General features: G+C 34.5%; 10 protein-coding genes and 2 non-coding genes across 64 annotated transcripts; 6 read left to right on the plus strand and 6 right to left on the minus strand.

The window, feature by feature from the left end:
* Positions 1-2,497: 2,497 nt before the first annotated feature.
* LOC147398552 (proteasome subunit beta type-5-like) lies at positions 2,498-10,804 on the minus strand. The gene is made up of 8 exons (XM_086447774.1): positions 10,675-10,804; positions 10,000-10,126; positions 9,788-9,917; positions 4,196-4,302; positions 3,540-3,674; positions 3,352-3,455; positions 2,939-3,039; positions 2,498-2,849 (listed from the first exon to the last, which is right to left on the minus strand). Exons 2-8 carry the CDS (start codon positions 10,114-10,116, stop codon positions 2,722-2,724), a joined length of 822 nt encoding a protein of 273 aa, XP_086303900.1. The 5' UTR covers positions 10,117-10,126; positions 10,675-10,804; the 3' UTR covers positions 2,498-2,721.
* A 6,350-nt stretch (positions 10,805-17,154) lies between these two features.
* On the plus strand, positions 17,155-25,158 carry LOC147398553 (U-box domain-containing protein 45-like). Its single transcript, XM_086447775.1, has 6 exons — positions 17,155-17,423; positions 18,087-18,175; positions 19,225-19,410; positions 20,797-20,904; positions 21,158-22,317; positions 24,212-25,158. The coding sequence occupies exons 2-6, from the start codon at positions 18,125-18,127 to the stop codon at positions 24,999-25,001; spliced, it is 2,295 nt and encodes a 764-aa protein (XP_086303901.1). The 5' UTR covers positions 17,155-17,423; positions 18,087-18,124; the 3' UTR covers positions 25,002-25,158.
* Positions 25,159-25,615: 457 nt separating this feature from the next.
* On the plus strand, positions 25,616-25,688 carry TRNAK-CUU (transfer RNA lysine (anticodon CUU)). The gene has a single exon. It is a non-coding gene; the product is annotated as a tRNA-Lys (tRNA).
* A 992-nt stretch (positions 25,689-26,680) lies between these two features.
* LOC147398555 (U1 spliceosomal RNA) lies at positions 26,681-26,842 on the plus strand. Its single transcript, XR_015180206.1, has one exon. It is a non-coding gene; the product is annotated as a U1 spliceosomal RNA (small nuclear RNA).
* A 7,493-nt stretch (positions 26,843-34,335) lies between these two features.
* Positions 34,336-36,742, minus strand: LOC147398556 (uncharacterized). Its single transcript, XM_086448987.1, has 3 exons — positions 36,635-36,742; positions 36,468-36,517; positions 34,336-35,253 (listed from the first exon to the last, which is right to left on the minus strand). The coding sequence occupies exons 2-3, from the start codon at positions 36,495-36,497 to the stop codon at positions 34,402-34,404; spliced, it is 882 nt and encodes a 293-aa protein (XP_086305113.1). The 5' UTR covers positions 36,498-36,517; positions 36,635-36,742; the 3' UTR covers positions 34,336-34,401.
* Positions 36,743-44,305: 7,563 nt separating this feature from the next.
* On the plus strand, positions 44,306-50,449 carry LOC147398557 (OVARIAN TUMOR DOMAIN-containing deubiquitinating enzyme 4-like). 4 transcript variants are annotated; one of them, XM_086447778.1, is made up of 6 exons: positions 44,306-44,444; positions 47,374-47,495; positions 48,126-48,166; positions 48,404-48,502; positions 49,650-49,814; positions 50,227-50,449. In XM_086447778.1, the coding sequence occupies exons 1-6, from the start codon at positions 44,420-44,422 to the stop codon at positions 50,240-50,242; spliced, it is 468 nt and encodes a 155-aa protein (XP_086303904.1). In that variant the 5' UTR covers positions 44,306-44,419; the 3' UTR covers positions 50,243-50,449. The 4 variants fall into 4 exon arrangements, with proteins under 4 accessions (XP_086303904.1, XP_086303902.1, XP_086303903.1 ...); XM_086447776.1 differs by having other exon boundaries at positions 44,315-44,474; XM_086447779.1 differs by lacking the exon at positions 44,306-44,444 and adding an exon at positions 44,867-45,060.
* Positions 50,450-52,328: 1,879 nt separating this feature from the next.
* LOC147398558 (UPF0481 protein At3g47200-like) lies at positions 52,329-54,860 on the minus strand. The gene is made up of 2 exons (XM_086447781.1): positions 54,795-54,860; positions 52,329-54,044 (listed from the first exon to the last, which is right to left on the minus strand). The coding sequence occupies exon 2, from the start codon at positions 54,027-54,029 to the stop codon at positions 52,455-52,457; it is 1,575 nt and encodes a 524-aa protein (XP_086303907.1). The 5' UTR covers positions 54,030-54,044; positions 54,795-54,860; the 3' UTR covers positions 52,329-52,454.
* Positions 54,861-65,017: 10,157 nt separating this feature from the next.
* On the plus strand, positions 65,018-72,019 carry LOC147398559 (uncharacterized). 28 transcript variants are annotated; one of them, XM_086447784.1, is made up of 7 exons: positions 65,018-65,448; positions 65,537-65,693; positions 66,708-66,761; positions 66,987-67,074; positions 67,502-67,640; positions 69,516-69,687; positions 70,012-70,167. In XM_086447784.1, exons 3-7 carry the CDS (start codon positions 66,710-66,712, stop codon positions 70,155-70,157), a joined length of 597 nt encoding a protein of 198 aa, XP_086303910.1. In that variant the 5' UTR covers positions 65,018-65,448; positions 65,537-65,693; positions 66,708-66,709; the 3' UTR covers positions 70,158-70,167. The 28 variants fall into 28 exon arrangements, 6 of the variants coding, with proteins under 6 accessions (XP_086303910.1, XP_086303911.1, XP_086303909.1 ...); XR_015179944.1 differs by lacking the exon at positions 70,012-70,167 and adding exons at positions 70,175-70,255; positions 70,475-70,535 and having other exon boundaries at positions 65,026-65,693; positions 67,481-68,970; XR_015179941.1 differs by lacking the exon at positions 70,012-70,167 and adding exons at positions 70,175-70,255; positions 70,475-70,535 and having other exon boundaries at positions 65,027-65,693; positions 67,500-68,970.
* A 2,022-nt stretch (positions 72,020-74,041) lies between these two features.
* Positions 74,042-80,276, minus strand: LOC147398560 (retinoblastoma-related protein-like). Of its 23 annotated transcripts, XM_086447792.1 has the most exons (10): positions 79,893-80,276; positions 78,997-79,226; positions 78,422-78,483; positions 77,691-77,778; positions 77,469-77,578; positions 77,116-77,264; positions 75,472-76,714; positions 74,673-74,835; positions 74,497-74,569; positions 74,042-74,340 (listed from the first exon to the last, which is right to left on the minus strand). In XM_086447792.1, exons 7-10 carry the CDS (start codon positions 75,593-75,595, stop codon positions 74,248-74,250), a joined length of 453 nt encoding a protein of 150 aa, XP_086303918.1. In that variant the 5' UTR covers positions 75,596-76,714; positions 77,116-77,264; positions 77,469-77,578; positions 77,691-77,778; positions 78,422-78,483; positions 78,997-79,226; positions 79,893-80,276; the 3' UTR covers positions 74,042-74,247. The 23 variants fall into 23 exon arrangements, 21 of the variants coding, with proteins under 21 accessions (XP_086303918.1, XP_086303919.1, XP_086303917.1 ...); XM_086447793.1 differs by lacking the exon at positions 78,997-79,226; XM_086447791.1 differs by lacking the exon at positions 78,422-78,483.
* Positions 80,277-114,386: 34,110 nt separating this feature from the next.
* On the minus strand, positions 114,387-115,801 carry LOC147398561 (UPF0481 protein At3g47200-like). Its single transcript, XM_086448988.1, has one exon. The coding sequence runs from the start codon at positions 115,783-115,785 to the stop codon at positions 114,487-114,489; it is 1,299 nt and encodes a 432-aa protein (XP_086305114.1). The 5' UTR covers positions 115,786-115,801; the 3' UTR covers positions 114,387-114,486.
* A 15,865-nt stretch (positions 115,802-131,666) lies between these two features.
* Positions 131,667-132,710, minus strand: LOC147398562 (UPF0481 protein At3g47200-like). The gene has a single exon (XM_086446735.1). It carries the CDS (start codon positions 132,708-132,710, stop codon positions 131,667-131,669), a length of 1,044 nt encoding a protein of 347 aa, XP_086302861.1.
* Positions 132,711-137,778: 5,068 nt separating this feature from the next.
* On the plus strand, positions 137,779-139,062 carry LOC147398563 (uncharacterized). Its single transcript, XM_086446736.1, has one exon. It carries the CDS (start codon positions 137,779-137,781, stop codon positions 139,060-139,062), a length of 1,284 nt encoding a protein of 427 aa, XP_086302862.1.
* The last annotated feature ends 4,098 nt before the right edge of the window (positions 139,063-143,160 follow it).

Consider the following 143,160-nt stretch of genomic DNA (forward strand, 5'->3'; position numbering starts at 1 on the left):
TTTTGAAAAATAAGATATAAAAATAATAAATCTTATAAAGATTGAGAGATTTTCTAAACATGTGGATATGAGTACCGTGAAAGATTTATTATGTATGCACACAATTATTTTAAAGTTTTTAGAATTCTGAACTCGAATTATACCCGAACCATTCTCGTACCGCATTTTTGCCATTCTTTGACTTTTTAAATGAACTACTTAATGTATATTCCGAATCGTACTCAAATTAATCTCATAATGATTTTTTATCATACACCGAATTGCTAACTATGGGCATAAATATGATGATGAAGACCACCATGATGATCTATTGATTGGGTTTTTATTTTTATTTTTTATATAAATAATTAAGAAAAATTATCTTTAAAAAATTTCTAATCTTTATAACTAGTAGTAAAAGATTTTTACAATGTAAATTTTTAGACTTTATATTGAATTAAGTATTACAATATGCATACTTAAAATCATTATGATTGGAAAAATTACTAGACAAAATTTGGTAGGGACCGGCTAGTTGAACATCACCCATTACCAATTGCACCCCCATCACTTTGAAAAACCCACTTGCTCTCCATTACTATGATTGCACCCCAAAAATAAAAGTTGTACTGCTCTTCTTCTCCTTGAAAATCATAGAGGATGTCACTTATTACTAGTTGCACCCGCATCACTTTGAAAAAACTATTGTTCTCCATTATTATGATTGCACCCTTTTCTTCTCCTTAAAAATCATAGAGGAACCACAACACCAAAACTTTATTAAACTCTAGATTCACTTTGCAAAGCTTCGTGATCTACAAGGGAGGAGTTCCAGCTAATGATAGGTTTGGTGTAAAATTTGTAGTAGTTCTTGCTAACGATAGGTTCTTTATATTCAGTATTGGAATAAATTTTTTTCTCGAAAGTAAAGGGATAGAATTATTGAGAGAGAGAGAGAGAGAGAGAGAGAGAGAGAGAGAGAGAGAGAGAGAGAGAGATGGAGGTAGAGATGAGAGAGTAAAGATTGTTTACACATTAAAAGTGATTTTAGTGTTTTAATGTTTGATTCGGTAACAATTCAACTATTCACTTCTCATTGAATTATAAAGTTAAAAATGAGCCTTCAACGTTTGTGGGAATCTAACGGAACTTAAAATCATGACTTTGAAAAAAAGTATCTTCAATTTTTTCACTTAAACTAAAATACATCTTGAAGTGCATCAAAGATATAAAATCAAAGAAAAAAAAATCCAAAACTTCTAAAATAAGAGAATTCCTATTGGCACCCGAACTTTTACTTATTACATCCTAATAAAAAATAAAGAAAATAAGTGAATAGTTTAGAATAAGTAAAAGTTGATAATAGAAACTCTGACATTTGTGTGTGTGTTTTCTTTTGTTTAAATTTCTATTTTTTGGGTTTAGGACTTTATATGATCCTAATCATAGTTGTAAACAACTACTAAAATTGTTTGAATGAGAGTTATAATGTTTCGTTATATTAAGATCATAATTTGAGCCAAGAGTGTGTAATAATCTTTAATTGTGGTGTGATAAATAATTTAAGGATTTGAGATGTGATAAGTAAAAGTTGGGTGCCAATAGCAGCTATCTAAAATAATTATTAAAAAAAACATATTTCTCAACAAAAAATACAGTTTCTTAACATGAAACAATTTACTTGGTCAACACAACCACATAGACATGGTGGATTGCAAGTCTGTAACTTGGGATTAAAGAAAATAAAGCATTAAACAAAGGACCAATCTGAGATGTTGAGAGAAGAATCTTAATTTTCATGTCTGTATCCACTTTTGTATTGTTCCACAATTCGAATAATAGCATCTAGTAACCTTTATAGCAAAAGACAAGAGTAAAGTCTGTTGGAAACATTATTATTTTGTAAAACATATTACAGATGTAATGATGAGAACGTGAATCCATTATTAGTTACCTTCCTTTGTACTCTAAGAGAGATGTTTCGTAGGAGACTAATCATCCTAAGCCATAATTACTACAAAATAAAATTAAAAATCAAACTAGCCTTACTAACTTGGTAAGATTTCAAATCTTACTTGAGGGTCATTGGGCCCACATGAATTACGCAATCCCACACCACAGCCTTATACCATGCTCACTAAAAATCAGCTTATTCCAAAACTTCTAACCCTAGTGTTGAAGAATTGTGGACCGTCCGATCACTTTTAATGGGGTTTGAAGTTCAGAATGGGCTGATTTTTTGTGAAGTCATCCATACATTGAAAAAATGTTTAGCACAATGTTTGGCTCTCTTTAGGGCCTTCAAAAGCCACTCACCCTCTATATATATAGATCTTGATCAAAGGTGTTGAAAATGGATGGCTACGAACTCCCAAATTTAAAACTAGAAATCAAAGTTGTTAGAATTTTGTCCTCTGCAACCTGTGGCATCTTTTTGAATGCTGCAAGGTTGATGAGGTCAGGAAACTTTCCTTAATAAAGAAAGTGTTTCTCCTTAGAAAAAAGCACTGAACCAAGGGAAGAAAAACAGTAGAATTCAATTAATCCTAAATCCATGAAACATCCAAATAATAAGGTTCAAATGGCATCTACATAGAATGCTAATGGAAGATTGAAGCACAACCCTGTATGCAATTTTGATGGAACAAATCAATATTCCTGTCTTTACTGGTTATTCTCGTGAACGCGAAGTAATGGTTTAAGAAACACTTCCCAAGCCTCGTACCAGGAATTGTCTTTCACTCAAGCCACCGTAACGTCAGCCATCTCTTGTTCAGTTGTGCTTGGGACAACTGGGTAATACTTGTAGTGGAGTTCGCCAACATCATCCCCAGACATCTTCTTCCATCCACTTGGTCCTACATAATAAACTGAGAAGAGAGACACAAGTAGATATCAATTTCAACGCATAAATGAGAGAGAGAGAGAGAGGAGAGAGAGAGAGAGAGAGAGATTATACCACTAGCAACTCCACCACTAGCTGCATCTCGGAATGTTGCGTGATAAATGGCTCGGCGAGCAAGTTCTGCAGCTTCGTCGATGGACATATCATACCGATACCTGTTAGGACAACAAAATTTATATAAAACTAGAACGTGGCATGTGCAAACACACATGTATCAAAAGGTAGCATCTGTAATTTAAAACATTGATTAAAATGGTTTTTGAATTTTGAAAACTAACAAACATGATTCTAGGTTCTTGCGCTACAATTTTCTTGGTTTTTAACTAAAATGACCCTGATTATATTCAGTTTAAATGTTAAGGTTTGTGGGATCTAAAATTTGGTGTCAAGCCACTTCTACTCCACCTTCTCTCACAATAATAGTAAAGAAGAACAGTAGGCAAATTGGGTTGTATGAGAAGTTATACCCATTATCCAATACTCCATAAGCATATGGTGAACCAGATCCAACGGAGAATCGTGTTCCTTTTAGTCTTCCTCCTTCACTGTCTACATAATACAATCCGGGACCCTGAAATCCAAAAAAAAGACAAAAGATATAATTTAGCTGACGAGGCAGAGAAAACATTACGTGATAGATGAATGTTTTTATTACCGTTTCATCCCATCCAGCAATCATGGTACCGACAGACAGACCCATTCCACGGTACGAGTAGAGAATGTTGGTCAGTAACTTTGATGCTCCTGTAACTGAAATTCTTCGCTTGTTTGCCAGCTCATGCAAACGGCACTGAAAACAGAAAATGGAAGCAAACAAACCTTTTGATTAATTAATAGCTGTTAACTGATCCTTTTTTTTATTTATAATAAGCTATTATGGGTGCAGGGAAATCTAGTATGGTACACATGGGAGTGGGTTCAGAACCACAACTCTACAGTTCAATATTTCCCAACAATACATGCACCATATGTCGTTAAGTTTGCCAATTTCTTTAGACATAAAAGAATGTGATAGTGGATAATTAGGAGAGTCCAATACGCAATATTTGATTTGTTATAAAGAGTCAATGTGGGACCTGTTGAATGGTCCATACAGGTTCCATGCATCAGATTCTTAGAATCATCTTGGACCACTACTTCAATCGCATGGTACGGATTGATAGGCAATACATACATCACATATAAGCTTATTGGAAGAAAAAAAAAATACATTATAAATAATTAGATAATAGTAGTTGTAGTGTTGTACTATCATGTAAAAGCATGAAATTAAAAAAAAAATGGAGTACAGAAAAATCTAAATACAATTACCTTGATACCCAAATTTCTATGCCAAAACTGGCAATCGGCAGCTCCTCCAGCCATTGTACCAAGCATATAAGGATTGATTTCAATGATTTTCTTAACAGACTGAGATGCTGCAAACATAAAGTGGTTAGTGGAGAGAGTCACAAAACTTCCACAGATAATGAAACATTAAGCAATGTAGATAGTAAAGCAATATGAAGTTAAACAAAGCTAAGCCTGATTATTTGGATGCAATAGTAAGTCATTTTAGATGTGAGATCGCTGTCATAATTATGTACTTGAAAAAATTAGGGGCACCCAACTAAATTCTAATTGGTTATGAGTAAAGGTTTGCCTGATGGGATTCCAGTATAGAAACCCATGCTGTAACACATGCAGAATACCTCACATTATTGCTACGTAGAAAACCTTTATTTAGCTTCAAGTGTACAATCCAGTTTCAACCTTCACCTCAACAGGCCAAGCTCTGGAATTAGGCAATAACGTACCTTCACTCATTCAGGAATCCAGACGTTCAAATGTAGGGGTGGTTCAAAAAAAACAACAATGCCCTATCCCAAAGAATCGTGGTCTGCTAAATGAATCTTGTTCCTCCATTCCACTCTGTACAGAAACTATTACTAAAAGTGGGTTCATATCTGCTTTCACTATCTTCATCGCATTCTTAAGGATCTTTCTCTCTTTTTTTCTTTTTTCTTTTTTTGTGACAGATAACTATTATTAAAAGGCCGGTGAGCTGACCAAACTGAAACAGAAACAAACAAACTAGACAAAGCTGGAACCGAAACAAAACAAAACTAATAAATCTTACAAACCCAATCCCATTTACCCCTAAAATCTTCAAAGAACACCCCCTTTGATTCAACAAAATCTTACTCCAAAGAAACAGCAGCCTGAAAATGGATAAAATGATCTCCATAACAAACTTTCCTTGCCATAAAGACCCTGGCATTCCTTCTTTCTAGATCACCAAACAAATTGCAAAGGGGAGAATGCTACATAATTTTCATTTGAAGGCCAAGAAACCATACCTGAGCGAGTTCCAGCTCTCGAACAACACACACATAGAACTTGGAGAGCACCACAAGATACCAAAATGTGCAATAAAGTGGGACCAAACCTCCATGGCTCACTTTTTCACAACATAAAAAAAAATATTAATCAAACCATTACCATAACCAGAAAAGGAGGAGGATTTACAAAGATTGAATTTGATGCCTTAGCAGGAAGCCACAAGCCTAAAACAGAGTAAGACATGCGATAACTTTGAGTTGTTTCTTGAGTGATATGTCAAAATCTTTCTGTTCTAAAGACAACTGAATGGTCTTCATTCATCTAGGGGCTCTCAAGTTGATATCTAACAAACAAGAGGGAGAAAGGGTTGCATTTAATTCCCCCATTCATTTTTACCTGATTTAATGGTCGAAAAAGAAGAAGAAAGGAAATAAGTATATTAGAGGGGGAATTAAGGTATAGGCCAATATGAGATAAAAATAAAGGAACGTTGTTGAGATGGTCAGGCTTGTAACAGCACAACTGAGGAGTGCTGTAATTCAAAGGATCTAAAAGGTGAGAGAGGAAGGTTGAAATGACATGAAGGAGGTAGTAACAAAGGATATGAAGACATTCCTTGACTGAAGATATGACTCAAAGACAGAGCAGAATCACAATAGAAGATTCATGCAGTTGACCCCAGTATTTGGAATAAGACATAAGATGGGGATGATGACAATGATGAGCAAACTAGTCCTTCCTCAGTGAATTTAATCTGTAGTCCCTGGAAACCCATGACCTTGCGTTCTGATTTTACTTCTTGGACAACTAAAGCATTAGGCCCGGTAGTTGTTATTATCTACTAATGTGTTTATAGTTTCTACTACACTAGTCAAGTAGCATTATCAGGGTTTTGAGCTCAGTTCATATTGCTTCATTAGGGAAGTTATCCAGTAAATTATCACTTTGTAGTTCCTTCATTATACTTTTCCAATATGTCAGTTAATTCCAAAATGCTATTTATGTATTGAATGAAAACTTCTCATGTTTATAAGCTCTCATTTGGGTTATGGGCATGCCCCTACCACATGTAAGGTGATGTTCCATGCACACCATTCTTCACTGAAGGTCTTTATCAAAACATGCGCAAGGTCTCCGATGGATCAGAGCAAAGGTATTTGTTGGTTTGTCCAATACTGTCTAGTAATTTAGATATTTAAACTGAGATGTGATCTTTGAAATTTGTTTTGTTATTTGTCAAGGATGTGGAGAGTCTAAGAAGGGACATTAGTTAATATCCATTGAAGTCGAGCAGATTCGTGACCCTTCATGAATGTAGAGTGAGTTTAATGACAATTGACAGCATATTCAGAGAGTTGTGGAGAAGAAACATGGTCTTAAATACCAACTATTGGAGCCTCAGGTGATATTATTGTTATGTGGAATAAGGCATTTGTGAACATGGAAGATCAATAGGTGGTAAGGAATGTGAGTAATCTGGGAAGAGTTGGACAATGTTGCAGTGTTTTGGGACAGACCATGGTGTATGGGAGAAGACTTCAATGCCATTGAATTCTCATCTGAAAAAAGAGGAGGATCCAGCACTACCAGAAATATAAGGTAATTCGGAGAATTTGCGAATTGGTGCTTCTAGACTAGCTTCTTGAAGGGAATTTTCACTTGGTCCAATAGCCAGGATAATCCAGATATATCTAGATTGGATGGATTATTAGTTTCAAGTGAATGGGAGGAACACTTTAGTTCAATCTCTCAATTATCATTACCTAAACTTCCATCTAACCATTCTCCAATTTCTCTTATGGTTGCAATGTCATACAAGACTGCCTAACCCTATTCTGCTTCGAAGTATGTGGTTATTGCACCTGAATTTTCATGAAAAAATTACCAAGTGGTGGAGGACCTTCTCTTTCTCTGGGCCCAGGGTTTTGATTTAGGAGTAAGCTTAAAGCCCTCACAGAGAAACTGAAGATTTGGAATGGAAGCTTATTAGAAGAGATGAAGATCTAAATCTGTGTGAGGAAAGTCAAAGCTAATCCTTATAGGAAAAAATTAGGAGATTCAGCCTAAGAGCAGAGTTCCAAAAAACTAAAATAAAGGCAATACCAACATAAAATGTTTTTTTCTATTGGGATGGGAAAATAGTTAGAGTAGATCCAATCACATCTCCAAGCTAAAACTTATTGAGGAGGATCTTGAAGGGGATGAGGAGGGCTCGACAAGAGGTCTTTTACAGAAAAACTGTACATGGAGGAACATGTAGATCGAGCCCATCCAGATTTAGGTTTTGGCAGTATCACATTAGATAAAAAAGCTTGGCTTTTTATCAAGATTGAGGAGTGTTTCAATTAGTGGCTTCAATACCAAGATGGAAAGCTTCAGGGCCATGTGGATTTTCTAACACCTTCTTTAAGAATTTTTTAGGCATACTCTGCAATGATTTGATGATGATTGTCAACATTTTTTTTAGCTTTTCTGATTATTGTTCAAACAACATGTTTGTAGCTTTGATCCCAGAGAAACTAGATGTCAATGATATCTAAAATTTTAGGCCAATCTCAAGGGATTGACGAATAAAATCGTCAAAAAAAACAAATTAACCTAGGTTAACAGAAGTCATTCACTCCATAAGTGGGACAAGGAGTGTTCATTAGAGGTTGACAGATCCTTGATGGGGTTTTGTCTGCAAATGAAAGGCATTGATTGGTTAATCCGTTTGGGAAAATGGGGATTGTGCATAAAATAGACCAAAAAAGCATATGATCATGGAGTTGGGAATTCTTGACTTGAGAGATGTTTTTCAATCCTAAGAGTTTTGGTGAGAAATGGATAAGATGGATCATGAAATGTGTCACAGAAGCTTCATTCTCAATTTTGGTTAATGGAATTCAAGTGGGGTTCTTCAAGAGATCCCTAGGACTAAGGCAAAAGGATCTTTTGTCCCCATTTTTTTTGTCATGGTAGTGGAAGTCTTGGTCCATTTTGTACAAGACAATGTCCATTAGTGCCTTGTCTAGATTGTAGTGAAAGAAGAGGGTCTTATACTATCAGACCTCTAACTTGCTGGTGAAACTCTAGTCTTCTTCAATGGGTCAATGAAGCAGTTGAGATTCCTACGAAGCTTGCTTTGAGCGATCTAGGGATTGCCCATTAATTATTATTTTTATTAAAACCCTAGTTTGTGGGGACGAGTCAGTTTTCAACCTTTACATTTTAGCAAGGCCTTTTGTTTATCAAGTGAGATCCTTCCCATCACCTTATTCAGACCTTCCTCTTCGGTGCAAGATATAAAAGCAAAAAATATTTGGGACCCAACCATTGAAAGGATAAAATAGAGGTTTGGCTCATGGAAATGCAAGTGTCTCTTGACAGGGGGTAATAGATTTTGATCAAATGTACCCTAACAAGCATATCAGTGTACTTTTTTTTGTCCCTATTCTTGTTTCCTGGAAGTGTTGAAGTAAGGATAGAAAAACTTTCTAGAGATTTTTTTTTTCGTTTGAATGATATGGAAGAAAACCAGAAGGTGTCGGGAAATTTTGGCTCATGAACTCAGCATTACCATGCAAATGGCTCTAGAGAATTGGATGGATAAAGCAAGCTTGCAGAAGAGGGACGTCAAGGCAATGTACGACGAGAGTTTCTTTAGGTGGGAGAGTGGAGAGGTGAAGTTGATACAGGGCGGTGAGGGAAGAAAAGAAATTTGGGGAATTAGGAGTTCTGCATTAGAAGTCCTCCTATGGTGTAGTATTTGGAATGGCATTGTTAAGGTATTGCTAGACTTTCGAAAGAGATCGCATTTAGGGTTGTACAAGTAATAAAATTAGGCTCTAGGAAGATCATTGCTGGGACCCCAATTCCCATTGGAGGTATTTTCTTCATTTGGCAAGCCCTTTTGGATAAAATCTTGACTTTTCTGACCATTTAATCAACGGGGAATTCTTTACGTAGAGAGACTTTTGTGGACCCTAACACCTTTTTGTAGTATGTTAGGAAACCTGGAAGGAAAGGAACAAAAGAACCTTTAAAGGGAAGGATCGGTCACTTCAAGAAATGAGCATTAGCACATTAGGATTTTTATATAAGTTATTTGATGGAGAATTCAAAGGTGTATTAATTTATGTATTTTTAGGATTTTGTGTTTAAATGGAACCTTATTTGTCTAATTCCAAAGTAAATACTATTTTTTTCTTTCTTTCTAGCTAGTCAGGTCTTCTTAACCTACTTAATCCTTATCAATAAATTTATACTTATCAAAACAAAACAAAAAAACTCTTGGAGAATGTCATATGTACATAACAGCCATTATCTCCGATGCTCTTAAACAAAGTTGTTATTTAATGTCATAACAGTAAAATGACCCAACAATGGAACACCATTATATTTTCTGAAAACCAAAACGGTGCTGGGCATTGAAGTTACAACTGCCGTTAATTTTCGTTCAGAAACGATATTTTTAATCGTTTTATATACATCATGCACTCCTTTTCACATGAGGTTAAATTTAAAAAAGAATCACAAGTATTTATCTAGCATTGAACGCCCTAAAAACAGACTAAAAATGCTTAATTATCAAATACATACATATGTATCCACCCATGCTAGCCCTAGAATCGGCAGCTACCATGACTCCTTCCTTAAAAATGAAAGCAAGCGTCGTCGTCCCTTTCGCTGGCTTCACCATCTGTATAGCCTTTTTTTGAAAGCCATCAAACTGAAAAAAGACGAAACCAAAAATATCACATCTACAGATTGTTCTTCATAAAAATTAAAATTATAAAACAACAAGAACTCACGTCATTACTAGTGGGGAGCTCAAATGATGGGGCTGTTGAAAATCCTTCACCAAGCTCATTGATTCCCCTAAATAGTGTAGAAGAAGATGATTCAAGACCACTTGTATCAAGCTTCATGCTTATAAACCTACATACAAAAAGAGTTATTATTAAATACAATTTTAAATATAAAAAATTTCAAATACTAATACACTATTTTACAAGTTGTCTCTCTCTAGGCAGCCTGGTTTTCCAAAATTTGCAGAAAAAAAAATGAATTTGTATTTCTCTGCTGTCTTAATGATGATCTAGCACATAAGCAGAAATTATTCAATGTTTCCATGAGAACTTTATTTAGTTGGTGGTAAGCTATAATTTCTTGTTCTCGACTCAAATTATTATAACCTAATTCCTCGTTTCAATACTAATCGATACGTGTAGCAGAGAAAATTCGGGTTATATTAAGGTACATAAGTTCAAAATTTTCACATAAAAGAAAAAAAAAAACCTAGAAATCTACAAACACAACTATCTACTGGAGAGTTATTTTAGTTCTAAATCATTCAAATAAAAAACCCCTGAATCACAAGGCCTTGAATTTATCTCATTCGATCAGGTTTACTGATAAAAGCTACAAATCAATGAAGATTGAATATTAGAAAATTAAAAAGAAAGGTTAATAAACACAATGCGTACCGTCGAGACAGAGAGGAGAAATAATGGATAGAGAGACAGAGATCTGATACAGAGGAAATATGTAAGGAGTGCTACTTGAGAAGCAAGAAAATGTTAAAGAGGGTCCTATGTTCAGTAAGCCCAGTTGGTCTTGGGCTTGGTCCTGGGAATTGGGCTTTTTCAATGAGTCCAACCCACCTAAAACTAGTTTAAGCTCGGACAAGGACTGCAACCTGGGCGGGCTGGCCCAAACTCAATCAGATTCATGGGCGAGGCGATCGTGGACCGATTTATGTAAAGATGAGTTGAGTCTGGTTTAGAATATCTCAACCCAACCTCAATTCGGGTTGAGGGTTCGGGAAATCCAACTCAACCAGAACCTGGCGCTATATATTAATATATAAATATTTTTATATAAGTTATAGATTTTTTATTTAACCTTTTTATTTCATCCGATTACTATGGCTAGTGGACAATTTGATGTTATCAATGCGGAATTTGGTTTATTATGATTTCTCTAAATATTTGTATGAGATTTTATTTATTAGGGATTTTATTTTTGATTTTGTATTTCTTTTTTAAAATATAAATTTTTTTTTGTTGATCAACATGAAGTTAGGATTATTCCCAACCCAGCCAAATCATCCAAAATTATCTAACTTGGGCTAACCTGAGCTCAACCCAATTTTAAAAGATCAAGCTAGGATTAGCGAGCTTAGGCTAAATGGCCAGATTGAGGGTCTTGCTACTTGGGTTGAACCTGGGTTTATCCTCCAATCAGCCCAAGTTGCGGCAGGCTCAATGCCGGGTTGGGTTAAGCTTGAGCTGAGGACTTTCATGTGAGTTGAGTTTGGTTTACCCTCCAACCTGTCCAGGTTGTAGTCTTAGGGGTTATAGTTCTCGATGCCATCAAAGTTGTGATGGTGGGCCTCCCAAGATAGAACAATGATGTCCATAGGATGAGAATACAATCAATTATTGAGATTGACAGACTTGACTACATATAAATATTCTCAAAAACAAACACAGCTTCAATAATATGAGCTTGACTTTCAACTTGCTTTCCTCGAATATTGTCCCTTTTTTTCTTTTCTTTCGATCATGATGGAACCTAACCAAATATTCAAGGTTTTTCATTCACAAAACAATCACCCTTACTCGTGGGTTTGTTGAAATAGTGCTTGGACTTCTACTTGTTCTAGACAACATCTTCCTAAAGTTTGGCTTGGGTTTCTAACCTCTCTTAGGCTTTCCTTCAATAAGATTAACCTTAGTTTTGAACTCAAAGGCTTGTTCATTTTATCTATTACCATCTTTCTATTGAACTCTCGTAAGATCTTTGAGGTGCATGCATGTCCTTCCTTTTATGTATAAGATTGTTCTTGAAGTCCTTCCGAGTTTTAAATTTTTTACACTTTTTTGAATCTCTAGCAAAATTTTAACCTGGAGTAGGATATAATGGTGAAGTTACCCCAAGATTGGACTTCACATCGCACATCATGACGTGAAAGTGTAAGGAAACCATAGATACTTTTCCTCGAGATTCAAGTGAAAAAACATCCATGATTCCCATCCACTTTCACACAACACACCCTAACGTGAAAGTGTATGGGAACCAAAGATGCTTTTCCTCAAAATACAAATGAAAAAGTATCTATGATTCCTATCCACTTTTACTTAAGGGTGTGTGACGTGAGGTCCAAGCTTGAGGTCACTCCAGCACGACTCAACTACTCCAATTATGTAAAGTGATTTGCGTTCCCCAACTAATTGAGATTGTTAGAAAGGGGAGTGCAAAAAATTGGATTTCCAAATCGACTAAATTCTCTCAATAATTATCCTATCGTAAACAACAACAACAACATCATAAAAAATTAGTAGCAAAGATTTTCATCCTAATCCAAAATGATTATTCAATAGTGTATAACAATAGTAGACTAGTAAATTTTCAAAAGGCGCTATAATAAATTCTAGATATGGAATACGAGAGAGGAAGAAAGACTCGTTGATAATTAAGGTTCTTGTTCTACACAATGTCTTAAGAGTTAAACGCTATGTTACTCCTTGTGTTTGTTATTGTCAAGTTATGATGTTTCTCCTCTTAGCAATCAGGGCAGAGCTAGTAAGGAGCTGATGGGGCAATTGCCCCCACAAAACTTTGTGACACCCCTATATTTTCAACTAATTACATGCCCCATTTATCCCCACTCCCTCACCTCTCTCCCCATTCGCCCCCACACCCTCACCTTCCTCCAATTCCCCACCCCTCAATTTTTTGTTGATGACATTGCCTCTTGATGGGGCCTTCTCATATACTAATTGGAAATGATCAAAATATCATTTTCTTCAATTTCTAACTAAAATCATCTGAATTTCTCTCTAAATTCATTCATCTTCAAGTTCTTCAACCATACAACTAATCATAATTTGCCCCCATTACAAGAAAATCCTGGCTCCACCCTTGATACCAATCCATCTTTTTTTCTTTACTAACCAATGCAATATTAGAGAATAATAATATGTTTTTTTTAGTCAACAAATGAAATTGTGGATTTTTGCATCCACAGAACTAGATTGTGGATGCAAAAAAAATCTACACCCACCTCAAGGTTTTGATTTGGATCAAAATCTCACCAAGAAATCATATAAAAATAACAATAAGAAAGGAAGAAAAGATAGACAATAATATTTTACAGTAAAAATGCCTACAATAAAGGGTTTCATGGGAACCATTCCACTATATTTTATATTTCATTATTAAATGGTTGGTTTCCCATTTTTCATCTCCCCTTTTTTTCATAGTCATCGTTTGATCCTTTCCGTTCATATTTGACAATAGTTTTACTCATTAAAAAAAAAAAAAAAAAGCCTAATTCTAAAAAGAATCATAATCTTCCTCAGATTGTAATTGATAGATTCTTCTTTATCCAAACATAATAATTATCCATAATATATTGATATTCTTTTTTATTAAATAAGATTAAATCTTGATAATGCGACTTGACATGATTATATACCTCGAGTTATATGCCGAGTGACACAACAACCTAGATATGAGCGATTTTATCCTTTAATAGTTGATATATGGTAATGCAACTTTAATGTTGTGGGTTTAAGTCCAGTTTATCTATAATAAAAAATATTTTCTCCTTTAAATAAATAAAAAAAGATAAAAAAAGAGAGAGGAAAGACCACATTTTATGTCTCTAATATTGCCAAATTGCCATAAAAATTGGTCATCACCCACTTAAAATTTATTTATTTTACAATACAATTAATTATACAATAATGTCATTAATTATTTGGGCAACACATACATCATCTTATGTGTCGCCCTCCCAAAATTAGGTAAGTGGAAGCTGACAAGCACAGGGAACCCGAAAAGTCCATGAGTAATAATACATATTAATAGTACTAGAGAGCTGATATTGGCACTTCAACATTTGTTTATTGCACCCCAATTTCTTAAATTATTTATCACACTCCAGTTATAGATTGAAAGACACCATTCAATCATTACAAAGGATTGTCTCCAATTATTATTTCAACATTAGAAAACATTATAACACTCATTCAAATAATTTCAGTAGTTATTTATTATTATGATTAGGCTCATATAAATCTTAAAATAAAAAAAATAAAAATCTAATAAAAAAATGAAACAGAATTACTATTGGCTCCTCAACTTTTACTCATTCTCAACCATGTATACTTATTTTCTCTATTTTTAATTGGGATGTCATAAGTAAAAGTTGGGGTGCCAATAACAGCTCTCTAATACTAATAATACTAATATGAGAAAATGGGCTGTTTCTATGGCCAAGGCCATTGAATCATGAATGTTTCGTTATTCCTTAACAGTTGAACTTAAAACCTCAAAAATTAATGTTTATTTGGATTCACATTCATTGAATTTAAACATTTTTCCATTATGTATTGGGACCCATTGCTTTCATATTCATGAATCCCTTGAAAAATCACATAATTTCAATAATCACCGACCATTATTCCAAAGATCATTACTTTGCTTCAAATGATTGTACTATAAAGTATAATGGCATCGTAATTAATAATTAATATATATTGAAGAAATACAACAAAGCACATGATATTAATTTTTGTTTATCTCATTTCCTTCTAGTTGTGGTGTTAGAATGAACGTCAATTACAAGTGATCATGATTTCTCTTTATCATTTCTTAAACATGTTTTTTTATATACTTATTTACGATTTCAAATAATTGATTATATAGCATCTGCCCATCCATTAATAAAAAAGAATCTCACAAATTCAATCTTGAGGGATTGGCTTAATGGTAATTTCAGATCGATAAATGGTTAATGTTCGTAGGTCGTGAGTTTGATATCCAATATGAACATTAATTTCTCATGGGCCACTCGTGAGAGTGCACCCTCACTTATTTGGTGTGTGTGATGTACGAGCATTGCACGTGCCCTGAGATTAATCCTTGAATAAGATCATAGTCAATGAATTGGGTAAAGGCCAGATACGAGTCACAGGATACTCGATTATTTATATAAAAAAAATATATCACACATTTCAAATCACTATTTAGGTTAACCAAACAGATAGGCCAATATTCAGACTATTTATGATTTAAAAAAAAAAAAACCCACTTGACAAGTTAATGAATTCCAAGTCAGCACCATTATCAAGTAGGTCAAACTCTTTGGAGTTGGGCATTGTTATGTAAAGTGAACCCACATTCCCAAGTCCACTTCAAACCAAACTTTAAGTACACCCATCTGTCATATTTCAAATATATTCTTTCTCTTAAAACAGTATATTTTATTATCTTAAAAGGTTGTTAGCTTAGAATAAAATATCTTTTGGGGGAGAATGTTAAGAAATTAATCCCTATTTATTAAACCAAACATTTGCAGATAAAAAATAGATAAGAGAAGCATCTTTATGTAAGAATATCATTATGTGATGTGACACATGCTCTAATCTAGACTCTAAGATGTGACACCTTTGTTTCTAGTTTCTTTTATTCTCCTAACCAATACGAGTGTAGCTAATGTCTAATGTATGGCCATGATTAGGCCCACGAAGACCTAATTTTTTTATGCATTTACCAAAATAACCCTGAACGTCGAGGAAGATTGAAGGTGACAGTCAACTTAGTAATGTTTAATTATTGATCTCATTAAAAATAATTCTTTACATATAAGAAAAAGAGAAATTTATCCGACAAACCTAATTATTATATTTTTATTATAAAAATTCTCTTAGAGTTCTGAAAACTCCAAAGTAACCTTACTTTATAAAATTTATTATCCACCAAATCTCACTTTATCAAGTTTGTTACCGAGCAAATTCAGAGTGGAGATCCATGTTATATAATTCAAATTTATGGGGTTGATTTGTTACTTAACATACTTTAGAATGAATTCTAACCACATCAATGTGTGGCATCCAAAAACACGATCTGATACCATATGATTATAAAGAAAAAAAATTCTAAGAATTAAAAAAATAAAAATTTCACATCTAAATTTTAATTTTAAATTTGGGTATTCAATAGTCATCCATTTTCAACACCTATGATCAAGTACAAAGAGATTTTCTTTTTCTTTTAAATATGAATTTTTCCATGAAATCCATAAGTTTGTATTGTTGGATTTACTGATTCAATAATCATGTAGCTCAACAACTCTTAAATTCTTATTAAATTAGTCATGATAGTGTGATTTATAAAATAATGTTTGTTTAAATAACAAACTTGATAAAATAAGAGAGTTTTTGAAAAAAAATTGCAACAGATAAGTTTGTCAGATAAATCTTTATAAGAAAAAAGATAGAAGAAGACAACGAAGACATATACATTTTCTTATGGTGAAACAGTATTGGTTTCCTGTAACATAACATCAACATTTTTGATCAATCTTATTGTATATCGTGGATCCAACATTGTTAGTTGACAAAAAATCTGATTTGAAATGTGAGACTGAAACTATAATAAATTTATATCAACTTGGGATATAGATGTAAGATATAAGAACAATTTTATAATTTTAAAAAATAATTAATATTTATTTCAGTGAAATGGTCAAATAAAAATATATTAATTATATAAATATTTAAATAGCAGATTTTGTCAATTCTCTATGAGTTTGGTACATTGTCGAGCTGAATTAACCGAGTTGACTCGATGATTTGCCGAGTAGATTCCATCAAGTTTGGGGCTCGAGTCACTTGAAATACAAATGAACCGAGTCGAATCGCCCGCGTTATCATTTGATCATTGAACGAGTTTTAAAACTATGATCGAATCGTTTGAGAGGGGTATTTCAGTCATATTTGGACAATATGATGGATTACCTGACAAACCAGAAATTCGTCATTGTCGGCCGATAAACTGGATGACCAAAGAGGCAAAAATTCCAATCTTCGTTTCGATTATTCTTTTTAATTAGACTTTTAATAATAAATATAATAATATATATAGTTAAAAGTAATTTGAAATTATTTTAATCTTCCCTATTTTGGACGCATTGTTAAAAAAACAAAATAAAAATTGGTTCATCTCTCTCTCTCGTCTCAGTTTCTTCTCCACTGCGCGAAATCCACCTAAAAAGAAGCTCCTGTGGAAACCCTAAACCTAGTTATGAGATTGACAGAACGATGAGATGAGAAATTTATTAACAGTTTAAAACGTAATTTCTTCGAATTTGAAGAAATTTGTACTATTGATCTCTAATCAATGCTGGTCGATGAATCCTCTTTGGAGGATTTTGTTTTTTCGGGTATGATTTCCATTGTTAACCCTAGTTTTTTTTCCTTGTTTGTTTGTTTGTCTGTTTGTTTCTGTTGTTTTAGAGGTGTACGAGATGTAAAAAAAAAAAAAAAAAAATGGAAATTTTGTTACAAAGTTGTTATTTTTCTGTGACAGTGATGTTATTCGAGTGTGTATACGCAAATATTCGTCTTTTTATTGGAAGATTTTCAATATCTGATTGATATAATTTGAGATCTCAGTTGAAAAGGGTCACTTAATTCACGTTAATTGAATCGAATTTGTTTGATTAAATTTAAATTGGAATTGAATTGTAAGATTTTTCTAAAATTTAATTGTTTTTCTTGTATTGTGGTTAAAATCCAATCGTAGATGTTTGGCTAAATGCCTAAATCGTCTCTTTTTTCTTTATTTTGGAATAAATTTCATACAGTTAAATCTCCTTATCATCAAAAGTGTAATTTCTGGTTTAGGTTAATGAGAGGGAAAAAAGGTGACTATAATATACTAGTTGCTTCACTGGGCAATTTATGTTAATTACTGTAAATTGAGTCCTTAATTCTCTTTTCTGAGTATGGAATTGTATTCAAATTGAACTAATTGATGGAAGAGGATTCCATTTTCCCCCCTTTACTAACCTCATTTGAATTAAATATCTTATGGTGAATTTCAGAGTAAATAGACTTATGCAAGTATTTTTGATTGAGAACGATGGATGTTGCTGAGGTCGAAGAAAGCCTTTTTGCAGCCAGCGATGCCAAGGTATTAACAAAATTGTATTCTTGGGTGTAACTTGTTATGTTTGTTAATGGTATTGTGATGGTGAGGGTGGAGTGTACAGTTTTGAGCTGCTAAAAGGATTTAGTATTAAGCAGTAATTATTATTATTATAATAATAATAATCATTTTATTATTATTATTTAAACTTCTTCTTTATTCTACTATTACTAGATTTTGATTGTGGAACACTTTCTTTTCATAGCAATGGGTGTACTTTGTTATGGTTGTTATTAGTTAATTTAATATAGATTGATATTTTTTTTTAATAGTTTCTTCTTTCCACAACTACTAGATTTTTTAAATGGAACAATATCTTATTATTTTTTAAATTTCATCTTTCTTCCACTATTACTAGATTTTGATAGTGGAACACTTTCTTTTCATAGCAATGGGTGTACTTTGTTATGGTTAGTTAATTTAATATTGATTGATACTTTGTTTTTAATTAATAGTTTCTTCTTTCCACAATTACTAGATTTTGTAAATGAGACACTATCTTTTGATCGCACTGTCTCTACCTTGCTATGTTTAATGATTATGAGGATGAGTGTGGGATGTAGAAGAGTCGTTTTTGTGAGCTACTTAACATCATTATGTTTTACGTGCATTGCATGCTTTAGATTTTTACAAGGTTGCAGACAAGCTATAACATCAAAACCCCTCTGCCCCTAAATGAGAAATAAAACAGGAAATAATAATTTGCAATTTTTTGTATGGAGTACATATAGTACCAATGTTTTATGAATTTGACTTTAACATGGATATTTCATTTTCCAAATTCAACTCAGCTGAGTCCACTGAGAACTAACTCATTTTATAACAAAGTCGGTGGATTTATGCTTGACCGTTAATAACAAAAGTGGATTTTGGATTCAGCACTCAAGGTCCTACCTTTACCGGGTTGTTCCGGCTAAGCATATACCAACTAAGAAATATTTCTGTATTTTGTTTGGGGTGGGAGAAATATTTAATGTTTCATAGTTTCATTTACCGAAGTGAAATGATTAATGACTTTGGGGTTTCACATGCAGTTACATGGAGGGATGTGTAGAATACTTTCTGTGACTGTTTGCAAAATCTTGGAAATTTTTCCGGTCTTAGAAGCAGCACGGCCAAGGAGCAGGACAGGTATCCAGGCCCTATGTTCGTTGCATGTGGCACTCGAAAAGGCCAAAAATCTTCTTCGGCATTGCTCAGATTGTAGTAAACTTTACTTGGTATATTTTCTGTTCTTTCCTTGCAAGTGTAAAGATTTCGTTATCAATAAGAGTTGAATTTTGGTTAATTGTTCTCTTTTTTTTTTTCAGAGTAATGATTCTGGGAAGTGCTGTAATTGAAAGTTTTGAGTTTCAACTTTCAACCATTGTTTTGTTACTTCCTATTAGAAACGAAATTAAGTCTTCGTAGTATCTGCAATTACACTAGGAGTGTGCTTTACACTAGTGTACTCTAAATGCATATCCACTTTGTTCCCAAGAGCCCATTGGTCTATAACTTCGTTGAAAATATTTTTCTAGTTAAGAAAATCAATAAGAGCATAATTAAGATCAAAGATACTCCCTGGTATTCAAATATGGATAAAAGTGCAATTCACATGATGTGTAATAGCTAGGAGCTTCTCTTGGCAAATAATTTTTCACCATTTTTTAGTTCGTCCATCACTTTGGATTTTCCTGCAATTGTGATTTGGGACCCAAGGGACCCGTCTAAGGTAGCTTTCTTCATATTCTTCACGAATACAGAAATCTTAACCATGGACAACATCATCATCTGGGGTATTGTCTTTGTTGGGTTTGCTCATGCTATTTGGTTTCACCTCATTGTTTTGTGTTCAATCTCCATTGGTGCTTTCCTAGATAAGTTATTACCTTGTTTATGGGTTAGCAGATCTTGGCCCTAAACACTATAGACAAATTTTATAAAGCTTGTCCTCATTTGTTGTGGGTTGAGAAATCGGGAAGGAGAGGAAAAGCTGTGCATTTGAAGACATGGGACACTTGATTCAGAAGGTCATAATATCCATTATGGAATTTAAGGGCGTATTCTTTGAAGATTTCTTATTTAAGTGGGAGATTGTCTATAGGGGGAGTAAGTAATGGGTTTGGTTTCTTGACTTCCTGCTTTTTTTCTTCTTCAAGGTAGGTCTGCTTGACCTCCTTTTTATGCATTTTTGCACTTTTTCTAATAAATGTTTTAGCCTTATAAAAAACATTGTTGTATGTATGAATGATATATAGTGGCAGGTCATCAGGTAGATGCACATTCAGAATTTAAATGATACATATTTATTGAAGATTGGGTGTTTCTTAAGAATTTATTCCCTGTGTGAGCTTACTAGGTTTTCCTGTTAGACTATGATTGGATATATTACATGATTCTCTTCTTGTACATGGGCTAACTCAGCCTCTGCTTTTTCTTTCCTTAATAAAATGTAACACTTATAAAAAAAATAGGTATATTACATGATGTGTTCCTGTGGGACTCTACAAATTACGGGAGTAGAAAGCTTCTGGATGGCATTGCTGCATAGATTCAACTTTTCTCTTCATTTTGTATCAGTTTGAACTTTTTTAATGAATTATTAATTGATGGCATTTTTTTAGGCTATAACTGGGGATTCTGTCCTCCTAAAATTTGAGAAGGCGAGATGCGCTCTTATGGATAGTCTTAAACGCGTTGAGGATATTGTCACACAAGCTATTGGTTGTCAGGTAATTGACATAAATATTATTTTGGTTAATTATCATACACTTGCACAGGCATTTAATATTTTCTTTTATTTATTAGTAATCGCCTCAGCTTTCGATGGACGTACTCTTTATATACATTCGTTGATCTATACACCTAAATATTGTTATCCTTCTGATTACTTGCAAATATTGCAACTGTTGGTCCAAATAGTTCAGGTTCTTTCTAGGTATTCTTCTTCTAAGATCCCCCTCTGTTTGTACACATCTCTTGCAGATATTGGAGATTGTAAATGAACTCCAGGGGACTATATTTTCTCTTGATCCATCAGAGAAGCAAATTGGTGAGGAAGTGATTCAATTGCTCCAGAAGGACAGAAAATCTAACAGCAATTGTAATGAAAATAGTGAACTCGAGACCTTCCACCAGGCTGCCTCAAGGCTTGGAATTACTTCTTCGAAAGCAGCTCTTACAGAGAGAAGAGCTCTCAAGAAGCTTCTTGAAAGAGCCAGGATCGAGGAAGACAAAAGGAAGGAATCTATTGTGGCTTACCTTTTACATCTCATGAGAAAATACTCCAAGTTATTCAGAAGTGAGGTCTCAGACGGCAATGACTCACAGGGATCATCCACTCCTTGTTCCCCCACTGTCCAGGTTTCGGGTTCTTTTGAGGAATGTAGTGGGACCGGGAGGAGTGCCCAAGCTTTCCAGAGTCAGCACTCAAAACTGAGTTCATTAAATTTTATGCTAGTACCACCTGAGGAATTGAGGTGCCCAATCTCATTGCGGCTCATGTGTGACCCAGTCATTATCTCATCTGGGCAGACTTACGAGCGTGTCTGCATCGAGAGATGGTTCAATGATGGACACACCACCTGCCCAAAGACTCAACAACAACTCTCCCATCTTTGTTTAACTCCAAATTACTGTGTCAAGGGTCTCATTTCTAGTTGGTGTGAACAGAATGGTGTGTCTGTTCCTGACAGTCCCCCGGACTCTCTTGATCTCAACTACTGGAGTCTGGCATTGTCAGAGTGCGACTCCACAAATTCAATATCTATGGCAAGCATCGACTCTTGCAAATTAAAGGGAGTTAAGGCGGTTCCTCTGGAGGATAGTGGTGTCATTGAGGAGTTTGAAGAAAACAGACTAAGAGATGTGTCCTGTCAGGAGGACTGTGAAGTGGACATGTTTGACAGATATGAGAGCTTATTGGATATCTTGTGTGGAGAGGAAGATATAAGTAGACAATGCGAAGTGGTAGAACAGATACGGATATTTTTGAAAGTTGATGAAGAAGCCAGGATTTTTTTAGGGGCCAATGGATTTGTTGATCCGCTTGTGAGATTTTTGAGTTTGGCTATTCATGGGGGAAACGAGAAGGCTCAGGAAATCGGAGCTATGGCTCTCTTCAACCTTGCTGTTAATAATAACAGGTGTGTTCTGTTTTCCTGGTTATTATGCTTTTAAAATGGTCGATTATATTTTATGGGAACATGATGGCTCTTAATGTGATGGTTGTCATGCCCATCATAGCCTGTTATAATTGTTCAAGAGAGCTGATATTGACACCCCAACTTTTACTTATTACACCCCAATTAAAAATAACTGAATAGTTGAAATAAGTAAAAGTTGCGGTGTCAATAGAAGCTCTCTCATTTTTTTTTGGCTAGATTTTTATTTTTTGGATTTAGGATTTTATTTGAGCCTAATCATAATACTACTAAAATTGTTTGAACGAGTGTTATAATATTTTGTAATGTTGAATTTATAATTTGAGCCATACCTTTGGAATGTTTGAAGAGAGTGTTTTAATCTTTAATAAATAATTTAAGAAATTGGGGTGCAATAAGTAAAAGTTGGGGAACCAATAACAGTTCTCTTGTTTTAACATGACAGCATAATGGGCTTCATGGTTTTAAGATGGTTGTTATGGCCCTTGGCAATTATATTACATGAGAGTTATAATATTTTGAGCCTAATCATAATACTACTAAAATTGTTTGAACGAGTGTTATAATATTTTGTAATGTTGAATTTATGATTTGAGCCATACCTTTGGAATGTTTGAAGAGAGTGTTTTAATCTTTAATAAATAATTTAAGAAATTGGGGTGCAATAACAAAAAGTTGGGGTACCAATAACAGTTCTCTTGTTTTAACATGACAGCATAATGGGCTTCATGGTTTTAAGATGGTTGTTATGGCCCTTGGCAATTATATTACATGAGAGCATGAGTACTCTTAATATGATGGTTGTTGTGCCATTACAGCCTGTGTAATATGTTCCAAAATAGCGACATACGGGCTGCATATTGTAATTTCCTGACATTCTTCTATTATTAATACTACTTTCCTAATTTAACTTTATTTTTATTGGACTTAACGGCCCAAATTTTGAAAAAAAAAAAAATGAATATGCGTTGGCAATTTTTTAAGAGTCAGACTAGCCTTGCTAAGTTAGATTTCACCCTTACCTTGGTCCTTGGGCTCACCTTGTGACATCCAAAAACATGATCGGATGCTTCAGGGTTGGAGAGGACAACGATTCTATGTACTTTGAAAAAAAATAAAAAAGGTATTTTTTCACCGTTGAATTTTAATTTTATAGTTTGGAGATACGTGGAAGTTTGGTAGCCGTCCATTTTCAAAACCTTGGATCAAGCCCTCCCAAAATATTGTTTTTTGACATTTTTTTTTATCAGAGTTTTTTTATGAAATTTAGAGGGCTGTAGTAATGTGGTAATACATTTGAGAAAAACAGTCCTCAGTAAGGCTTAAAATCTTCACTAAGTTGGTAAGGAAAATGTTTCTCTTTTTTTAAAGCCTAGAATTGTAACTTCTGATACAGACATCACAGTTTATGACAATCACTATTTTGGTTGATCATCATTAACTCCTAACTATTTGGGGTTGGCAACATGAATATGATTTCACCATCTGATTCTATATAGAGTTATAGCAATCTACCACTATAATTAGAGCTTATCCTAACTAGTAACTACAATTGCTGCTACTGTGACCATAATCTCTCCTGGAAACAAGATAATGAGAATACGTACTTCAAGGTGATGGGAGAAGTCGCAGTTCTCATTGCGACTTCTGTATTGTTCTAAATGTGGACTATATTTAGACCATAAATGTTTTTTAGTTGTGACTATATAATGTCTTTTAGTTGTGACATTATATCTTACAAAATAAAATATAATGCTTTCATTTTGTTTTCTACCCTTGCGTGTTTAAGATGATTTTCCAGCCAAGTACATCACCCTATATAATACCTATAATCCCTCAAATAAAAATTCTTACTTTATTTGTTCACGCTTTTCAGGAACAAGAGGATGATGTTATCTGCAGGAATAATTCCGCTTTTGGAGGAAATGATTTGCAATTCGTACTCCTTCGAATCATCGACTGCACTCTACCTGAACCTTTCCTGCCTTGAAGAAGCCAAGCCCATTATTGGATCAAGTCCAGCCGTTCCCTTCTTAATCCGGCTCCTCAAAGCCGACTCTGAAGCCCAATGCAAGCTTGATTCCCTCCACGCCCTTTACAACCTCTCCACCTACTCACCCAACATCCCCAACTTCCTCTCTGCCGGCATTATCGAAGGACTTCAGACTATTGTCAAGGGTCTCACTAACCTCGCATGGGTCGAAAAGGCGATTGGTGTCATAATAAACTTAGCCACAAATGAGTCAGTAAAAGAAGAAATGATATCGGCACTCGGTATTATTAGTGGGGTTGCTGCAATATTGGATTTAGGGGAGCCCATTGAGCAGGAACATGCAGCCTCGTGTCTTTTGGTTTTGTGTAATGGGAATGAGAAATGTAGTGAGATGGTGTTGCAAGAAGGGGTGATACCTTCATTGGTCTCAATATCCGTGAATGGGACAAATAGAGGGAAAGATAAGGCTCAAAAACTGCTGAAGCTGTTCCGGGAGCAGCGTCAGCGGGAACCATTACCCATTCTGATCCAACAGCAGCAGAAGCCTGAGAGTAGTGCCAGGTCAGCGCCTACACCAGATATGAAGCCACCATGTAAATCAACTTCTAAGAAGATGAGTAAGTCTTGGAGTTCCATATGGAAGAGCAAGAACTACTCAGTTCATCAGTGTTAGAGCTCCACCACATTGTTTAAACTTGTAAATTTTTGTTATAAATTTTACTTTCCTCTTTTTGTTTAGGAACTTTTACCATGCATTGTTTTATTTGTTTTTCCTTGAAAGAAAAAAAGTGTAAAGGCCAATATAATTTTAGAATTTTGTTTTTCTTTCAGTTAATTTTCTTCATTTGGGTTATAAGGGAGGCTTCAAGAATATAATTTCTCTGGATAGATGGATATGGAGTTTCGAAACCTCACCTGAGGAGTCGGGGTTGAGGAAACTTTCGAAAGAGCAATGTTTGATCACCCTAGTATTTACATGATGGTTTAAGGTTTCTGTACAATCTTATAATTTGTGTTTTTCGGCTGAGACCAAAACAAAAATTCTATGTTTTTGAAAATATTTTGTATTGTTTCGAAATTTCTTGATTGTCTCCATATAAGATTTCAAACTTTGCTTATCCTGCATAAAACATGACTATCTTGGTTTGTAGCTGTTAGATTTTGGTTTTTTCTTCTTTTCTTTTCGTAATGGCTTCTTTTAACAGTTTTATGGGAACGCAAAATGGTCGATGATCAGAGTCTAGTTCGTACATTATTTTTAAAATTATTAGTTAAGTTTAATAATATGCCCGTCTAGCTCAGTTGGTAGAGCGCAAGGCTCTTAACCTTGTGGTCGTGGGTTCGAGCCCCACGGTGGGCGTTTATGATGAATATGTTTTTTATTTTTATACCTTCCTGTCCTTCCAGCGTTATGGACTACTCTCAACAAACATCGTATAGTGTTATTGGATGATGGGATGTAAGTGCTCAATCTCAAGTGCTTTGATGGGTTATTGGGCCCACAATTCTTGATTTGATGGATGAGTTATTATTTCACATCTTCAAATGCTGGATAGTCATCTCTGGTCAAATAAAACAACGTGCATCATTATTGACTTTCCTTCATCAAATATTGACCTTTAATCACGATGAAATAGTATTTCAACATAGGACTTTTTTGTTGTCAATCTTCCATCATCATCATTCTTGATGATTGGCCTAGAAATTTTTTGCTGCTTATGTTTTACAAATATGATTTAAAGGATAAGGATTTGGTAACTCATAGAAATTGACTTGTGAAAAATGCATTATCTTGACCGTGTAAATACAAAATCTGATGGTTAAGATTTATATTTGAAAAAGTATTTTTGAAATATGTATTATAAGATTCGCATAAATATAAAATTGGATTTTGTGTTTAAATGGTGGAGACCATGTGTTTTTTCCATGAATTTAATTAATGGGATGATGATGTATACAACATGGGGGCCCATGAAGGTGGGCTTAAGTTATTATCTTCTCTTGTGATGAATAATATATATTGGTGATCCATTATAGGCCAATAAAGGTGAAAACTTGAATTGTTTCTTAATTAGTAGATGTTGTGGATCCTACCGTCCATTTCCATGTTGATCTATTGAAAGAGGTGTTATAGTTATAGACATATATTTTAGTAAGTGACGTAATCATGAGGGTCCCACGTCTCATTAACTACAACCGCTCTTTTCCTTAGGGATCCAAAAAAGAACAAAGGTAAACTTTAATTGAGAAAAAAGGAAAAAGAAAGAGAAATATTAGTCCCACATCGGAGAAAAGTAAAGAAGCGAAAGCGAAACAAAGCTATAAAATGGAGGGGATGTGAAATGGAAAAACATACTTACCTGGACGGGGTCAATGGGTGATCAAGAAGGCCCATGGCCTAGGTTGGCGATCTCCATTGCACTGAGGAGGGGCGCCCGCCTAACATCTCCCCAAGTGGGAGAGTGTACGTCATAATTTGTGTGAGAGGGGGGTACGCGTTCGCGCGGCCCCTACCAATTCTCTAATTTTAAATATTTTTATTAATAAAAATGATAAGTGTATATTATCTAATTAAATAAAATTAGAGTACAGTTTTGGAGGGGTATTTAAAAAATAAGATAAAGATGAACGGTATTAGTATAGAGATCTGCAATTGCCACTACTTTTACTAATGCCATTAATGATGAGAGTAAAGATTTCTTCCCTTTAATTTTTAAGGTTGAAACTAACTCAGATCTATGTTATAATTGTGGTTATTGGGGTATACATGGTTCCCTCGGCATACACTTTTTATGGGGAAGTGCAGCCAAGTCATGTATCTCGAGGAGCACAGATCTACAATTCTGAACTTGTCACGTCAAGTAGTAGATTGAGTTTGTCATGTGCGGTAGTAAGATTATCACAATTCAAAATAAATATCTAAAGAAATACAGACCTTGATTTGATGAGCAAAGGACAGTCATGGCAGACTATCTTGAGTTCAAATGCCATTGAATGTGTCATGTATCTCGAGGAGCACTTGTCACGTCAGGTAGTAGATTGAGTTTGTCACGTGCGGTAGTAAGATTATAACAATTCAAAATAAATATCAAAAGAAATACAGACCTTGATTTGATGAGCGAACGACAGTCATGGCAGACTATCTTGAGTTCAAATGCCATTGAATGTTGTGTTGTGAGATTGAGTAGCTCTTTAGAGCATGAACACACACACACACATGGGAGTTGGATTGGTACATGAGAAGCTCCATTTCCTCTTACATTTCTATACTTGCTCACTTCTTTCTTTATGGGCTTTATGAACAGGTTTGTGGGTGAATGGTTTGATACACTCGTAGGCATGACAAAATGAGCCAGTTGTAAATATAAAAGGAATGGGGAATAAACTAATATACCCAACTCCCATTTGTACAGAGAAAAACACTTTTCGCTAAAAAATTTCAATCATGCAAAATAAGTTTAAAAATAAAACAATGTTTTTATTTATATAATATACCAGTATCTAGCTAAAATTCCATGACCTAGAATCATTAATCAAGCTCATTTTCCCATCATGAAAAAATACAATTGTAGCCTTGTAGGTAGCGTTGTAACCTGGACAGGTTTGGAGGGTCAAAGCAAGCTCAATAAGAGTTCAACGCAACCTAACCATTGGGTTCAGCTCATTAACCCAAGCTCAATCCGAGATTGAATATTTAAATTCGGGTTTAGCTCTGATTAGTCCAAGTTAGGTAATTTTGGACGGATTAGATGGGTTGGACGGCATTGAGCAAACTTACTTTCATTAGATTCACCACATAAATTTTATTTTATATTTTAAAAAATAAATACAATATAAAAAATAAAATCACTAGTAAATAAATTTACACACAACATCCAAATCAATTAATTTTTATATTATAAATTTTTTTCCCTTAGTTTTACAAATATATTTAAGAAGAGATAACTAATATTTTTTATATAAAAAGAATAAAAATATTTATATGTAAATATATAACATCGGATTCAAGTTGAGTTGGGTTGCCCAGTGCTTCAACCTGAGCTCAACCCAAATTGAATTCGGATTGAAATTTCCTAGCCCAGGCTCAACTCATTTTTCATATAATCCAATCCAGGCTCGCCAATCAATTGGGTTGAGTTCAGGTTATCTCTGTAGACACCCTATTTTTGTACTCGCCTGATTAATCAACTCGTCAATCCGATTGCAATGGTTCCCAATGATGGATGATTATTCCAATACTTTATTTTGTTACCAGATATGTTTCAAAAATCCGGATGAGGTATCTCGAACTGACAAAACCTTAGAAATCACGTTACGCTAGGAAAATACGACCCCAGAAACATAGAAATCATAATCTTGCAGACCAAAAAGAAGCTTTACGATACAAATCACTAAAAATAATCAAATTATCAAAATACCCCTAACATCAAAACAACCATAGAGCCTACGTTACGATTAAGAAAACTCATTCAAACACATAAAATAACAAATCAAAATCACATAAATCATTTCATCAATTTTCACAGAATTCGATAAAATTACGAAAATGCCCTTCATAAAGTTCACGACCATTTCATACAAAAAAATTCATAAATGAAAAAAACCAACATTCTCATTGAATTCCTTATGACAAATCGATTCTAAAACATCCTAGAACATAAAAAATCGACTTAAAACGCGAAAAGTCCTCTCCGAGGGTAAAACGGTAATTTCATAATTTTTTATAATTAAAAATTTTAAAATTAATAAATAAAATATTAAATAATTAAAGTGAAACATTAATAAAATTAATTTAAACTAAAAAAATCGATCAATCAGGTTCTTAGGCAAAATTGTTGAGGGGTTGCCAAGATATTTCTTCAAGGACCCCTCCATTTGGGGGTCCAAAGAATTAAAGATATAATAGAGGGGGGTTCTCCAAAAAGATTAAAGTCAATCAAGTAAGACTAAAGTTAAGGTATTAAAGTCAATCAAGTAAGACTAAAGTCAAAATTAAAGTCAATTAAGAAAGACTAAGGTCAAGATATTAAAATCAATCAATTGAGACTAAAGTCAAAATCTTAAAGTCAATCAAAGAAGACCAAAAGTCAAAATCCTAATAGAGTTCTAATTAAATAATAACTCTACCTAAAAGAATTCTAATTAAAATATAACTCTACCTAAAATAATTCTAATTAAAATACAACTCTACTTAATAAAATTCTAACTAAAATACAACTCTAACTAAAAGAATTCTAATTAAACACTAATTCTATCTAAACAAACCCTTAAAAAAATCTATAAATAAATGTCCTACACCCTATTTTCGTATCAAATCATAAATTCTAAGAAAAATAGGTCAAGAAGCCTCCCCAACCTTCCCAAAACCCTAATTTTGAAGTCATAACTCCTTACCTAACATCCATACCTCAATTTTAGCTTAAAAAACACCCAAAAACCCTTCCAAAACATCTTCAAATTCATAAGAAAAATCAGAAAACTCACAGATCTAAGAAGAAGATACCTCAACTTGGAGATCAGAAATCAAATCCGGTGACGAACGAATAACAAAGAAATACATACGTAGATATTCTTCGCTGGTGCTGAGGGAATCGTTGTAATCGGAAAGATAACTTTCTTTTATATATATTTTTTTATTATAATTATTTGTTATTTTTGGTTTATTTTGTAATGTAACCGATTTTTGGGAAGAAGTAGAGACCAGCACTTGCCGGGCGGGGTTGGTGCCTAACACTTTCCAACCCCGTAACGTGATCCCCGGACCCGTATTTTCTTTCGTAGATTAGTTGTCTTTGTTTTTAGAGTCAATGATATGTTCCTAGACCGTAATAACTAGGTGACGACTCCCAAACCTTAAAGGTCAAAAGTGGATCCGCGGATCGAGGGCTCTTTCAATCTCGCCCCAAGTTGCAGCCGTACTTGTAAGTATAACAAAGTAAGCAAACATAGCATGAAAAAAGAATGGGGAGTAAGTAACGTAGCTACCCAACTCTCATTTGTACAGAAACATCAAACACTTTGCAATCAAATTAAAATTTAAAATTGGAAAGTTACAATTTCCAATCAAGAAAATATTGACACGAAGTATCAGGGTGATGATAAGTTAAAAAAATAAAGCACTGTTTTATTTTCTTTGTTCAAATTCCATGACCTAGAATGGCATCAATCAAACGAATTTTGTACTTCAGTCAATTTTGCAGTCTAATTATGTATCTTACGATATTATAGAAATTATTTGCTGAACAAAATAAAATTTCAACAATCATTTTCTCATCATAAGAAATATGATTCATTTTTCAAGATTTGGCTTTGATGATGATGATGACGACGATGATAAAGACATAAAAGGTACTCTCAAGTCTTGAGAGGCAATAGCACTTGTGTGGATTCCACTTCAAAATGCTACATTTGGGCTAGACACAGATTAATCAATTTGATTGGTGATTGTTGTGTGGTGGAATTGAGTAAACTTTTTAGAGCATCTAGACTTGGGAGTTCGATTTTGATACATATAGCCCATTTCCTCTTACATCTTACATTGGCTCACCTCTTACGTTAATACCGATCCAAATCTTATCTAATAATTCCAATTAAAGCATAGAGATAATGTGGAGGATATTTCTTGTAAGGTACTAAGGGGCGATGCATGGCACATAGGGATTCAAGTTTGGTATGGAGATTTGAGGGTAAGCTCGATGACTCGATCACAAACCAATCATGGGTTCAAGTTTCGATAGGATAAAATCAGGGATTAGATAAAAAGATGTTAAAATTCTGGTGAGAAAAAATCTCAAAAAAGAAGGAATGTATGTGGACTGGATATTTAATAGATACATTCCGAAATCATCAATTAAGATCTACCTTCTAAATTGGATAAGGTTAAATCGATAATAGGATCTAAAGGGATCTTAGGATTTCATCTCTATATATAGATGGAGAGAGGTGCTAAAAGATATGAGTTCTCCCCCCGCTAAATTTTACACTAATTTTTGTATTAAGGTTTTGACTTGGGTGTTAGAGAGGTACTGTTACAGGCATACCCAAGAGCACGAGAAGTGGAGATTATGAGTCATTGACACAAATCTCAAGGTAGTGCAAGTTTTTTGCATGTACATATAATATAGATCGTTAGTAGATGTATTAGATGATATTAAATCAATTGTGTAGCTAATTTCACACCCCTTTTACGCTAACATGTACAAAATATCAAATTGATTGGTGATTTGTAGTCACTACAAACCTATTCACGAAGCCTACGATAAAAGTTCCTAGAACACAAATAGCTAGAAATCACCAATCAAGCTGGTATTATAGGCATGTATATATTTGTATATGACATGGGCCATGAGGGACTAAAGAGTCCTATAGAAACCTCAGGTGTAAAGACTAAGTTGCCCCTTGACTCAATTGCTATATACAACCCTCTAAATTCACACATGTTTGTTATGATGCCTTATTTTGTAATTATTCCATTAACCCCTGAAACTTGGAACACCCAATTATTTGATTACAAAAAATCAAATTGATTGGTGATTTGTAGATACGGTTCAAGAAAAAATGCTAAAATTTTAGGGTATTTTAGTAACGATCCCCTGCTAAATGAGTGATATTAGCGCTATCCACCTGCAAAATGCAAGATGAGGTCTACCCCTTAGATTTTCATTGACTCGGTCAAACTGTCCTCAACGTTTGTTTAGTTGATGGTCTAACTTTTGAATACCCAAACTACCCTTATAACATTTAAATGACTAAAATGCCATTGTTTTAATTGACAGAATAAAAAATCTAATCTCAACCATTAGATCAAAATATTTTACACCATTGGATTAAAAGAAAATCTCTAACTTTATCTTTTTGAAGAAGATGAAGAAAAAGTTAAGGTTTTACACTCATCTCAGTTCAAATATTCTTTAGTACTAGGGTTCTATTCCTTAAATCCATTGATGTGAAGCATTACCATTAACATCTTTAATTTAAATCCGATTTTGATTTTGGGTTAGATTTTGGTTAATCAAGTTAAAAATCTCATATTCCGTGGATTGGGTAGAGTTATGGACTCTCATATGAACTCTTTTAACAAGTTTAACCTCAAGGCTTAAGTTTCCATGGAAAAAAAGAAAAAAAAAAACAAGTGTATATTCTTTGTTGCATCGAGGGGGAGGGGGAGGGGGAGGGAGAGGGGGGGGGGGGTTAGAGGGGTATTACTAATTTTATTTACTTCATTGTTTCGTATTTTCTCTCAATTTTTTTCTTTCATTATTTTTCATATGAAAAATGTAAGCATTGGATCAAAGAATGCCTTTGGGATGAGATTAAACTGATCAGATAGAGATCAACACAATGATTTTAGGTTGAAAAATATGAAATTAAGTTAAAAATGATGAGAATAGGTTAGAAATGATGAGATTAAGCTTCAAAACTACAATATTTAGATTTAAATTGATGAGAAATTGTGCTGAAAATAATTTAGATTCTTAAGATTATTGTGTTTAGAAAGATTATTAGGTTGTTCTACTCGAAGGATATTTTCATAATTTCAATACATAAGGGTATTTTGGACATTTTCCCATCTCTGTTAACTGAAAATCATTTTTATTAACAGTTTGACCAGGTCAACAAAATTCAGGGTGGGTTAGACCTCATCTTACATTTTGTAGAAGGGTAGCACTAATATCACCCATTTTGTAGGGATTATATATATATAAAGTTACACAAAATTTTAAGTTAGAAATCACCAATCAAGTTAGTGCATGAGTATGCAAATTGTTGTGGGCCAAACAAGCATTTGTGCTACAATATTATAGTATCACAGGCTAATTCAGTCCCCCTTGGTTTAGGCTTTGTTGTGTTGTTCAACGTGCTATTAACTCGTGAAAATTGACATACTATTTAAGATGCTTACATGATAAAATTCAAATCGATTGGTGACTTGTACATGTGGTTCAAATAGTTTTTATAGCCTTCCTACAACATTTCCTTCAACATTATGTTTATATAGAGCCATCAACTTTTCTCAAGTATACAACACTCATATCTCAGAAAAACATCTATGGTTCTGTGCACACCACCACATCAACGCCGTTAGTATTTATATATATATAATTTTTTTTTTATTCTTGTGAGAAAAACATTTAACATTACTTGACCAGAAAATGTGTGCCATACAGTGATGGTTAATTCATTCCTATTCAAGGTTTTTATTTATTATTGGAACCCACCTATAAATCACCAATCAAACAGGTTTTTATGTATGTATATTATTGTGGGCCCCACAAGAGAGTGCCATATGATACCTTGTAGATAGGGATTAAAATAACTAGACAACCCTTAGACTTAGATAATTATTGCGTTGCCCCCAATGGTTTTGAATATTAAGCAATCAAGACTACTAGTTAACGATCATTGTATGCGTTGTCCCATACAATGGTGGTTAACTGGCCCCCAAAAAGTAATGATGCCTTAAGGGTACACGTTATAGTTCATTAAATATGCCTTGGGATCTGATTTTTGTACCAAAACTGCCCTCAAAAATATTTTTTTGACCAAAAATACCCTCGGGCGATTTGTCCCGATCTCAGACTAGTTTTGAAACTATGATGGGTGATCAAAATTTTCGTTAATGGCTTGAAAACCTAAGTTCTTTATTTCTTAACTTTAGAGGAATATACATAACTACTAGTCGAAATTGTGTTTTATAAGTTGAAGACTCTAAATCAATCTGAAATATTGATTAATATGGCATTCCATGAACTCACATAGATTTTTGTATGAAGTTGCCAACTTAGTTAATTTGGTAAGGCTAGCGGAGTGTTGATACCACAACTTGCTTTCAAAACCCATTGAATTGACCCCCACTCCAATAATCGAGTAGATTTTTTTCACAGAATCCTTAATAACTATCACACGACAGTTTAAATGATTAGTTGATTTGGGATTCTGTGAAATCCTCGATTGACTTTTGTATAAGCAAAAAGTTTTTCATCAATTAAGTCTTGCTTAAAAAAAAATTGAAAATAAAATAAAATTATTCTATAGAATCAGAGAACATTTTAGTGTTACACGTGGTTATTACCTTAGGATCCTTGTTTCATGTGCCAACCTGCAGCAAATAGCTCAAGAATTGGGTCCTCTTTGGTAACTTCACATGCCCCCTCACAAACAATGGCCTTATCAATATCCTCTAGATAATCTTCCATCTTCTTTGTGTCTTCTTTCTTACTTCCCATCTCTAAAACCTCCTTATAAGTATGCCCTTTTTTCTTCTCCATCTCTTCTTCTTCCTTGTAAATTTTATCTTCTTCTTTGACCCCCATCTCTAAAACCTCCTTATATGTGCTCTTGACTACTTTTACTTCATCATCATCCATAGGATTAGACATTTTGATTGAATTCGACCTCACGCTGACCTCATTTTCCACATCGATGGGTTTCGTGGGGCCCCGAGGTTCATCCTCTGATGTAAATTCATTGGCGTTATCGTGACTATTTACGTCGATTGTGATCTCCTTCTCTTTTGCTCCATCACATTCCCGATTAATCAATATTGTGATCAAGAAATTCAATACTGAAGTCAATTGGGTCAAGGCCGACTTGTTCCCCGTGTTATTGAATTTCTCTGGCAGTGTCTCTAATATGTGGACTAGAGCATCGATCTTGTCGAACACGTAAGACGATGATGGGAATAGGATCTCGATCACGCTTTCAATGGTTAGGATTTGATTGTCTATGAAGGAGAGGATTGCTAGCCATTGACATTGCATGGCATACACTATTGGGCCCACATATGTAGTAAGTTTTCGTGTTAATGAGCCTATTGGGCCATTTAAACCATTAGATTTCGAGTAGACTTCGTGGGCCATGGCTAGAATTAAAACTCCACAAGTGTGTAAAGGACGACACCTAGAATTATCTCTTGATGAAGATTCCTGAGAAATTTTATGCAAAAATGTCAGATTATCTGTAACTATATCGACTTAATTGTTTGATTGGTCCCCCAGATCACAATAATCATCAAGATTGAAAGATCAGAACCACACCCAATCAGCCTTTCTTCATGTTGGACGGTCTTGATCTTTCAATATCATTTAAGTTTTGATATAGAAGATCTAACAAGTGGGGCTGTGGGAACATTTAAACAAACCCTTGTGCTCAACTTTCCAATTAATGGGCCCAAACATTGCATGAACTGATTGTAATGTTTGAGCCGTTGGATCATGGTTTTAATACTCGGTTTTGCGTTAGTCTCGTCCAGGCCCAATACCAAGTCGTCTCGTATGAGTTTTCTGATACGTTTGAGACATCTCGTTCAAAAAATCAAAAAATTGAACGTGAGGTATTAAATATCGGTAAAAAAAAGTTAATTGTGAATTGGACTGGTTCAGCTCTGATACCGACTTAACTCGGACGACACGTCTCGGTCTCAGACGAGTTTTAAAACCATGCATTGGATAGACTCTATTAAAATTGTCAATAAAATAAGGGGTAGCTTAGTAATACCACACTGCGAAACATTGAAAAATGAGGATATTTAGGCATTGCCTGGTATGCTGCAAATCATTTGCAAATGCAAATGATTTTCTGAAATTAATTTTACCGATGCTTGATTACACGATGCAAATGATTTGTGTGGCCATGAATCACCAAAATTCTTAAGAAATGTCAATAAATGATTTGCAGCACAAAAAGTACCGTAAATCATTTGCAAATCACAACGAAATTTTTTATTACAAAGATCAACCAAGCACAAAAAAATTAAAAAAAAAAAAAAGATTCGCAAGAAATTTTCCAATGATTATCAAACAATAGTAAATCATTCATCGCAAAACATTTGCAGTGCAAATTATATCCATTTTTATTTGTAAAACTAAGAATTACCATTTTTAAAATTAAAATATTTTACATAAAATATAAAATCAATCACTACAATACCCTTCTTGAGAATTTTAACAAATTCAATGATCATGGTATTTTTATAATTTTACTAAATCATACCGTAGCATTTTTACTGCTTTCGTAAAAAAAAAAAAAAATTATTTTCAAATTACCATTTTAAAAATAAAAATGAATAATGAAGTGTAATGGGAATTTCTCTTAATCACCAAACAAGTTACAAATATTAGTATAAAATAAGAAAACATACGGTAGACTGAATGGACGTCCCTGATGCCATTGATTTTGTAGCAACTTCACCTGCCAATACACAACCATATTATAAAATTTTTTTTTGTTTGTTTGTTTGTAAATAATTGGGCAATGAGATTTAAAAATTAACTTAAAGAAGGGGAAAAATAATAATCGAAGACTCACCTTTTACATGTAAACGTTCTCTGCCAGGAAACGTTTCGTATAATAAAATATTAGAGAAGGGGAGATGAGGGTGTCTTATTTGTGTTCTCTGTCTAACTCATAAATCCGAAAAATGAGCGGTTTATATATATTTTCGCCGAAATGTCGTCTCCTCCACTAGAATTTTTCTTTGTTTCACTTCAAATAGGCGATTAGACACTTGATACGCTTTGATTTTGACAAGTTTCACTTCTTCCATCCTTATGGTTTGCATGATTTATATAGATAGTTACTATTGGCACCACAGCTTTTACTTATTGCACCCCAATTTCATAATTTATTTATCACACCCCAATTAAAAATTAAAACACACCATTCAAATATTAAAAAGTTTTGACTCTAATTAAAGAGATTTTCCCTTATCTTGACACATCATAACTTGTTGCCGCGCACTTTTCCCTACCATCAATAAACACAAACGGAGAGTGAATTTGCCCACTCAACCGTTCCAACACCTCAAAGGCCGAGGTAGTTATCGAGAATTCCTTCTTCCCATCTACTTCCTTGGTATTCTACCCACCTTGGCTGATTTAGTCGGGAGTTCATTTTATGTCCTTCACTAGGTTTATAAAAAATCCATCATCTTCCTTATCTAAAAGTCTTATGTTGCTCTTGACATTTGAAGAAGATAGAATCTTATTGTTGAAGACAAATGTTGAAATATTTCATCTTCAACATGTTAACCCTAATCTAGGGTAAACTATTTTGTTCCTATTCAATCCATTGTCTTTAATATCTCGGAGAAATTCTTGATTTTTCTATTCAAAATTCCATTTGTCTTCTACTTCTTCAAAAATCTTATCTTGTTTTGAGATTTTAAGATGAAAGAATATAGAATGTAACACTAAAAGTAAATGGTACAAACCTTTACAACAAAGTTGAATATGATTGCTTATGGAGATAAAATCAACTAGAGACTGTAGATGAGGAGGGCATTTTGGGTATGTACATTAGTGTCTTAGATAAGACCTAGGTCAAATGGTATGTCATTAGTTTACATCTTTCCAACATTGACCAAAACGTACGGTCCCGTATAAATCACTATTTTCTTTGGGAAAAAAAAAAAAAACAAAACATTAGCATAAAACGTGGGGTTTTCCATAAAAAAAAAAGCTGTTAAGTTTAGGGAATTACCAGTTGTTAAGATTGGGGAATTCTTCTTGAGATTCCCAATAAAAGAAATCCCTAAAATTTTATTATCTCAATCAAAATAAGAACGTTTTTTTATTAAACTATAGAAATTTTCAAGGACAACACCAAAAACTTTGGGCTTTATATTTTGTCAATCTTCTTCCGTCATAAGCTTTTCTTATTAATGGATTTGACTTTAGCTCTCCATTATTGGTTTCTGGTGAATGTTTCTTCGATAATCAAGTCAATCACAATTTTTGTCAAAAGAGTGTAAAGATAATATTAGTAAAAATTGTATAACTTTCCTTTTGTTTGTTTACATATTTATTGGCTATCATTTGTTGATTGTAATATATGACATCCTATTCGTATCACTTTTAGAGATTTCGACATGTACCTAGTACAAAGTTTCGTAGAGAATCTTTTCTACATATTGGCCACGTATTAGTAAAATGGCATGGCTCACTAATCGTTTCTTACATTCACTTATTTGGGGACATTCATCTTTATTTTGTTCCCATAATCTCGAGTTAATACTTGAAATGAGACATAATTGTAGAAATAAAAAATATTCCTTCCTAGGGATTAGCAAAATTACTAAATTCAAACTACCGAATAAGTTCTAATATGATCCAACCGTAAACCCGATTCGAAAACATAGGCGGATCAACCACTTTGATCAACCCCCCCTTTTTCCCCCTCTAGGTGGTTCGACCATCTTGCCTGACCACCTCTGTTGCTCCTTCTAGGTGGTTTAGCTCCCAAGGCCAAACCCCTTTATATGTTCCCTAGAATAGGTTCATCCCACTTGGCCGACCCTCCTCTATCAATCAAATCCACTGGGATATCTACTTCTTTATGGGAGTCGACCCTTTTCTCTTCAATCCGCAAGTGGTTCGGCCTCCTTATGAGAATTGACCCCACTCTCTTATATCATAAGTGGTCCAGCATCCCCCCAAGGGAGCCGACCATTCTCTTAAACACTTCGACCAAGTTAAGTCAACAACAACAACTACAATTACTTCTTCTTCTCCTCCAACTCCTACTCAATAGCAAAGTTGCATATAAAGAAGATGCCACCTTGCCAAGTTGGTAACACTTACTATGGAATCACATATCTGGTTAGTTTCAAAATCTTTCTTCACCCTCTAACTACTCATGCACTATCTATCCAACAATCTAAATTAAAAAATAGAATAAATTAGAATTATGAAGGCATATGGGAAAGTGTTGGCATCACTCAATAAGTGATAAACTAAGTGTTGGGCATAGTGACTAGGACCTCCCTACAAAAAGGGAGAGGTATTTTGTTTAAGCTCCCTCATTAGTCACCCATAAAGATTTTTCCGTCTTACCTGGCATGTGTAATTGGAGGGGTATTGCATGTACCCAAGGGATTTGGGCGAGATATGGTGCTCTAAGAGGCCAATATTTTTGCCCCTACTATTCGGGCCTATGAGTCGGGACACATTGTCATCCAAAAAAAAAAAAAAAAAAACTCAATAAGTGATAAATTATGAGAATGTCGGTTGATAGATGATTTGGACATATTCAACAAATGCTGATTACAATCCTGATTATAAGAAATGTTCAAGTTGAAGGTTTAAAAAGAGAGGGGAAGACATAAAAGAATAAGGATGAAGATAGTTAGAACAGATATGAACTCACTCTCAGCAATACAAGATTTTGGCTTTAGATGAAATGGAATGGAGAAAAAAGATTTGTTTAGATGGCCACAAGTCTTTAAGATAAGGTTTTGTGTTTTCTGAGGGGTTGTGATTATTTAGTTAGAGAAAGATGCTTCGCATTCTTTTCACTTTGGCAACAAATAAGCACACATGGAAATACACATCAATTTCAAAACGCTTTTTGAAACTTCTTGTGTTAATCCAACAAATAGTCTTCCCATCCTTTTGGATACCAGTAAAAGTGTTTCCAAAAGGGATTATTAAGTGGTCATAATAAGGGAGATGTGATCCAAGACAAATCTTCGAAGTGTCTCTTAAAAAGGACATTTGAATTTTGCATTTTTTTTCTTTTGAATTTTTCTTAGGTAATATCACTCTCAATAATAGAAGACTTTGGCTTTTAACAAAATAGAATGGAGGAAAAGATTTATTTAGACAGCCACAAATCTTTAGGATAAGGTTTTGTCGTCGTCTCAGCGATTGTGATTGTTTAGTTAGAGAAAGATGCTTTGCATTCTTATCACTTTGGAAACAAATAATGTGCACACATAGACATTGACATCAATTGCAAAGCCCTTCTTGAAACTTCCTGTGTTAATCCAACAAATAGTCTCCCGATCCTTTTGCTGGGAGCGGATCCTCTATGGTACTTTTTTCTTACAGTTTCATGTAATATTCTATCAATGGTGGATAAATCATGAAAAAAAAAAAAAAAAATGAAAAAATGAAAAAAGAAAAATCTAACACAACAACAATGTATTTATAATGACTTACATCAGATTTGATTTTTTATTTTATTTTTTTGAAAAAACACATCTTTTTCAGATTGATCAACGAATTTCAAATGAACGGTCACTAGAACTCCAAAATTTCAATGAATGGATTTTGGTTTCTATACCACGTTGTGCTCTTTCAATCGTCTAACCGAACTACATAGAATTGTTGGAAAAAAGTACCAAAAATGATCTGCTCCCCCTTTTAGACACCGGTAAAAGTGTTTTCAAATGGGAAGATTAAGTGGTCATAACTCATAATAAGGGAGATGAGATCCAAGACAAATCTTAATTTGTAGTGTCCCTGAATTTCTTTTGAATTTTTCCGAAGTAATAAGAATGAAAGGTGTTAAGCTTTAATTTTTGAATTTTTAAAGTTGCTGAAATTTTGCTTTAATGCACTGTTTTATATGATTTGGAAAGAGCTGAATAGAAGAATTTTCGAGGAAATAACTTCTCTGAAGAATGCGTTGCTTAAGAAAATCGACGAGAGTATTCAAGGAGTGTTTGATGGGATGAAAGTTGTTTTTTGCAAGCCGTTTCTTTTGCAAAATGGGGTTGAAACTGCATTTTCGACACTCCAAGGGTGAAACACAGATGGCTCTTTAAATTTTTGACTTGTGACTTTGAATTTTTTTTGGTGAGAAGCAAATAGAACAGCTGATTTTCTAGTGAAATTGAGAAATTTTGGGGAGGGTATGTTTCTAATTGACGATAACTCTTGCATACCTCAAGAATTAATGAGAATTATGATAGAAGATTTATGCTGTAATTATTCTCGTTAAGCTCATGTAATCAGCGTAGGACCCATTAACCCTAACTTATCAATCGAAAGAAAGACAAGAAAGGATGAAGGTGTTAAACTTTATTCAGATGTCGAGCTATTTATTAATAGGAATCTCCTATCATTGCAAAGGAGTATAACCTATAAGTTCGAGATGGATTGATGTGATTCCTCTATGCCTAAGACACCGGAATATCATATCATTAACTATTAGGAAAAAAATTAAAAAAATACCCAAAACAAAATTTTTTGAATCAAAATTGTAAATTAGTTACATATAAGAAATGACTAAAATGCCATGTATTTGAACATATATATATTTTTTGTATAAAAATCAAATAAATGCCACATGTGATATATATATATATATATATGGGTCGGGTTCCGTAGACTCACATTACGAGTCACATTACGACACACCATTTTGTCTTATATGGGTAAAAATGTTTGGAATGGACTGATTTTTTGTGAGGATGATCTCTATGGTGAGGAGATCATCCTTGCCAAAAATCATCTCATTATGAAACTTTTAGCCCTATGTTTAGAAGTTGAAAAATTTTAGACCGTCCAATTTTTGTAAATCAATTTTGATGGGGTTAGAAGTTTTGGAATGGGATGATTTTTTTCCAGGATGATCCCCTCATCGCCGAGATCATCCTCACAAAAAATCAGCCCATTCCAAACATTTTTGCCCATATAAGACAAACAGTGTGTCGCAATGTGAGTCGTAATAGGGGTTGTAATAACGCCATCCTATATATATATATATATATATATATACACACATCATGTTCCTTCAATATTTTTCAATAATTAATATTTATTATTGACGAATAATATCATTTATATGATAAGTGGAACAAATGTAAATAAGTGGAGTGGAAAGATAGTAATATATTAAGATTTTGTACTTTAGAAAAACTTTTAATTAACGAAAAAATAAATTTGGGATAAAAAGTGAAGGAAAATATGTTGTACAAGGAGAGAGCGGATCCTCTGTAGCGTGATTATCCTATAGCTCCCTATAGCACATTTGAACAATTCAAAGAACGCTACGTAAATGGGTTAACAAAATCCCACCGTTCTAAAACTAGGTCCCGTTCGGCACCCAACCATTTACCCAACAATTTGCTCAACCATTTTTATCTTACATGGGTTAGAAGTTTTGGAATGGGCTGATTTTTGGTAAGGATGATCTCTATGGTGAGGAGGAGATCATCCTCACAAAAAATCAGCCCATTCCAAAACTTCTAATCCCATGTTTACAAGTAGAAATATCGTGGACCGTCCATTTTTTGTAAAGCATTTGTGATGGGGTTAGAAGTTTTGGAATGGGCTGATTTTGGGTGAGGATGATCTCTACAAAAATTAGCCCATTCCAAAACTTCTAACCCATGTAAGACAAAAATGGTTGGGTGAATGATTGGGTGCTGAACATTTCCCTCTAAAATTTGGAATTCAATGATGGTCCATTGTGAAAGATCTGGATCAGGCTAATTTCTTTTTTGATGTATTTTTTTATTTTATAATCAGATTTACCATAGGATATGTTATTTTTTTTAGAGCTATAATGATTGCATGTGGTAAATCATACGTGATTGACGTGGCAAGGGCACAAAACCATGGATCTTTTTCTTTGAGATATACAAGGAAAAAGATCTACGGTTCTATGCCCTTGCCACATCCACCGCGTGTAGACTACATATAATTTACCTTGTGCATTTATCATTGTTCTATTTTTTAAAGTGTAATGATTTTGGTAATTCAACCTGATAGGGTGACTCAAAAATTCAATTGACGTGTACCTTGTAAGAATTGTAGATTTTTTCTCGAGATAGACAATTACACATCCTCACAAACACATGTGCAGTCGTTTATCTTGAGGGGGAAAAAAAATCTATTGTTCTTGCACCTCACTATGTGAAAATTAGAAAATTTTATAGGAAAAATTGATGGGTCAAGGCCAATGAATTTTAGAAATCAAAATCTAACACCTTAGGATTGTTGTAATTTGTAATGTTCCTTAGATTTGACTCCCTATAATTGTCAAATTTCTCCCAACTTCCATTAATTTGATGGTTTCGACCCATTGGAAGTAAAAATTTGACAATGAAAAATTTAACGCTATAGTCTGTCAAGTTTTACGAAATTCAACAACCTTGGATTGTCAAATATAAGCTTTTTTTCACGTTGTGCCTATCACAACAGTGATATTTTTACAAAATCAGCACTCTTTTTTAAAAGAAAAATAACTCTCATACGTGGAAAAAGTACTGAAAGTTAGGATCTACGCAATTAGAATGATTTGTGATAGGGGTATCAATGAGTACTTATTTAACCGAAACCGAGCTGGAACCGAAACCGAATACCCCGATTCCGGATCCCGTTTTATTGGAACGAATTAGAGCTAGGTCTAAAATGGAACTGAATCGATAGGAACCGAAACTATTAGGTTCTATCTAATGGGTACTCGGAACTTATTTATTTCCAAGGTATAGATGATTTAAGTTATGTTTTATTTCAAAAATAAATGCATGCTATATAAAAATCTTCAATTTTTCATATAAAGTGTCGATTGAAACTTAAAATGAGCTACTCTTCAAAAAAATTATTATTTTTAACAAAGATAAATTTTTATTTTTGAAAAAAATAATTAATTTGTATCTTAAGCATGATAAATTATAACTAAATTAACAATTTTGTTGATAATATTTTAATTTTTTGAAAGGAAATTTTTTTGTATAATGATTTCAAATACTTATTTTATCGTTCGATTCCTGAGAACCAGAACTATAGGTACCCATGATTTTTGACAGTTCCGATTCCATTCATTTTGGAACCGGATCTGAAATTGACAAGAATCGAATCCGAATTAATATAATGGTTATAATTCTAAGTTCCTATTTGGGTAGGTCATTGGGATCCGTTGGAGGTCCTGTTGTAGTTCTCAAAGAACGGTCCGTTAACACTTGGCACGTGCTAGTATGCCACGTGACGCGAGAACACCCAACTCATCCAAATAAAGAATCGGATTCGAGTTACTGATCTCGGAACGGAACGAGTTTTTATCCTTGCAACTCAAATTCGATACCCGCCATCTCCATCTCCATCTCTCTCTGTCAAACAGAATCATTTTTGGCGCCAAAAAAGCATCGAATTGGATTCTTAGATCGTAGCTTTTGCACCACCACCACCACCACTAATTCAGAAGGATTCCATGAGCTGTATTATCTGTTTCTCTACTCAGAGTCATGGACAAGTAAGTTGCTACAGGAAAATCTAGGGCACCAAATGGAAATGTTGCTCTTTCGCAACAAATTAGGGCAAAGAACATGATAGATATGTTGTTATTTTCATCTCGATTTGAGTCATGTCTTATAAGGAATGTTCGTTTGGTAACGATCTTCCTCAACTACGAACAATTCGTATGTGTTGATTTTATTGTTGTTGTTGTTGTATATTTGATACTGTAAAGTTAAAAAAAATGGATTTTTTTGATGCTTTTCTTGTTTAGTTTGTTGGACAAGTAAGTTTCAATGGAAATCTAAGGCGCAAAAAGAAAATGCTGGTCTTTTGCGAAAAATTAGGCAAATAACTTGATAGATATGTTATTATTTTCATCTCCATTTGAATCATCTCTTATAAGGATTGTTCGTTCGGTAACGATCTTCCTCAATTACGAACGATTCGGATGTGTTGATCTCATTGTTGTTGTTGTTCGATGTGTTTTCTTATAGAGTTGATCCTGTTGCGTTTTAAAAATGGATGTTTTTTATGCTTTTCTTGTTGAGTTTGTTGTCATTTTGATTCCTTTCTTGCCTTTGTACTGTTTGCTTTCTTGTATAATTCAGTTTTGTAATGAGGGAATACTTTGCATTTTTGTTCTCTTGATCTTGTTGTCTTACTTGTACTAATTTACTATCTTCATCTTCGATTTTGTTCTTATTGGATTTGGAGATTTGGTTTTCCACATCTGAATTTTCTAGCTTTTCTGTATGGATTATGGCTTAGGTTTGTTTTATGCTCTCACCCTTTTTCCTTTTCCCCTTTTTCTTTATTATTATTTGTGTTTGTTTGCTTTTTGTTTGAATTCATACTATTGCTGTTTTTCCCTTGAAAAGCTTATGAAAAATTCATAGAGATATATGAGTTTCATTATTTTGTTTTTGGGTGTGGTTTTGTTCAAGTCAAATATGGCCGAAACTTGAAACAACAGAAGGTCAGATTTCATGATGTTTTCTCCCTTTTTTCATTTTTATTATTTATCTTTCATTTGAATTTCACACTTTTGATCGGGATTCTGAGATAGTTATGTATTTGGAACTTCTAAATAATTTCAGACATGTAAGAATTAAAATATTCTTTAATGGTTTCACTTAAATAGGTTTGGGATATGAAAGGCACTAATAAACATTGCAGATCTATGCAAACACATGAAGCTTGAACGGATTGAATTAGGGTTAGGAGATCTAATTTATTTTACGCTTTTAGGAAAAATAATATGAAGTTTTTGCACATGAACGTCCTGCATTTTGTATGGATATACGGGATTCTATTCTTAATTAATAAAAGATAGGATATGTTAAAAAATAAAATAATTAGTTGCTGCATCTTGGGCATATATTATTTGAGTGCTCATAGGACATTTCCCAAAAATATTGATGATTTAAGAATAAAAAGAAAACTGACATTTGCCTATAGCCTCAGCCTAACTAATGTGTAGTTGTGTAATGATTTTTGTATTGGAGCTCAGCTAGTTCATTATCTGGTGTATGATACACAGGTTGTCTCGGGTAATACCTTTATATTGGTCTTTTCATCTTTTAGGGAAAATTTGTCTTCAAATTGTATTGGAGACCAAAACAAGATGATGGTTTTGTGATTTTAAACTAAATTGCAGAAGTCAACCGAGAAATTTTAAACATACCTTTGTGCCTCCTCTTTCTCGTCAAAGAATTAGATGCTTCTAGAAGTTAAGCATAAGTTGAAATTATTCCTTCCTCACCATTTTCAAGAACCTTTTTGGGCATGCTTCTTGGTTTTGTTTGGTATTCTAGGGTGTTTTCCCAGGTCTTTGCATCTTTTGTTCGAGTCTTGGTTGTCTTTGGATTAAGCGTTTTCGACTTCAAAGAGAATTTTTGGAGTTATCTACCCTTCGCGATATGTTGGGTGATTTGGAAAGAGAGAAATTGTCATGTCTTTAAGGCAAGGAGCATTTGGTGCAAGATATCATTATCTCAATTTTAGGTTTTTTTTTTTTTTTTTCTTTCTTTCTGGCAAAGGCTATTAGGAGTTTCAGGGGGGTATTTTTTTTAAGGACTTCATAGGTAGGTAGGACTTAGGAGTGGGTTTGTTGTATCTATTCGGAGTAGTGGTTTCTTTTGGGCTGTATTTTCCATTGGTCATCTTGAATCTTGACGGCTTCTATCTTAATAAAGTTTTACTTAAGTTATCAAAAATATATATATATAATATATATATATATATATATATATATATATATATATTTCTAGAAATGTTGATTTCCCATTCTTCTTACTCCTTTTATGAATTCAGAACTTGAAAATAAAAACTTATAAAATGCAGTGTATGTACTAAAAATAATGATTCCAAAAATCCTAATCCACCTCAAAATCACTATTTGCAAAAATTCTATTTTTCCACAACTTTGGAAATCACATTTTTGGAAGTATGAAATGTGGTTGTTCTATCTCTCATTAGTTTTGTTCACCTTCCTCTCTATCAGTCTTCGGTTTCTCTCCCTTATTAGCCCTCAAATAGTTGATATACTGCAACACAACCACGAGTCATCTGTTAACCCTGCTTACCTGCCAAAAAATACCATGAAATTTTCAAATGTATGTAATATGTATATTGTGGACCTAGGAATCTGGATTTCTAATTTTCCTTGCTACCCAAAACCTAAACTACAGGTCAGGTAATGAAGATGGCATGGCCCTGACAGTTAAACTGGAAGCATCATCCTTACCATCCGTAACCGTAAAACCGATCTTCCCAAAGAATTGCGTTTCACCTTTAGTTTCTCCTCATAACAAAACAAAATAAAGGTTACTTTCCACACTCCCAGTTTACAAATTTGGCCCGACTTGGTTAACTTTCTGATTGACTATTCAAAGCACCAACTCATCACTTATTGCTTTATACCGCTGTAGAAGATACATCATATAATTTTTACTAAGCAATCTAAGACAGTTCAAGTTGTTTCGTTTGATGTTTCATGTATTTTTCTGCTGAAGATTGTCTGGAAATCTTTTTCATATGAGGTTGGGTGGATAAACATACGGTGCTGTTCTTTTGCTGCAGGTATACCTGGGGATGGAAGATGTTTATTCCGATCAGTTACTCATGGGGCATGCTTGAGAGCAGGAAAGCCATCTCCAAGCGAGAGCCTTCAGAAAGAACTAGCAGATGAGCTCAGAGCTAAAGTATGCAATGCATTTCTTTTTTCACTTTCACTAAGTGATGACTGTATCTATGTCAACATATTCTCTCTCACATTGTTTGATTCAATTGGTGTTCATTACTGTATTTCAAGACTCAGTGAGTTGACATTGAAATTGTAGAGAGAACTGTTTTTGCCTGAACTTAGCATGAGTTTTGCAAAACTGGACATACTTTCCAGGTCAGTGAAATATGGCTAGTGATAAAATCAACTTGACATGTTTTTGAACAAACTTGATCAATTCTGGGGCTGAACTTCTACTGGAGCCGTATTTTGAAGGAATTTAAAGGATCCTTCTTTGAGGACATTATGTCTAGATGGGATGAGCTTTGTGATGCCTAAGTTTCGTTGGTTTTCTTTTTTGCTTTGTGCTTGTTGTATTTGGGCGGCTTCCTTGGCCTCCCTTTCTTCTTTCTTTTCCTAATAAAGTTTTCTTTTACCAATAAAAAAGACGAAGCTCTGAGTTGAATTCAACTTTTTAAAAATTGTTTTGGTATTTTAATATGCCATTTTGAATTATCATTTCTTACTAATATTCATTTTTTGTTTCGACATTGAACGTGTGTCATTTTGTTTTCACCTTGATTATGCAATTGCCTCTTGGTTTTAACAGGTGGTAGATGAGTTCATTAAGAGGCGTGCGGATACTGAATGGTGAGTTTTCTTTGAAGGTCATTTGTTTAAATTCTCATGCAGCATCATTTATGCACCACTTCACAATTAATTTATGAAACAGCCAACATAATATTCTTGGGAAAGGTTCAGTGAGTTTTAGTGTTTGTGGAAAAGGAAGTTGCCTCTCTGACCAAGTTCTCTCCATTCTTAGATATTGTATTGTTAGATTTAGAGGGTTGATCTATCTCTGCCAAGTAATATATACAATATTTACAGGTTTCTTGAAGGTGATTTCGACACATACGTTACACAGATGAGACATCCTCATGTTTGGGGAGGAGAACCTGAGCTGCTGATGTCCTCACATGTACTTCAGTAAGTCTTCATTCTCTAAAGATCTTCAGCCTCAACTGCCTACTTGCTTATTATTATAAAATGCTAGACCTTGGTGTCCATGTCAAACATGGAATATTAGCTGGCATCCTTTCTATAAAAGAATAGGTGCCTGCATCTCATTTTGTACATCTCACCTGCCTAGAATTCCAATATGGATGTTTAGCTGGTGAGTAGTTTAAAATTATTATGTAACAGGAATCGTGTAACTTTTTGGTAGCATTCTCATGATTTCTGTTATGACGATAACATAATGTTTTCGTTTCTATGAGATAAGTGTTCAGTTTTTTATGGCTTGGTTCATAAATGTATTATGTGCTTTGCTGTACAGTTCTGTTTTATTTGTTAGATCTCCTTTTCTTAGGAGAAGTGAGCTGACTAGTTCTTACTCATGTTCAGAGGAGCAAGAGGCTAAACTTAAACAGGGACAATTCAGTTTTTATATAGGCAAATAGAGCATTTTATCATGTTCATGTTTTAGTATTAGTCTAATGGATGGCCTGAGTCAAGGGTGATATGTCACCAGACTGAAAACACAGTCTGGGGTGGGGATTTATTATATAAGCCAAAAACTAGGGGACATGTCTAAAAGTGTTTCAAGGTGAGGTTTGATATTTCAACTTAAGTAATCCCGTTGTTTTCAAAATACTGGTAACTAACAGCTGTTAATTTTAAGAATCTTTTTTTCCTCAAAAATATCAAAATGACTAATAATGCCGCCATTGTCAACGATAAATGCCATTATTTCCGAAAAAAATGAAACATGTTCTGAGTGTTCTTGTTGTAATGGTGATGATTTATATTCCCATATCTTTATTTTGAACCATGAGCTGGTGTACCACTTCTTGAAGACCATAGCCCCAAAAACAAACGGTTTAGATGATCTTAACCACTCAAACATTTAGGAAAAAATATGGTCAGTTCAGGTGGCTTTAACTTCTAGTACTCTTTGTATTGAATTTGTAGACTATGTGCACGGCATGGGGGACACAGTTTGTTTCTGTTGAGGTTGCAAAATATTTATGCATTTGTTATAAATTTACACCAGGACTGACCATCCCTACTGTATAGCTTTTCTTACTTGATCATTTAAAATTTTTGAGGTTTATGGGCAAGCTTTTATTTGCAGGATGCCCGTTACTGTTTTCATGAGGGATAAAAAATCTGGGGACCTAAAAATTATAGCAGAATATGGTCAAGAGTATGGGAAGGAAAATCCTATCCGTGTTCTTTATCATGGTTATGGGCACTATGATGCATTGCAGAGCTCTTCTGGTGGACCACAATCCAAGTTGTAAGATCTTCATCAACTCCTTCTAGTTTTGCCTATTTTTAAGAGGGCCAACACATGATCTGTAATTCTGTATTACATGTGGTAATGTGGTTTGGAGAACCTCAATTCTGTTCAGAGAACACGGAATCACATGTATATATGATGAAAACTGATTTTTGTCGCTAATACCGATGTATGTAATAGTGATTAAGATATCTTTTATTCATTGGGTGATGCACTAGAGATGTTTCATGTGTGCATCTATAAAAATGAGGGTTTTGGCCTCATGTATGTATTTGCAGTAGATTCCTTGTCTGTAATTTGCATAATTCTCATTCAAATGAATCGATCTTTTGAAATGAAACTTGTTTAGGTCTTACAAATATTTCGAAAGTCTTTTATGTCTTACAAATTTTTTGTTGGTTGTTGGCAGGTACAAGAAAAGATGAAAGGGATGCTTACTCAGGAAAGTTTGCCAGGTTTAGCTTCTTAAAACATGTCAATGTGTCTAATATAACAGAATGTACTACTTTTTGAATTTAAAAATTTTATTTCATCATCGTTGTTAAATTTTATTTTTTCCATTACATTCTACAAGGGGCTATATCTTAACTTATATTTCACAGTGGAAGCAGTCAATGTTTTTCAGACTGTAACACCGTGCATTTCAACTCTCTCTTTCTCTGTATCCATGCCTGCATGCATAGCTGTGTGTGGCATCCCCTTTAATAGGCAAAGCCTGAAGTCCTGTCTACAGTTCAATCCATACCCGCATGCTAGTCCATTGACACCCCCTACCCGTTCAGTCATTGTTGTACTTAGGGAATCTAAAGTTCGTTTGGGGTGGCTCTACTTTTGACTGAAGTGCTTTAACATATTTGCGTCTCTTCAAGTAACATTTGTAATAATTATGATTACAACAGGATTGTTTGGTGACAGTGTTCAAGATCTGCTTGTTAAGATCTAGGACTGTGTTGTTTGGTAAAAGTAGCTTATGCATACTAGATAGTGAAAAATCTTGGTTGACAGACAGAGGAGAGAGGTTTAGTTCAGGGACCTTTTTTGTACCACAGCAGAGGTGACCACTTTCTTTTGTATCGATTCCAACAATGAATCAAGTAGAAGAAATAGATAAGCGATTTTGATGGGGTTTGTTGCTAATGTCGACAATGTTCTTGGATTCATCGTACCCAATTCACCATCAATATCTCGTTTTCCATATTACATTGAAATTCCCTCACCTGTTCCTATTCCTTTATGATCTTGTTCCTAGTTATAGATTCGGAGTAGATGAAATGTTAATCCAAAGACGTAAGTTAGTCATTCAAAGGGTCATGTTTAGACCATACTTACAATCTTAAAGTCAATGAAGTTTATTTACGTCTTCTTGTCTTGATTTTACAAAACGATCCGGTCTCTCTACTGTTAGGTCTAACTAATATGTTGAATTGTCACATATTCAGTCTAACTTTAATGCAATCTATTGTATTCCTCGCATTGGTGGAGCACAATTTAATTGTGATTCTACAGTTGAGAATAGATTCTTTTTGTCAGACAACGTTAGCAACATGGTTTGATTGGATGACATAGGTTTTGACAGGTTAAAAACATGGGCTAACGTAAAGACTTTAGGACCCATCACGACAATTCCATTTAATTGCACATAACATAGTACATTTTACACAATGAGTCAATCACAACAATGAAACAAAACCCTTTTTATCTTAATATTTATCCCTATGAAGAGGGGTCGGAATTTAATCTCCTCATGAATATTGAGGACAACTTTCAATTTTATTATCTTCTCTTTTCCTCCTTTTCCAAAAAATGCCCTTCCTAACTTTATTAACTTTCCTCTTCTATTCCCCTTCTAAGAATATCCTTTCAACTTTATAATATGAAGAAGTGGATAAAGAAAACAAGTTTGAAAGGGCGAAAGCCTTTTTCCAATGAAAGCAAAAGCAAAGCAAAACAAAACAAAATAAAACAAAACAAACGCAAAGAAAAATAAAGTTTAAGGGCCTATGTGAAGCTGGTCCAAGAGTATGCTACACTTATTAGGTAAGTAAATTGTTGTAAAGTTTGAGTGATTTAAAAAAAAAATATCGTAGCAAGTAATCATTATTTGAGGTGGCTTTCTTGTCCAAAGGCGACAAGTATCACAAACAATTTGTGGATGGAGTTGTGATATTTTCTTTGGTAGTAAAAAATGAAATACAATTTGCTAAAAGTAAAATTTACCATATCTGGGGACTGGGAGGTTCTAGTTAAAAAGGAATTGTATTTTAATTTCGTATAACTTCCATTGAATTCCAGGCTTATAAGGCGGATCCGGTTATTACCCTTCATTTTCTCTCTAGTTGAACTCTATATATATGGACATACTGATTATAAAAAAAAAAATAAAAAAATAAAAAATAAACAAGCAAAGATACTTATGTTACCTTAGAGTCTAAGACTGATGAAATATCCAAACAATGCAGCTCACTACAAGTATAAAAAATAAATAAATTGGAACATTATGAAAATTAAAAAATATATGTAAAGAGAAACAACTAAGAGTAGAATACATTTAATCAGAGGGAAATTACTACATTACACCAACTGTAAACAAACCACAAGAACTGAGAGTGTGATTTTGGAGGAAGGAGAGGAAGGGTGTTAATTAGAACCAATGGAAAATACAGTTTGCAAGAGAGTAAGAATTAGAAGTATGATGGCAGCAGCAACTGAAATGATTGACCAAGGAGTATTGAAATAATTATGCATCAAGTTTGCACGCCATTTATGCCAATCAGTTCTGCAATATTTATTAACTCGGTCGTAAAGCCCATCGTAATAAAAATCTGGGTTGTTTATCCCTTTGCCAAGGCCATTGATGGCACGTGCAACCTCTTCATGGTCCCTGAAGGTCTTCATAATCCCTTTATCACAAAGTAATCTTACATCCTTTGGAGAGTCGATGAGGATATCTAGAAATGTGACATAAGATGTGATTGGACTCTTATACTCACGTCCATATTCCTCCAAGGCAATGAGATTTTGGAGAAGATGAATTGTTGTTTTGCCCAAATAGAAAGGAGGAATTTCTAACACTCCTGTATCTGCATTGAATGTGATGTCGAGCAGTCCACCATTTTTGTCGAGCTTTCCGCCATTTTTGTTGTCCTTCTTGCAATCCACTCCGGATTCCACCATCATTTTTGTCGAGCATTCCACCATTTTTGTCGAGCATTCCACCATCATATTTGTCATTTTTGTCAAGCATTCCGCCATTTTTGTTGTCCTCTTCTTTTCGTTGTCCTTCTTCTTGAAATCCACTCCGGATTCCCAAAGATTTGTGGCAGAATAAGTGTATTGCCATATTGAAGAATCCTCGACATCCTCTACCGGATTGAGGGGGAGGAGAATATTGTGTATCAAGTCCAATATATGTTTGACATCAATGTGAGAGTTTACTGGCATTTCTATAAGTGCAGTAGGTAACATATCGTCAAAGAAATTAAGGACAAGTTCATTGAGTGAGAGATTTCTTTCATTGGAGACTGTAGTTAGTTCGAACAAACGCTTCAAAATAAAAAAAGGAAGCTGATTTTCAAGTAATATGAAATCCACTGCTAATCTTTTTATCATCCAACTAGACAAATTTTCATTTTCATTCTCCTCCTCATTTTCATTCTCATTCTCCTCCTCATTTTCATTCTCCTCCTCATTTTCATTTACCGTCACCTCCTCATTTTCATTCTCATTCTCATCCTCATTTTCATTCTCCTCCTCATTTTCATTTACCGTCACCTCCTCATTTGCTTCCTTGTAAAATAACTCAAGGATAAGACAACCATCAAGTAACATCATTTCTATAAATTCTTCACTCTGGAGGTTGATTGATTCTGCATAGCACTTACGAGCTTCTTTCTCCATCCCTCTCATGGCTTTGACCCAGTCCTCCAACTCTGCCGAATTTCGAGAGAGGGAAGCACGCAAATGCTTCTTTTTTTGCTCTTCCATGATTCGTAGGTTTTCTTTTCCACGATGAAAAGGGCCAATAGATACTGCTTGAGGTAAAAAAAATTCTTCTTTTCCTTGTTGAAGAATTGGGGAAACTTTAAAGATACATGGTTGTTGTAAAGGTTTTGGTTGAATTTTTTCTTTGATAGACTCAGCTAATATTTTGTCCCGATCTTCAATTTTCGAAATTTCTCCCATTCTTTCAGCATTTCCATTGTTGTTTGACATCTTTATCCCTGCTTGCTTTAAATCAAACATGCAAAGGTTATTTTAAGAAATAAATAATAATGTTAAACACACAATTTCATTGTTAAAATATTAATTGTGAATGAGTAAGACATGATCATCGATATATTCATCATTTAACCAATATCGGTAAGAAAAAAATTTATATAAATTTCGTGTTCAATGATCTACTAATCAAATCCAGACAGAATTGGGGATTTACCTAGGGATGCAATTGGTCCGGTTCAAACCAAGAACCGAGCCAAACTGATAGCTTTGGTGTGGTTTGCTTCGGTTTAAAGCAAGTTGCGGTTTACGAAAATGGAGAACCTATCAATTTGGTTCGGTTCTCAGATCAAGCTTGTATAGAACCGAACCAAACCGCCAACCTAACCCTTATACACTAAATAAATAAATATATATATGCTAGGGTTATTATTGGAAAATTGCAAGATTAACCGTTGAACGGTGCTGTTGACTTGAAGTCAACATCCTTTTGATGAACAAACTGTGAAAATTTGATTTTTTGAAATTAAGGATATTTTGAATAAAATCCAAAAATTCATTAACATAAAAGGAAACATAATCTTCCATTTTCACCAATTTTGGTGAGGTAAACCTACTAATATCACTAATTTCCCGGAGATATATTACTATTATCCTCATTTTAATAGTAATTAAACAACCCCTTTTCTTCTAAAAGTAAGAATTATAATATCCAGATCATCCCTTATGAACCATAGTTTTGGACAAAAGAGAGATGATTACCTGGTCAAATACAGACACGATAAGCCCAAAAATAGAGGACTCCCACAGAAACAGAGACGGACAGAGATAGAGAGAGATTTTTGGTGTTTTGAAAACTATTGTACACTTGTTTATATAGGTTCATAGGAATACTGAATGGACAAGATTCACCCTAGATAAAAGTTGAAATAACAATAGGACTTTTTAAGGGTTGTTTTGCGCAAATGAATTATCACATTGGCAATCCAACTAGGTCTGGCAATTATCCGAAATATCCAAATTGATCCGATTTGAAAAAAAATATGAAAAATCAAAAATTCAAATCAGATTGAAATCTTAGATCCGATAAAATGAAACAAATTGAATTCGGTTCGCATATTCATTAATCCGATTGGATCAGGACATGATTAAATTTTTTTGGATCGGTATTGGAGTGATAGTGATCCGAAGTTGAGCCGATCTGTTGCTAGCCCTAAATCCAACACCATAGCCCTCTAGATTTCATGGATACAAAAAAATTATTTTTGGACTTGATCCAAAGTTTTGAAAAGGATGGCTGCTACCGAACTTCCACATAACTCCCAAATTTAAAATAAAAATTAAATGGTAAAAAATAACTTTTTTGAATTCTTTTTTAAGTTCATAAAATTTTGTCCTCTACAAACCTGAAGCGGATCATCGTTTTAGATGCCACAAGTTGAGCCCTAACTCCGAAATTTAAAATTAAAATTTAACGGTGAAAAATAATTTTATTTAGAATTTATTTTTTCAAAGTTCATAAAATTTTGTCCTCTACAACCGTGAAGAATTGGATCATGATTTTGGTTGCCACAAAGTGATCCTAAGGAGCCTTAGTAAGGCTGAAATCCTTACTTAGTAAGGCTAGTTGGACTTAAAATAATAATCGTTTTGGGCTATCATAGTAAATTACATAGAGGACGGAGGATTCAAAAAGTCAATGCAAAACTATATGATTAGAGGTGGTAATGGGAGGGGTCAGGTCGTGTTCGTGTCGTGTTGAGGTAAGGGTATTATGAAAATTTGCCAAATCTAAACCCAACTCATTTATAAATAGATATACTTGACCCAACCTATATATAACTTATTTAATAAAATTCTAATATTCATTGGAAAAAATAAATTATATTTCCACTACTAAAAATAAAATATCATTACTAAAAATAAAGTCATACAACCGTAAACTAAGTTCAATGGTGAAAAATAACTTTTTTTGGATTTTTTTTCAAAGTTCGTAGAATTTTGTCCTTTACAGCTATGTGGCATGAGATCATGTTTTTGGATGCCACAAGGTGTTTTGGTTAGAAAACTATTCTTACTTACTTAGTATGGAAAGTATTTTTCAACATTATTATTATTATTAATATTGTTATTATTGACTAAGAAAAGTGTCTTTCATTATCACATGAGACATAATAGCCTTACTTGGTAACATCTTAAATCTTACTGAGGGTCGTTTTGTCAATATTAAGAATCAAACACTACATAACTCTAGATTTTAATGAAAAAAATATAAATATAAATAAATAACATATTTTGTTGAAGAGCAATAAATACACTTTGGAAATTGGAATTGAGGGTATTTTGGTAAAAAATAAATTTTTAAGGGCATTTTTGGTACAAAATCCAATTTTCAAAGTGTATTTATTTTACTTTAATGTGTGCCTTTAGGGCACACATTAACAAAATCCATAACTTATTAAGAAAAGTGTTTTTTCTTTCCCAAATTAAAGTTTAACCATTTATTAATTTAAAAATATCTTAAAACAACTTTTATATTTTATAAAATTTGATAAAAATGTATTATGAAAAAGTTCTAGAAAAAAAAAAAAGAGTAATTCAAATAATTCTAAAAATAATTGTTGATATGTTTAAAATTACGTTAATGACAGAATAACTAAACGGGTTAGTCGGGTTGATGCCCAAAACCCAAATCCAACCCATTTAATAATCATGTTAGATGGTTGACACTATTATGACCCAAATTCAATTAGACTTAACCAAATCCACTAACTTCATGTCGTGTTCACTGGTCATGTTGAAATTGATAGTCCTATATATGATATATCTTTATTATCATAATGAGAGAAGACAAATAGTATGTGTATTATTATAGAAAAAAAAAGTCGTGTTATACTGTCTGTGTCAAACACTGGGTCCAATTCTGAGTTGGCATGATACTGCACAAATAATCATAGATTTATTTTCTCGAGATACAAGTTATAAAATCAACGATTCTCTGTGCACTGTCAGGTCAACTTAGTGGTGGACCTAGTCTCCAACTCAGGCAGCAAAGCATTTTCCAAAAAAAAAAAAAAAAACAAAAGTTTTGACACCCAAATTTGTGAGGTTATAAATGCTCCCAACTTTCATATTCAAGGAGTAGAAGTTGTCTGACCCCAAAATTTGTGTGCTCGTAAATGCCCCAACTTTCATATTTAAATTTAATATAATCAAGGTCATTTTGGTAAAATATCATGAAAATTGCAATTCACAACATGATAATTACAACGAGTAATTTTCTAACTTTGAAAAAAAGAGGGGAAGAAAAAAAATAGAAAGATGTTGATCTAACTTCCAACAATACAGTGTTGATGTGGCAGTCTGCACATTACCATTTTTTTCTTTGTATCTCAAGATAAAATCTAAGAAATGTGCACAATGTCAGATCAGCACGGTTATAGGAAGTCAATTTACGACGACTAAAAAAAATTTAAATTATTTTTAGAGTTGTGATAATCTGACTACCCCACGTGGCAAATTCAATTGACTACTTGATATGACAAGTTTGGAACTATAGATCTGTGCTCCTCGATATACACGATTCCCTTGGGATACACTTCTTTATGGTACAGTGCAGTTGTGTATACCAATGAGCGCACATCTATGATTCCGAACTTGTCATGTCAAGGTAGTCAATTGAGCGCACATCTAAGATTCTTATTTTTAACCATTATATTTTAATTTTAATTTTTATAGTTCGATAGCTCTCCACTTTTTAGACTCTGGATCAAGTTCGAAATAATAATAATAATTTTCTTGTTTTGTTTTAATATGAAATTTTCCTTGAAATCTAGTTGGATTACATGTGGTTATCCATGTGGGCCCAACGACTCTTAATAAGATTTGAAATCCTAACAACTTAGTCTGATTATTGTTCAATTTTTTAATTAACAACTCATGAGGACCACCAACACTGTGGGGTATGAGAAAACGATAGTAAATATTTCAGGAATTGTGAATTTATGAGGTAATGAATAATCAGAATTGTACCATTTGTAAACTTGTTCATCTTTAAATTATATGGAAAAAACTTTGAAGCAGGGGCAGCCAGCTTCAAAATTTTGAAGAAATCCACTCCATTGTATTAACGTGGAATTTCTAAGGAGGTGTTTAAAATTTTGGCAGAAATATAGGGGTGCAAAATAATTTCAAAATGCCACGTGTCATATGATAACAAAGACGTTCCTTCAAAATTTGAAGCAGGCTCCCACTTCAAAGTTGGACTCAAATTATACACATAGCGCTTCATTCGTCCATTAATGGTGTGGGGTCTGAAAAACCTAGCACATTTTCCACAAGTGAATTATTTGAATTAATAAAATTATAATTTTTGTCCAATGGTAGACAGATTTCTTATCTCCAAATCAATAATGTGTGGTGCAAAGGGTGGAGATTCTTGTTTAGCAATGTCCCATTTAATTCTTGAAAAATTCGTGAATTTTTCCTGTTTTCCACGAATTATATGACTTTTACGAATATTTATAAAACTTGGTGGAAAAAGAATGCTACTATAACTTGTTGTACGTTGCAAAGTATAACTTGTAAGTTGTGATGTGTAACATAAGTCGACTTTGAAGCATACATGCTTCAAAGTTTTGGAGGAATTCACTTTTTTGCGTGATAAATGTTCATTTTATCTTTAAAAAAATAACGACATATTTCTGTACATTTATTTGAGATTACATTTTAATTTTTCAAATTGATGATTTATCCCTTGATTTTAGTCTTCTTTAAAAAAATCAATGGAACAATAACCTCAATGTCCTCATTATCACCACCATCATTATTACCATCACCATTAACATGTCTAATTTTATCATCACCATCATTATCATATGACCGAATTTTTTTATTTTCGAACTTTTAAAATGAAATGGATAAAACACATATGAAGCATATGCCGCATATTTTTTCATTTATCGAATTTTTGGTTGAATTTTAGATTAAATTTTTGTAATCCAAAATCGAATAGAACTTGAATTTTCACGAATCAAATTTTTGTCATATTTTGAATTGCTAACAAGGGTGGAGACTTGTTAGGATATCAATATAATGGCAGGATATTTGTTTGAAAGGGACTGTAAATTTCTTGGGAAAACGAATTCTACCCTTCCATTGTTTCTTGGAAAATGGTAAAAAGAAGAAAGTTGAATTTTAGTAGGCGTTTGGATAGGACTCCTTCGCTACTTTTGACTCTTGCGAGTTAGAAGTCGTTTGGATGCGTTTGGATGAACAACTCCTTCGAAGAGTTACTTCATGCAAGAACAAGAAATTACTTTTTGTGAAGAAGTCGAGAAAACCTATTTCTCAAAACTCATCTTGTGGGAGTCAAAATCTAACGGTTCATTTTACCAAAATACCCTTAACTTTATTAATTTTCTATGAAAATATTCCTAATTCATTTGCCCATAAATCAAACGAAAGAAACCTTTATTAATATTAAATTTGTTTTTTTAAAATTTTGAGTATAATGGATTTAAACACATTATATTAATATTTAATATTTAAAATATTATGTTATATTAATATTTATAGTTAAACTCATTATATTAATATTTATTATATTATATTGTATTAATATTTATAGTTAAAATGTCAAAAACAATATAGTTTGAAGGCATATTATGACACTAAAAGACAGTCTGTCAAATTTTTTTTTTAAATTTTGAGTATAATGGATTTAAACACATTATATTAATGTTTAATATTTAAAATATTATATTATATTAATATTTATTATATTATATTATATTAATATTTATAGTTAAAATGTCAAAAACAGTATAGTTTGAAGGCATATTATGACACTAAAAGACAGTCTGTTAATTTTTTTTTAATATTATATCAAAAATAGTCTATCAATTTTTTTAAAATTTTTTTGAGTAAAATGGATTTAAACATATTATATTAATATTTACTATTTAAAATATTATATTATATTAATATATATAGTTAAAATGTCAAAAACAATATAGTTTGAAGGCATATTATGACACTAAAAGACAAAAAATAGTAACTGGTATAATATAAGGGTATTCTGGTCTTTTTTTTAGAAGTCATTAGAAGTCAGTATGTTTCCCAAACAGACTTCCAGCACAAAAGTACTTCTAGAAGTACTTCACAGAGTTCATTGCTAAACGCCCCTTTTGCACAGAATTACTTTTCCAGCTCCTCCACAGAGTACTTCTTCTCATGTTCTTTGGAACAGTAGTTCTGCTCCTAGTATCCAAACAAGCCCTTAGTTTTTACGTGGGGGTAATAACTAGAGAAATAACATTAGGAGGTGGAAAAATTATTTTGTTGGATTGGGGTGGCGTGGGAAAAAGTGGGTACAACACTTGGGGTTTTGAATACGTGACCTACCCTTTCTCAGGAATTTATCAAGGCTCAACTTGCCACTAGGCCAACCCCTTGGTTTATTACAAGTGATTATCTATGTGGGCCAATGAATAATAATAAGATTTGAAATCTTACCAACAGTGTGGGGTCTGAGAAAGCGACAGCAAATCTTTTAGGATTTTTACATTTGTAGACTTGTTTATCTTTAAATCATATTGAAAAAGTTTGCAGTGGCTAGTCCGCTTCAAAATTTTGAAGAAATCCTCTCCATTGAATTAACGTGGCATTTCTGAGGAGGTGTTTAAAATTCTGGTGGAAATATGAGGATTTAAAATAAATTTAAAATGCCACGTGTCATGTAGAAAAGAGGTTCCTTCAAAATTTGAAGCAAGTTGAACTCAAATTATACACAGAGCGCCTCACAGGTCCTTCAATGGTGTGGGTAGGGCTGTCAACGGATAGATATCCGATCGGATAGTGTTATATTCGAATTCGAATCCGATCGGATATCACTAACCAATATTCGAATTCGTATCCGAATAAATTATCGGATATCCGATATTATCCGATTCGAATACGAAATCTACAATTCGAAAATTATCCGAAAATATCCGAAATTTATCCGAAAAAAAATAAAATCAAATCAAATCAAATGGGTTTTGAGAGAGAGAGAGAGAGAGAGAGAGAGAGAGAGATTTCAACCGATTCGACCTGTCAGTGGACACCGATGCCGAAGGTGAGCCTCTGAGAGAGATTCCCACAGTGATTGAGAGGGGTTGAGATTGTGGAAAACGATGAGGGTTGAGGGCAGAAGACGATGAGGTTTTACCCTGTAAAAAAATTGATTTTCTTATTTTTTCAACTCCATTCGAATCTGAATAAAAAAAATGGGGTTTTATTCTACGTGTGAGAGAGAGAGAGAGGTGTCAATGGATAGCCGAAGAAGACATTGGTTATGAAGTTCGCACCACATGGATTTTACCGAGAGAGAAGAAGAAGAGAGAGAGAGAGAGAGAGAGGAAAATGCGTACCTGCATGCTCGCCGGCCGGAGAAGAAGCTTGCAACCCCGCACGGTCGAAACCCCATCGTCGTTCCATTTACTTCGACTGGTTCGTGTGGGTTTGGTTGAGAGAAGATATAAAAACAAATTAAGTTTTTGATGAAAAACATGAATACACAGCTTATATATACATATATAAATGTTTTGTTGTAAAACATAAATACAGAACACATATATTATTTCGGAGCGGATATTATCGAATCGGATAGCGCAATATCCGAATTCGTATCCGAAATTCATTCGAATTTAAAAATAACATCCGAATCCGATCCGATATCCGAAATTTTCGGATAATATCCGATTTTTCGAATTCGAATTTCGGCTATCCATTGACACCCCTAGGTGTGGGGTCTGAAATACCAAGCACATTTCCCACAAGCGAATGATCTGAATTAATAAAATTGCAATTATTGTACAATCGTACACAGATTTCTTATCTCCAAATCAATAATGTGCGGTGCAGAGACTGGAGACTTGTTGGTGTATCCATATAATTGCAGGATATCCGTTTGAAAGAGAATGTAAATTCCTTGCGAAAACAATATACATTAGGAGGTGGGAAAATTATTTTGTTGGGCTGGGATGGCACGGGAAAAGTGGGTGCAACTTGGTCGAGTCTAAATCAAGAATCCAAACAAATCGATAGCTTTGGGCCGGGTTGATTTGATTTTGAGCAAGTTGCGATTTAGTTATGGACTAAGAAAATGGAGAATCGGTCTATTTGATTCATTCTCGATTCAAGCTTTGGGTAGAACCGGAACAAACTGACAACCTAACCCTTATATATAGGGAAATGTTCAGCAACAAACATTTTGACAAACATTTTGGCAAAACATTTTTCAAAATATGGGTTAGAGATTTTGGAATGGGCTGATTTTTGGTGAGGATGATCTCTACGGTGAAAAGATCATCATCACCAAAAATCAGCCCATTCCAAAACTTCTAACCCATCAAAAATGGTTTACAAAAAATGGACGGTCCACGATTTTTCAACTTGTAAACATGGGGCTAGAAGTTTTGGAATGGGTTGATTTTTGGTGAGAATGATCTCCTCACCAAAGAGATCATCCTCACCAAAAATCAGCCCATTCCAAAACCTCTAACCCATGTTTTGAAAAATGTTTTGCCAAAATGTTTGTTGCTGAAAGGGACCCATATATATATATATATATATATATGGGTCCCTTTCAGCAACAAACATTTTGACAAACATTTTGGCAAAACATTTTTCAAAACATGGGTTATAGGTTTTGGAATGGGCTGATTTTTGGTGAGGATGATCTCTACGGTGAGGAGATCATCCTCATCAAAAATCAGCCCATTCCAAAACTTCTAGCCCCATGTTAACAGGTTGAAAAATTGTGAACCGTCCATTTTTTGTAAACCATTTTTGATGGGTTAGAAGTTTTGGAATGGGCTGATTTTTGGTGATGATGATCTATTCCCTGTAGAGATCATCCTCACCAAAAATCAGCCCATTCCAAAACCTGTAACCCATATTTTCAAAAATGTTTTGCCAAAATGTTTGTCAAAATGTTTGTTGCTGAACATTTCCCTATATATATATATATATATATATATATATATATATATATATATATATATATATATATATATATATATATATATATATATATATATATATATGGGGGCAGATCATGGGACATACGTAAAAATAATGATTTTTCAAAATATGGGTTAGAGGTTTTGGACTGAACTGATTTTTTGTAAGGACGGTCTCCATGATGAGAAGATCATCTTCATGAAAAATCAGCTCAATCTAAAATTTGCAAGTCCATCAAAAATGATAAACAAATTATTAGTAAAATATCGACAATTCACATTCTAAGTCACTTTAGATGGGGTTAGAAGTTTCAGATTGGACTGATTTTTTTATTTATTTAGGATAATCTTCTAATAATAGAAATCATCCTCACAAAAAATCAGCTCAATTGAAAATCTCTAACCCATATTTTGATAATTTATTATTATTACATTGTTTTTACATATGCACCATGATCCGTTCCATATATATATATATATATATATATATATAGGGAGCGGTTCGACGGACGTTTTTAAAAACGTCTAAGAAACCCATGTTTTGGAGACGTTGGATGGCGTTTAACGGACGCTTCAGATGGAGAGAAACATCATTTCAACGAAAGAAACAGAATTTCGTTATTTTCAACGGACTCCCTCGACTTTCCCTCGTTTCTCTTTGTCTCCTCTTCTTCATTTAAACTCGATAGAAATAAAACCTCTCTGTTTCATTGAAACTCGACAGAACATCATTTCCCTCTCTTCTTCTTCTTCGTTTTTATCTTGTTTGAAACCCATCGAAACCTTCTCTACTCTCGATTGAAAATCCAATCCAACAAAACCTCTCTTTTTTTTATAAACAAAACCTCTCCTCTCCTCTCTGTTTCGTTGAAACTCGACAGAACAGAAAATCCATCTCTTCTTCTTCGTTTGAAAAACATACAAACCCATCTAATGGAAGATTTCATATTGTTTGATCAAATCCCCTGAATAAAGTGTTGTGCATTCGATAAATACCTCAATTCAACTTGAAAATGGAGAACTTCTAAGAGATTAGAGACAAAAAAAACATATTATTAGGGTGCCCAAAGCTGAACAGTTGGGCACCTCCCTCTCCTTCATACATATCAAATGTTAATTGGCAAAAACGAGGATTGAAGTTTTTTTTTCGTTTTTTTTTTTCTATCTTTCTTCTTGTCCCCATCTCATAATGGTGGAACTCCATGTAAGGCCAGCCCCAAAACCTGCGGTGGCAATTGTTTGGCCTGATTTCACCTTCCCACTTTGAACAGCTTCATCCAAGTCCAAGGGAGAGAGTGAGTGAGAGTTCAGTCTCATCCTCCTAACTTCATTATTTGGAATCGCCATTAGCACATTGACGATCCTCAGCCCTTTCAACAGCACCTCCTCCTTCGGTATAAACACCGAGAATTCTTCATATTGCTCCTCAGGCAAATGGGTTTTCTGTTGAGACGAGAGAGAGAAAGAGAGAGAGAAGAGACAGTGAGTTCAGTCAAGACGAAGGGGTTCTCTGTCGAGTTCGACAGATTATGTTAATAGAAAGTGAGTTTGTTTAAAAAAATAAAAATAAAATGAGGGAGTTTTTTTAAATAATCTAAAACTCGTTTTTTCATTTGGAAATGACGTCTGATAGAATCTCAGCCGTTTATTTATCAAAATCCAACAGCTAAGAAACATGGGCTTCTCATATGTTTTCTTACACGTCCCTCGAATCGCTCCCATATATATATATATATATATATATATATATAAATTAAGAGAACTGTTATTGGAACCCTGACTTTTACTTATTACACCCCAATTAAAAATAAAGATAATAAGTAAATGATTGAGATTAAGTAAAAGTTGGGGAGTCTAACTGCCGATAGAAGCTCTATTTTGTTTGCCCGATTTCTATTTTTTTTTTTTATAAAGGATTTTACATGAACCTAATCATAATTGTAACCAATTCACTACAAAAAAAAATGTAAAATTTAAAATTAGAACACAAGGGTAAAACGGAATTAAGCCGTTTTTATTAAAAAACGGTATTAAACCGTTTTATTTTTAAAAACCGTTTTATCCGACCCGATATCCGTCTCTTTAGATGGAACGAAAGTCCTCTCTCTCACTCTGCTCTCTCTCTCTCTCTTTCTCTCTCTCTCGATGTCAGTAGTTCTCTCGTCTCTCTCACTCGATCTAAGTCGCTCTCTCGATTGTCGCTCTCTCTAGATCTCAGTCGCTCTCCCTCGATCTCATCTCTCTCTCGTTCAGTCACTCTCTCGATCGTCTCTCTCTCTCTCTCTCGATCTCAGTCGCTCTCCCTTGATCTCATCTCTCTCTCGCTCAGTCGCTCGCTTGATCTCAGTTGCTCTCACTCGATCTCATCTCTCTCTTACTCAATCGCTCACTCAATCGATCTCTCGGACTAGGTACTCTCTCTAATCCCTCTTTTCTTGAAATAGGGAGATCTTTGGATAGTTTACAGTCAGATCTTGCTTCAACGATTGAATCTGGTAGGATTCCTGGATCAATTGTGTATCGTTACTTCGAATTGGAGAAGTCTGCAGTGTTTCCATGGTAGCTTCAGTTTGGGGGATTTAAGGAGCGATTGTTGGCTGATGATCTGTTCTTGGCTAAAGTTTCCATGGATTGTGGTGTTGGAATCTTTACTAAGGTTTTATAATAATTATTTTTTTCTTTTATATTTGTTGGTTTGATGTGATTTGATTTCATTTTACGTCGATGATGTTTCTCTTGTTTGTGAAATCTCGCCTTGCTATGTAAATAATTTCATGAATTTTTTCAAGTAAATATGGTTAACTGGAAATACTATTACATTGATAATCTATATTGATTTGGAGGAACTGTCTTCATATCTCCATATCAATATAGGTTATAAGCTATATAACGTTGATTTGAAGTTTAATTCTGGTTTTATAAATTTCAACCTTGTGGAATCTTGCCAAAATAATAATTATAAAGCATTTTCATCATCTGCACTATATGTTTAGGAGAAACAAACTTCTTAGTCCTTAGAGACCCAACCAAATTATATTGTTTCACTGCTGTTTTTCTACTTTTATGTCATTTGATGCTTTCTTTGATATAGTATGTAAATATTTTGGATTTTTTGAGACCCAGCCATCCAATTTTGGATTTTTTTGAAATAAATATATTATTATTATGTAAATATTTCAATTTATTGAACAAATTATTTGATTTTATTGGTTATAGTATATGGTTTAATGTACTAGGAGTGAAGATCTAAAAGCTTTTTTTTAATCAAAGTGTATGTTACATCATCTGTTGAGGACCTCATCTAAAGTAGGAAGTAGAAAACTTGGATCATTTACCATAGGATGCGTAGAATCATAATCTTTTTCTTGTGTATCCTGAGGCAAATGTTCATGTATCTCATTCCCATCTTTAATTTTTATTTATTTGATCCAAATTTTGTTTTTGTCAAATGTTATTTGTTTAGTGTCTGTTTGGATGTCTAATATGGTAGTATCGATTCAATTATTTAAGTTTCAAGTAACTTTTAGGTGGGAAGATTGAGGGTGACCTATCAATTGCCAATCACCATTACTTACTCCTGATCCTTTGGAATTTAATTTTATAGTAAACGTGACATCTTACCTGATCCTGTTTCATTTCAATATTATGTTGGTCACCATTTTTGTGGTAGTGATGTTGCTCTTGTCTTGTGGTATGGCTACTGCAAATCTGCAACTCAACCTTGGTAAGCACATCAAACCATATCCATGTTTTATGCAATTTGTGTCTCAACTCTTAAGGCTGTTAATGGATCAGATCAGACCTGAAATCGGATCAGTTTTGATTCGATAATTTCGAATCTAGATCAATATTTGGGTTCCAATAAGGATCTAATTTGATAATATTTACCGAATCCGAACTATGTTACTATGCTAACAAAATAAGATGTATTTTTATTCCCATTTTACAGGAAGAAGGTTTCTTGGTGTATCACTTGAATCCGACTATGGGCAAACTTATAAAACAATAGGAGGTGGAGGCTATGGTGGCAATAGAAGGTAAGATGTCATTTAAATTTCAAGTAACTTTTAGGTGGGAAGATTGAGGGTGACCTATCAATTGCCAATCACCATTACTTACTCCTGGTCCTTTGGCAACATATTCAAGTTTTAGTTGTATATCAGTTTAGTTTAGATGATTTTTTGGGATTTTTTCTTCTTCTTCTTTTGTTTATATTTTTAACTAGGCCGGAAAATAATTTATTCAATGAGACAAGCACATTATGATAATCGATTTCAACACTTTAAATTATTTCATTGCTGAGACAAAACCAATTCACTGGTTGAGGAGTGATTTCATTTCACATGTACAAATTAAATGATAAACAAAAATTTTAATTCTATTTAAAATCTAAGTCAATTCATTGCTGAATGCATGTGCTGAGCAATGACCAAATCACTAAAGGAATTTTCTTCCTTTTTAGAGACTTCCCCACTTTTTGGCTATGGATCTTCTATACAATGCTTACTCAACTGCTTCTAATGAAGATGAAGATGAGAAGAAGCTTGTAAGACATGCTCCAATAAAGCGATTCAAGTTGGAAAATCATTCTCCTTCTCAACAGGCAATCCTTCACCACGAATTCGTCCCAACTATTGCTCTTCAAATCAGAAAACAGAATCTTTGATACCAGGGAGATATGTCTCAAAGAGAGAGCGAGCGATCTTAGGAACATCGTCTTCAACGGTTTCTAATTCGACCCTGCCTTCCATGGTCATCACATCACCTGGTTTCATTTTTCTTATCCTTCTCTGTCTTATAATTTTAATTAGTTTCTACTATTTAAGTGATCATTTTAGAAAAAAATAAAAATAAAAGTGTATTTATTTAGCGTTTCAAATTTCTTGTAGTTTGAACTGAAATCAGGGTCTAATCTATTTTACTCTGTTTAGTTCTTGCTCTAGGTAGCATGGAACCACTAATTTTTACCATTTATTTCATGCTCTCTGTGCATAATATGTGGTAAATAGATTCTACTCTATACCCTGAACATACACATCTTGGGATCATCATCTTTGTTGGCCATTCTATCAACTCTTGAAACATACCAAGTCTTCCGATCTGCAATGCCCTAAATTTGATCGTAATTGTTGGTCACTTGTATTACAATGCTGGAATGAAATGATTTTTGAAAAATAAAAGACAATAGCAAAAAGAGGTGCTCAGATATGGATGCATACATGGGGACAAGTAAGCAGTTCTTGAATCATGTCTGGGTCCTTGGCAATATTGAGATGGATGCACATACACACACACACACACAGTTGATTCGTATTCAATTGCACAACCACGATTTTCTACAAAAGAAATGTCATGCGAACTATTGGATTGGGGAAGAAATGTTGTTGCAGTTGGAAAAGCGATTATGGATACTACCCCTTCTATCGTACATGGGCATCCTCTGGGTGAAGACGACGTTAAGGTTCTTATTGACATCATTCATATAGCAAACACCCCTCTTACCCAACGAACCAGTTTTGCAGGGACTCTAGGAGAAGTTGGAATAGGTGGATTTACCGTGTGGCCGAAAAGTTTTATTAGGGTTATCTCGCAATAGTTTTGTGTGTGGTTTTATGTACTACTTGCAATGTGAACTGGTTATCCTTCTTTTGGCATATGTCTAGATACTAAGTGGTACTACTAGTTGTATTTGGATAACCCCTCTAAAGTTTTACTACTACTAGTAATGTTTCTTCTCACTACAAGGTTCTTTATCAACAAAGTACTTTTACTTTTTTAGTTATATTGTTTAACTAATAACTGACTATGTATTTGTGTCAACTAACCCCTTTTTAATTCTGCCATTGTAAAATTAATATTTTACACTGCCGGTCCCAAGCCCGGATAAAGGAGGAGGGAAAAGGATAATCCAAAGAGTATTAAAGTGCTAACAGGTATTGCTTTTCTTCATCTTTTTTCTCATTCTCACATACAGAAGTATTAATAGTGAGGTTAGTAATGAGAGTTTCTTATAATAAAATTATAAAAAATAAAAACAGTATGAGTGGTTTAACACTTTTTGATATCGATGAGAACATTTGGGCCCTGAATAGCCATAGCAAGAAAAGAAGGTAAGTTTCTTAGTCCATGTTCATTACTATTTTGTTGGGGAAAAAATGCTCTTGCCGCAAAATAATGCAATCACACAGAATCAAGCTTTCCTTATATCAAATTCAATGCCTATTACATGGAATTAACTTATGAATATGAGTTCGATTTTTTAGCCTTAGAGGCAAAATATCTATCCTTGTTCTACATATTTGGCCTTTTGGGATCATAAACATTAGTCAATACTTGAACTCTTGATCCATCTTCACCCCCTAACAGGAAATCAATGCAACTTTAACATGCTTATTGAGAATAATGAGCATGTGGGATGTCAATAGTGAAACAGGAGGTGGTTACTATTGAAACTGACTTTTTATTCCGTCATTGATAGGTTTGGAGGCTGATCACACTGTTCATATGGTTCGTGGTTTACCAACCAATACCACCACCACTGGTGCAGCAAATCTTGGAAGTACAAACACCACTCCAGGTGAGGGTGGTTCCAATGTCAATAGACGCCAAGGTGGCAGGGGAGGAGTATTTAAAGGAGTTCCGGACAGTAGGTGGTTATTATTGAAACTGACTTTTTAAGTCCCTATCCTCTTTAACACTTTCTACATGGCAAAAGAACATAGATTGTGATCCCTTTCAGATTTAAGCATTTAGTTCATGATGGGCAGGATTAATTCTTGGAAGTTGGCTACTAATTCAGAAAAACAACTTCAGTTAATTACAGCTTTTTAGGCCTAAAAATGAGTCCAAATTAAAGAGTGAGTCATGATTCATGTAGCAAGATGGGAGACATCCTGCTAAACATATAACTTTGCTTTAGTTGATGTTGCTCATGTCTTTGGAACTTTGTTCTCACTAAGAAAATCAAAACACAGGTGTTCATTTACTACTACAACTACTACTGCTTCTAGTATTACTACACGATGGCATAGGAATAGGGGTTATTTTATATATATCATTGAGCATAAAACTGTTTCTTATTTTTCTGTCTTTAACTAACACATTTGTCTTGCTTGTTTGATTCTCGGTCTCTATCAGCTTGATTCCAATTCCCAATTAAGAGAAATGATGCAAAACCCAGAATTTCTTCCACAAGAGACGTCCCTTGAAAGAATGCAGGTGCCGTCCCTTTATCTTTTGCCAAGTGAGCATGTTAAATAGTGAGGCTTACACATTTCCCGGTCCTGCTTTCTGTGATGTAAGATTGCCAGTGTTGAAGAGGGACATCGTATTCCTCGATTATTTTTCGTGATTTAGATTACTATAGCTAGTTGGTACATGCTTGTTCTCTGTTGTTTTTTATTTTTATTTTTACTTTTATTTTATAATTTTCTGCAGCAAGTTTTGGCCTTACAGCAATCACTTTTGTCTAATCTTGGTCAATCGCAATCAGCACAGTAAGTCAAGGCATTTACCAATTGCTATAAATCTTTGCTTAAATTTACTTCACAACCATAATGTTCATTTTCTGTTGGAAGGTGACTCTCAAGCACATATAGTAGGCTATGTAATGCCTTAATTTAGTGTTTCATGGACTGTTTCATTTGTTTATTCTCTAGGTGATTGTGCGGGACACTGAGTTAGACTTTATACTCACGTGGAGGTGTGCATAGAACCAAAGATTTTTCTCTCATATCATTAGGAAAAGCATCGATGTTTCTGTGCACACCTCCTTGTCAGCATAGTCACTACATGCAGATTGTTTATGCTTATATATTTAGATATGAATTTATTTGTTTTCTTGCTGTTTATTTCTTCTCTTTTTTATGATGATGGTTATGCTCTATGAAAATTGTATTGGTGGGATGTATATGTATGATAAATGAATTAAGACTATGTATATAATCAGGTTATAAGAAATTCTAAGTTGGTCTTATAGGATAAGTTATTAGTGATGTATAGCTGATCAATTACTTGCAATCATGTACCTTAACTTGCCATTTTGACGATTTGGGTGTGGCCCAAATGTTAAGATACTGTGTATTTGAGTGAGATAAAAACAATTAGGTTCGAGTTTTCTTGGTCATATTGTTGGCTGAGATGATCTCATTATTCAAATTATATCTCCGGGTGATGAAGTACCGTTGAATCAGTAGTGCATTTCAGCTTGGAATATGTAGAACAACACTCCACTCAGAAGGATAGGTTGTTGAGTATGACTTGGTCATATTGTTGTCTATCAAGTTTCTTTCAGACTATGAACAACATTTCCCCCCTATTTTTTGCAGTTTTGTTTTTGTTTTTGATGTTGTAATCTATATTGTTTTTGGTTTTATTTTTAAATCAGTGTTTTGTTTGCGTCTCTAATCTATATAGTTGAGTTGTGTCTCTCATGTTTCTTAGCATTCTTGTGTTGTTTTTATACTCATGTAATTTTCTTAGATGGATTCTTTTTGTTCTTTATTTGCTGTATGCCTATATCAGTAATAGATTTCATCTTGGGGATATGTGTGAGTATTAGTTGAGTTGTGTCTCTCATGTTTCATAGGTGAATGAAGGAGAATCAGAGTAATCCCACACATTTTTCTCAGGGTCTAAAGGATCCCAAAGCTTCAAACCCAAAGTTGAATCTGGTTCGTTAACTTGAATACATAGATGAAGTGAAGATGGCTTCAAGATCCTGTTTTTATTAATAGATGTAGATTTCCCATCTTGAAACCTTTTTTCTTTATTATTGTCTCGAAGAGGAAGAGTAAGAGGGACCCTTTTTTCTGAACTACTACTTTGTTGCTTCTTGTGGTTGGGGACTGCATTTTCCTTGTTGTCGAATGGGATGATGATTTAAGCATAATTGGTTTGGATTTGTAAATTATGACTCATTGCAACTCTTTTTGTGTATAAATTAATGTGATAGAGAACCTCGATGTTCTCTATTTCGATCTATTCTAACCGTGGGTAATAGGCAAGTAGCAACAAAAAAAAAAAAAAAAAAAAAAAAAAAAAAATATTTTAGATATCAATTTATAACAATTTTAGATATCGGTTTATAATCGATTTCTAAAGTCTCAGACGTAGGACATCAGTTCTATAAAATCCGATGTCTCAAATCTTTTTGGGTTATTGTGTGCTGTTATATAAAGACGCAGATTAAGAAGGGTTTTCAGTCGTTCCAAATTCCGAGATCTGGAACGGTTTTTAACCGTTCCAAATCACGACACATAGAACGGCTTTCAGCCGTTTAACCTCATTAACGACGCCTCGATTAAAGACGGTTTGCAAGCCGTTTCATAGTGGCTTAGGAACGGTAATAAACCGTTCCTAATTGCCATATTTGTTGTAGTGATTACTTAATTTTTTTTAGAAAGTGTCATAATGTTTTGTAATGAAATTATAATTTTGAGCGAAAACCTTTGTAATGTTTGAATAGTGTGTTTTAATATTTAATTAGGGTGAGACTAATCCAATTGTCACACGCACCACCCCCTCCTAAAGTCCTACGTGCAACTAGTTGAGTCGAGGGTCAACTAAACCTTAGAGGGTGGCCCCAAAGAATTCACTGCTTCGTGGGGTTTCGAACGTTTGACTTACCCTTCCTGAGGAGCTTATCGAGGCTCGGTTTACCATTAGGCCAACCCCTTGGGTTATTACATGTGGTTATTTATGTGGGCCCAACGACTCTTAATAAGATTTGAAATCTTACCAACTTACACTACAGGAAAATGTAGATATAGCAACGTGATTTAGCGACGGTAATGTTACTTCCGTCGGTGTAATAACACTATAGCGACAGACAGAAAATATACCGTCGGCGTATAGTTAATTTAACTCTATGTGGTTATCTATGTGGGCCCAACGACTCTTAATAAGATTTGAAGGGACGTGTTTGGAGCTGTTAAGTTACCAATATTTCAAGAGTGAGTGAAACTTTCTCCTTTTCATGATCTTATCCCAATGTGGTGAACCTATTAGGAATGATCTTCCTCAAATATTTTGATTTTGCATACAAAAGAGGAAACAAAATCTTGCTATTTTTTGGAATTCTTGCAATATTTTTGAGAATTTAAAATACAAATTCTGGGAATATATATAATGAATCAGATTTCCACTCAGAATTTCAGAAAAACACAAAAATAAGTTATAGATGCCCGAGGACTCCCTTGCCACAGAATTCCTTATTATATGATCCTATACATATGTATGATGTATCATTTTTTCTTTGGCAGGTGTTGATGTAACATCTCTGTTACAGCTTATGTCTCACACTTACTTGCTAAAAAGTCTTTGCTTGAGGGGGATTTTCATCTTTATCACTAGAAAATTTGAGACCTGCAATCAGTTCACTAAGAGCCATAACAGTGTGCATCGTTAAGCCATTCTGCACTCATGCTTCTACCTAAGATTTGTCCTTTGCTAGAGTCCGTGGTTCTTAATTTTCTGGTAATTTTGAAGAGTAGATCCAAGTCCATGTAGGATAGACCCTAAGGACAACACACCACTGGTTGATTGGTCCATGTGGTGCACAATCTGAATATTTCAAAAAATTACTGTTGATGTTTCTTGGATACGTGCCATTTGGTCATTCAAAAAACAAAACTGTCACTACAACAAATATTGCAATTAGGAACGGTTTATTACCGTTCCTAAGCCGCTATGAAACGGCTTGCAGACCGTCTTTAATCGAGGCGTCGTTAATGAGGTTAAACGGCTGTTCTATGTTTGATGATTTGGAACGGTTAAAAACCGTTCCAGATCTCTGAATTTGGAACGGCTGAAAACCCTTCCTAATCTGTGTCTTTATACAACAGCACACAGTACCCCCAAAAAGATTTGAGACATCGGATTTTATAGAAGTGATGTCCTAGGTCTGAGACTTTAGACATTGATTATTAACTGATATATAAAATTATTATAAATTGATATCTAAAATATTTTTTTTTTCTATTTGCCTATTACCCACAGTTAAAATAGATCCAAATAAAGAACATCGAGGTTCTCTATCACATTAATTTATACACAAAAAAAGTTGCAATGAGTCATAACTTACAAATCCAAAATTACAATGCATCGATAAACCATTCACAATCATTACACAAGCACAAGTGCTTACAAGGAAGCAATGCCAGCACTCCCATCCCTCTCTATCTTCTTTAAGATCCCCACAATGTCCGCAACTACCAATAAAAGAATTCTTTCGTGTCACCACATTGCCTACTCTCACAATGAACTTCCGCACCTTCAAAGGAGTATCCGAGAAGCAAGTGCTCCTGATCAACCAAAAATGGATATCAAAGATATTAGACACAATAAATTTCTACATCTGAAAATATAGATAAGGATCCAAAGGGTAGACTACAATTTTAATTGTCACAGAAATGTTTGTGAAGCAGATTTTCCAATTTAATAAAATTCACTTGTTATACCTTACTAAAAAATATATTGATCCCTGTCTCGGTGCATGTTTCCCCTCCTCCTCCAGGATTTGGTCGTGTTGGGCTGAAAATGTTCACCCAAATGCAGATGTTATCATGGCAGAACAAAGAATATAGTAACATTGGCAAATGGATAGCTTTATTTCCATACAAAATTATCAAAGTACCTGGAAAAGGCAGACCGCATAGTAGGTGGTGGTAACTTTGGTTTCGGACTGTTAAAGGCCACTAGGCGATCCTTCACCGGCGATGCAAAGGAATTACGTTCTATCAATACACTTCTATAATCACCACACACTCTCTTTGGAGACCGGATATCTCCATTCTGACCTAAAGTTGAATTGAAGGATTGAAAAATTTTTAAATTAGAATACTTGAAGTCTGAATAGAAAAAGCAACATCCAAGATCTACCATCAACTGCCATACATGCTTTAATAAAATGCAATAATAAAGGTTGAAAATCAATGCTAAATTGAGCTCGGAAAACTTGGAAAATCGAATTGAAGATTATTATGCTCTGCACAATCATGTACATTAACTTAGAATCATATTTCAGTAACTTGGTTATTCATAACCTGATGAAGTCTCTTGCTTGTGCAAAGTGGGCAAAGGTGGCAAGCCTCCATAGGAAATGTTATTATGATTTTCAATGGAATCCAACGATGGCATTGGTTCCGCTAAAGACAAGGCCAATCAGTGTTTCCAAGGAAGTTCTCACAGATGCCATAAAACAAAATTTGATTTCAGTGGAACCTATGCACAACCACTTATTTGAAAACATTGGTACAACTTCCATGACAACTATATCCATGCAATAACAGCAATAAATATCCCTACAAAGCAAGAAGAAAGACAAATGAATACAGACCCCCAGCATATAAAATGTTTACATCAGTTAGAGATTGCAAAACTAATAAACATATGTATATATATAATTCTCACGAAGAAAATATATAAATAAGCACCTGCCCTGGCCCCAGGAGGTTGAAGTGCATACAGACCCCCAGCATCACCATAACCAGACTGTTGCACAAAACAAACAGAAAGAGACACAGATACTTTAGCAGAGAAGGTCTGAGGAACAAACATTAAAATGATAACCCATAAAGCTTGTAAAGAAAGAAAAAAAGGTTGATGATGAGAACTGCATAGAAAACTTGGGAAATACAATGAAACAAGGGAACATACATACTTGTGATTATGGACTCGCTGGTAATTTAATAAAAGGTTCACTCTTATTGATTATGGACCTTGTTTCTAAGTGCTTATTTGCTTCTAGCTGAAGAATTGGCATTCGATTGATACCCACACCTGGATTTTCGTTTGTTGCGATGGGAGTGGTTGAACTCACAATACCTTTTTCCTCTGGCCCTGGCAGGGCTAGCCTCGCACTGTATCCCAACTTGGTTCATTAGTCATCTAAATTATGAGAATATATCATGTATGCCAAGAAACAAATTCATTATAAGCTCTCTATAATGTCACACTATTAGTATCACAATATGGTGATGACCCTCAAACAGTAAATATGGACATAAAAGAGTTTTAAGATTCTCCCAACACTAATAAATACAAGCAACAATCACACAAGTCTATGTACCAGTAGTAAGTTCTCCTCACATACCCTCCATCCATGAACCAACCCTCTCAATTGTGGTGATTCCTTACCTATGCTTCAAGATTATCAACTTTGGATTGTACTCCTGCCAGTTCAAGTGACACTATTTTCATTATGGAGAAACCATATTTCTTTGATGTATGAGAAAAATTTAACAACAATGCCTTTTTTATTTTTCATGCTAAAGATCCTAACATGCTTATTTCTATTTTTTAAGCATTCAGAGATCGAGCCCCCACTACAGTTACGTCATTTCCAGACACCATAGAATAGTTGAAATGAACTTACCCACGAAGTCCCAAGTATCAAAGTTAATATTGCTTCGGTTTTCAGTTTTGGACATCACGTTAAAGAAAAATAATCAAATTATGTTTCATCAAATTCAACTCTAAAAAATAACTGGTTTATAAATTTCCCAATCCTAATCAAACTGACATCAGAATCCTAATATATTTCAGCTTTTACCAAAGCTTACCTAATAACTGGCATAGAGGCAGGTGCTTTGCACATGAACAAAACTCGAAATATTTTTGGTCTACTCACTCTTTTTGGAACCTTCAACCTATTTGGTCTTCTACCTCAATCTGAACCTGAGTCAGATTCAGAGAATCATTGGAGCAACAATTGGATATAATTTCATAGGCAATAGTAAACATTCTATTTTCAGTCTCCACAATTATAATGAATCTGCCATCTTAATTACTGGTATATGTATATGATATTCTAATCACTAAGATGTCGTGAAAAAGATCTTAGAGATATTCACACTCTATAAGTAGTAAAACCAACCATTATAAACATCGTACAAGTCAATTTTATTCTTCAAAGCATAAGAAAAGCTCATAAACAAAATTAAGGTCGCAAAAGAAGAAAAAGAAGCTCATGTGAGATGACTTGAAATGAGAAAAAAATTGTAACTTATTGATCAAAAAAGACGATGTAAGATGGTTGCCAAAAAAATGAAGAACAAAGAAGACTTGTTCTTCTTTACCTCCCTCATCGGGCAAATCTGAAGTCCAAAGTGTGAGATTGTCCCTAAGAAGCTGCATTATAATAATGCTGTCCTTATAAGATTCTTCGTTGAGGGCATCGAGTTCTGCAATAGCCTCATCAAATGCTTGTTTGGCAAGGTGGCATGCCCTGCATTGTAAGAAACCTTGAAGTGATAAGATGATCTAACGGGTAATCATTATTGATTAAAAGTAAGAAATTTAATAGAATTCAATTATTATTATTATTATTTTAAATTTGAATTAAAAAATAGAAATGAAGGCAAAAGCAAAAGTTTTAAAAATAGAAATCCAAATTAAATACACAAAGGAAAACATAGAGAAGCTTGCAAACCTTTTGGGTGAGTTCAATATCTCATAGTAAAAAACAGAGAAGTTGAGGGTTAAACCAAGTCTGATTGGGTGAGTTGGTGGGAGATCTGCTGAAGCAGTGCTAGTGGCAGCCTACATCACCACAAACAATTCCGTAACCACTCTCATTTCCACTTGTAAAGTTTGAAAAATTACAAAGAACGTAAATATATATATATATATATATATATATATATAAAGAGACCTCATAGGCCTTGAGTGACTGATCTGCCACTTCTTTACGTTCATTCCCTGGTTTAAATTCGGCCAAATATCAAAAATAGTTCCCCTTCCTAGACAAGAGAACCAAGATTGAAATTAGCCTGAAAAATACTTGTTATGATAGAAAATCAAAACCAGGGCAATTTTCATATATCAGGTTTTGGATTTATATATTTGTCGGTGTTATAGGAGAGAAATCGAAATGGGAAACTCGGGTTCGAGGTAGGGGAGATCTAAAAGAGCCAAAGAGGTATCATTTGGATACGCGTGTATCTAATCATAATACAAGCTTATAACAAATCCAACATTTATAGCATTGAAATGTTGTTCACATTCTGAAACAAATTGAAATTAAGTCAAGGTACTCCAAACAAATATGAGGAAGTAAATGATTGAATTTACAAGTCATACTAACAGGGCATTTAACCTATAAACAAATGTTAGAATAAAAAATATAAGTACATAGCAAAGGAATATCTATAGATGGAAGGGTTTAATGACCAAAGACAAAAAGACTAGGACTAGAAGTTAGCTACCCCCACAACAGTAAGACTAGGACTAGAAGTTACTCACTAACTCACAAATTACTTATGCTACGGCTACCAAATTAAAGAAAAGAGGGAAAACTCTTAAGAGTTGCTCCCACAACAATAAGACTAAGACTAGAAGTTAGCTACTCCCACAACAGTAAGACTAAGACAAGAAGTTACTCACTCAATGCAGATTTGTAAAAGTAGGCTCATCCACATAAAACCTTAATTGGGATGCTTCATCTTCTGTAGTGATATAAGTCGCATACTTAGATCAAGCATAATGAATTTTAATATAAACTAAAGCTAATATTCAAACACTAGTGAGAAATTATCATCATTGTTGAAAAAAAAAAGAGGATAACTATAACAATCGTCATCCCCATATTGCTACTTCGGACAAAAGGCATCGAAAGTTGGCTACTTTTTAGGATAAAAATTATATTCTATTCTACACAATAACGAAATTCAAATATATTTGGATAATAATGATAATGATTACCAATGAAGCCTTAAATGGCCTAAAAAAATCCAACAGAATTTTATTGTTGAAGGGTCATAGAAACATGTAATTCCAATGTAGAAATGGTAACACAGTCCTTAAATGATTGTCTGACTTGGCAAATACAATACTAACTATTGACAATCTTACATGTCACTGTATGATTCAATTAATTTTTGTTTCATATTCAAATCATTTTGGGAGTCAAGTCAATCATACCTTAATCCACAGAAACGGAAGGACTCTACAGCACTTACTATCTTTTGCAGCTTGTTGGGACCTTTGGAAGGAAAGGAATTCTTAAGCATTCGATGGGAAGGAACATTCTTCAAGAACTTCTATATTAGTATTTTGAGTATTTTGTTCTTTTGGGGAGTTGTTCGAGGGGTTCAATAGGTGTCTTCTTTTTCTAAGTAGAGAAGTATATGGTTTCCTATAGTTCGCAACGGGTGCAGAAGTGTCAATCAATTAGGTAATGAACGTATTTCTGCAGAAAAACCAGGAAATCAGGCCCTTGTCATATATAAGAAGAGTAACTATATTCTTGACCAGATACATGGAGTGGTTTGTGCCCATGTGTTAAGCTGTTGATTGTAAATTTTGATCACTCACAAAGGAATTAGAATGAAACAAATGACTGCACAGAACATAAACACATCTCAAGACATCATCTTTAATCTTAGTATTTTGAATCATCTCAGCAACCACCGAGACCAAGATGACTCTGACAGCATGTAGACTAATATTAGAAGCTAAAATCACAAAATCTCATTTTATATAGCTCACAAATATTTAAATTCTGAAAAATCAATTACATATATAACCATTCTATACTGGTCGACTTGGTCGAGTTTTTCAAATTCTTGGACAAGATGACTAGTGTTTTGGACCAGTCATTAGGATGGCTGATTCATAGTAGAAATCTTGCTTGGATGCCTCAAAAGTCAGAGATCACTCGTCTAAGCTGTCTCCAAAATGTTGGATCATGGATTATGATCTATACTAAGTCCTCTATAGAATTGTACCAACCACACATAAAGAAATTCTTCAAAAATTAAAATAAAATTCAGATCGAAGAAGAATCTGAATTAAAATAAATATACCTGACTTTAAAATTAAATTAAAATTCAGATCAAATAATAGCATTACATACCTTTCAATTTGAATAATCCCAAATGTTGTTAAAGAGAGATCGAAAGAGATGTTTCAGATTTTTGGGGAGTTCTTCTCCGATTGAGAGAGAGAGAGAGAGAGAGAGAGAGAGAGAGAAGTTTCAGATTTTGGGGGTTTTCGAGTTCTCCGACTGAGAGAGAGAGAGAGAGAGATATATGAAGCCAACGAATTAAAGAGGGAAGATATTGAGAGGTCGTTCGAGGGAGCGACTGAGAGAGAGAGAGAGAGATGAGATCTAAGAGAGCGACTGGGAGATCGAGAGATGAGATCGAGAGAGAGAGAGAGCTCGATCGAGGGAGCTACTGAGAGAGAGAGAGATAAGATCGAGAGAGAGAGAGAGCTCGATCGAGGGAGCTACTGAGAGAGAGAGAGAGAGAGAGATAGATCGAGAGAGAGAGAGAGCTCGATCGAGGGAGCTGCTGAGAGAGAGAGAATGAGACTGTGAGAGATGTTCGTTCCAATACGGTGATTGGGGCGTTTAAACTACGAATAAAACGGTTTTATAAAGTAAAACGGTTTAATACCGTTTTTAAAAAAAAACGGCTTAATACCGTTTTAGACGTCTGTTCCTATTTGGCAATTTTTTTGTAGTGTGTACAAATGTCACTTGGCACTCAGATGGGCATACTTTCCACATTCATATGGAGAGATTGAGGGAGGTGCTGCCCATTGAATTAGAGTTGGATGCTTAAACTGAAGTGCACTCCATCCTTAAATACAATCGACCCAAGATAATGGAAGTGATCACTTTCAAAGAAGTTCTAGACCATCAATTTTTCACTGGACATTCCTCCTTTCAGGTATCGGTACTAAATTTAAAATTCACATACTAGATCTTAGGTCTACACCAAACAATGAAAACTTGTGGCCGATAACAAACACCCACTTAGGGTGGAAAAAAGAATCAACATTATAATGTTCTCCCATGTAGAATTGAAAAAAAAAGTGTAATATAATAATTAGAAAGTAAGCCATTTCCTTAGTTCTACAATACTATAACCTACAAGCTCAACCATGAGAAAATAGATGACGGTAGAATATTATCCCTATTTCTAACTGTATAACATCCGGACTATGAAAAATTTGAGTAGAACACTTGTGATACTTACTTGACAGTGAAGAAGAATGCAATGCATCAATGACCTCCACAACAAAATGTACACAAATGGCTTCCAAACTGAGAGATGACATCCACTAGTCCTCCATAGCCTCCAACTGCCATAACCTGAACAGTAAAACCACAGAGCTCCATATGAATATGGAAAGTATGCCCATCTGAGTGCCAAGTAACATTTGTGCAGTTCTGTTTTTTGGATGACCAAATGGCACGTATCCAAGAAACATCAACAGTAATTTCTCAACATTATGATTAATGGTCTTAACAGGTAATTTCTGATTGTATTGTGAAAAATACCGTGGAATCCTTGAGGCATTTACAAGTGTTAGGTCTGTGCTACTGCCTTGGAGACTTGTCTTCAATAAGCTTCCACCTCAATCTGCCAAACTTAAGGAAATTGAGGCTAGAAAGAGTGACTCCATGGATGACAAATGATGATTTGTTTATTCTAACTCAGAACTGTGCAAGTTTGATTGAGCTCTCATGCACACTCCTCAATTCAGGTCTGCAATCTTATATACCAATCATTTATTTTACATGCAGGATAACTCTTCTGCATGTTCTCTATAAGAAAATAATGTATTCTTTTTCTCTTATTATATTTAAAGAAATCACAAGCACATGATGCAAATTGCTTTCTTCTTAAAGCCTTTTGTTCTTCAAATTTCAAAGGCTCCCCCTCTCTATATCTGTATTATTGTCTTCTTGACATCAAATTAACTTGGTAAAAGCTGTCGCTTGATCAACTTGATGGCGTAGGTATGATTGTCAAGTAGATCTTGATTTCATCTCTTGTATATCTGAATGAGTAAACACGCTTATTGCTTCTTGTTTCTTGGGTTTTGGATATGAGATTCATGGTTGAGGAATTGCAAGTCATGCATAATAATTGTTCATCACCAAAATTATTTTGAATTCTAAACTGAATTATATGATGGCTTGGATTAATAAAACTGCCATTGTGGATAACAAGCAATTACTTTGATGTGATTTTCAACATTCGTTGTTATAGGATTCATTTTTTCATTCCTTACTGCCCGCATAATGGAGTAATGAACTCAATTCAGCTCTTCATTTACCTATCTTTGTTGGTACAAGTCTGTCAAAGGAGATGGAGAGTTGGGGTTCAATGAATTACCTTCTGTTTGCATTTCTTTGCTATATATTTCATATTGCTGAAGAGAGAGAGAGGGAGAATTTATGTTCCATTGATCTTTTAAGTCTCAAGCTCTTAAAAGTTTGATATGGTTCTCCAATCTTTTACTATTATCTCAAACTCATTGTTATAATCATTGTTGGTATAGCCCACACCAAACACCCATGTTTACATACATGTATGGAAGGACTATCCAGTTTCTTGGTTCCAATCAAAAATCTGACTCCGTTAGATTTGTGCTTCGTGTTATCCATGTCGCCAAGATCTTCCACTTCTATATACTGTAATCGTCCTTCACTTCTTCAGATTCTGTACTGCACTTTAGCAATCAAACTTAATGAAACACAGGGCTTGTTCAGGTATATTGGAACCTTAAAAAGAAAATATTTACGTAACAATGACAGTGTTGTGTGAGTGACTTGACACTGATACAGAGTTTTGCACGCACTAGCAAATACAAACCAATCACTTGATACACACCCAGATATGGCAGGCTCTTCATTTCGATGGTAAAATACTCTGTCATTCTCACCAGATCAAATGTATATAAATGATTGGGTTTGGAGTTTTAAACTCGAATGGAACAGATGATTAAGTGATTGTTTTTTAGTTTCCATCTTCATCTTAATGTTTCTTTAATTGGGTTTTTGTTAATTTTAATGATTTTACTAAGAATCATGACTAACCACTTAGAACCCTTATTCCAATTCCTTGGTTTATTGGTTGTTTATGTCCATATAGTCCATGGTATGCTTTTAGTTTCCATATTTTGATGTTTCTCCATCTGTGTTTTAATTTCCATATTTTGAGTACTGTAGTAGTCCAAAGGGTATACATTGGAAATGGAGATAGGAAGACATAGGCTGTTGTTGGGTACTGCAGTAGACAATCCATCCTGCAGCTCAATAAATCCATGTTATATTAGATGGAATAAGTTTTTTTTTTTTTTTAAAGTAACATCTTTTATTGATGGGGTAGCCCTATTTTTAATCTTTTATTTTATTTTCTTCTTCATATTAGCCAATAAAATAGTTTGATCATTCTAATTTACACACAAGACACATACAACCCAGTCTATATTTCTTCATGGTTGATGATTTTGTCATGTTGTGGATGCTATTGCAGCTCTAGGCTCTCTAATCACGGTGACTTTGTTTAATTACTCAAAAAATATAGTTGGATCTTTAAGTCATTAATTACACACAAATGTTATGGAATTTGAATGGGAGTTTTACATATTTTTAACTGAATTGGTGGTGGAGTTGGATCACAGGCATAAACGCTTTACTGTTTTGCTTGCAAGGAAGTGGCCAATGTAATAGCTGCAGAGTTCTTCTTTGACAGTCAAGCTAAATCTGGACTAAAAAACAATTCAATGGGGTCTCAGGTAACTGCAACAAATGTACAGAAAATTCCATGCCTCAACACACTTGTGCTGCTGTTTTCACTGGTGACTGAATTGTGTGCCAACAATTCCTCTGTAAAGATTAGACATGAAAAAACTTAACAGCACAAACTGTGATTAGTGGAGCTGTGTGAGGACTTGTTTGCTTATGCAGGATCACCGATATGGATGGACAGTAGCACCACTTCTCAATGCAGAGAGATAGAGAAAGCGGTTGGTAGTGCATTGGAGAAAGCGTGTGAGACATTCACAGGATTGAAGGTGTTTGCGCTCTCAAACAAGGCCGTAATTAGACCATTGCCAACGCGATTCGACATCCAAAGCATAGCTGTCAACAACGATTTTGAATTTACAAGAACCAAATGTACAAGCTCATATTTGGATTTTGTATTTTGTTTTATGGGTAATGCTGTGTGTGGGGACAGCAGTGCATTAGCTCGAATTTGAGGAGAGAAATATATTTACAGTAGGGTGGGGGCTGGGCTGGCATTTTGAATTTTTTTTTCTAACAAAATAGCATTTACAGACGGACTTACAAAGTCTGTCGGTATAACATATAGCGACGGCATATACTACTGTCGGTAAAGATGTAAATGGGTGACGAAAACCAAATTTCTGCGTTAAATTTTTTCCAGAAATTAAGGGATACAGCGATGGTACTTTTATTATGCCGTCGCTAAAACAAATACTGACGCCACCAACTCCGACAAGTGCCGACGAAAAACTACTCCGTCGGTATAATATTCGGCGAAAGACTTCTGTAGATTTAGCGACGGATCTAACCGTCGGTATAAGTCTCTTTTCTAGTAGTGTTAGTCAGGTTATTGTTCAATTTTTTAACTGACATCTCATGAGGACCACCAATACTATGGGGTTTGAGAAAACTGTAGTAAATCTTTCTGGAGTTGTGAATTTATGAGGGAATGAATAGTTAGAATTGTACCATTTGTAGACTTGTTCATCTTTAACTTAAACGGGAAAAACTTTTAAGCGGGGCAGTCAGCTTCAAAGTTTTGAAGAAATCTACTCCATTGTATTAACGTGGCATTTCTATGGAGGTGTTAAAAATTTTGACAAAAATATAGGGTAGTAAAATTAATTCAAAACGCCACATGTCATATGGTAACCAAGAGGTTCCTTCAAAATTTGAAGCAGGGTCCCCCCTTCAAAGTCAAACTCAGATTATACACAGAGTGCCTCAAAGGTCCATCAATGGTGTGGGGTTTGAAAAACCTAGCACATCTTCCACAAGTGAATTATCTGAATTAATAAAGTTGTAATTATTGTACTATCATAGATAGATTTCTTATCTCCAAATCAATAATGTGTGGTGCGGAGGGTCAAGACTGGAGACTTGTTGGGATACTAATATAATTGCAGGATATTGTTTGAAAAGGAATGTAAATTTCTTGGGAAAACGAATTCTACCCTTTCATTGGTTCTTAAAAAATTATAAAAAAATGAAAGTTGATTTGTAGTTTTGACATGGGGGTAATCGCTAGAAATAACATTAGGAGGTGGGAAAATTATTTGGTTGGGTTGGGATGGTGAGGGAAAAAGTGGGTGTGAATAGTGTGTTTTAATCTTTAATTGGAGTGTGATAAATAATTTAAGATATTTGGGTGTAATAAGTAAAAGTTGGGGTGCCAATAGCAACTCTCTAAATTAATGCATGGATTAATGATTTATTATATGAAATTTCATGCTTATTATTTATTTACTTTTGCTTCATTAAAAATATGTTGCTTCCAAGTAGGTTGATTGGATATCGATAATCTATAGAACTAAACCCATTCGAGCATAGTTCGGTTTGGCTTGGTTCTATTGGTATTTTGGCTCGGTTTTGATTCTTATTTAGTGTAACCAACCTATGTCTGTTCGGTTCTGATTTGGCTACAAATCGAACCAAGTTGCATCCCTATGCGTTACCATTTTCTCTCTTAGGTGAAAAATTGTTTAAATTGAGTGGAAAATATACACACAATCATACATCTCACAATTTTTATGGAAAATCATTTTCCTGCCCATTTTTCATACAGACTTGTAGTGTTGAAGGTGCAGTGTGGAAAGTATGTGATCATCTTTGTGAGCTGAAGAAGTTTGGTATAAATTGTTAGATTTTGGATGGTCAGAATCCGATTAGAGAAATTGTTTTTTAGAATTTTTTTCATCACTTTATTTCTATAAATTGATTTCAGATTTTTCTTTTGTTGATCCTTTTTCTGTGATTGTATTACAAAATACTAGTACAGATAAATTTAAAAAATGGCCAAGGCAGTTTCTGTAAAGTTTAACATGAACATGGTTCATTAGAATAAATAAGTAAATATTTATACAAATAGGAGCATTTCTCATTTCTAGTGGCTCGAACAAACGAAAACCACCATGCAGAATGGTGTCCCATTCCTATGACGATGTTAGGTGCCTATGTGGCACATTAGTTCAAACGCATTGGGCTTTGTGCACAAGTTGCTTAAGAGCCTTAGGTATTTTAAACTCCAACAAAAACATGCCACGTGGAATCTTTACTTTTATTATGGGAACGGGACATCACTGTATTGGATTATGAGCCTTTTTATTTATTTATTTATTTATTACGGGTGAGGTATTTTCATTGCCTTGAGACTCATGTCTAAGGATTGGCCCAAGATGGGTACTCTCTTTCAAGCAACTCGAACAATAACACATGTCTGGGTGCAAATTTACCATATTATTTATAGGTGGGTGGCGGGTGGGACAAGAGCATAACTATTATGTATGTGTAATGATTTTGTAACTCAATTTGATAGGGTGACTCAAAAACTCAACTGATGTGTACCTTATAAGAACCCTAGATTTTTTTCCCCGGGATACTCAATTTCACATCCCCATAAAAATTGTGTAGTCGTGTATCCCGAGGAAAAAAATTTATGATTCTTTTAATTGCCACATCAGTGAATTTTTGAGTTATGATGTCAAGTTAGTTACAAAATAAGCACTCATTATGTATATTTTTAGATAACTCATGAAAATCTAGCTATCCAATATGCTATATATGTTCTTTTGAGATTCTCATTTCAAAGTCATTTTGATTGCTTTCGTGGACAATTTTGACTTCTTTATTCAATGGTTCATCTGAATGAATAACAAAGATGTTTGGGCAAGGTGCTTAGTTCAATAGCAGACCACCTTGGCCCAAATTTTACTTCCTTGGAAAAAGTCCATATATATATATATATATATGGGAGGTGTTCGGTGGCATCGATTTTATCAGTCGTTTTAACAAAAGAAGCTCGACCGTTGGATATACAGCGATTGGATGGTCGAGATTGCTGATTGCGTCTAAGTTATAATTTATGGGCTTTTTACAGCGCCATCCCTAGGTTTTACAGTATTTAGTGCCACCTCCCTGGCACAATTAAAAACAGAGAGTTCTCCTTCACTCTCGCTCGAGCACCACCTCTTTAAAATCTTCTCTCTCTCTCTCGCTCTCTCTCGGTCCGCTGAAACCCTCAAACCTCACTCTCTCTCTCGTTGAGAGTAAGGTTTGAGGGCTGCACCTTCATAAAACAACTTAAAAAAGAAAAGAGGACTCCCATGCATTAACAACACAAACCTCTTAATGCAAGCTTTTTCTACCTAAGAAAAGAAAGGATGTATATCAACTGATCAAGACGGCCTGGCCTCAGCAACGCGGGATCAATTATATCTGGCATGTTGGTGGCACCAATTATGAAAACCGTCTTCTTTGCAGACATTCCATCCATTTCAGTCAGAAGTTGGTTCAGAACCCGATCAGTAGCACCACCAGCATCTCCACTACTGCTTCCCCTCTGTCAGAAATATAATCAAGTAATATACAGGTTAGGCGAGATCAACAGGCTAAAACTAGGTTATTCATCAAGTGCCAAAAAAAAAAAAAACAGCAAACCTGTGTAGCAATGGAGTCAAGTTCGTCAAAGAAGGTTTGAGGGTTTCAGCGAAGTGAGAGAGAGAGAGAGAGAGAGAGAGAGAGAGAGAGAGAGAGAGAGAGAGAGAGGGAGAGAGAGAGGGTTTCAAAGAGGTGGTGCTCGAGCGAGAGTGAAGGAGAACTCTCTGTTTTTAATTGTGCCAGGGAGGTGGCACTAAATACTGTAAAACCTAGGGATGGCGCTGTAAAAAGCCCATAAATTATAACTTAAACGCAATCAGCAATCTCGACCATCCAATCGCTGTATATCTAACGGTCGAGCTTCTTTTGTTAAAACGACTGATAAAACTGATGCGTCTGAACGCCTCCCTATACATATATATATATATGGGGGCGGTTCGACGGACGTCTCAATAACCATATGAGAAACTGATGTTTCTCTGACGTTAGATGGGCTGAAATCAACGGCGCACATACGTCCGCACGTCAGTTCAGTTATTAAAAACGGAATTTTCAAAATTTGCAAACACATCCCTCCGTTTTTACAAATTTCGAACTAACTCTCCTTCTCTCTTTCTACTCGACAGAACGAGAGTTCAGTCGTTCTCTCTCTCTTCGTCTCCATCGAAATCCTGAGAGCCATCGAGAGCTCGCTTACTGCTCGCTCACTCGCTCTCGCTCTCTCTCTCTCTCTCTCTCTCTCTCTCTCTCTCTCTCTCTCTCTCTGTTTTCATCTTCATCTCCATTGAAAACGAAGTCGATGCGATGAAAGGGAGACTTTACACTCTCTTTTGTAATGTAACAAAAGAAGAATGATTTTGCAAACTTGAGGATGTCATAGTCCCCATCATCCAGACTACTGTAAGCTCCTTAGGAGTCAAGTTGCCACCACTGCTGCAGCGAATATGACTAAGTTTAATTTGGGTTTTAGGGGAAGGGGCAGATTAAGATTGTCCTGTTTTATGAAAGAAATTAAAAAAGGGATCTTTTTCAAATCCTTAATTAAGGCATCCCTGCCCTTCTCCATTTCACAGCATGGATTTCCCAACTGCCCATTAGTGAAATATAAATTGAACAAAACAGTTATATAAAAAAAAATGGTCATCAGTAAATGGTTTATTGGCAGACAGCGGCCGCACAATTTACATGCGTGTTTGCTATGAATGCCAAGACAAAAAAAGAAAAAAGAAAGAGGAGCAATAAAGGTGAAAAGGAGAAGAATTTACATGAAACCAATAGACTAGAAGAGAACATCAATATCTGATTATTCCCATGTTCTTGTTATCTTCAAGTTCCTCCATTGCAATGATGGATAAAACCATTACTCTCAGCATCCTTACGCTTTGGTTTGACCTGATTTAAACCCCATATGTGAATTGTACGGTCATCACTGGCCGATGCCAACATATGGGGGTTAGCTGGATTCCAGTTCATAGAGTTAACAATGGAGATGAAGATGAAAACAGAGAGAGAGAGAGAGAGAGAGAGAGAGAGAGAGCGAGTGAGCGAGCTCTCGATGGCTCTCAGGATTTCGATGGAGACGAAGAGAGAGAGAACGACTGAACTCTCGTTCTGTCGAGTAGAAAGAGAGAAGGCGAGTTAGTTCGAAATTTGTAAAAACGGAGGGATGTGTTTGCAAATTTTGAAAATTCCGTTTTTAATAACTGAAGTGACGTGCGGACATATGTGCGCCGTTGATTTCAGCCCATCTAACGCCAGAGAAACATCAGTTTCTCATATGGTCATTGATACGTCCGTCGAACCGCCCCCTATATATATAGGGAAATGTTCAGCACCCTAAGTTTTACCACATACTTTAACAAACGTTTTTTGTCCTACATGGGTTAGAAGTTTTGGAATGGGCTGATTTTTGGTGAGGATGATCTCTATGATTAGAAGATCATCCTCCCCAAAAATCAGCCCATTCCGAAATGTTTAGCCCCATGTTTACAAGTTGAAAAATCGTGGACCGTCCATTTTTTGTAAATCATTTTTGATGGGGTTCGAAGTTTTGGACTGGGCTGATTTTTGGTGAGGATGATCTCCTCACCATAGAGATCATCCTCACCAAAAATCAACCCATTCCGAAACTTCTAACCTATGTAGGACAAAACGCATTTGTTAAAGTGTGTGGTAAAACTTAGGGTGCCGAACGGGACCCATATATATATATGGGAAATGTTCAGCACCCTAAGTTTTACCACACACTTTAACAAACGTTTTTTGTCCTACATGGGTTAGAAGTTTTGGAATGAGCTGATTTTTGGTGAGGATGATCTCTATGATTAGAAGATCATCCTCCCCAAAAATCAGCCCATTCCGAAATGTTTAGCCCCATGTTTACACGTTGAAAAATCGTGGACCGTCCATTTTTTGTAAATCAATTTTGATGGGGTTAGAAGTTTTGGAATGAGCTGATTTTTGGTGAGGATGATCTCCTCACCATAGAGATCATCCTCACCAAAAATCAGCTCATTCCGAAACTTCTAACTCATGTAAGACAAAACGTGTTTGTTAAAGTGTGTGGTAAAACTTAGGGTGCCGAACGGGACCTTATATATATATATATATGGGAAATGTTCAGCAACAAACATTTTGGCAAATTTTTTTTCAAAATATGGGTTAGAGGTTTTGGAATGGGCTGATTTTTGGTGAGGATGATCTCTACGGTGAGAAGATCATCATCACCAAAAATCAGCCCATTCCAAAACTTCTAACCCATCAAAAATGGTTTACAAAAAATGGACGGTCCACGAGTTTTCAACTTGTAAACATGGGGCTAGAAGTTTTGGAATAGGCTGATTTTTGGTGAGGATGATCTCCTCACCGTAGAGATCATCCTCACCAAAAATAAGCCCATTCAGGAGATCATCCTCACCAAAAATAAGCCCATTCCAAAACCTCTAACCCATGTTTTTGAAAAATGTTTTGCCAAAATGTTTGCTAAAATGTTTGTTGCTGAAAGGGACCCTATATATATATATATATATATATATAGGGTGGCGTTCAAGGGCCAACTTTTTAGCAAACTTTTTGGCAAAACATTTTTCAAAACATAGGTTAGAGGTTTTGGAATGGGCTGATTTTTGGTGAGGATGATCTCTATGGTGAGGAGATCATCCTCACCAAAAATCAGCCCATTCCAAAACTTCTAACCCATGTTTACAAGTTGAAAAATCCTGGACCGTCCATTTTTTATAAACTGTTTTTGATGGGGTTAGAAGTTTTGAAATGGGCTGATTTTTGGTGATGATGATCTCCTCACTGTAGAGATCATCCTCACCAAAAATCAGCCCATTCCAAAACCTCTAACCCATGTTTTGAAAAATGTTTTGCCAAAAAGTTTGCTAAAAAGTTGGCCCTTGAACGCCCCCCATATATATATATATATATATATATATATATATATATATATATATATATATATATATATATATATATATATTCGTTTAGCACCAAACATTTTGGCCAACATTTTAGTCGATCATTTTTGTCCTACATGAGTTAGAAGTTTTGGAATGGGCTGATTTTTGGTGAGGATGATCTCTACGGTGAGGAGATCATCCTCACAAAAAATCAGCCCATTCCAAAACTTTTAGCCCCATGTTTACAAGTTGAAAAATCGTGAACCGTCCATCTTTTGTAAACCATTTTTGATGGGTTAGAAGTTTTGGAATGAGCTGATTTTTGGTGATGATGATCTCCGCACCGTAGAGATCATCCTCACCAAAAATCAGCCCATTCCAAAACCTCTAACTCATATTTTGAAAAATGTTTTGCCAAAATGTTTGTCAAAATGTTTGTTGCTGAACATTTCCCATACATATATATGTGGGTTAGGATCAAGGGACATATGAAAAAACATATGTAAAAACAATGTAACATTAATAAAATTTCAAAATATGGGTTAGAAGTTTTGGAGTGAGCTGATTTTTTATGAGGATGATCTCTATGATGGGAAGATCATCTAAAAAAAAAATAAATTTAGTCCAATATGAAACTTCTAACCCCATTAAAAGTGATTTAGAATGTGGACCGTCAATTTTTTGCCAATTTTTGTCAATAATTCGTGAATCACTTTTGATGAATTTAGAAGTTTCAGATTGAGCTGATTTTTTGTGAGAATGATCTTCTCATCGAAGTGACCATCCTCGCAAAATATCAGTTCAATCCAAAACCTTTAACCCATATTTTGAAAAACCATTGTTTTTTACATATGTCCCTTGAACCGCCCCCTATATGTATATGGGTAGCATTCGGAGGTCTTAAAGAGAATCAAAGATTGCACCAAACATTTTTTCAATGTATGAGTTAGAGGTTTCGAAATGGGCTAATTTTTTGTGAGGATGATCTCTATGATGATGATATCATCCTCACCAAAAATCAGCTCATGAGTTGATGTAGTAGTGCCTAAATCCTTGACAAGTTTTGATAATATGACTCATCAGGTGGCATACTCAAATGACTTCATGACGTGAGAAATCATAGATCTATATGCCTCGGGATATATGGTTCCCTCGGGATACATTTTTTTATGGGGAAGTGCAATCTTGTATTCAAAGGTGTTTAGATCTAAGGTACCCAAACTTATCACGTCATGGAGTCATTTGAGTGTGCCACCTGGTGAGTCATATTATGAGGACTCATCCTTGAGAGTTGTTTCCATGTAATTAAAGTAGCTAAAAAAAAGGCATACAAGGACTTATTTATCATAGATGATCATGTCCATTACATTGGGATTTTGACCACAACTAATACTGCCCTTGATCGATCAGATTAAGGGCTCTACTTGATCACATAGCTTTTTGATTAAAAGTCCATATATTCATTAGGAAGAGTTTTGATAAACTGAACGACTGCTTTGGCAACATTAATGGATGCTAAGGAGCTGAAGTCATAGCTCTGGTCCTCTTCTGATTTTGCTCTAGCAAAGTTTGACAAACCTCGAAAGGCGATCACTGGACTATCAGCCGACAAGCTTGTCTGTAAAGCAGAACAGTTGAAATCAAATGTTAAGTGGCACAGACATATGTAGATCATCGCAATAAAGAGTGATAGTACGACCAAAAAGAACATGAGATTGAAATCAAATAATTTAGCTGTATAAGAAAGAAAATACTTGCCATAACAACGTGTGCACTCTCCATATCCAAAGATGATACCCAAAAAGTTTTGAAGAGGAACTCTCTATATGCAGCATTGTCCACAAATATGTCAGAGGTTGAGCCCTTTAGACCAACCACCAGCTCGGGCTCAGGTAGAAGGCAATTCGAGAAAACACACCTCTGAAGTTCCATCCCCTGAACGAAATAAATTTGAAATATAATTTAATTGAAGCTTCCGAAGACCAAAAACTAAAAAATTAAGCAGAAAGCAAAGGGTGCATGCATTCGACCTTCAATTTGGAAGCCAAATCATGCAAGTTCTTGCTTGTTTCTACCCAAAACTCTTTTTCAGGTTCATCAATCACTCCTGCGTTGGAGTGGTATTCCTCAGGAGTATACCCAACGCTGCCCAACTGATTGATCACTTCTCCCTTTGGTACATTGTAACTTCCAAACTCCAAGTGAGCGACATCATTGCCCGATGAAGGCTCATTAGGATTCTGTCAATTGTAAAATTTTGTGATCAGTTACACTAATGGGAAGGAGGAAGAAAGATTAAACAGAGATTAATATTGCGATAACAGACCTGCCAATCCCATAGGCCTGTGTAAGCAAACTGCTTGGGGATAATGACGTCTCCGATGGATAAGGAATTGTTGGCGTTACCAGCAATGCCAAAATGGATGATCCCCGTCACATAGAGTTCATAAATCATTGTTGCTGCTGCCGCTACAATGTTCCTCTGATTAGTACAAATAACCATAGGTAATTAGCTTAATCCCTCATGTGGGTTATTAGAACAAGACTTCGGTATTCTGCTTCGGTGCTCGAACGCGATGCAGTATGTTGCTTTTTGGATTGCCAAGTGACTAAATTAGAGCCCAAATAAACACAAAAACCAGATGTAGATCGACGATCGTCAGAGTCGGATGCCCAATTGGCATCGCAAAAGCCTGTGATGTGAAGATTAGAACTCTTGCGAAGATGGAGACCTGAGTCTAGTGAACCACCTAAAAATCGAAGCACTCGTTTCACAACCTGCCAGTGAGCTTCAAGTGGGTTCTGCAAGAATTGACAAACTCAATTAACAGTATAAGCAATTTCTAGTTGAGTAATGGTTGCGTACTGTAAGGCCCCCACAATGCTTCTATTCAACTGAACATCTCTAACATGATCACTTCCATAGCTAGACAACTTGTGGCCACTGGTCATTGGTGTACTGATGCCTTTAGCATATTGCATCTTAGCTTTACAAGTAGGTCAGTGATGTACTTTGTTTGGGACAAATGCAAACCATCGTTAGTTCTAGTAACCTGTATGCCAAGGAAGTAATTGATAGGCCCTAAATCTTTGAGAGCAAATGATGTATTGAGGGTTGAGACCAAGCTTGAAACCACTTGAACTGAACTTCCAATTATTAATATGTCATCTACGTACACCAAAAGAAGAGTGCAATGTTGAGATGTGTTTCTCACAAATAGAGATTGATCAGACTTGGCCGAGGTGAAACCCAAGCTGACCAAAGCATGCTGTAATTTTTCAAACCAGGCTCTTGGCACTTGTTTTAGTCCGTAGAGAGCTTTGTGCAGGTGGCAAACTTGATAAGAACGACTTGGATCCTCAAAACCTGGAGGTTGCACCATGAATACTTCCGTTTTTAAGTTTCCATTAAGAAATGCATTGTTAACATCCAACTGGCGTATATCCCAGCCTTGAGTGAGAACAATAGTAAGGATCGATTGGATAGTTGTGGGCTTGACTACAAGGCTGAAAGTCCCACTGAAATCAAAACCCTCCACTTGATGAAAATCTTTCGCTCAAACGGGCCTTAAACTTAAGTATTGAACCATCCGAATTTTCCTTAACTTTGAAAACCCATTTGCAACTTATGGCTTGATGACCAACGGGTAGATCTTCAAGAGTCCATGTTCCATTTCGCACTAAAGCTAAGAACTCATCTTTCATAGCTAATTTCCAATTTTCATTGGCGAGAGCATCATGGACAGTAGCTGGTTCCTTAGAAGCAATGAAGGCTTTGGGTTTGAAAATCCCAACTTTGGCTCTTGTAGTCATAGGATGGGATGGAATAGGTGCTGATGAAGGTTGCTGAATATCATCCTGAGTAACAGAGATATCATCAGCCTGCATAGGTACATTAGAATTAGAAACAAAATCAGCAATACAAGTACTAATATCATTGGTAAATAAACCAGACTCAGTGAGTTTCAAAGCAGAAATGTCAGTAGCAGCCTGTGGATCATGAGTAACAATAGGAATAGAGGCTAGAATAGGATCGGGTGGACTCACAGGAATAAATGAATAACATTGTGTGGATTGAGAGAAAGGAAAGGTGTGTTCATCAAATAACACATCTCGAGAGAGAATTATTTTGCCCTTAGGATTTAGACATTTATAACCCTTGTGATTGAGGCTGTAACCAAGGAAAGTGCATGGGAGTGAGCGGAATTGCAGCTTATGGCGATTGAAAGGTTTGATATTGGGAAAACACAAACAACCGAAAACTTTGAGAGAAGAGAAATCAGGTTTGACATGAAACAAGACCTCATAAGGAGTACGATGACTAAGGATAGCAATAGGCAAGCGATTAACAAGAAAAACAGAAGTTCGAAAAGCTTTATCCCAATATTTGAGAGGCATAGAAGCTTGAGCTAAAAGATTCAAACCATTCTCAACAATGCGCCTATGCTTTCTCTCAGCAAGGCCATTTTGTTGGTGAGCACTTGGACATGACACCCTATGGTGAATGCCATGATCTCTAAGAAAAGAAGAAAACGCTCTAAATTCACCGTCCCAATCGGTTTGAATGGCTTTGAGAGGGCAACCAAGTTGTAATTCAGCTTGCTTTTTAAAGTTAACAAAGGTTTCAAAGGTATCAAACTTGTGCCGCAACAAATATATCCAAGTGTACCTAGAATAGGCATCAATAAAATGAACATAATATCGATACCCATTAGCAGAAGGAGTTGGGGAAGGACCCCATAAATCTGAGTGAATCAACTGTAAAGGTGCAGTGTATTCGGTTGTGGAATTGGGAAAGAGAAATTTATGTATTTTGCCCAAACAACATGATTGACAGAAAATAGTATTCATGTTACTAATGTGTGGAACATTACAAACTTGAATGATAGATTTTACAATTTGGGAAAAAGGATGACCCAATCTGTTATGCTAAAGTTGAAACAGTTGAGTATCCTTGGACAATGTAGACATACAAGTTGTAGGAGAAACAGTGATACTACTAGAAAATTGAGCAGGACGGGTGAAAGTGGTTGGAAGACTCGTTTGACGTGACGCAGGACGAACAAATTGAGGTGGATCAAATCCATATAAGCCATCTCTAAGATTCCCTCTCATTAGAATCTGACGAGTTACCTGATCTTTGACAAAACAATAGTTAGAATGGAATTGGAAGTATACATATTATTGTCAGAGGCAAATTTAGAAACACTAAGTAAGAGGCTAAACTTAAACAGGGACAATTCAGTCATTTTTATATAGGCAAATAGAGCATTTTATCATATGTTCATGTTTTAGTATTAGTCTAATGGGTGGCCAGAGTCAAGGTTGGTATGTCACTAGACTGAAAACACAGTCTGGGGTGGGGATTTATTATATAAGCCAAAAACTAGGGGACATGTCTAAAACTGTTTCAAGGTGAGGTTTGATATTTCAACTTAAGTAATCCCATTGTTTTCGAAATACTGGTAACTAACAGCTGTTAGTTTAAGAACCTTTTTTTTCTTAAAAAAATATCAAAATGACTAATAATACCGCCATTGTCAAAGAAAAATGCTATTATTTCTGAAAAAATGAAACATGTTCTGAGTGTTCTTGTTGTAATGGTGATGATTTATATTTCCATATCTTTATTTTGAACCATGAGCTGGTGTACCACTTCTCGAAGACCATAGCCCCAAAAAGAAATGGTTTAGATGATCTTAACCACTTGAACATTTAGGAAAAAATATGGTCAGTTCAGGTGGCTTTAACTTCTAGTACTCTTTGTATTGAATTTGTAGACCATGTGCATGGCATTGGGGACACAGTTTGTTTCTGTTAAGGTTGCAAAATATTTATGCATTTGTTATAAATTTACACCAGGACTGACCATCCCTACTGTATAGCTTTTCTTACTTGATCATTTAAAAATTTTGAGGTTTATGGGCAAGCTTTTATTTGCAGGATGCCCGTTACTGTTTTCATGAGGGATAAAAAATCTGGGGACCTAAAAATTATAGCAGAATATGGTCAAGAGTATGGGAAGGAAAATCCTATCCGTGTTCTTTATCATGGTTATGGGCACTATGATGCATTGCAGAGCTCTTCTGGTGGACCACAATCCAAGTTGTAAGATCTTCTTCATCAACTCCTCCTAGTTTTGCCTATTTTTAAGAGGGCCAACACATGATCTGTAATTCTGTATTACATGTGGTAATGTGGTTTGGTGAACCTAAATTCTATTCAGAGAACACGGAATCACATGTATATATGATGAAAACTGATTTTTGTCACTAATACCAATGTATGTAATAGTGATTAAGATATCTTTAATTCATTGGGTAATGCACTAGAGATGTTTCACATGTGCATCTATAAAAATGAGGGTTTTGGCCTCATGTATGTATTTGCAGTAGATTCCTTGTCTGTAATTTGCATTATTCTCATTCAAATGAACTGATCTTTTGAAATGAAACTTGTTTAGGTCCTACAAATATTTCGAAAGTCCTTTATGTCTTACAAATTTTTTGTTGGGTATTGGCAGGTACAACAAAAGATGAAATGGATGCTTACTCAGGAAAGTTTGCCAGGTTTAGCTTCTTAAAAGATGTCCCTATGGAATGTGTCGAATATAACAGAATGTACTACTTTTTGAATTTAAAAATTATATTTCATCATTGTTGTTAAATTTTATTTTTTCCATTACATTCTACAAGGGGCTGTATCTTGACTTATATTTCACAGTGGAAGCAGTAAATGTTTTTCAGACTGCAACGCCGTGCATTTCAACACTCTCTCTCATTCCCACTCTTTTTCTCTGTATCCATGCATGCATGCATAGCTGTGTGTGGCATGCCTTTTAAATAGGCAAAGCCTGAAGTCCTGTCTACAGTTCAATCCATGCCCGCATGCTAGTCCATTGACACCACCTACCTGTTCAGTCATGTTGTACTTAGGGAATCTAAAGGCTTGTTTGGGATGACTCTACTTTTGACTGAAGTGCTTTAACATATTTGCTTCTCTTCAAAGAACATTTATAATAATTATGATTACAACATGATTGTTTGGTGACAGTGTTCAAGAACTGCTTGTTAAGATCTAGAACTGTGTTGTTTGGTAAAAGTAGCTTATGCATACTAGATAGTGAAAAATCTTGATTGACAGAGAGATGAGAGAGGGGTTGGGATTTAATCTCCCCATGAATATCGAAGACAACTTTCAATTTTATTACCTTCTCTCTTCCTCCCTTTTCAAAAATGCCCTTCTTAACTTTATCGACTTTCCTCTTCTATCTCCCTTCCAAGAATACCTCTTCAACTTTATAATATGAAGAAGTGGATAAAGAAAACAGGTTTGAAAGGCGAAAGCCTTTTTCCAATGAAAGCGAAAGCAAAAACAAAACAAAACAAAACATAATTACATGTCCCATTTGTCCCCACTCCCTCACCTCTCTCCCCATTTTCCCCCACACCCTCACCTCCCTCCAATCCCCCCCACCATCCCCTCTTCCATTTTTTGTTGATGACATTGCCTCTTGACCGGGCCTTCTCATATACTAATAGGAAATGACCTAAATATCATTTTCTTCAACTTCTAACCAAAAATCTCTGAATTTTTCTCTAAAACCATTCATCTTTAAGTTCTTCAACTATACAACTAACCATAGTTTTCCCCCACTACAAGAAAATCCTAGCTCCATCCTTGCAATTGAGCTATGGGGCCCATGTCGAACCTGCGTCTTATAACATTGAATATAGCAATCTATAGAAACAGACCCAGTTTTGAAATGGCTATTGCTCATTAAAACACCCAAGTCAATTTCAATGGTTATACACTTAGATGACCCCATTAATCCATTATAATATTTTCAATTAACAAGTAAGTTTCTGGTTGTCTGTTTTCCTAAATTTTTGTCCATTGTTTCCACCACTAACCTATAAGAAAAGATATCTAACTTACTCCATGGTTTTAACTTTCAAGACTGTTAGCACCACTTGTATAAGGCTATGATAATTCAATTTGCACAGGAAATAGTAATTGATCTCCTCCATGCTACATTTTAAGTAAGCAATGGATGTGTAGAGAAACTTCCACTGCCACCATTTCGAATTGAATTTTTTTTTAATTCACTTCCTTAGTACTTTTACATTAAATCTCTGCTTTTCTCTATATTGTAAAACATTTTTGTTTCCCATGCAACATAATCTACTTGCATTGCTTTAAAGTTACAAGACATGCTAGGAAGAATACCAATCAACCCTCAAGGCATGACATATGACATTCAGCCAATTAAGTTAATCTATTTTAGAAGTGCATCAAAAAATATTTTAGTGGTAGAAAGAGAAAATGGATACATGTTAAGTACTAATATCACCCTTATCACTTCAAACTTTAGAGTACATCTACAGCAAAAATGTTTATATAGATTGAAAAAATGTGTAAGAGAAACACACCTTCCCTACAAAACCCCCAAGGCATAGGAAATAATCAATTGGTGTAACCATGTGTTTGCTATGAACAATTTTCCCCAAGATTCGTTCAACTGTTGCACTCTGATTTGAAAATCAAAGAATCAAATGAACAACAAGCAGTCTGTTTCTAGTTCACTATACATGTATATAATACCAGTCTTTGATGATAGGTTAACTCCACTCACCTTTGGAACACCAAAAGATCTGAACTCAATAGATCGGATACCTTGAACAAAATCAATAATGAGCAGACTTCATTTCCCTATTCATCATAGTGTGGGTACTTATCAGTTACAACAATTTTGTAAACCAATTGGTACAAGATCCACCAATTGGTACAAGATCTCAAAGTTCTTGGGTTTTTTGCACTTAGTGCATCATGAGTTTTAGGTAATCGAGTAGCACTCCAAGTATGTATAAACTCACAATGAGGGAATGGGGATATGATCTCACTTGTGAAAGTAATAAATTTATGGTTAGGCTAGCAAACGGAGCTTGAAATTAAGGATTGTGTTTGGTTGCACTTGCAGGGACAGCACCATTCTATTTGAGTTGCTTGTACTTATATTAAAGGCCATGTCATGAACTAAGAACGTAAGGGTGGTGTAGTGACTCGGGCTGAATCTTCATTAGTGACAAAGCTAACCCTTACCAAGTTTAATATGTAATTGGGACATGTGTGAAGTGGGTGGCCCCCTTCTGATATTATAGCTGCACTATACTCTCTTAATTACATGGCCTATCTTCTTTTATTTTTTGGGTATGTTGTGGGGTGGTATTCTAGAGTTAATAATAACACATTTTTCAATATTATAGTTGCACTATACTCTGCCTGGGCTTGTTTCTTGCTACATTCACTGAAAAAAGAGGGAAAGCAATATTTAAACCATCCTTTAAATATTCTTAACATGCAGGTTTGGGTCTCTCACAAGTTAGAAGTTAATTTAAGGACTTCTACTTAATGTTGTGCATGTGCTTCATTAATTATCGGAACTGGAGGAATCGAAGTTTCAGTAAGTGAGTATTTGATATTTATGTCATTGTGCACAGACTGCGCGCTGCAGCTTTAGGGATATATAAGCTTCCACCGATATTCCAAGACAGATCCAACTCACTAGTTTTGCCAACAATAAGAAAATATCTCTCCACTCATTCCAACTTTGTTGCTTTCTATGTAACAAGAACTTTCTGTTTGGAATGCATGTAGACACTCAACACATTAGTACATTATTTTTCTAATTGTACAAGAGAATTATTGGCTAGCATGTTATTGTCAAACTTCCAGCTTAATTTGGGTTTAAAAAAACAACACAAGGTTCATTTTATCGTTATGGGGTGACGGACTATCCTATGTTGCTATCAATCTTGTTCAATGTATTGGTCTTCTTATGAGTGAACTACAATCAGATTTGTGTGCTCTTCTTTACAGGTTTGTCTTGTAGTGGAGATAGCTTTGCCAAGGAAGGCAACATTATTGGTTTTGATCCTGCATATGAGTCGGTTATTCTGAAGGTATTGTGTATTTCAGAACATGGACCTCCTTAATAGATTTATGATACACTAAACTACTAAAAGTGTTTGTGTGTACTAACAATTTAAGAATATATTGTTATTAGGGTGCTGTTAATTTGTGCCTGGTACACGTTAAGGTGCATTAAATACAACTCCAAAATTTATGTTAGGAGCGGATGGAATTTGGATTTTCTGCTTGTGGATTGGCATACACTATGTGCAAAAGCCCATATTTGACGGTCTTAAAACAACAAAGAAGTCTAACCTGAAAAAGGATATTTAGAATATATATGCTATGTTGATGATTATAAAACTAGTAGTAAAGAAAGTGGAACAGAGTGGCTCATCAGCAACACAAACAAGATGTTGGCCAGCTTGAGCTAGGTGAAAGAAGGGTACTTACCTCAAGAAGTGGTCGGTCATGTTCAGCCTTAGGAAGAACAGATGAGAGCGATCATATGCACTAATGCCGCATCACCCTGCACAAGGAATGACACAATTCTCAATTGGATCTCAGATCGAAAATTCCAATAAAAGAGAACGCATTACTAATAAACGCCATTGTTGAAACCTAGAGCAACAAAACCACAACAAAAGAGAACGCATTATCTGGCTGCAATTTTTTACAGATCTAACAATAAACAGAGATGACAGCTTACATACATCTCTTTTAATACTATTGTACGGTTATTTGTTGCAAAAAATATGCTCAAACGAAAGGCATGAATCTACATATTCATTCACCACAAAACTTATGATACAGAGATAAGTTGACTTGATAATATCATGTTGATTAAGTACACAAATATTAGCAAAAGATTAAAGAATACCAAAGCATTGCTTTGGTACATAAGGTAAAGCAAAGGAGCAAGACTTGCAATGAAACATTGTGAAAGTCATTAACCATTATTTTTCATAAAGAATGCTTCTCCAACAAACAGGACTAGATCTGAACTGTTAAGGTTTATCACACACACACACACACACCCCACAACAGCAACAACAATAACAATCTTTCTATGATACAGAGAAGAATTGATAATTTGCACAAAAAGTAAACTCAACAATAGACACACACACACACCCACCCAACCCCCCCCCCCCCCTAACAACAACAACAATTACAAACTTTCTATGTTTCACGGTTAGTACAGATAGTCTCAAGACCCGAGTTGGTTGGTGAGTTTCCTTGAACATAGTTTGAGCCAATATCACCACCAAGGAAATCATGGACACTGGTAACATAATTATCTCCATAAGACCCACAAGCGTCATACTCCATTGGCACAGGCATCCCATCCATTTTTGACACATGATGGTTCCTTGTGGAACATGGCGCACATGTAACCAAGCAAAAAAGGATGCATAATAGAGCCGGAACAACATGTAATCAAATTGATGGCTGAAATAATCTCCTAATTCATAAATTAAAAAAATGGTAACAGTTTTGCATGACATGAATGTACTGTGGCAACTATAAGAAACCAATGCATAAACACATCTACAAGTGTACACCAAGTATTACTATGAATGAGGGTTTTATAGAATACCCTCCAAACCTCTTCACTACAGTGGCATTTTTACTCCACATGGAAGCTGAGATGGTATACCCAAAGGGCATATAAAGTTCACCACATTAGCATCTTTCCGTGTGGCAATAAGAGGCATATATGTCTCTGCATCAGAGGGTCAAATGGCTATTGGATGACCTCAGTCGACCATGTAAGCCACCCATGTGGCAACGAAAATAAAATATAAAAAATAAGCTCCTCCAGAAAAACTTTTCCCAATAAAAAACATTAACCCAAAATTAAATAAAATGAAGAAAATTAAGATAAACCAAGAAATAAAATAATTTTTTTTTTAAAACATGGTCCCACAATGTTCTGTTTGCAACTATTGTATCTTCTTATCACTTCAATAGCCTTTCTAATGATATTTGCAAATGATGTATCTTCTTGCAAATAAGGAGTCAATTGTTCCTATCATAAGTTGATTATTGCAATCAATTAAAATCATTCATATATACCATTGATCAGTAAAGGCACATTGGATTACTCTGAGGGTGGTAATTAGATTATGGCTGTTACACAGCCAGCCAAATGCTCTAAAGAACATTAACTCAAAATTAAATGTTCTAAAGAACAATAACTTTTTAATACACAACTAATAACATCCATCTCACAAGTTAAACCCAAACACTTTTAAGTGGGTAAAATTTCAGAAAGGGAACATGTAAAATGTCCAAAGTATCAAATTCATTTATGGATGTGTCTGAAAGAAACTACACAGACCCAACTATAGCATACAATTGCAACTACAGCTCAAATTCATTTATGGGTGTTTGAAAGAAATTGCATAAAATTACAAATTCATTTACAACTAGGCCTTCTTTCACCAGTCCTTAAAAATCAGAAGAGCTAAAAATTCCATCTCTAGGCTAATAAGCAAAGCAAAGAAAAGAGTAACAGAAAATCTGAACTCTTTGGGTCTATAAAAGTGGTACAAAAGCTAAAGTTTCAGCAGTCTTTTTATTGGAGATTGGAAACAACCCAACTCTCCTCTCCCTTTTTTCCCACCAAAAAAATAAAAATCCAATATGTTGATTGCATATTGTTAGATCAATAGCATCCTAACCTCGGAAAAGAGAGTTGTATGTTTAGGACCTATAATTTGTGTTGTGGTTTAAACTACTTACTAATGAATGTCCCCATGTGCATAATAGCATAAAGAACTTAATATGTTAAAGAAATTTTTATGCTAGTGGGGGCAAGCAAATACTAAAAAAAAAAATTAAAGACAGTTTTAAAGATGCTACAAACAAAATAAGACTGTTTATTAATAAAAAAAGATTTGATAACTTGTAAAATCTTTAACTTAAGTACTATAGACCTACAAATTTCATACTTTGAGAAATGAACCATTGACACAAAACTAAACAATTCTACAATGTAAATGAACTTAGTTTTTGTTGGAAAAAATCTGCATTTCTATCCAGATTTTTGTGATCGAGTAGGGATATTTGAGCTACGATTCAAGTGGGTCCCATTACTTTTTTGTAGTTGGACCACTTGGAAACTTATTCATCTCATTGAAGAGAATAGTTTCATGTTTTAAGTTGTCAAAAATTCATTATGGGTGAATGACAAATCAGCTCCAAAGAACCCCTATTAGCCATGGTTTGTTGTATGTGGTTTATAAGATTATTGAGTTTATAAGAGAAACTCTTTAGTCCCACATCGGATAGGAATAAGAAAATTGTCTAGTTCTTATATAGAACTTCTTATATCACTTAAGTGTATATGAGAGAGAGACTTGGATAAGCCCACGCACGCGCACAAGGGGCCCATGGGCTCAAGAAGGATTTGATCCATTGGTCCAAAATATCCTTAATGCGTATGCGGGCACACGATGCGCGCGCAGGGGGGGTGCAAATCCCGTCAATTTGGCTTCACGTGGGTGCGCGCGACGGGCCCTTTTGCTAATTTCGTATTTCTATAAAATAATGTAATTGCACAGCAGCATCATCAACAGGTACCCCATCTTTATGAGACATTGATGAGAAAATAATACCTCTTCATGGCGAAAGCAAGCAAAGCTCTTTGAAACAGACGTATGTAGCATTGTCTGTTGAGAGCGATTCTTCTTATTTGTCTCACTTCGATACTATATTAAGGACAAACAATTAATAAAAAATATCATATGCAATGGTAAAAAATCTGAAATATTAAGCATGTACCTGTCCTAACTCTGAATTCCAATAATCTATGAGTGCTGCCCATTGTTCAATAGGAACACCATCGGGACGATGCTCATATCGGGTTACATCATCATCGTACACATTGTAAATATTACGTTTAAGACCGCACTTGTAGTCCTTCCATTTTCTACCCATTGTTTTCATGATAAATGGGCGATTATCTCCCATAATTTCGAACTTTTCCTAATATATCAACATGATAATCAAATATTATATCATTATAAAAAATTTCAGTAAAGAGAAAAATAAAATATATTATTATTATGTTAAAACATATTTTACCTACCAAAAGTATTTGCCATGCGCGCTCTTTGTCATCTTTATCAATCTTCCTACACGATTGAACATCTAAACGAAATACATGTGGATCTCTAGCTATAACCCCACAAAAGTTTGATATTTTGGGCACATGTTTTCCAAAAGGTTGTTTAGCCTGATCAAATTCTACTTTTAGCCTCTTATTTGATGGGAGAGAAAATAAGCTTAGGCACCTTGTTGGACCCCTTCTTTTCTTAGTAGTGAACCCCTCACTGATCTCGTATTGTGATGGACTTGACTCATCCTCTAAAGGGTCCATCTAAGACATGCAATAAAAAAAGAGTTAGCACACAATAAATTATATAAAAAATAAATTAAATAATTAGTAGTCATTTCTAACCAAATAAACATACCAATTAACAATTTAAGTTTCGATTGATTGTGGAACCCTTACAAGCAACAAATTTAATTTTAATAACTCAAATTACCAGAAAAATAAGAAAACTCCAACCCTCAAGAAGTAGATCCAAGTTCACGCTATAACATGAACTAGTAAACAATAATACCCAATACAAGTTGGGTATTTTTAAATATCAAATTACCAGAAACAAAATAAATCCCATAAAACTTAACCCTTAATTATTAATAAAAAACTAAGATATTCCTCCATAAATTTTTTGAAACCTGTATAAGCATACCCAATTCAAGATTCTACACAAAAGTCAGCATCCAAGTAACAATTTTACCAAAGAAATTCATAGTTCTATAAAAAAGAAGGAACAAAAACTCTGAAATTCATAAAAAAAAAATTTGTTCAATAATACCCCATACAAGTTGGGTATCTTTAAAGATCAAATTACTAGAAACAGAACAAATCCCTTAATTATTAACCAAAAATCAAAAAATGTCTCCATAAATTTCCTAAAACTTGTATAAGCATACCCAGCATTCAAGATTTTACACAAAACCTAGCATTCAAGATTCTACACAAAACCCATTAAATTTTCGTTGTAAAAAGTAGCCATTTTTGTAGTGAATCAAAATGATTAAAACAGAATCAAAATGAACATCCATAGTTCTATAAAGAAAAAGCACAAAAGCTTAAGTAACAAGAGATAAAGAGATACATTAAAAAAATAATTAAAATAGAATCAAAATGAACATCCATAGTTCTATAAAGAAAAAGCACAAAAGCTCAAGTAAAAAGAGATAAAGAGATACATTAAAAAATAAGTAAAACAGAATCAAAATGAACATCCATAGTTCTATAAAGAAAGAGAACAAAAACTCAAAAATTCATGAAAAAAATAATATTCAAGATGAAGTAAATGAGGTTTAAAAAATAAAACCTTTACAAACCTTAAATCTGCAAAGTCTTGGTAAAACAACGACAACAAGATGAACTTCTACGTCTTTTACAGGGATACAAACCGTAATAGAGACGAAGAGGGTGTGAGAGGGAGAGATTGAGAGATAGGGCGAGAGAGTGGGACATAGACAGAGAGAGTGCAAGAGGGAGATGGAATGAAACACAGGGAGACGTAGTGTAAGAGGGAGAGAGGAAACAAAATGAAAGTTTGGCGCCAAAAGTTTCGTGATTGTCGACGATTTCCCACAAATTACCTTTGTTGCTGTGTTGGCGGCAGTTCACAATAAAAACGCCTCTAAAAACAGATTAACCTTTAATATGAATTGGGTGGCGTTAGTAAAAGTTGGTGTGGTAATAAAAACTATCTTATTTTATGCCATTTAAACGAGTTGAGATTCAACTCTATGTAAGGCTGTCAACGGATACGAATATCCGAATCCGAAATTTTTATCCAATATCTGAATTCGAATTTGAATCTGATATTCTAATCCGATTTTCCAAGCGGATATCAGATAATATCCGATTTTCCAAGCGGATATCAGATAATATCCGATTTTAATTTGAATTATTTGTATTAAAAAAAAAAAACATAACTTTTCCTTATCCAATTAATTTTTCATTATTAAAAATAGTAATTATATATTATATTATTTATATAAAAATTAATCAAATAAACTAATATATATCATATATTATTTCGATTCGGATATTATTAGATTCGAAATGTTAATATCTGAATCTGTATCCAATAAGGATTTGAATATATAAAACTATCCGAATTCGAATTTGATATCAGAAATTTTCGGATAAATATCTGATATTTCGATTTCAAAATTTTAACTATCTATTCACATTTCTAACTTTACGAACATTTAATCGAATCGAATGTACAACTAATCCAGAGGGATAAAAAATTTGCAAGTCTACTCAGATGAAATAAATAAATATATTTAAAATATCTCCTAAAAAAATATCATATATAACCGATTAAATTGGTTGAGTTTCTGACCCAAGGTGGTTCATTTTTGGGATGATTCGGTCAAGATGAGGAGTTGAGTCAGTTGATTTGTCGAGTTAACTTGGCAAGTTGGGTTCATAAACTTTTAGGGTCAAGACACTTTAAAATCCAATGAAGTGGAATTGACTCGGTCAAGTTTTGAGCTGACTCAATGAGTTGTAAAACTATGATTTTACATGCTAATGTGTAGTAATGTGAATATTTTCTTGTGCACCCTGTGATATGAACCATTTCATTGACTGATCTTTGGGTAGTTTGAGAAATATAGGAAGTGAAATGGCAATAATTCATTCAAATTTCTTTTTTCCTTATTAGTTGTTAATTTATTTTTTTATTTTATTTTTAATGGTAATAAAATTTATTGTTTAAAATGTAAATTTGGATATTTTATAAGTGTAGGGGAGAAAAGCTAAACAAGGATGAAAGAGAAAAAGCCCTCGACTCTTAAACACACACTCAAATTTTCTAGAAAAAATTCTAAAAACATGTGCAACTTTTGTTAAAATTACCGTTCAAGTACACTGTTCATTTCACTTCAAAAAAATTTTCATAATGAGATTGCAGAGATTTTAATGTAACGATCTCATCTCGGTCATAAAAGATAGCGAGATCACTGATATTTATTCGAAAAATAACAATCTTGCTCAAAGCTAGCGAGATTGTTGCTATTTACCGATGTGTAAAAAACGTTCTAAAATATATTTTATAAATTTAATAAATTAAAAATAATGAATGAGTTAAATTAGTGGCACATGCGAGTTAATTAACGGCGTTTCAACTAAAACGTTGTTATTTTTATAACATTACCAGCGGTTTAATAACAAATGCCGTTGTTTCGTATGTATTAATGGCATTTTTGAACCGCCGCTACATATCTTTTTAGAAATTTAAAAATATTCGAGTTAATTGACGGCGCTTCTAACAAACACCGTTATTTGTATTATTATTACTCGCGGTTCAGTAGAAAATGCCGTTGTTTCGTATCTATTAACAGCATTTTAAAAACCGCCGTTAAATCAATTTTTATAAATTTAAAAATTATTCGTATTATTTAACGGCGTTTCCAATAAAACGTCGTTATTTGTATTATATTACCAACAATTTACTAGGAAATGCTGTTATGTCGTATGTATTACTGGCATTTGTAAACCGCCGTTATATATATTTTTATAAATTTTAAAAATATTCGATTTAATTAACGGCATTTGCATAAAACGCCGTTATTTGTGTTCTATTAGCAGTGTTTTAATATAAAACGCCGTTGTTTCCTATGAATTAACGGCAGTTCAGAACCGCCGTTATATCTATTTTCATGTATTTAAAAATATTCGATTTAATTAACGACATTTTAACGTCAACTGCCGTTGTTGGTTGATAATTAACAGCGGATTCTAGAAAACGTCGTTGATGGTCTACAATTAACGGCGGTATTTAAGAAACGCCGTTAAATTTTCGCCGTATGTTTTTGACGCGTGAGAAGATGATGAATAGTAAAAAAAATTTAATAATTTTATTTATAAAAAGTCTTGGGACGAAATCGATATTTTGCCTATTATTTCAATCAACGATAACTTGACCATCCGGACTCCAAAAGTGACGAATAAATATTCTATTTCATCTAATTTTCCATTTTGGATCTAATGGTATGGTCAATTTCTTCAAATTCTATCTCTAACAAAAATTTACATTTTTAGGCCAATGTGACCCTAAAATTGACGTCATTTTCGTTTTTGACGATAATTCGACTTTTTGAACTCCAAAAATGACAAGTAAATAGTCTATATTCAATAATTTTTCGTTACGAACCTAATGGTATGATCAAATCTTAAAAATTCTTACTTTACTAAAAAGTCATTATTTTAGCATAGTCTGACTCGATAATCGATGACTTTGTAACTTTTCTATTCGGACTCATACTTGAGCGTAGTTACAGGTTAAAATATGTTTTTCGATCATTTTGAATTCAATGGTGAGGTCCTAAAATTTTACCCCTAAGTCCCACTTTCAAGATTTTCTCAAAATTCTACTATTTATTTTTTTCTGGAGATACGAATCGAAAACTCAGGATTTTACAGACCACATCATGCATTTTCATCGATTATTCTAAGAAATCCAAGGATTTCACGTTTTACTATCTATTTAGGCCAATGGAGATTATTGAAACTAGTCATGTTAATTTTCTTGAGGATGGCCAAGACAATGAGAGTTTAAAACATCATAAGACCATTTTCTCAGAGTCTACGTAGAGTACACCTTTATTTATTCTTTATGTGCCTTCAAATTCAACTTTGTTCCTTCTAGAACTGAAGACGAGACCATTGCATCTCAAGATCTAGTTGTTTCTACTTAGGATCCAGCTCATCCGCCTCCAATCATTCCTATTCCGAAACCAGTTCTTCCACAACCAATTGTTTCCTATTCCAGAACATATCCATTTGTAGACATCTTTAAGATAGCACAGGTCTGCAATTGCAACTGATTATGAAGTGTTTACAAAAAGATGAATTGAAAAATCTGGAAGTGGATGATCCTTTGTCTTTTGCAAAAGTCATGTAAAGCAATGAATCTCAACACTAGTAAGAGACTATGAGAGATGATTTGCAATCTATGGATAAGAACTATGTATGGGATCTTATAGCTCTTCTAGAAAATCATAAGGTAATTGACAACAAATGTGTTTTCAAGACGGAGAAAGATTCATAATGAAAAATTGAAATATATAGGGCAGGTTAGTCGCAAAGGGTTTCAAGAAAAAAATCTTGAATTTATTTCTTAGAGACTTTTTCCTCAGTTTCATCTAAAGATTATCTAAGGATAATCTTAGCCATAATAGCTTGTTATGATTTAGAGTTGTACCAAATGGATGTAAGGACAACCTTTCTTAATGGTGACCTTGAGGAAGAAATTTTCATGGCTGACCTAATGGATTTGTTATTCAAGGCAAAAAACATATGGTTTATAGTTTAAAGAAGTCCATATTTCGATTGAAGCAAGCTTTTAGAAAGTTGTTCCTGAAGTTTGATTAAGTTGTTGCCAAGCATGAGTTCAAAAAAAATGTAGTAGATAAATGCATATATCTCAAGGTCAAAGGGAACAGGTTTGTGATCCTTATCATTTATGTTGATGATATCTTACTTGCCTACAACAATCTCCAACTACTTCTTGATGCAAAACATTTCTTATCTTCGACCTTTGACATGAGAGACAGTGGAAATGCAGAGTATGTCTTTGGGATTAAGATCCATAGAGATCATCTTGTTGGCCTATTAGGTTTATCTTAAAAGGCATATGTTGAAAAAGTGCTTGAGAAATTTGACATGCAGGATTGCGCAATGAATGAGGTCCTAGTAGTTGAAGGTGATGTCTTCAATGAATATCATGTCCAAAGAATCATGTTGAAAGGAACCATGTGAACTAAAGAGAGTATGCTTTATCAATTGGATGCCTAATGTATATAATGATTTGCATCCAACCATACATCAGATTCATTGTTGGCATGCTTCGTAGATATCAAGAAAACCCTGGAGTAGTTCACTGAAAAAATGGTGAAGAAAGTTCTTCGGTATCTACAAAGAACAAAATACTATATTTTGGCTTATAAGAGGCCAAGGTACTTAAGGTAGTCGGGTACTTGGATTGAAATATGTAGGATGCCTTGATACTCGGAGGTCTACTTCTGAGTACATTTTTACTTTTGTTTGGGGGGTAGTTTCTTGGAAAAGTTCCAAACAGTCGATCCTAATCAACTCTACCATGTACGTTGAATATATTGAGTGTTATGAGGCTACTCGACAGGCTTTGTGGTTGAGGAGCTTAATCATAAAACTTGACATTGTACACTCTATCCACAGATCATTGGTCATACACTACGATAAAGTTTGTAAAATGGCCTGAAGGCCATTTTTAGAGATAATTTTAAGTCTAGCCGAACCTTACCTTCGGCCAGGTCATATTTAATCTTAGAATGACCTCACCCACACCAAAGGAAAATATTTGTATAGTTGAACCTTAGGTTCGTCAAGGTTAAAGTTTTGCCTGGCTGAACCTCAAGTTTGGCCTGGGTTAAATTAAACTTGGCCGAACGTTGAGTTCAGCCCAAACAATTAAAACAGTTAAAACCAATGTGCCTTCAAATTTTCTTAGGAAAAATGACTCGCTAATCCCCTTCCTTAATGACTTTTCTCTCAAGAAATTCACTATTTTACTTTTTTATCCTTGTATTAATTCTCTAATAATTTTCACACCTTGGTTTTTAAGTAATTCTTCAAGATTTTCTAAAAAGATTCTAAGTCTTGCTTGGTCCTCACTCAAGGATAATTACCTCATTAACCCAAATTTGTTAGAACTCATTAGAGTGGATTCCCACTTCTACCTTTCTAATCTTCTTCAAAATGCATATGGCTCCCATGGCAATTAATGTAAATTGATTATCTTCCAAAGCTTATGACTACTTTGTTCTTCCTAAAGAATTCTTTAGAATTTATGTCAATTGATCATTTAATCCATAGTTTATTGGAAATTCTTTCAAAGGAAGTGACAAAAGAGACCAAAAACCTATCATCTAATTACATGCCATTCGGCTTGGTTCCCTCACAATTGACTCAAAACCAAAGTCTTAGGACCACCCTACCCATTCCAAAGAATTCTCTAGAACTTTTAAGATTTTACCATTTTACCCATTGATGATCATGATTGGTGAAATCAATAGGTAAGGGAAAAACCATCAAAGCCAAGGAGGGGAGAAGTAGTTTGAATTTTTCATAAAGATTTTAATGCAATTATTGAGAACTTGAAGATTTAGGACCAATTTATTCCCAAGGATCTCCCAAAATCCTATAAATAGGAGACCCTTTCAAGGCAAAGGGGAGGAGCTCATTTGGTGATCCAAAATTCTTCCCAATGCCCATCCTATTTTCTCAAATCTCTCCCACAATCCATAGAAGAAAAAAAAAAAAGAAAAAAAAAAAGTGGAAAGAGGAAGAAGAAGACCAGGGTGGGGCTAAACTATCGATTTCCATATCTAATCTCCCCCTTCTTTAATTTTAAGAAATTTTACTTTGTTTATATGCTTTTTATTATTAATGTAGATTTGCATTTCCTTAGCTAGAGGCTTGGGGAGACAGAGTAATCCTTCTTTGAAGTAATCTCCCCTAATAAGTCCTTAATAAGCTCCTTGAGAGCATTAGATTAGGACGCTGTAATTTAATTGACTTAATGCAATTTAAATTTCATAGTATAATGATTTATTTTCTTTACTTTTATCGTATTTTACGTTTTCTACAATAATAGTTCTTTATTTTATTTTTCCTTAGATGGCAATAAAGTTAGAGAATAAACCTTTTTAGGAGGTAATCTTTTTTTGTTAAGTCCATCCCATGCATATACTTTACACACACACACTTTAAAAATGGGTACAAACAAGAGTTTAAGTTCCTATTGATTTATTATTCAATTTTTAGAGCAAAAAAAATAAAAAGATCCAATAATGGATAAAAATTTCATATATAAAGTTTGATTCCAATATGATTTTGTTCAATCAATGAACATCACTTAAGGATCAAATTGACAAATAAAGTCCATTGGGGATCACATAAACTTGTTTTGAAGCTTTAGGACCCTAAATGATGAAATCCATGTAGATTTCCATCAAGGTCTCAATCTCATAAAAAAATCCAGCAATTACCTACTTCTAATAAGGGTTTGTTCATCATCTTAATTTGTTATTTTCTATAAATAAACTATAGTAAATTTTCTTAATATTTTTTATACCTTCCTCTATCTTTAACACTCAAAAATGAGTTTTTAATCTCACATATGGTCAATTATTAGTAACCATCTTTGGATGGGAAGGACAAGGAAAGGTGCCTAACACCTTCTTTGTCCTTCAATCAAATTCCTTTAGCATAAAATCTGAAGGAAGACCTTTGCCCTATCCTTTGGATATGAGTCACTACAAGTCAAAGAAAAATATATTTCAAAATCTTTTTTATGGTATCTATTCACACATTATTGGAATGGTAGTGACTCCTAAACCTGTGTAGATGAGCTTAAAATCCCAAAAGCTTTGAAGCTAACGTATCTAAAAGTGTCATAGAGAAAACAATTTGTACTTTCACGATCCATCATTTGTGCTACTTTGAGATTAATAGAAAGTAAAAGTTCATACCAGAAATTAGTTTTGATAATATATTTCAAAATTATGAGTGGCTACTCAACTTTAAAAAGTTACAACCCATGTTTGTTTATTTTTCTTAAAATACTCAAATGCATGTAGTTGGAGATTGTTAGTTTGATTTTAATGTTGGGGTCCACATTTCTTTCAGTTCATATGGGTCCCATATTTTTTAATGAGTCATCCTCAATTATAAAGTTTTATTTTGGAAACAACCTCTCTATGACCCACGCATGCCTTTTCTAAAAAGGATGGGTTTGTAATTTGTGTAAAATAAGAGGGGTATGATAAAATTGGTGCAATCCGTTGCTTAGGGATCATGGCATTCCACATTGAGCGATTCTACCTAGATCCATGTTCTCTATGATGGGCTGAGAAATACTAGATCAAACCAATTGATTTGTTTATAAAAAGGGTAGTCGTCCCCTTCCTATGTACGCTAGATTTAATCTCCATCATATTTATTTAGTATTAAAAGGAAGTGGCAGTACTTCTTTTTCCACAGTATTGGTTATTCTTTTTCAGGTTAACTGAAGATTGCACGAGGATTGAGCTTTATTTCGCATCGGATATCATAGCCACTATACAATCATTTCGTCTTCCCAAACAGGCATATCATTTACGTTTTGGATTCATTAATCCTCGTGACCTTTGTTTCTCTAGATCCTGGATTTTTAGTCTTAATTCTTGTTCCAGGGTTTAAGACCCCCAGCATCATAGACTAACGAACTATTATTTTACTTTCTAATCAATGTAATCTACTCCCTTATGTAACCAATAGCGATTCCACATACACACATTTCTGAAACAAACATGGCTCACTCTAAGTACAAAAATAAATAAATTGAATCATTATGAAAATTAACAAAATAGATTCAAGTTCCCCATAAGGGTTCTACATAATCATTGGAAGAAAAAAAATTATTGACCAAAATATGCATTCATTAATTTATAAAAATAACCAAACATCTTAGAATATGTAAAGAGAAACAACTAAGAGTTGAATACATGTAATCAAAGGGTAATTACTACAATACAACAACTGTTCATTGATATTACAAGAACTAGGAGTGACTTTGGTGGAATGAGAAGAAGGGGTGTCTCTAAGGAAGAATGGAGAAAATAGTTTGTAATAAAGTTAGAATTATAATTATGAAGGCAGCAACAACTGAAATGATTGACCAAGGAGTATTGAAATAATTATGCATCAAGATTGCGCGCCATTTAGGCCAATCAGTTTGGCAATATTTATTAACTCGGTGGTACAGCCCATCGTAATAAAAATCCTCATTCATTAGCTCTTCTCCAAGCCTATTTACGACACGCGCAACCTTTTCATAGTCCCTGAAGGTCTCCATTATCCTTTTATTACAAAGTAATCTTACATCCTTGGGAGAGTCAATGAGGATATCCATAAATCTAACATAAGATTTGATCTGACTCGTATAATCACGACCATAATCCTCCAAGCAAATGAGATTTTGGAGAAGACAACTTGTTGTTTTCCCCAAATAGAAAGGAGGGATTTCTAACACACCTGTATGTTCATTGAATGTGATGTCTAGTAGTCCACCATTACCATTGTCCTTCTTCTTGAAATCCACTCCTGCCTCCCAAAGATCTGTGGCAGAATAAGTGTGTCCCCAGGTTGGAGAATCGTCGATATCTTGTGATTGATAGGGGGGAAGGAGAAAATTGCGTATCAAGTCCAATATATGTTTGCCATGGATGCCAGATTGTACTCGGAACCTTTTAACTGTAGGTAATATACTTTCAAAGCAACACATTACAAGTTCATTGAGTGAGCGATTTCCTTCCTTAGAGACCCTAGTTAGGTTGTACAAACGGTCCAAGATAAAAAAAGGAATCTGATTTTCAAGTAATATGAAATCTTGTTGTAATCTATAATTCATCCAACTTGTACTTAAGAAGGGGTCCTCTTCGTCCATCTCCACTTCCTTTGCATATAAGTAGAATCTCTCAAGGATAAAACAACCATCAAGTAACATCATTTCTATAAATTCAGCACGACTGAGGTTGATTGATTCTGCATAGCACTCACGAGCTTTTTTCTCCATCTCCCCAACTGCTTTTACCCATTCCTCCAAATTTGCCGAATTTCGAGAGAGGGAAGCATGCAAATACCACTTTTTATGTTCTTCCATGATTTGTAAGCTTTCTTTTCCACGATGAAAAGGGCCAATAGATACAACTTTTGGTACGAACATCTCTTCTTTTCCTTGTTTATGAATTGGGGAAACTTTATATATGCATGGATGTTGTGAAGGTTTTGGTTGAATTTTTCTCTTGATCGACTCAGCTAATATTTTGTCGTCATCTTCAATTTCAGAAGAAACATGAATTTCTCCCATTCTTTCATCACTTCCATTGTTGTTTGACATCTTTATCCCTGCTTGCTTTAACCAAACATGCCAAAGGTTATTAAAAAATAAATAGAATATATGGTCAAACATTCAAGGTTTCGAAGATCATAGTAACACAATTTTAATGGAATTTTATTAATAAACCCCAACAAACAATTGTGGATATTAGGTTTATTAAGATAGCCTGTAATGATGCCAATCTCTCCACTCATCTTGGCATCATTAAAGCCTGTCTTAATAAGATTTGCCCTTACAAAATGTAGGAATAGGTAGGGTTGGCAGGGGACCCGGTTGGATCAAAGTTTTCTTTTTATATATATATCAAGAAATTGGATTTTGGGAAAGAAACACCAAAATCCAATTTCTTCATAAATAAATAAATACTTAAGGTTTGAGAGAGAGAAAGAGAGAGGAGGGGGCGAGAGAATATGGGTCAGAATCGGATTAGATTTCATCAGTCAGATGATCAGGTTAAAGTTTATTTGAAACTGAATCAAAATTTACCAGATTTTGAAAAATCCAAATCCGATCCGATGCGAATCCTATTTTTTGAATTGGATTATATCAATAAAATCCATTGCCAACGCTAATATTAGGCTTATCCTTGTAGACACCATTCTTTCCTATTATATAATGGGAAACCTTACCGGATCACGACTCAAACCTTATATCACCAATTTCTCATGCAGATATTATTAAATTATCATAACTTTAATGGCAATTAAAATACACCCTTCTCCTAACTTAAGAATCATCCATCATGAATTATAATTAAGAACAAAAGAGAGATAGATTAATGGTGTTAATTGCTTTGGATGCAAAGTGAAAGTATTGTATGCTCGTTTATCTTGGTTCTTTAGGATACTGAACAGATAGGATTGACCCTATATAAACATTGAAATGGTAATCATTTAGGGGTATTTTAATAACATCAAATTTAAATATACTTATTATATGCAAATCATATAGGGGGTCAAAAATGTCATCTATGGGAAAGGGACATTATTATATATATACATTTTTTTAAATAAACAATTGGACTATATTTTATAAATATTCATTTATTTAAGTACGAGAGAGGAAACTTCCTCTCATCTCTTTGGTAAGTATGAATTCATTCGTTAAACCTTACCAACCCATTGTTTGGATTCCTTCGTTAAACCTTTCAACCCATTGTTCTATTTCTTCGTTAAGTAACAAAATGGTGTTAATTGCTTCGGATACAAACTGGAAAGTGCTGTACCCTTCGTTATATTGGATCTTTAGGATACTGAATAGACAAGGTTGATCTTATATAAGAGTTGAAATACTATCATTTAGGGGTATATCTTGGTAATATCAAATATAAAATAAATTTATTATATAAATTATATGGCGGGACAGCTGATTCAAAATGTTAATGGCAAAGGGACTATATAATATATACATTTAGAAGTATCTTAACAATATCAAATTTATATATTTATATATATGTAAATTATGTAGTGGGCTCGAGGAGGTTGATAGCAAATATTCATTTTTATTTACAATTGGATCATATTTTGTAAATATTCTTTCTTTTTTTTTTTTCTTTTTTTAAAGGACGGGAGAGGAAACTGCCCTCCGTGTTTCTTTGGTAAATATGAATTCTTTCATTAAACCTTACCAACCCATTATTACACACAAACTTAGAAATCCATCAAAGTATAATTGATCCCCGAGTTAATCTTTGGCCCGGTTGTGTTGGTTGTGACTAGCATTGTCAATAGATCAGGTTTGGATTGGGTAGAACCGGCTCAGATTTGGAATTGATCCAATAAACCTTGGATCAGGTGCTTATTGTGTTGGGTTCTGTCAAATCACTATGGACCAAACTCAATTGGATAAAATTTCCATGTTCAATACAATCTAAGAAAATCCATCAATAGTATGTAGGGCTGTCAATTGATCTGATCTGTTCCAAACTTCGGTCCTAGACTGAAGATTTGGATTCCAATGAGGACCCGATCAGATAAGGTTCTGTTCCCATAACTTATCGGAATGCTTTAGCATCAACTATGTCCGGATCTATTAGGGGCATGTCCAATAAAATGTGAGAATGTATGGAAATTGTATTATATTCTCTATTTAAATAATGAAGTTCGCTTATATTGAATGGGTTGGCTTGATCTGGACCCGGACCTGAACTAATTGACATCGGATTGGGTCTGGATCCCGTTATTGAGATTAGATATGAGTTCAATACAATGCTTACTTAGATCAACTCCAGATCCAATCTATTCCTTATTAGATTGGTCCCAAATCGAGGCCTACCCAGTCCAGAACCGATCCATTGAATAATCAATAGCATTATTCAGTGAGTGATGTTTGTATTGTGAGCGCAGTTACTAGTAAACTACAGTCACTCATCATATCTTTATTCGATTGGATAGAGAGGCATTGAAAGATTCACTCCTTCTCCAATCCCATAAGTATTAGCAGGGGCGGATTTAACATGGGGGCAGTGGGGGCAATTGTCCCCACAAGAATTTCTAAAATCAATAGGGAGCTACTAATAATTTTAAATTTTCTTTTAACATTCTACTGCTTTGCCCCCACAGAAGTTTTGAAAATTTTTCTATTTGTAATTTGCCCCCACAATTTTTTTTAACATTCTACTGCTTTGCCCCCATAGAAAATCAGAAATTTTTTCTATTTGTAATTTGCCCCCACGAAAACAAAATCCTGGCTCCGCCCCTGAGTATTAGAGAAATTGTATTGGGCCTTTTTCGAGTGAAAAATTCTAGCACACAAGCTTGGCCCATCTGTATTCAGGATCCTATAAGGTGTCTCGTTCCTATAATAGAAACGATGTCTACTTGGCATGTTTTAATTGGAGTTTTAAACACATTGGACTCCTAACCAAGCCGTTCTTCATGTGGCATGCAGCCTGATGTGTTTATTCTCCAATGAAAAGGTGTCATGTGGACACTGTTCATTTCTATTCTATAATGGGAAATCTTGCCAGATCGCAACTCAAACCTAATATCACCAATTTCTAATGCAGATATTACTAAAGGAAAATGCTCAAGTAACATTGAAATTGACATTGTTCGGGATGTTGCTGACATGGATGTGTCTAAAAAACCATAAAAACTTTTCATTGAGATACAAGTGAGAAGCGTCTATGGTTATGTTCACACCAATGTTCTAAATGATGTCAATTTCAATGTTACTCCAGCACAACTCATTACTAAATTATCCTACCTTTAATAGCAATTAAAATATACCCTTCTCCTAGCTTAAGAATCATAATCACAAGATCATCAATCATGAACCATAATTTAGGGCAAAAGAGAGACGATTACCTTTAGTCGAATACCGGGGGGAGAGAGAGAGATTAATGGTGTTAATTGCTTTGGATACAAAGTGAAAGTGTTGTACGCTTGTTTATATTTGGTTCTTTAGGGTACTGAATAGATAGGATTGACCCTAAATAAGAGTTGAAATGGTAATCTTTTTGGGGTATAGTAGTAAAATCAAATTTAAATATATTTATCATACGCAAATCATATAGCGGGTCTGCCTATCAAAAATGTCATATATGGCAGATGGACATTATCATATATACATTTTTTTTAATATACAATTGGGCTATATTTTACAAATATTCATTTTTTTTAAGGACGATAGAGGTAGTAAATATGGATTCTTTCATTAAACCTTACCAACACATTATTTGGATTCTTTCATTATTAAAACCTTGCCAACTCATTGACAGCTCTAGTCATGGCTGGAATATTTTAGATTCAATCTGATATCTTACAAGGTGGGGTTATCAAAGAATCTCAACAACTTGCTCTGGACAATGGTGTTGTTTTCTTCTTCTTTTTTTTTTTTTATATAAGTAACAAAATGGTATTAATTTCTTTGGATAGAAAGTGAAAAGTATTGAACACTTGTTTATATTGGCTCTTTTGGATATACTGAATAGAGAGATTGACCCTAGATAAGAATTGAATTAGTAATCATTTGGGATATTATAGTGATATCAAATTTAAATATATTAAATAGGGTAATGCTAGCATTCAAAATCTCATGGCAATGCTACCATATTTCTTCATCACATTCATTGTCTATTTTTTTTTTTAGTTAGAAAGATAATGATATATTGATCTTTGTGTAATGGTATTGTTGTAAATATAAAAAATCTTATAAATATATTTATATATATTGGCATTGATTATCAAAACATTTACTACTAAATCTAAAGAATAAAATATCCTTAAAAGGTATTATGCATAAGATAGCATACCCTTCCCTTTCACCAAAAGTTAAAGTCCAAAACAAAAATGATATATAACTCTAGCAGTATTGTAGTTTGAATTTGTGCATCTACGAAAAAAATGCTTAGAGTACCTCTATCAAATTATATTTCCATGACCAGAGTCCAACATATATAGTGAATCATCATCCCACACTCAATCTTGAGCCATGTTATTTCTAAGCTCGAATTCGACGCAATAAATATTGAACTTGGTCTATATTACTTTCAAACCCGACATAGAACATATCGAACTCGATCTATATCACCAATTTCTCATGCAGATATTACTAAATTATCATAACTTTAATGGCAATTGAAATACACCCTTCTCCTAGTTTAAGAATCACAATCACAAGATCATCCATCATGAACTATAATTAAGGACAAAAGAGAGATGATTACCTCTGGGCGAATACCGGGGAGAGAGAGACACACAGATTAAGGGTGTTAATTGCTTTGGATGCAAAGTGAAAGTGTTGTACGCTCGTTTATAAGAGTTGAAATTGTTATCAATTAGGGGTATTGTAGTAACATCAAATTTAAATATATCTATTATATGCAAATCATATAATCGGTCAGCCAATTCAAAATGTCATCTATGGGAAAGAGACATTATTATATATATACAATTTTTTAAATAAACAAGTGGACTATATTTTATAAATATTCATTTATTTAAGGACGACTGAGGAAACTTCCACCCATTTCTTTGGTAAATATGAATTCATTCATTAAACCTTACCAACCCATTGTTTGGATTCTTTCATTATTAAATCCTTACTAACCCGTTCTTACGTGCAAACTTAAATCAAAGTACAATTGATCCCCGAGTTAATCTTGGGCCTGCCCATGTTGGTCATAACTAAGGCTGTTAATGGATCGGGTTTGGATAGTATAGGAAAGGATCGTATGGATTTGGTATCACTCCAACAAGGATACGATTAGATGCTTATCGGGTTGGGTTTTATCGAATCTCTATGGACCAAACTCGACTCAATAAAATAGGATTGGGTCAAACCTGATTTGATATATAAAATGATCAAAATGAACTTCATATATTTAAACACAATGTATAAAATAATTTACATATATACTCTCTCAAATTTTATTGGACCCAGAACTGATCCAATAAGATACTAAATCTGAACCTTATCAAAATCCAAATCCTCAAAATGGATCGAACTCAATTCAATAAAAGTAGGATTGGGTCAACCTTATTCGATATATAAAATTAAAACGAACTTCATATATTTTAACATAACATATAAAATAATTTACATACTTTCTCAAATTTGATTGGATCCAGAACAGATCTAGCAAGATACAAATCTGAACCTATTATCACAATCCAAATCCTCGATCCAGACTTGAAATTATCTGATCGAAATGAATTGAACTTAATTTGATAATGATCCTATCATTGACAGCCCTCGGCATGGATGGAATATTTTAGATTCAATATGATATCTTACAAGATTGTGTGATCAATGAATCTCAACAACTTACTCTGGGTACACGATCCACTACAATACTATAAACCTAATAAAAAAAATATAATGAAAAATGATATCAATGGCCTTATTTTTTATCATATGTAACAAAATGGTGTCATTTTTTCATTTTTCTATAAGTAACAAAATGATGTTAATTGCTCTGTATACAAAGTGAAAACTGTTGACCACTAGTTTATATTGGTTCTTTAGGAATATACGAGATTGAACTGATCGATTGTAGATCTTGCTAAATAAATGCAGAGATTAAGATGTGAATTAAGACTTTGGGCAAGTCGAATTCGTTCCACAGGGACAGTTTGAATTCAAAAATTCAATCGGATAAAAGTCCAAAACAGAATTGGAAAACATATTTTTCTTAAAAACAAAACAAATTTGTTACAAATTAGAAAATGAAAATTAACAATAGAAAAGAGTAATTGAAACTAGTGAGAAAGGGCTTAGAGAGCTCAAGTCTACCATTGCAAGTCATCAAAAATGCTAATTAATTCTAAATATGACTCAATCCACGTAGCAAGTCATTGCTCGTGGATCGGAAGATGATTCGATGTATCCATTGATTGGAACCCAAAAGTATCCATGAAGATCTCTGATTTAGGCAAGATTATCCGACTTATCCTTCCATTCATCACAGAGCATGAGTGTTCTTGAACTTATCTAAGTAATACTCATCAAAGCTTGAATTAGAAGCATGAGTTAGATGATCTTATCATGAAGAGATTCATAGATTTAACATTAAACACAGAAATATAGAATTGAAATAACATGAGTAGAATGAACTTGCTCCGGCATCCTTGATCTCTCTAAAGAGGATCTAGCCGATCATCGCAAGGATCATATTGCAACAATAATAAAAGTAAGAAGATGATAGATGGAGAAGAGAATGTAGAATAGTGTTGCAACTTAATTCCTTCCTTGATGATTTCCCAAAAGAGTTACAATTAAGCTAATGGATTACTCTTGATGTTCTTACTCCTCTCAAAAGCTCATCAAAAGGAAAAATTACATAGAATTAAAAGAAGAAACTAAAGAAAATTATAGAAGAAAAGAGGCTAAACGGGACCCAAGAGGGGACCCCTTCTTTGAAATCAACCCTCAAATTTATAATGTTTGTATTCGGGTAATCGGGGTGATTTGGCGGATAATTCGATTCGAATGGCCCAATCAGTTACAACCACCGAAGCTTCTGTAAAAATCTCGAGGATAAATTCCTCGAAATGATCGCGGCACGGTGACGTGGCGCTCAAATCGATCGAGATTTTTCTGGAAACTTCCTTTTGGCTCGCATATTGTAACCATAGTTGTTTCGCGATTTAATAACTTCCACGTGCACTTTATTTATCTACAATTAACAATAAAATCTCATTAGCTCTATTAATTTGGATAAATAAAATAATTTTGCAATTATTTAAAGGAACTAACATTTATGCAATGGTAATCTTTAGTGCAATTATGGTCCCAAAATCGAATAATTGGGACCTTATCATGAACCTAGATAAGAGTTGAAGTATTAATCATTTATGGGAAATCTAGTAATATCAAATTTAAATATATTAACTAGGGGAATGCTAATGTTCAAGGCCTCATGGATATGTTATCATATTTCTCTATCACATTTATTTTTGAATAATACCATTGTCTAGTTTTTCTTTTAATGAAAAGGATAATGATATGTTGATATTTGTGCAATAGCATTGTTGTAAATATAAAAAATCTTATATAATATTTATAGAATGTTATTGGCATTGATTGTCAAAGCATTTACTGCAAACAAAACATTTAAACCTAAATACTAAAATGTCCTTAGGAATTATTACATAAAAGATCAACATAGCCGTGTCTCTTTCACTAAAATTCAAAGCCTAAAATAGAAATGATGAACCAATTAAGCACTTGATCCATCTCATGTAGTACTGTGGTTTGAATTTTTTGCGTCTGTGGAAAAAATGCCCAGGGTACCTCTATGAAGTAATATTTCCACCGACGTATTGGTTCACTGTCCTAAACTCAATCTAAGGCCATATTATTTTTGAGCTCAAATTCGGCGCAGTAGATATTGAACGTGGTCTATACTATTTTTAAACCCAAATCCGATATAGAACATATCAAAACTTGGACTCAGACTTTATTATTCCAGAGTCCATCTACAAACACACTCTTAAAATCAAAAGAAAGATGATCAACCAAGGGATAAGAAAGAAATCTAAATTGTTTCATTAATGTATCTACATTTAACCAAATTACAAATAATCAAAATTACTACATTTATAACCACCTCTATATCAATGTCTCTCTCTCACAAAAAAAAAAGTATAATCTTTGATAACTTTGTAGTATGCATCCTAAAACTTGTCGACAGTGACAATTCATGGCGAGCAACAAATAATCTAGCAAACTGGAAGAAAAAAAAAAAAGATCAACCAGATTGCTATAATGAGTGCGCGGTCCACTAAATCTACATTTTTGAGTGTTTACTTTGAAAAATGGGTCTATGTGAAGCAACCACTGGGTCATGTTAGAAATGGGGCCTTGTATGGCTTAAAACATGCTCCAAGGGCATTGAAAAATAGAATCAATCAATATTTTCATGATAATGATTTTATCAAATGCTCATAAGAGCTTGCACTTTATACTAAGATAAATAAATAAATAAATGGAGATATGTTGTTGGTTTTTGGTAAGTCGATGGCTTGATTTTTTGTACACACCCCATTTTTGCCTCGAGTGAGCTCGAGAGCATCAAGAACCTTCCAAAAATGGGTTTGACCTAAGAAATTTTCAAAAAAATTTGAAACTTAACTTTCGAGAAGTCAGATGGCCCGAAAGCCATTTTTAGAAAACATTTAAGCTTAACCGAACCTTACCTTTGATTAGGCTATATTTAATCTTGAAGTGACCTCACTCAAACCAAAGGCAAATTTCAGGGTTCGACTAAGGTTAAAGTTTTGTCTAGAAGAACCTCAAGTTTGGCTAGGATTAAATTTATTTGATCGAATCTTGAGATCAACCCTGACAGTTAAAACCCATGTGACCTTGAATTTTCTTAGGAAAAATGACTTCATAATCCCTCTCCTTAATGACTTTTCCCTCAAGAAATCCATTATTTTCCTCACCTTGGTTTTTAAGTAAATTTTCAAGATCTTCTAAAAAGATTCTAAATCTTGCTTGGTCCCTACTCAAGGATAATTACCTCCCTAACCAAATTTTGTTAAAACTCAAAAGAGTAGATTCCCATTTTTACCTTTTTAATCTTTTTCAAAATTCATATGGCTCCTATGGCATTAGATATAAATTGATTATTTTCTTAAGCCTATGACTACTTTGTCCTTCCTAGAGAATTCTCTAGAATTTGTGTTAATTGACCCTTCAATCCCTAATTTGTTGGAGATTTTGGCTCTAATGACATTAAATGTAAATTGTTTATCTTTCAAAGCCTATGACTACTTTGTCTTCCCTATAAAATTCTCTATAATTTGTGTCAATTGACCCTTCAATCCTTAGTTTGATGGAGATTCTTTCAAGAAAAATAATCAAAGAGACCAAAAACCTATCATTTAATTATATGTCGTTTGACTTGATTCTCTTATAATTGACTCAAAATCAAAGTCTTAGGACCACTCTACCCCTCCCAAAGAATGCTCTAAAACTTTTGAACTTTTACCATTTTACCCATTGATGATCATGACCGGTGAAATCCATAGGTAAGTCAAAGAGCATCAAGGCCAAAGAGAGGAGAAGTAATTTAGATTTTTCATAAAGGTTTTAATGCAATATTGGGAACTTGGAGATTCAGGACCAATTTATTCCCAAAGGTCCTCAAAATCTTATAACTAGGAGATCCTTCCAAGGCAAAGGGGAGGAGCTCATTTGGTGATCCAAAATTCTGTCAAAATCCCTCTTTATTCTCTAAAACCTCTCCTAAAATCTAGAAAAGAAAAAACCAAGAAAAAAATGAAGAAGAAGAGGAAAGAGGAAGAAGAAAACCAAGGTGGGGTTAAACCCTCTATTTTCCCATCTAATCCCTCCCTTCTTACTACTCATCTTCTTTAATTCTAAGTAATTTTACTTTATTTACATGTTTTCTATTTTATTAATGTAGATCTACATTTCCTTAGGTAGAGGCTTGGGGAGAACTAGTAATCCTTCTTTGAGGTAATCTCCCCTTATAAGTCCTCAATAAACTCCTTGAGAGTATTAGATTAGAATGCTATAATTTTATTTACTTCATGTAATTTAAATTTCATAGTGTAGATGATTTATTTTTTTTTATTTTTCTTGCACTATAAGTTTCCTAAAATAATAGTTCTTTGTTTTATTTTTCCTTAGATGTCAATAGAGTTAAAGAGTAAACCCCCTTAGAAAGTAATCTTCTTTTGCTAAGTCCATCCCAAAGGTTTCGAAACTCACATATCTACAGGTGTCATAGAGAGAACAATTTGTATTTTCACGATCCATCATTAATGCTACTTTGAGATTAATTGTAAGTAAAACTTCATATCAGAAATTAATTTTGATAATATGAGTGGCTACTTGACTTTAAAAGGTTACAACCCATGTTTGTTTATTTTTCTTAAAATACTCAAATGTGTGTATGAGTCAAAGTGGGAGATTGTTAGTTCGATTTTAATATTGGGTTCCATATTGGTTATTCTTTTTCAGGATAATTGAAGATTGCACGAGGATTGAGTTTATTTCGCATCGGATCTTATGGCCACTATACAGTCATTTTGTCTTCCCAAACAGGCATATCATTTATGTTTTGGATTCATTAATCCTCATGACCTTTGTTCCTCTAGATCCTGGATTTTTAGTCTTAATTCTTGTCCGAGGGTTTAAGACCCCCAACATCTTAGACTAACAAACTATTGTTTTAGTTTCCAAGCGATGTAATCTACTCCCTTATGTAACCAACAGCGATTCCACACGCACACACATTTCTGAAACAGACATGGCTCACAGTAAGTACAAAAATAAATAAGGAATCTGATTTTCAAGTAATATGAAATCCTGTTTTAATATAGAAGACATCCGACTTGTACTTGAGATGGGGACCACTTCGGCCATCTCAAATTCCTTTGCAAATGAGTAGAATCTCTCAAGGATAAAACAACCGTCAAGTAACATCATTTCTATAAATTCTTCACTACTTAAGTTGATTGATTCTGCATAACAATCACGAGCTTCTTTCTCCATCTCCCTAATGGCTTTGACCCATTCCTCCAAATTTGCCGAATTTCGAGAGAGGGAAGCATGCAAATACCACTTTTTATGTTCTTCCATGATTTGTAAGCTTTCTTTTCCACGATGAAAAGGGCCAATAGGTACTACTTGAGGTATGAACATGTCTTCTTGTCCTTGTTGAAGAACTGGGGAAACTTTATAGATACATGGATGTTGTGAAGGTTTTGGATGAATTTTTCTCTTGATCGACTCAGCTAATATTTTGTCGGCATCTTCAATTTCATAAGAAACATGAAATGCTCCCATTCTTTCATCACTTCCATTGTTGTTTGACATCTTTATCCCTGCTTGCTTTAACCAAACATGCCAAAGATTATTGAAAAATAAATAGTATATATGGTCAAACATTCAATTTCCTTGTTCAAATATTGATTATGTGACCATGAGAAAGACAGAATCATCAATATATTCATCATTTAAACAAAATTTCTAAACTTTAGATAAATTTCCATGGGCAATACAATCTAAGCAAATCCATCAATAGTAGGTCTGTTAATTGATCTCATATATTCCAAACTTCGGCCCTAGACTGAAGATTTGGATTCTTACGAGGACGCGATCTGATAAGGTCCTGCTCCCATAGCTAGCATCTACTATGTCCGGATTTAGTAGGGGAATGTCCAATAAAATGTGATAATGTATGGAAATTGTATTATATATTTTATTTAATTGACATTGGATTTGGTCTGGATCCTGTTATTGAGACTAGATATGAGTTCAATACGACGCATTTTAGATTCACTCCAGATTCAATCTATTCCTTACTAGATTGGTCCCATATCGAGGCCTACCGGATCCAGAGCTGATCCATTGATAACTTTATTCAGTTAATAGTAAACTACAGTCACTCATCATAACTTTATTCAATTGGATAGAGTGGCATTGAGAGATTCAATCCTTCTCCAATCCCGTAAGTATTAGAGAAATTGTATTGGGCCTTTTTCGACGGAAAAATCCTAGCACAAGCTTGGCCCATCTGTATTCAGGATACGAGAACGTGTCTTGTTCCTATAATAGAAACAATGTCTACTTGGCATGTTTTAATTGGAGTTTTAAACACATTGGGCTCCTAACCAAGCCGCTCTTCATGTGGCATGCAGCCTGATGTGTTTGTTCTCGAATGAAGAAGTGTCATGTAGAAACTGTTCGTTTCTATTATATAATGGGAAACCTTACCCGATTGCAACTCAAATCTAATATCACCAATTTCTAATGCAGATACAAAAATGCTCTAGTAACATTGAAATTGACTTCGTTTGGGATGCTGCTGACATGGATGTGTCTAAAACACCATAGAAACTTTTCATTGAGATACGAATGAGAAGCATTTATGATTCTATGAACACCAATGTCCCAAACAATGTCAATTTCAATGTTGCTCCAGCATTACTCATTACTAAATTATCATACCTTTAATAGCAATTAAAATATACCCTTCTTCTAACTTAAGAATCATAATCACTAGATCATCCATCATGAACCATAATTTAGGACAAAAGAGAGACAATTACCTTTGGTTGAATAACGGGGGGAGAGAGGGAGAGCGAGAGAGAGAGAGATTAATGGTGTTAATTGCTTTGGTTACAAATTGAAAGTGTTGTACGCTCGTTTATATTGGTTTTTTTAGGATACTGAATAGATAGGATTGCCCCTAAATAAGAGTCGAAATGGTAACGTTTTAGGGGTATAGTAGTAAAATTGAATTTAAATATATTTATTATATATGCAAATCATATAGCAGGTGAGCCTGTTAAAAATGTGACCTATGAGTAATGGACATTATTATATATACATTTATTTTTTTAATATACAATTGGGCTATATTTATAAATATATGTATTTTTTGGGTCCGAAGGACGAGAGAAGTAGTAAATATGGATTCTTTCATTAAACTTTGCCAACCCATTATTTGGATCCTTTCATTATTAAAACCTTGTTAACTCATTGACAGCTCATGTCATGGCTGGAATATTTTAGATTCAATTTGAATAAGATACATTTGTGTAATGAAAATCCTCCTAATTTGAAACTTTTAAACCTAACAAAAGTGATTTACAAATTAAAGATAAAAAATTAATAGTTCACAATTCTAAACCACTTTTAATGGGATTTTAATATTTTATTTATTTAAAAAGACGAAACTTCTCTCCATCTCTCTTGTAAATTTGGATACTTTCACTAAACCTTACCAACCCACTGTTACACACTTACTTAAAAAATCCTTCAAAGTATAATTGATCCCCAAATTAATCTTTGATATGGGTCTGTATGTTATCACTAGGGCTGTCAATGGATTGGTGACAGGATAGGATCAGATCGGTTTGGGATCACTCCAATAAGGATCAGATCAAATTTGGAATTGATCAAACTCGACTCAATAAAAATAGTATAAGGTCAAACCTGATTTGATATATAAAATCAAAATGAACTTTATATATTTTAACATAACGTATAGTATATAATTTACATACTTTCTCACATTTTATTGGATCCAAAATTGATCCGATAAGATATTAAATTCGAACTTTACCAGGATCCAAATCCTTGATCGGAATGAATTGAACTTTAGATAATGATCTGATCCACAACAACCCTAGACATGGCTGGAATTTTTTAGTTTCAATTTGATATCTTATGAGATTGGGTAATTAATGAATGTTAACAGCTTGCTCGCAACATGATCCACTAAATAAGCATGATAAAGGTTATATATATAATGAAAAATAACATCAGTGACCTTATGTTTTAAAATATAGCACATATAGTGTTAATTCATCTTTTTTTTTAATTTTTTATTTGTTTTTACAAGTAACAAAATAATTGCTTTGGATACAAAGTGGAAAGTATCGTACACTTGTTTATGTTGGATCTTTAGGACACTGAATAGACAATATTGACCCTATATAAGAGATGAAATACTATCATTTAGGTGTATCTTGGTAATATTAAATTTAAAAATAAATTAATTATATGTAAATTATATAGCGGAACAGCTAATTCAAAAGTCAATGGCAAAGGGACTATATAATATATACATTTAGGAGTGTCTTAACCACATCCAATTTAAATATTTATATATATGTAAATTATATAGTGAGCTCGGGGAGGACGATAGCAAATATTTATTTTTATTTACAATTGGATTATATTTTGTAAATATTCATTTTATTTTAAGGATGAGAGAGGAAACTTCCCTCTATGTGTCTCTCTGGAAATATGGATTCTTTTATTAAACCTTACCAACCCATTGATTGGCAAAAACTTAAAAATCTATCAAAGCATAATTGATCCCCGAGTTAATCTTTGGCTTGGGTGTGTTGATCGTGGTTAAGGCTGTCAATAGATCAGATTTGGATTGGATAGAATTGACTCAGATTTGGAATTGATCCAATAAACCTTGGATCAGGTGCTTATTGGGTTGGGTTCTATCGAAACAAACTCAATTCAAATAAAGTAGGATCGGGTCAAACTCAATTTGATATACAAATTCAAAATGAATTTCATAAATTTAAATATAATGTCTAATATATATAGGAGAATGTTAACATCTAAGTCCTCATGGGGACGTTAGCATTGCCCAACACTTTTATTTTTCAGTAATATCCTTTTTCATTTTATCTTTAAATAAAAAAGAAAAGGACATGTTAATCATTTACACAACAAATGTAGTTATTATGTTGGTATTTATTGCCAAATCATTTACTACAATAAAAATATTTAATTCAAAATACTTAAATGCTTATAGCAAATATTTTGTAAAAGACCAATACACCCTTATCTTTTTCACTAAGAGACAAAATGATGGGGAAGTATTATTTGAAAATTTTTGTTGGACAATACTAACGTCCAAGACCTTATGTGGAACGTTAGCATTCTCCAACATTTTTTTTTTCTAATAATCCCTTTATCATTTTGTCTTAGTGAAAAGGATAGAGGTTTATTAGAGTTTGTTTATTATAGATTTCAACTTTAGCTTCAGGATTTTGTGTCTAGGATAAGCAAAAGTTTAGAGTCTAGGAAGTTGCTTCTAGGAGAATCTTGTTTATTATAGAAGTAGTTGAAAAAATAGTAGACAGAGGGTTGAATTGATTTTGTTGTTTAATCAATGAGTTAAGAAGAGATTTTGCGGTATTGGCTTTTATTAGTGGTTCCACTCAAAAGCAGCCCCAACAAGGCTTCTCAAAAACGTGGTTTTTGGCTTCCCGAAAAAGTTGTTAACAACAAACATGTTTTTTTGACTTTATGATATCTCTAAAACTTGAGGTATAAACATATCTTCTTTTCCTTGTTGAAGAATTGGGGAAACTTTATAGATACATGACCGTGGTGAAGGTTTTGGTTGAATTTTTCTGTTGATAGACTCGGCTAATATTTTGCATGCATCTTCAATTTCAGACGAAACATGAATTTCTCCCATTTCTTCATCGCTTCCATTGTTGTTTGACATCATTATCCCTACTTGCTTTAACCAAACATGCCTAAAGGTTATTTAAAAATAAATAGTATGGTCAAACATTCAATTGCATTGTTCAAATATTGATTATGTGAACATGAGAAGGACGTGATCATCAATAGATTTATCATTTAAAAAAAATTGCTAAACTTTTAATAAATTTCCATCTTAAATACAATCTAAGCAAATCCATCAATAGCACGTAGGGCTGTCAATTGATCTGATCTGTTCTGTTCCAAAATATGCATTCATTAATTTATAAAAATAACCAAACATCTTAGAATATGTAAAGAGAAACAACTAAGAGTTGAATACATGAAATCAAAGGGTAATTACTACAATACAACAACTGTTCATTGATATTACAAGAACTGGGAGTGACTTTGGAGGAAAGAGAAGAAGGGTGTCTCTAAGGAAGAATGGAGAAAATAGTTTGTAATACGGTTAGAACTAAAAGTATGAAGGCAGCAACAACCGAAATGATTGACCAAGGAGAATTGAAATAATTATGAATCAAGATTGCGCGCCATTTATGCCAATCAGTTTTGCAATATTGATTAACTCGGTGGTACAGCCCATCGTAATAAAAATCCTCATTCATTAGGTCTTTTCCAAGCCTATTTACGACATGCGCAACCTCTTCATAGTCCCTGAAGGTCTCTATAATCCCTTTATTACGAAGTAATATTACATCCTTCGGAGAGTCAATGAGAATATCCATAAATCTAACATAAGATTTGATCTGACTTGTATAATCACGACCATATTCCTCCAAGGAAATGAGATTTTGGAGAAGACAACATGTTTTTCCCAAAAAGAAAGGAGGGATTTCTAACACCCCTGTACCTTCATTGAATGTGATGTCCAGTAGTCCACCGTTACCATTGTTGTTACCGTTTTCCTTGCCATTGTCCTCACCGTTGTCGTTACCGTTGTCCTTTTTCTTGAAATCCACTCCTGCCTCCCAAAGATCTGTGGCAGAATAAGTGTGTCCCCATATTGGAGAATCGGCGATATCTTTTGATTGATTGGGGGGAAGGAGAAATTTGCGTATCAAGTCCAATATATGTTTGCCATTGGTGCCAGATTGTACTTGGGAATGTTTAACTGTAGGTAATATACTACAAAAGTAACACATTACAAGGTCATTAAGTGAGCGATTTCCTTCCTTAGAGACCTTAGTTAAGTTGAACAAACGGTCCAAGATAAAAAAAGGAATCTGATTTTCAAGTAATATGAAGTCTTCTTGTAATCTAGAAGTCATCCAACCTGTACTTAAGAAGGGGTCTTCTTCGTCCATCTCTACTTCCTTTGCAAATAAGTAGAATATCTCAAGTATAAAACAGCCATCAAGTAACATCATTTCTATAAATTCATCACGAGTGAGGTAGATTGATTCTGCATAGCACTCACGAGCTTTTTTCTCCATCTCCCCGATTGCGCGTTTACCCATTCCTCCAAATTTGCTGAATTTCAAGAGAGGGAAGCATGTAAATACCACTTTTTATGCTCTTCCGTGATTTGTAGGCTTTCTTTTCCATGATAAAAAGGGCCAATAGATACTACGTTAGGTACGAACATCTCTTCTTTTCCTTGTTTATGAATTGGGGAAACTTTATAGATACTTGGACGTTGTGAAGGTTTTGGTTTTTTTCTCTTGATTGACTCAGCTAATAGTTTGTTGGCATGTTTAATTTCAAAAGAAACATGAATTTCTCCCATTCTTTCATCACTTCCATTGTTGTTCGACATCTTTATCCCTGTTTGTTTTAACCAAACATGTGAAAGGTTATTTAAAAATAAATAGTACGGTCAAACATACAATTTCATTGTTAAAATATTAACTTTGTATATGAGAAAGATATGATCATCTATCTATCCATCATTTAACCAAAATTGCTATTAAAAAAATTATTATAGATTTCCGTGCTCAATATGATCTAAGTAAGTCCATCAATAGTAGGGCTTCCAATTGATCCAATTGGTTCCGATCCAATAACTTTAGGTTTGGATTCCAATAAGGACCCAATCGTATTAGGTTCTTATCATAACGCTTTTCTGTCAACCATATCCCAATGTCTTACGGACATGTCCCATAAAATGTGAGAAATTATGTAAATTATATTATATATTTTATTTAAATAATATAGTTTGTTTACAATTTATATCTGGCCAATATAGATCTGATCCAATTGTCATTGGATTGGGTCTGGATCCTTGTGGAGATATCTGATAAGAGGCCGATCCAATGCTTATTGGATCAGCTTCAGATCTGATCCATGCAATGCAATCTGGATTCGATCCATTAACAGTGCTAATTAATGGAATCATTCAGTGTATTATTATTCAATTGGATAGAGAGGCATTGCAAGCATAGCAACAAAAAAGTACTTTTTTTAAATAAAAAAAACTCGACTTGCATCCTGATGATTAAAAGGGGAAAGAATATGTAATTTTCTTTTCAATTAGTGTAAGATTTCCAAGCCGAGTTGCCTGGAATCATATCCCAACTCGAAAGTTCAGTACGATTAAAAGTCCAAGACCCAGAGTCCACACTCAAAAAAGAAGCCCACGCTTAACAAATACAATGACCCCGCGATTTAGGAACCTACTACAAAATTAAAGAAGCCAGAGCGTCGAAATATTCCAAAAATAAAGAAGCCCGAGCTTCAAATACAATGAGCCCACGCTCTAGGAACTCTCGTTCCACAACTTAAGAGGCCCGAGCTTCAAAGAGCCCATGCTTACAAAAGAAACACACGTTCCCCCCGATTAGAGAAATCCGAGCTTCAAAAAGCCCACACTCACAAAAGGAACCCATGTTCTACAACTTGAGAAGCCCGAGCTTCAAAAATTTGCACAAAATCCACTGGGAAATTCCAAAGTTTCAAAATTTGACGTTCAATTTTCAAAAAAGGTGAAAGAAGATTGATTTTTTGAATGGAAAAATCAAGGATATTTTACAAGAGGTTCAAAACAACATTGAAGAATAGGTCAACATAACTTATCTTAGAGGTTCTAGCACTTGAAGAAGACAAATTTTTGGGTGTAAAATCTAAGATTTTCTGATTGATTTTAAAGAAGAGAGCACTTAGGTAACTTTTTATTGGCCTTCTTTGTATGTTAATTAAAAAATCTAGGAGTATCTCAAATATTCAACAAAACATGGATGGAGAATCTAAATCTTCCAAAAAGTAAATACCAAAACTAGTATAAGCTATTTTTTGATAAATGTTTTAAAGATGTGCTTGATAAATAATTTTGGAATCGTAGATTTCTACCCGTTGCACCTTATTCTCTCTCTTTCTCACTCACACACACACACACACACAGAGGAAAAAAGAACTCATGGAAATGAATTCATATGTTCACACAGACAATCTGGATGGTGTAAATGCAAAATCCACTCATTCAAATTTATCTTAGAGTACCAATAAGATAGTCAACAAGATAGTCTTAGTATTTTGTCTTATATGGGCTAAAAGTTTCATAATAAGTTGACTTTTTAAGAGGATCAGCCCATTCTAAAATTTTTAACCCCAATTAACAAATTGAAGAATTGTGAAACATCAATTTCTAGCGTTAATTTGTAAAATACTTGTGATGGGTCTAAAAGTTACAAAATGAGCTAATTTTTTGTAAGGATTATCTCCTCACCATAAAGATCATCCTCACAAAAAATCAGCTCATGTAAAACTTGTAATCATATGGGACAAAACTTTGACTCCATTTTGGCTTCCTAAACATAAGTCATATGCTCAAGATTGAAACATAAATCACTAAAGATAGAGCAGGGTCTAGAAATACCTCCAATAGCTTGCAACTACGTAAAATTCCACGTTCAAAAGGGTGATGTTTACTCTTTGGGCTCCTCAAAGTTAGAAAAGCTCTTTCACAACCATTGATCTGATTACTAGAATCACTTCCTACTTATAGGAATTTTAAGAAAGACTGTAGATGATACCTTCATCCATCTCTAAAGTAAGTATGGATTCTTTTAGAAAATCGTCATGCTCACAAAATAAAAAAAGAAAAAGAAAAAGAAAAGGACAATGAGGACATGATTCTCATGATTAGATCCAAAACTTACAAGCCCATCAAAGTATAATTTAGAGTTCGGCTAGCCTTACTTTGATAAAGAGGAAGAAAAGGTCTTACTAAGACTCATCCACCATCAAAGGGACCTAGAGATGCATAAAACATCGATATTTGTAATAAATCGGCTGGAGGTCTTGTTTTATGCATCTCAAGGTCCTTTTGGCAGTGGGTGAGGCTTAGTAAGGCCTTTTTCCTCATTATCTTAGTAAGGAAAGGGTTTCTCCATAATTTGTTACTGATGAGTTTTAATTTTGACTGGGGGTTACTTCTTTGTTTACCTTGCAACTATTAGTCAACAAGGTAATTCAATTAATTTAATAGGTTTAACTAATAAATCATGGATTTTTAGGATCACCCTTTTATGAATATAAATAAGGGTATTTTAATAATATCCCCTGCAAAATGGTAGTAGTAGTTTGTCTCACTGCAAAATACAACATTAGGTTTAATCCCCGTTAAAATTTCACTATTAATTCATCATCAATAAAAACTATTGATTACTTTTGTTCCAAGGGTACTTAATATTTCCAATTTCGTAAGAGGTATTACAGGCAATTTTAGAGACTTCAATACATATTTATGTTATGGTGAATATTAGAGAGACCCATGTTAGTTCAAAAACAAGAATAGCACGTGCCGACTGCAAAAGCTTGTGTTACCTTTCTCCATGATCATCATCAACTCTTCTCTCTCTCTCTCGTATCTTAGATGCAACCCCTTGAACCTTACTCGAGCAGATTTGGAAGAGAGGAGTTATCAACCAAGGAGAACGGAAGCAATGAGCAAGACCGAGCTAATGGTTTTAATGGCGCCAACTATAACGAGGTCCAAAAATTTCCAGAAGTGGGAAAGAGTTTAGATCAAAGTCATGAGCAAGAGCATATGAATCTGAACAAACCTAACATAGAAGCCCAAAGTGGGGGTAATGTTACTATCTCTGTAAAGAAGAGCCACATGACTACAGGCCAGAATGTAGAGACTGGGTCACATACATCAGCAAAGATGTTTGATAAAATGCTTAACAGAGAGATGACCAAGGGAGATCATGAGGTTGGCAACAAGAATGTTGAGGGAGCTAAAACTTGGGCTACAATGGTTAGTGGGAAACATGCAGCTGGGAAGGCAGAGGCGAATATGAGCTACCTTGAGCCAGAAAAACAAGATGGGAAAATATTCATCAATTTCCAAGTCCAAGATCTGGAAGAGGGTGAAGCTTTATGGAAAGACTGCTTGGTTGGGCATTTTCTAAATCAAAAGCTTCCTTATAAACTAGTTAAAGCTTCAGTGGAAAAACAATGGACACTCAAAGCCAATGTAGAAGTTCTTTCAGATGATAACAAGCTGTTTTTCTTCAAGTTTAACAACTTAGAGGACAGAGACACGGTGTTGGATAAGGGCCCTTGGTATGTGGCAGGAAAACTCCTCATCATCAGACCCTGGGATAAGTTTATTGAAGTAAACAAGAATGAGTTGGAAGTGGTGCCCATCTGGTTCAAGTTTTACAACCTCCCTAAGCAATTTTGGACGCCCAAATGTCTGAGTAGTGTAGCTAGTGGCATAGGCAAGCCATTATTCATGGACAATGCCACGCAAGAGTTAAAGAGACTCTCATTTGCGAGAGTTTGTATCGAAATCAAAGCTGACACAAACATCCCTAAAACTCTCTATCTTCGAATGGGAATGGGAAGAATAGCTGAAGTTCTAGTTGAATGGGATTGGATCCCTCCTCGATGCCCGAGCTGCAAGGTATTTGGACATAAGCATGCTGGATGCCCAAAGAGCAACCTATCCCAGAAAACAATCAAGAAGGACTGGAGACAAAAAACCTCACAAGATCTAGATAAAGCTCATGAAGATGGCTGGGAGGATGTTGGCAAAAGGAAAGATGTGGTCATTGAAAAGATGCCTAAGCAAAAGCATCAAGAACAAGGAGAACCCTCAAATAGGGATCTAGATAAAGAAGGGCAGACTTTGCGAAACAAGACCTTACTTAACGACACTCATAAGGAAGACAAAAGCAGTGAGGAATGTGTTATCGTCAAGTCATCTTTTGCTGTCCTAGAAGACTCAAAAAGTGATGATGAAAACATTGTAACAGGAGACTTAATTGAGGATATAGCAGAAGAGTACCTTCTAAAAAGGGTTGGGAAAGAAGAGAGGACACCTACAACCAAAAGCTCCAAGAAAAATAAAAGGAAAAACAATAATAAAAAGGTGCCTACTGGGAGGCAAGAGTCCAAGACTAATTCCAGCCCTGACGATAGTAGTGTTGAATGTCATGGGTTCACCAACGTGAAAGTTGATGAAAAGGAGATACGAAGAGCAGCCCATGTGCAAGACCAATCCAATGAAGCTGATGGAAATATCCTAGAAAGGTTAGAGAGTGCAGTAGCCATGGAGAAGGCAACAATCCATTCCTCAAAATGATTCTTACAACCTGGAATATCAGAGGGCTGAATGATGCCTCAAAGCAGCGGGAAGTGAGGGATTTTATGAGCCTTAATAAAGTTTCTCTGATGGCCATTTTGGAAACTAGAGTTAGGAAAGAGAAAAGAGATAAAATTTTGAAAAGAATCAAACCTTTTTGGAGCTGTTGTGATACTTATGATAGGGAAGACAATGGGAGGATTTGGTGCATATGGGATGAAGAAGTGGTTAAAGTCAGGGTCATCCAAATCACTTCCCAGCTAATGCATGTTTTTGTGGATCCGAAAAATGAGAGATCATTTTTCTTTTCTGTGGTCTATGCTAAGAATAATCCGATTGAGAGAAGAATCCTTTGGGACGACCTGCGGCAGATATCTATGCAAATGACAGCCCCTTGGCTGGTCTGTGGGGATATCAATGTTATCCTCTCTAACAAAGAAAAGATTGGAGGACTTAGAACAGCCAAGAGAGCGATTGAGGACTTCCAAAACTGTGTGTTTGATGCTTGCTTGAATGACCTGAAAGCAATTGGCAACAAATACACCTGGAACAACAAGCAGATTGAAGGCAGAATAGTTTCCAAACTTGATAGAGCTATGGGGAATGCTGAGTGGATTAACGAATTCAATGATATTGAAGTTGCCTTTCGTGCTCCTGGGATTTCTGACCACTGCCCGATAGTGGTGTCTCTAAAAGATCCTCTCATCCCCAAAGGTAAAACCTTTAAATTCTTCAATTTTTGGGCTGATGATCCTATTTTTCTTGGTGCGGTGCAGCAAGCATGGAATGTAAAAACCTATGGTACTCCAATGTTTAGACTTACCCAAAAGCTCAAAGAGGTCAAAGGTAGACTCAAGACTTGGAGTAGGCTTAAGTTTGGGAATTTATCTACGGATACATCCAGGCTGAAAAAGACTCTTGAAGAAACTCAGATTGCACTGCAAGAAGCTCCCCTTTGCAAACACCTAGCTGAGGAGGAGAGAATGGTTGTTGGAGAATATTCCAACCTGATTAGATGTGAAGAGGCAATTCTAAGACAAAAATCTAGAATCAATTGGCTTCAACTAGGGGACTCAAATACTGCCTTTTTTCACGAGTCAATTAAGAGCAGAAGGGCTAGAAACCGTATCCAATGCCTTCAACTTGACTGTGGTAGAACTGCTACAGATGAAGAGGACATTGAGAAATCAGCAATAGACTTCAAAAATCTTCTTGGGAATGCTTATGAACTGAAAGAGACTTCTCTCATATTGATCTTTTTGAGGTTAAGAACAGGTTGAACTATGAAGATGTGCTAATGTTAGGCATGGATATTTCTGAGGAGGAAATAAAACATGCTCTCTTCCAAATGGATGAGAACAAAGCCCCTGGACCTGACGGATTCACAGCGGGGTTCTTTAAAAAAACCTGGCATTTGGTGGGTCAAGATTTCACTAAGGCAATTAGTAGTTGTTTCAGAAGCAAGAAGCTGTTCAACGAAGTCAATGCAACAGCTATCACCTTAATTCCTAAAGTCGAAATGCCTATCAGCCTCGACCAGTACAGGCCCATTTCTTGCTGCAATGTTACATACAAGTGTGTTGCCAAAGTTTTAGCAAACAGAATTCAGAAGGTAGCCCATAAGATGATTAGCCCCTGCCAATCAGCCTTCATACAGGGTAGGAGAATCGCTGACAATATCCTTCTGAGCCATGAAATCATCAGAAACTACCATAGAAATAAAGGGTGTCCCAGGTTTGCAATGAAAGTTGATTTAAGGAAAGTGTTTGACAGCTTAAACTGGAGAGCCTTGCAAGACTGTCTCTCTAAAATGGGGTTCCCTGAAACTTTTGTAGACTGGATTCTTATGTGCATTTCTACTCCTAAATTCTCTGTGAGTATTAATGGTGGCCTGAAAGGTTACTTTGAAGGGAAAAGAGGCTTGAGACAGGGAGACCCTTTATCCCCTTATATATTTGTTCTCATGATGGAGGTGCTGTCTATCCTCCTAAAGAATCAGGTAAGGAACAAGAAGATATATCTGCACCCTCTCTGTAATGAGCCCACCATCACCCACCTTATGTTTGCCGATGACTTGATGATATTCGCCAAAGGTAATATGAAATCAGCAAAAGCTATCAGGGAAACCTTAGAGGAGTTTAAGAATTACTCTGGGCTGCAGATGAATTCCACTAAGAGCACTCTCTTTTTCGCTGCTGTGCATGGGCAATTAAAAGCTTCTATCAAGGCTAACCTTCAGTGTTCCGAAGGCAGCCTGCCTGTCAAGTACCTGGGGCTGCCCCTCATTTCTTCGAGACTTCGAAGCCAAGATTGTGAGCCTATATTGGATAAATTGGGTGCTAGAATCAAGTCTTGGAAAGGAAGATTCTTATCGTTTGCGGGGAGAGTGGAGTTGATCAGATCTGTGCTCAACAACATCCATATCTACTGGTCCAGTACCTTCATCATCCCCACCAAGATAACCAAGAAAGTAAACTTGATGTGTGCTAAATTTCTTTGGGCTGGGACTAACAAGACTTCAGCAATGCACTGTGTTAGTTGGCAGAGAGTGTGTAAACCCACAAAAGAAGGAAGGCTCGGGCTTAAAGACATGAAGCAATGGAACCAATCAGCCATTTTAAGATTAGTTTGGATGATAGCAGCTAACAAGGATAACCTATGGGTCAAGTGGATACAAAAATTCAAGGTGAGGACAAAACACTTTTGGACCATGGAGTGTCCGAGGGAAGCATCTTGGGCATGGCGTAAGATTCTTAAAGCTAGATTCCTAGCCTCCTCCATTATTAAACACTCCATTGCTAATGGCAACGACACCTCCTTGTGGCATGAACCTTGGCACCACCAAGGTATTATCTTCCAATGGTTCCCGCAAGAGCTAAGGTATGACTCAACTATGCACAGTGAAGCTATGGTTTCAGCTTTGATAGACAATGGGCAATGGCGTCAACACTACCAACGGTATCAGCAAACAAGACTAGCTACATCTTTGAGGGCATTTAATTTACACGAACTACAGCAAATAAGCTTAAGGAATGAAGGTTCTGATTCAGTAGTGTGGACTGGCACTACCAACGGTACTTTCTCTATCAAGAGTGCCTTTGAATGCTGCTACGCTGATGATTATCAACCCGCATGGACCAGCCTACTCATAGGTAGAATTGCTGCCCCAAGACACAAATTCTTTCTTTGGCTAGCCCTTAACAATGCGTTGAAAACCAAAGATTGGCTAAGAAACAGAAACATAGTTGATTGTTCTACATGTATATTCTGCAATACTGACAGGGAAAACATCAACCATCTCTTCTTTGGCTGCTAGTTAAGCAGAGACGTTTGGCACTTTGTCTTAGCCAAAGTTCTCATAGTGAAGCAAATTGGTTCTTGGGATGACGAAGTCCAATGGTTGATGGATCACTGCCGAGGTAGCAACACTTCATCTCAAATCAAGAAAGCCTTATTTGCTGGTTTTGTCTACCACATATGGAAGGAGAGGTGTAGAAGAATTTTTAACTATACAAATATGGATAGTGGAAGCTTAAGTAACATGATTCTCGAGGACACAAGGAGAAGAATAGATGGCCTAAACATAACCATGGGAGATAGCGACATCAACAGACAGATTGTGGAGGGATGGGGCATCAATGTAAGGCTTACCCTTCCAGCCTTCTCGACTTGCTACTGGAATCCACCTCCAATTGGAGTTCATAGGCTAAACACAGATGGATCTCTCCGAGGCAACATAGGAGGTTTGGGAGCTGTTCTTAGAGACCACACAGGGAGAGTAATCAGAGTCATGGCTGGAAGAGGGCAGGGGGTATCGGTTCTCCATCATGAGCTCCAAGCCATTAAAGAAGGGGTGCAAATGGCGATCAATTTGAACCTGCAGAGGCTCATCATTACTGCCGACTCTCTCATTGCCATAAATTGCTTATTAGGCAAGTGGGAGGTCCCTTGGAGGGTCAAAGACAGTGCATACTATCAAAACCATAGCAATCAAGTTCCAATGGCATAATTACGAACACACCTACAGAGAGGCCAACCGAGCTGCTGATCACCTAGCTTCATTTATGTTGTCTTCTGATATAATTCAATGGTCCCCTCCTTTGTCTAGGGATTTGAGTAAAATTATTGAGAGGGACGCCACTGGGCAACCTTTCTTGAGAATGTAATGTTCTTTGTTAATTTAATATAGCTGGTCGGGGGTCTGCCTAACCCCCAGCTTATCTTCCAAAAAAAAAAAAAGAGTGACCCATGTTTTCAAACTAATGACATGCCTCCCTCGACCTGGATCTTCTTATAGATTAATGTAAAATGCCCTCATCCTTAAGGTTTTCATCTTTTATGATATATCTTTTGTAATCTACTCAAATATATTTTCAATTCATCATTTTCAACTTATACTATCCCTCTGAAGAAAATCTTGGATGTTTCTATTCCAAACCTTAAATTTTTCAATTCAAAATTTCATTTATTTTCCTACTATCTCAAAATTTATACTTTATTTTTCTTCGCAATCTTGTCACTATTTATCTATAATTCATGGTTTTTTACCTTTCCTTGACTCATTGAAAAAAGTCCTATATTTTTCTATCCAAAATTCCATCATATCATACTTCCACAAAACTCTAAGAAGAATCACGGAAAATGACTTCAAACTTTTCTAAATTAGTGAAATAGATACATTTTCAAACTATTTCTGAAAGAGCGTATGTACCTTTTTTTACAAATGAGTAGTGCTACCTTGACTTCCTATAACAATGCCCTGACCAATATCTGCGCAGTGTTATTTTCAAAGTCACTTTAGTTTCTTTACAAATATTTCTTGAGAGAAATATTTATCAACCATGTCTATTTGTTGCATTTTTATTAAAAATCTCCCTTGGAGTACTTCTGATAATACCAAGGGAACCTACTTTCTCAAGTTTGTTACTCAACAAACATTGGAGTAAGCCCACATCACTTTAAAAGATTAAACATTTATACTAACCCTCAATTCTTTAAATTAAATACCATGTGTCATCTTTAACTTTTTCTATAAATTTTTTTGTAAATTGGGGTTTTATCTACTTCAAAACCTTCAAACTCAAGAATAAAATTGAACTTACAGAGAAGCGTTGGGATTGGCAAACCCTTGATATTTTTTTCTCGATGTCAAATTTTAACTTGTTTTGTAAAAAAAAATAAAAATAAAATTAATTTATCTTCAACCTTAAGATTCTATCTACTTCACAACTTTCAAGCCAAACGGGCATATTATTTACGTTTTGGATTTGTTAATCCTCATCATCTTTGTTCCTCTAGATCCTGGATTTTTAGTCTTAATTCTTGTTCGAGGGTTTAAAACCCCCAACATCATAGACTAACGAACTATTATTTTACTT

This window comes from Akebia trifoliata, chromosome 7 (assembly GCF_017979445.1).
Source record: "Akebia trifoliata isolate Shusen 1 chromosome 7, ASM1797944v1, whole genome shotgun sequence".
Taxonomy (NCBI): domain Eukaryota; kingdom Viridiplantae; phylum Streptophyta; class Magnoliopsida; order Ranunculales; family Lardizabalaceae; genus Akebia; species Akebia trifoliata.

Bases quoted from the DNA above. Each gene is read 5' to 3' on its own strand.
- LOC147398556 (XM_086448987.1), bottom strand. From the start codon at position 36,497: ATGGCATCAGGGACGTCCATTCAGTCTACC. The intron at 35,254-36,467 runs GTATGTTTTCTT...AAAATTTCTCAG, and splicing joins GGACGTCCATTCAGTCTACC to GAATCTTCATCAAGAGATAA.
- LOC147398553 (XM_086447775.1), top strand. From the start codon at position 18,125: ATGGATGTTGCTGAGGTCGAAGAAAGCCTTTTTGCAGCCAGCGATGCC. The intron at 18,176-19,224 runs GTATTAACAAAA...TTTCACATGCAG, and splicing joins TTGCAGCCAGCGATGCCAAG to TTACATGGAGGGATGTGTAG. The intron at 19,411-20,796 runs GTATATTTTCTG...GCATTTTTTTAG, and splicing joins ATTGTAGTAAACTTTACTTG to GCTATAACTGGGGATTCTGT.
- LOC147398558 (XM_086447781.1), bottom strand. From the start codon at position 54,029: ATGTCAAACAACAATGGAAATGCTGAAAGAATGGGAGAAATTTCGAAA.
- LOC147398562 (XM_086446735.1), bottom strand. From the start codon at position 132,710: ATGGGTAAACGCGCAATCGGGGAGATGGAGAAAAAAGCTCGTGAGTGC.
- LOC147398563 (XM_086446736.1), top strand. From the start codon at position 137,779: ATGATTCTTACAACCTGGAATATCAGAGGGCTGAATGATGCCTCAAAG.
- LOC147398560 (XM_086447806.1), bottom strand. From the start codon at position 75,595: ATGTTTGTTCCTCAGACCTTCTCTGCTAAAGTATCTGTGTCTCTTTCT. The intron at 74,570-74,672 runs GTACTTTGATAA...GAACATTTTCAG, and splicing joins ATGCGGTCTGCCTTTTCCAG to CCCAACACGACCAAATCCTG. The intron at 74,341-74,496 runs GTATAACAAGTG...TTGGTTGATCAG, and splicing joins TCAATATATTTTTTAGTAAG to GAGCACTTGCTTCTCGGATA.
- LOC147398557 (XM_086447776.1), top strand. From the start codon at position 44,420: ATGTCTTATAAGGAATGTTCGTTTGGTAACGATCTTCCTCAACTACGA. The intron at 48,167-48,403 runs GTGAGTTTTCTT...CAATATTTACAG, and splicing joins AGGCGTGCGGATACTGAATG to GTTTCTTGAAGGTGATTTCG. The intron at 48,503-49,649 runs GTAAGTCTTCAT...TTTTATTTGCAG, and splicing joins ATGTCCTCACATGTACTTCA to GATGCCCGTTACTGTTTTCA.
- LOC147398559 (XM_086447782.1), top strand. From the start codon at position 66,683: ATGTTGGTCACCATTTTTGTGGTAGTGATGTTGCTCTTGTCTTGTGGT. The intron at 67,641-69,515 runs GCAATCCTTCAC...CGTCATTGATAG, and splicing joins ATCATTCTCCTTCTCAACAG to GTTTGGAGGCTGATCACACT. The intron at 69,688-70,011 runs GTGGTTATTATT...ATCAAAACACAG, and splicing joins AAAGGAGTTCCGGACAGTAG to GTGTTCATTTACTACTACAA.
- LOC147398552 (XM_086447774.1), bottom strand. From the start codon at position 10,116: ATGAAGCTTGATACAAGTGGTCTTGAATCATCTTCTTCTACACTATTT. The intron at 4,303-9,787 runs GTATGTATTTGA...TTATGTTTGCAG, and splicing joins TAGCATGGGTGGATACATAT to CATCTCAGTCTGTTAAGAAA. The intron at 2,850-2,938 runs GTATAATCTCTC...CTCTCTTCTCAG, and splicing joins TAGTGGTGGAGTTGCTAGTG to TTTATTATGTAGGACCAAGT.
- LOC147398561 (XM_086448988.1), bottom strand. From the start codon at position 115,785: ATGTCAAACAACAATGGAAGTGATGAAAGAATGGGAGAAATTCATGTT.